This window comes from Elgaria multicarinata, chromosome 20, assembly GCF_023053635.1.
Source record: "Elgaria multicarinata webbii isolate HBS135686 ecotype San Diego chromosome 20, rElgMul1.1.pri, whole genome shotgun sequence".
NCBI lineage: Eukaryota > Metazoa > Chordata > Lepidosauria > Squamata > Anguidae > Elgaria > Elgaria multicarinata.
Window position 1 is genome coordinate 1,840,365 of NC_086190.1, and position 139,343 is coordinate 1,979,707.

Here is a 139,343-nt window from a genome sequence, read left to right on the forward strand (position 1 = left end):
CTCCTGTGCCTTGAACCGCTTGAGAAGCAGAGATCTTTCCATGCTGCGAAAAGCTTCGCCAGCAGATTTCTGCCATCCAAGTTGCAGGTAAGAACAGAAGAAGAGCCCTGATGCTGGATCAGACCCTAGGCCCTGTCTGTTCCAGCATCCTGTTCACACAGTGGCCCAAAGGCAGAGTACGAGTGCTGCAGCACCCTCCCACCCATGTTCCCCAGCAACTAGTGTACATAGGCTTACTGTCTCTAATACTGGAGGTAGCATAGAGCTGTCAGGACTAGAAGCCATTGATAGCCGCTGCCTCCCCCTCCTCCCCCTCCTCCTCCTCCTCCTCCAGGAATGTCCAATCCCCTTTTCTAACCATCTACATTGATTTGCCATCACTACGTCTTGTGGTAGTGAATTCCATTGCTTAGCCCTGTACAGTGTGAAGACGTCTTTCCTTTTGTCTGTCCGGAACCTCCTATGAATCAGCTTCATAGGATGACCCTGTTCAGATCTAGCATTGTGAGAGAAGGACAAGAACATCTCTGCATCCACTTCCTCCTCCCCAGGCATCATTTTGTCCACCTCTATCCTGTCTCCCTTCAGCCTCTTTTTTTCCTGGCTAAACAATCCCAGCTGTTGTCACCTTCCCTCCCAGGGGAGATGCTCCAGCCCCTTCATCATTTGAGTTGCCCTTTTCTGCCCTTTTCCCAACTCTACAGTATCCTTTTTGTGGTGTGGTGACCAGAACTATATACTATATTGTTATTGTTAATTGTTAAGGCAACCTAAAGTAGATTTTAGCCAAAATATCACAGTTAACATCATAGAGAACCAATATAAAACGAGGCAGAAAAGATATACAAGTAGTTTATATAAATACACAGCTATGGTCCCCCTTTCTTTAAATGGCATCACTGTCCTCTAAAACTTCCCTTTCGCAGTGAACCTAGCCAGGTTTAGCATGATGGGTTAGGGTTAGAACTATATACAGTATTCCAAGTGTGGCCACACCATGGCTTTTGTATAAGGGCAGTATGATACTGGCAGTTTTATTTTCAGTTCCTTCCCTAATGATCCCCAAACATGGAATTTGCCTTTTTCTTTCTTTTTTCTTTTTTCAGCAGCTGCCACACACCGGGTCGACATTTTCATCAAGCTGTTCTTTTCCTGGTCAGTTATCACCAGCTCGGATATTAAGTTTTTTGGCCACCAACACTTGCTCACATTGGACCGCATTTGCCATGTCAATGTCTGTTCTCCCAGTTTGGAGCAATCCTTTTGGAGCTCTTTGCAACCTTTTTTTGCTTTAACTATCCTAAATAATTTGGTGTTGTCAGCAAACTTGGCTACCTCATTGCTCACCCCTAATTATTTATGGACAAGTTAAAGAGCACAGGCCCCAACAGAAATGCTTGTGAGACCCCTGCTGTTTACAGCCCTCCGTTGTGAAGACTGACCATTTATTCCTCAGATGGGACCCAGGCGTATTCCATGAAAAGTCGCTACTCCGCACATTATTTTGGTAGCTCTCAGAAAACAGGCAGGCTTTGATGGTGATGTTGAAGATGAGTCACGTGGGCTGTGTGCGCACGCACATGTATGATACAGGACATGCCCCACGTCGCATGGCAAGCATTATGAAAAATACGCGTATGTACATTTATTTTCATCTAAAGCCCAGTTTTGAAAGCATTCAGCATCTAAATATTTTACTGCATACATTTCAATACATTATGCAGGGCTTCCGGTTCCAGAGGTGATAGCAGAGAAGTCTGCAGCTGCATGTAAAAACAAAATGGGCAAAATGGCTCTTCCTGTAGACCTTTTGCTTTTGGAAATACCGTTGCTTTTGTTTTGCATGCGTTCAGACAAACAGCGTGGGGCATAGCGGGGAGCAGGTTGGTACAACGCGCTAGCAGTATTCCGGAAGCAATCCTACTACCATCTTTGGGTTCATTTCCTGGCGCACTGGGGGCTGCTCCCTAAAACGTCCTTGCTCCTCCTCAGTGGCATCGTGGCTGAACTCACCCCCAGAGGTGTGGGCCGGAGCCTGTCCCAGGAAGAAAACCCCAAACCACAAGGACAGCTAACCATCACTTCAACATCCTTCCAACACTCCAGGATGGGTCAGCCGGTGGAAGCAACACCATTGGTCAGGCATAGAAGAGCTCATGCAAAAAATAATTGCACCTCCTGACTAGGTAATCTCTAACACTGGTTTGCCGGTGGCAGCGATGACCATGTGGTGAGTGGTCTGCAGAGTATTTATACTTTCTGGGTAAGCATGAACGGCAGGGCCTATTCAGGAAGTGCAAATATTTTTGGTCATATTAGCAGTTATTGTAAATTGTTACTGAGTTAGTTAGATTTATAGGAACACCCAATGAAGACCTCATAGCGTCGAAATGGAGACACACCAGGGTTCCGTAGACGTAACTGTCATAGTCGTTGCTAAATAGACCAGATATCACTCTCATCGTTGTCATTAAATAGACCAGCATAACTGATACTGTTGTTTTGAAACTTTGCTTGATTGTATATAACTACAAACTATTTGCACAATTGCATTCGTGACTATTTTTATTTTAAATTTGGCAATTCGCGGGCCCAGTGCTGTCTTGTTGGTCTCTTACACCAGGAGTGTTTATATTCATATGGGGACTGCAACTCCCATCATTCATGCCTTGCTACTGGCCTGGAAGTTAAGTTCAGCAACACCCATGAACTGCCCCTTCTCCACCCGAGTAGCCATGAAAGGATCAGGGAGGCTGAGATGCCGAAACGCTTCCAATTCCAGCTCACTCTGCCTCATTCCTGTTTCAACATGCAGGATTTTTTGTGGTGGTGAAAACAGGAAAAGAGACCCCCCAAATGTGTACTTTCCCCTCATCGACTAAAGCATGGATTAAATTAATTTATTTTTCAAAAGGCGCATTTTTAAAGTGCCTGGTATTTCTAGCGGGCGCATTCTGCGAACACACGAGCAAGCTTGGAGTATGTGAGCTCTGCCCCCCCAAATGCACTTGCATCCAGGGGTGTACCCAAAGCAAGCGTGAAGAAGCCAGCTGCTGACAGCAATCCCTAACCACAACCATCGCGATCAAAGACATGCCAGAAGCCCCGAGCGGCGCTGGAAGCAACTGTTGTACTTCTGTGCCTTTGCCCTTGTTCCTTGCATACCAGCTCCTGAACATAACCTGAACATAACCTGATCTTAACCTCTGACTACTCTTTGGCGCATTCCTGAACCCGGTATTGTTTGACCCAGTTTCTGACGGCTACTTTTGGCTTTCGACCTTGGCCTGTTTATCTCGCTAACGCCGGTGATTTACGACATTTGTCTGCCTTCACCCATTTCAATACATATACTTCTCGTACATCCAGTTTACGTTGACCTATTTAGCAGGCCCCTAAAAATTATGACATGTGTGTGGTTGCAAGTAAACCCCAGGGCCAGGCTGAGCTGCGTGGATCTGTAGCTTGTAGGAAAACGCTTCCACCGTTTACCGGGGATGGCACTTTGGGGGGAGGGGGGCTGGGGTTACATTGCTTCATAATAAAGACAAGACATACAACTTTGATTCCAAGAACAGTGAAATTGGGGCTCTTTGCAACCAATCGAGGCCCAGCATTTCGGCGTTTATTGGTCCGGGGGTGGAGGAGCTCTTCAATTCTCTCCTGCCCTGCTGTCCTATCTCTAAGATGAATGTCAAGAGCTAAATTTTTGTGAAGCTCTGATCTGGTCATATTTGCTGGCATTAGAAGTCCATAGAGATAATGTCTCTTCCCACATAAAAGAAACTATTGATTTCCTGTTATGGTTATCCGGAGCCGTGCGCTGTATTTTTACGGAGCAATGACAAACCTCCATCACTGGCTTTATGGAGAAAGAATTGGTTATTGAATCCTCTCCCATAAAATATAATCTCCTTTTCTCTTCTAAAAATTTGCCAAGCCTCTTGGGAAACCCCCACATTAGATCTCTTTGAGCAAACGGGGTTTTCTACATTTTGCTCATTTATTTCTCCCCTTCGTTTTTCTCTCTCTCTCTCTCTTTTAGCTTTTCTTTTTTAATTGTGTCTCATCTCTACTGAGCTGCTGAATCTTTCCTCACATTTAAGACTGGCTTTCTGGGTTATTATTAGTGATCTGCCACAGTTAAAAATAAAGAGGTGATGTTCACGTTTTTAGGACATTTTAAAATAATAATCTGTATGACTCCTGTTGTCATTGTATGATGTGAGTCAGAAACCCTGGGGGTGGGGTGGGGAGCATCCCTCTAATCCAGGATGATCTTAGAGGATTTTTATCGCACTTTTGCAGTTGCTGGTACTAAATGCCTGAAGTGTCCCTAGCGGAGGTACTTTGACCGGGGTCTCTAGTAGGGTGACCCTATGGAAAGGAGGACAGGACTCCTGCATCCTTAACAGTTGTATTGAAAGGGGAACTTCAGTAGGTGACATTTGTACATATGGAGAACCTGGTGAAATTCCCTCTTCATCACACCAGTTAAAGCTGCAGGAGTCCTGCCCTCTTTTGTACCTGGTCACTCCAGTATAGCTCTTGCACCTTTACCTGTTGCAATGAAGAGGGAACTTCACCAGGTGCTGCTGAAATTCCTCTTTCAATACAACTGTTCAAGATACAGGAGTCCTGTCCTCCTTTTCATGTGGTCACCCTAGTCTCCAGCATGGGGCGTCTGTGGAACAGTGTATCTGTGGACACCTCTCTTGGTGCCTGCCAGGTTCCCTGACTCTCCTGCTTTTTTATTTTATTTCTTTATAAAAACAAAAACAAGCTGGCCTGCTGCAAAATGAGGTTCTGCCTCCCAGCACCATCTGTGTTTGGATTCAAAAGAGGCGGGCTTGTGTTTTGGAGTTCAAGCCCCACCTCTGCGTTGAACTTCGCTTATTTGACACGTCACTTTTAGCCTTACGCGTTTGCCTTCTGGGGAAGGAGTGTTTTGTGCCCACCGTGGCGGTCATCTATGAACAAGTAAGTCCATTCCCTCAGGCCGTAGGGCAGCCATTTTATGAGAGTGCCCACGACATTCTCTCAAATGTCCAAATGTGCCCGCCCACCCAAACAGGTTGGGGAGACCTGTTGAACGCTGCGTAAGAGCTGTTCAAAACCACCTTTCTCAACATCTGTGTTTTCAGCTCTAGTAATGGAAAACCATAAGACCGTCGGACAAGTTTATAAAAACGGTACCATGTAGGGGGAACTGTTAAAAAGAAAAGCTAAATGGAAGAGCTAGAGCAGTGCGTCAATGGAACCAGTTACCAAGTGGGAGGTTGTGGGCTCTCCCACACTAGAGGCCTCAAGAGGCAGCTGGACAGCCATCTGTCAGGGATGCTTTAGGGTGGATTCCTGCATGGAGTGGGGGGTTGGACTCCGTGGCCTTATAGGCCCCTTCCAACAATCTATGATTTCGCTTTGGATTCCTGGAGTATTCTTCTCTCTGCTCCAGAAGAGAAGTAGATTTCTCTGAATTTCTTGCAAAAAACGCCAGAGGCTGGTCTTCAACTCTGTTGACCACCAGGCAATGACAGAAGGTCCAGCAGGGAGTACTGAAACCAGGTCCAGATGGCCTTGGGGCTTTGAGCCCACGGACAGGTGTGGGGGCCAGGGGGCCCTCTAGAGGTTGCTGGATTGCACCAGCCAGCACCTGCAAAGCCAGTGGTGAGGGATGATGGCCCACGCCTCCAGAGTGAGTTGCCGCCACGCTCTGCCACGGCAGGCTTTTATTATTTCCCTCTTGCTGTCCTTTGGCATGACTGCGGTCGCTGCCGGTTTTATTGTGTTTTTATCACTTTTAACGTCGCCTTGGTTTATGTGTTTCATTGCCGTGAGCCACCTTCGGAGGGCTTCTCCCCTGAAAGGCGACTAAGAAATATTTAAAACAGACAAGGGGAGTTTCAGTCCCGCGTAGATCCCTCATCCCTGCCCTCTATGCCAGCCTCTTCCCTCTCAGCTGGGCCCCTCCAGATGGTTTGGACTACAGCTCCCAGGATTCCTGATCATCAGCCATGCTGAGTGGGGATGATGGGAGTTGGAAAACAAAAACATCTGGAGAAGGCTGAAGGAAACGACCCTGTGCCTTCCCGTCCCTAGAGCACCAAGAGCCCTAAATAGTCCCTGGGGCCTATTTCCACCGTCAGCCCAGGAGGACTCCTGGTAGCAGAACAAGAAGCCCCTGGCCTGATGTCCGGCTCACACTCTGGCCTCCAGAGGTGAAAGGGTTAGCAGGGGCGGTGGCCTCTGACCCTCTGGAGATTCGTTTGGGTGGCATGCTGTCAACGCAACCCCGGGGTTGCAAGCAGGCTCTTCCGTTCCAGGCTCAAAGACTCTCTCTCTCTCTCTCTCTCTTTAACAACATTTTGTGTAAACACTTTATAGTTGCCCAGGGGACTCATTTCTTATTGGCAGTTTCATTCAGAGAAATTATCTTTATAACTCCAGCATGATTGTCCATTTGTGGACTGCGGGGAATACAAGCGAAGCCTCATCCCATTTACGCTCCGTCACGGCGGAGGACGCGGCCGAACCCCCAGGGTCCTTCTGCGTAGGGATGAAGGTGGGGGCCCACGTGGAGGTCGCGTCGGGGGCGGCCATGCTCCGCGCACAGGTTTCTCATGGCCTCCTGTCCTGTTGAGGTGCTGGGAAGTTGCTGAGGAGGGCCTCCTAGGGAAGGACCGGGCAAGATGTAAAGGGCCCCGGAGCGGAAGTGGCTACTGAGCCCAGTGAGCCATCTTTGGAGGGCCCTGGGCAAGACAGGATTCCCCTCCCTGGGCCCCCACCTTGTGGAGCTACCTGCATACCACTACTGTCTCCAGCTGCCATTGCAACTCTTCCTTTTTCTCATCATGGCTCCCGCTTGGTTCCAGGGGGCAAGGAGACCCAGCTCCTCTGGGCCGTGCCACGGTGTGAGCTCTTCTTAGCAGGCGCCCAGCCGTGCCGACCCTTGACGCTGCCCCGGATCGAGCCCTTGATGCCGGTGGCAGCTGCAGTCTCTGCAGGGCCTGGCAAGAGACAGGCGCCCCTTCCTCTGAAACCCTCGCTCGGACTTCCCGCAAGGAGGAAGGGGAGGCCGGCAGGGGATCGCCAGCCTCATCAGACACGGCTGAGGCCAGCAGGACACGGGAGGAGAGGCGTTTCCGCAGCAGGGACCTCTGGGAACCAGACACTTTCACGCCTGGGATGAAAAGACTAAATCATAGCGGCCCCTTTGCTCTGGATGTGGACACAGATATGAGGACATGGCATCCCACCTTGGCACGTGCAGGGGCCGAATGGACACAGCCAGGACTTGCTTTTCATTGCTCTCGAGGGCAGGACTGGAATCAAGGGGGGGGGCAGGAAAGTAGATTTCAGCCAACCGTTAGGAGAAACACCTTAACAGTGAGCGCTGTACAGCAGTGGAACATCTGTCCTGAACCGCCCACCAACCAGCTTCATGGGATGCCCCCATGATGAGAGAAGGAGAAACATGTCTCCCTCTCCACATTCTCCACGCCAGGCATGACTTTGTCCACCTCTATCCTGTCTCCTCTTAAGCCTCCTTTTTTCCAGGCTATACAATCCCTGCTGTTTTGTCCTTCCCTCCCAGGGGAGATGCTCCAGCCCCTGGGTCATTTGAGTTGCCCTTTTCTGCCCTTTTTCCAGCTCAACGAGATCTTTTTTTTTTTAATACAGTGACCAGAACTGTCCACAGTATTCTACGCGTTGTCGCACTACAGATTTGTATGAGGGCAGGATGATCCTGGCCGTTTTATTCTCAATTCCTTTTCTTATCATGCCTAACGTGGCGTTTGCCCTTTTTCACAGCACGTTGGATGAAAAGGACTCTCCTGATCTCACATGCTGCTTCTTACTCTTGAAGTTGAAAGTAGCCAGGTTTCCCCAAACCTGGTTCCTTCCTGATGTGTTGGAACGCAACTCCCATCATTCCCAGATGGGACTTGCAATCCCACACATCTGGAGGGAAAAAGGCTGGAGAAGGCAGAAATAAACCGTACTGGGTTAGAGGGGCCAATGTGAGGACTCCGTACAAGGCAGGAAAAAGCCCATATTTCCCCTCGCTGAAAAGACGGCACACGCCGCGGCCTCCTGCTGACCAGGCCTGTGGGAAATATGCAGGGCACTGAGGAGCAGAAGGGGAAGGAGCCTTCAGCCAGCCTCTTATCAGCAAGCCCAGCTGTAAGGGGAGTCTGCCCCCAGCAGAAACAAAAAGCCACGTAGCGCGCACACGGGTCGTTTCCCCGGTCTGCTTTTATCTGGCAGGTGACACGATGGCCCGGCGCCTGCTCCACAGCGGATCCGTTCCAGCAAGGGCCTGGGAGCCAGGCAGGAGCTTTGAGCCGGAGGGCACGAAACAGAAGCTGGTGTGGGTGGGGTGAGGGGGTCGATGGGGCCTGCTAACTCGCTTCCAAGGTTGAGAATTCTGGGCAGCCAAAGAACATAAGTGTGAAGGACTGGGAAAGTTATAAAATGTATTAGGTCCTAAAATATAGTTGTTCCCGAAGTAATTTGTGTTTTTTTTCCTAGGTATTAAACCTTGTTTTCCTGTTAGGCAGTATACCATAGTGGTGATAGATAGAGGAAAGATTAATTTGATATGTTTATGGGGGAAACCGGCGCCAGGACCCAGCTTTTGGTATGTGGGAAAGAGGGAGTTAAACTTGCTGAGGTCAGGCTGAGGCTTTACACCTGGAGGTTATCTCCTTCCTAGGCTAATTGGGCTTTGTGTGAGAAGAAAGAACTGACTCCCCTATTAGGAGACAAACGGATAAAAGCTGATAGGATTAAGCTGGGGGTTCGTCTTTAGCCCCGAGGCTATGGATGTCTACGGTTGCCCGGTTAGGGGACTGGGAGAGCGTTAGGAAGCCGTACTTTGGCTGTGAGCTGGTTTCTCTAAAGGCAAGTTGGTCGGTTTGACCAGGGAAAGGGGAAAATTTAATGGACTGACTGTCGGTTCTTGTATGAATGGATTTATGGGTGGTTTTGCCTGACTTGTATTTGTTTTATCCATTCCCTACCCCCATTCCCTCTTATGTTCTGTTCTATGTACTTGTTTATGTCTGTTACTGACCAAGTGCCTATCTAATAGCTGTCTTTTTAAAAATAAACCTTTTTATTTTGGTTACTTCGGGTGTTGGTGTGTTTTATTCCAAGGAAGTACTGGTTCTTTGGGTGGGGGCAAGCGGAGAAGAGACCCTGAGGAAGGACTGATTAACTCAGACTTCCATCACAATAAGATAATAAGAACGACAGCTGTCAATCGATTCCAAGTTTATTTATTTGATATACCGCATCCCAATTTTAGGGATGGGCGAGCCCCCCCGCCCCCTGTTTGTGCTTGCCAGATTCCTGCGGGTTGCTTGACCCCGGGTGCAGGGGAGGGGAGCTGCCATACAGTCAGCGGACGCCCAGCGAGAGTTCGTATCTTTTTCTTCCTTTTTCTTTTTGGCCGCAAGCTGTGATTTGTGCAAATTCGCGGCTGGGAACATTGATGGAAAGCACGATTTGCACAGAATGACGGCCATAAATAGTACAATTTTCATAGAAATGCAGGCGTAAAGGACCATTTGCATCTACAATTTTGGACAATTTGCGCTATTCACAGCTGTGGTTTTGCGCAGACGGCTATTTCTTGACAACCATCTGTCATACTTGATAAGCATCTGTCAGGGATGCTTTAGGGTGGATTCCTGCATTGAGCAGGGGGTTGGACTCGATGGACTTGTAGGGGACAGGAGCAGGCAGAAGTAACATCGGGGCCTGCTCCTGCTGGACTCTTCCCCCCCCCCCACAGGGCAAACTGCCATCTTGGCCCTGTGGGGAAGAAGGACCGAGGGGACAGGAGCAGGCAGAAGTAACATCGGGGCCTGCTCCTGCTGGACACTCTCTCTCTCTCTCTCTCTCTCTCTCTCTCTCTCTCTCTCTCTCTTCTTTCTCTCTCCTCCCTCCCTCCCTCCTTGACTCCTTTTCCTTGTGTGTCATGTCTTTATTAGACTGTAAGCCTGAGGGCAGGGACTGTCTTTTTTGCTAAGTGTAAGCTGCTCCGAGAGCCTTTTTTGGCTGAGGAGTGGGGAATAAGTATGATAAATAAATAAATAAATAAATAAATAAATAAATAAAGGCCCCTTCTAACTCTGCTATTCTATGATTCTATGATTCTGTAAATGAACTCAGCCGCACATTTGCGCAAATCAGGATTTGCACACATACAAAAGAGCATGAAACTGTGAGGTTGCCAGAACTCAGAGCCAGCACAAGAATCTGCAACCTGGCATCTGGGGGGAGAGCTGGCAAAACCCCCGCCAAGCTCCACCCCCCAAAACGGATTCCTCTGACATCTCTACTGATGGGTTCAGGTGTTAATATAGAACAGCTCTGCGTAACGGTGTTATTGTTGTGTCTTTTTGAGATGTTAAAAAGAGAGAGCACATGGTTTACAACTTAATATGTACCAGCTACCCCACTGGCAATTAGAGAAACTCCCTTGACCCCACCACAAAATGGCTGCCCTGGGAGGTGTGGCAAAGGACACGTCATCGACCCAAAAGACTGAGCCCATGGCAGAGGTGAGGTCTGAGCTGCCTCTGGACCCACAGTTTTCAGCTCCAGCCAATGGTTATTTTCACTGGAATCCTGGTTGCTGGTAAGAACCTTTGTTTATTACCAAAATAAAGAGAGGGGTGGGAGGCAGGTGTCATTTACTCTCAGCTCCGCTGGTGAAGCAATTAATGATGCAATCCTATGCATGTTTAGACAGGAAAAAAGGTCCTACAACTCCCAGCATTCTGTCCAGACATGCATAGGATTGCATCCTAAATCTTTAGTTGACCAATGTCTTCATTAAACCATCTGAAGAAATCACATTGAATGGGGTTGAATCAGTACGTGGAACTGAGGAACAGTCTCAGTTCCAGGGGTGGGTTTTTTTGGGGAGGGGAGGTGCTTGAGGGCCCTTCTTCTGTGCTCCTCCTCCCTGCTGCTAGGGTGACCCTATGGAAAGGAGGACAGGGCTCCTGTGTCTTTAACAGTTGCACAGAAAAGGGAATTTCAGCAGGTGTCATTTGTATGCATGCAGCACCTGGTGAGGTTCCCTCTTCATCACAACAGTTAAAGCTGCAGGAGCCCTGCCCTCTTTTTTATCTGGTCACTCCAGTATAGCTCTTGCACCTTTACCTGTTGCAATGAAGAGGGAACTTCACCAGGTGCTGCATGCATGCAAATGACACCTGCTGAAATTCCCTTCTCTCTGCAACTGTTAAAGAAGACACAGGAGCCCTGCCCCCCCCTTTCATATGGCCACCCTACCCACTGCTTTCGTGTAGGAAGGTTACAGCTTCATCTCCCCATTTCTCTCACTGCAAGGAGTAAGGAGAAGCAACAGAAAATATAAAATATAAAATATATGTTCGGTGCCCTTTTCTGTATTGATTGATTGATTGATTGATTTGATTTGATTTGATTTGTATACCTCCTAACTGGCAAATTACTTTGGGGCAGTTTACAATGATAAAACTCAACAGCAACAACATCAAAACTCTCTGGTTTCCTTGACCTAATAAACCACGTCCTTTCTGTTGCGTCCACTGCGATGTGGTGGTGCGGGTGACGGGGGCGGTGTGTGAAGGTGAGGGAGCTGCACGCGTGTTTCGGCCCCTTCCTTCCGGACAATGTGGTTCCTTCTGCTCTGCTACGAGAGGGAGCTGACCCTTACTTTATGAGAAATAAAGGCTTTACCGCAAAACTAGGGCATTGTCATGGCAATTCCAAACCTCTGAACTCTCATCTGTGCCTCTTTCTTCAGCTATTTTGCAAAGATCAAGTCAGTCTTTTTTAAAAAAAACAACACAAAAACCTGTAGAAAAAGTCTTTTGACACATTCTAGAAGGAATACCTTGGCATCGGGTGAACTCCTGAAATACAAACCGTTCATAAAAGCCATGGGCAAGCATGTCATGTCCTTGCCCCCGAGACAGGGAGCCCACCGCCGGTGGGGGCCATTGGCTCCGGTGCCGCTGGGGCGGTGATTCCGCTCCAGGTTTCAGGCAGAACCAGTCCGCACCTTGGAGAGCGCCATTAGAGTTCTGACTGGTTCTGACTGAAACCCGAAGCGGATTCTCCACCCCACCAGCATTCGGAGCCAACATCCTCCACTGCCCAGTGCTGTGCTGGCTGGGGATGATGGAATTGTAGTCTAGCAAATCTGGAAGGCACCTGGTTGCGGCAGGCTGTTGCAGTGAATTGCAGCCCTTGGTCCATCCATTCAAAATTGTCCCCACTGACTGCTGTGGGTCTTTAAGGATTCAGACGTGTTCTGATGGCTCAGCACTGGGCAGTGTAATGGGCTGCCGGTTCTGGCCACAGCCTGCATTGAATATGCCAGCCAAAAGCACATAGCTGTTTGCTTGTGGTGGGGAAAGAGAGCTGATATTAGGCTGCCTGGGTCTATACGTTGATACTCATCTATTTTGACGTATAAGACAGTCACCAAAACATTTCCAGTTCACCCCGATACGCCTGTCCTGGTTAAAGCCAAGAAGGAAAGCTTTATTCTGAGCCTGGGTCCATCTACCCCAGTATTGCTGACACTGACTGGCAGCAGCAGCAGCTCTGCAGAGTTTCAGCAGGCATCTTCACAGCCCTACCTGGTGGGGATCGAACCTCTACACAGCGCAGGGCCTCTCCCACTGAGATATAATCCTTCCCCTATTAATCCTGCAAGGTTCCAGTCCCCACAGGTCTGAATAAAGGGCTCGTTTAAATAAGCGCATAGGAATCAGCTTTATCAACTCAGACCCCGGGTCCAACTAGCCCAGTATTGCCGACACGGACTGGCAGCAACGGCTCTCCGGGGTGTCAGGCAGGATTTGTTCCATCCCTGCCAGGCTTCGAACCTGAGACCTCCTGCATGCCAAGCAGAGGGTCTCCACCACTGAGCCCCGGCCCCTCCCTCTTATCACTGAATCTTGAATCAGTCCAAGACTCAATCCCTGATCAAAGCTTGCGGAGAATCGTGGCTGCCCCCCCACACTAAAATCTCTTCTATAGATGTTACGTTTCCTCCCCCCTCCCCTTAATCTCACATGGTGCCTCTATTTCTAGGCCAACATCACCCCCCCCACACCCTTCCCAGGGTTGATCCTACCACCGGCACCACGGTCCAGGACATCCCTGGTGTGGGTGACCTGGAAATCTCCCTCTTCAGCAGTTTTCTGCTTGCATGCCCCCTCCCTCCCTCCCTCCCTCCCCCCCCCCCCGGTCCTTCCTAAGAGTGCTGCTTTCCAAGCGTGCAGGAGATGAAGCAGTCAGGGAAATGGCAAAAATAGCCTTAAATCCCCCATCCCGCCTCAATGACAGGAGAATAATAAAAAGATTATAGGTAATTTCTCCTTATGAATTATAGAGGAGGGCTTGGATTCAGCGGTGACACGGAGCGCCGCCCGCTGCCCCCGCCACCGCTGCAGGCGGGGGTCCGGTGACCTCTGTGCAAAGCCTCGGGCCGCAGCCCCTCGGTGGGGCAAAGTGGGCAGCAGGTGCTGGGCCCAGGCCTCGCCGGCTCCCCCTCCCTGCCCCAAGGAGTGCATGGCCTTGGAGGACTGCAGGGGGGGCGGGGGGACACAGCCAGGATAAATTGGCTTCTGTTTTGAAGATAAGCGGCGGCAATAATGGATTTGAGACCTCGCTCGGCTGCTGCAGTATAAATTGTTTTGCCACTCGGCTTTCTGGAGCGGGGGGAGGAAAAATTGCACACTTCAAAAAAGACAAGGAGAGGAGGAAAGGTACAGCCAGGCTTTGTGGCCATGAGCTGGGCCACAGAGGGGTGTGGCAACATTGCCCGTGGCCCCCGCCCTCACGTCATGCGGTTTGATGTGGACACACCACCCTCCCTCCAAGAAGCGCAGGGCAGCGTGGGTGGCCCTTCCCCCCATCCTGACAACGACCCTGCGAGGTAGGTCACGCTGTGAGAGCCTGGCCAGCCCAAAGTCACCCAATGAGCAGAGCCTTCTGCTCCTCCGTGAACCCAGGCCTCCTCAGTCCTAGTCCGAGACTCCGTATCAGCTCCGGCATGGGTGGGAGCTGGACACTGGCTTTCAGCTGTCCCTGTCCCACTGGGGAACTCCTCAGTATGGCTTCAGGCCTTATGATGCCTTTAAAATAAATAACAACAACAACAACGTCTCTTTACAAACAGAGAAGGCATGCAGGGGCTCAGCGGTCAGTTTTAAGGACAGGCACTCATTGGGCTGGTTCTCACGATCGCAGGTACTCTCCGTGGCTTAAACAAGCCACAGAAGGTTGCGCTGTGTACAGCCCGCCCTTGCGAATATTCAAGCCGTGGCCAGCAGGCACTGCAGCGTACCATGTTGCGTGAACTTGGGCAGGGTGGTCTGTTGCCATGGGTAACAAGCCACCCTGGATTCTACTACAGCCCATGGGTTCTGGGTGGCTTGTTACCCATGGCAACAAGCCACCCTGTCCGGATTTGCACTTCACAATAAGCCACGGTGGGTGCCACCGATCGTGCAAACTGAGTCATCATGACAGCCCCTGAGGAGAGGCAAAAAACGTCGGCAGCTGCGCTGATGCATATCAACAAACCGGCCCTGGCTGTTTTCATCACCACCACGGGCCGGTCTTTTGGAAAGCGAATGGCTCTGCCCATGGAAGAAGAAGCCAGCCCCAAATACTTTGCATTGCAACAGGGATAGCTCACGACAGTACGGGGTGCTGAGAAAATCCCCTCTCCACGTACAAAAGCTGGTGTTGAAGCTTCCTTCAACGGTGGGGACGGGGCAGCCACCACCACCACAACTGAAGGCAGCAGGCCAGCTTAGGGGGCGCAGGGCCGGTCATGGGGCATACAGCACTCTCCCTCAACATCCTGCTGCCACCCCCCCTAGCATCTGCCGCCTGAAGTCACTGCATCACTCTGTCAAACGGAAGGGCCGGGCTGGTGTGGAGAAAATGTGGTTGACGGAGGCTGGCTTATAGCCTGACCCGCGGTCCAAGAGCCCTCTTGTAACCTCTCTCCTGCCTGGACTCTGCCATCAGCGATCCCAGGAATGCTGAGCTAATGAGGATCAGAGCAGGATCCGTGTAACCACGCTGCTCTTTATGAGGAGTGGGTGCACCGAATGCTGATGGGGTAGGGAAGGAAAAAGGAGGTTTCCTTTCGTAAGCTTGGGATCAAATCAGCACCAGGCTTTTCATGATACAAAGCTAAATTCACCTACCTGGGCGTAAGCCCCACTGAGACTTACTTCAGGGTAAGCACGCACCAGGTCAGGCCACTAACAAGACCCATCCACCTCTTTTTCCGTAATTGTGCAATTTCCCCAAACATTTACAGAGTTTAAATTATAGAACAGAGAGATTTTAAGTAATCCTCCTGAAGAAGGGCACCCGATTTAATTAATTAGATCTTGCAATGCAATATAGATCAGAGGCAGAAATTTACATGAAAATTACCTTTCCAAATATAGGATTGTAAACGTACTCAAAGCAATTAAGCGAGGAGACAAAACGCGTGCTGCCTCAGCAGGTAAAAGGCTGCACAAATAATGAAAAAAGGTGTGTATAAAATGCGAGGCAGTAATGAGAAGGGACCTTCCGCCATCTGTAGAGGAGAAGGACGTGGATGGCATGCAGGGTCACAGCCGGACAGGCGAGATAAAAGCGGTGGCTGTGAGCGCCTGTTTGCATGCCCGCGTTCCAGGGCTGCTGCTTCGCTCAGATCGCCATAACTGTGAGATCACAAAGCCTTCTCTTCTCAGCCCCCTCAAGGGCTGCGGATGTGGGAAGTGAGGAAAGGGAGTCCGGGGGAGGGCTGAAGGGTTGTGTGCATGCTCAAGGCTTGCAGGTCGGAGCCTCCCCCAAGTTTCAGGACACATCAAAGGAAGGACTTCTTAGAATCATAGAATAGTGGAGTTGGAAGGGGCCTAAAAGGCCATCGAGTCCAACCCCCTGCTCAATGCAGGAATCCACCCTAAAGCATCCCTGACAGATGGTTATCCAGCTGCCTCTTGAAGGCCTCTAGTGGGGGAGAGACCACCACCTCCCTAGGTCACTGGTTCCATTGTCGTACTGCTCTAACAATCAGGAAGTTTTTCCTGATGTCCAGCCGGAATCTGGCTTCCTGTAACTTGAGCCCATTATTCCATGTCCTGCACTCTGGGAGGATCGAGAAGAGATCCTGGCCTTCCTCTGTGTGACAACCTTTTAAGTATTTGAAGAGTGCTGTCATGTCTCCCCTCAATCTTCTCTTCTCCAGGCTAAACATGCCCAGTTCTTTCAGTCTCTCTTCATAGGGCTTTGTTTCCAGATCCCTGATCATCCTGGTTGCCCTCCTCTGAACACGCTCCAGCTTGTCTGCGTCTTTCTTGAATTGTGGAGCCCAGAACTGGACACAATACTCTAGGTGTGGCCTAAACAGGGCCGAATAGAGAGGAACCAGTACCTCACATGATTTGGAAGCTATACTTCTATTAATGCAGCCCAAAATAGCATTTGCCTTTCTTGCAGCCATATCGCACTGTTGGCTCCTATTCAGCTTGTGATCTACAACAATTCCAAGATCCTTCTTGTTTGTAGTATTGCTGAGCCAAGTATCCCCCATCTTGTAACTGTGCATTTGGTTTCTATTTCCTAGATGTAGAACTTGGCATTTATCTCTAGTCTTCACACAGCGCAGAATCAAGCTATGGAACTCACTCCCACAAGGTGTTGTGAGGGCCACCAATTTGGATGGTTTTAAAAGGGGATTGGATCAATTCCTTGAGGAGGAGGAGGAGGAGGAGGAGGAGGAGGAGGCTATTGATGGCTACCACTAGTCCTGATGACTATGGGCTACCTCCAGTATCAGAAGCAGTATATGGCAATGTGCACCTGTTGCTGGGGAACATGGGAGGGAGGGTGCTGTTGCACTATGTCCTGCTTATGGGTTCCTGGTCAGGAGATGGTCAGCCACTGTGAGAACAGAGTGCTAGATTTTACGGACCCTTCGTCTGATCCAGCGTCAGGGCTCTTCTTAAGTTGGGGCCCTACCAGCCGACATGGCTATTGGTTCTTGATGCCCTCTAGAAGAGGCTATGCTGCCTGGGGATGATGGGAGTTGTAGTCAAACACATCCAGAAGGCCCCAGGATGGGGAAGGCTGTTCTAGGCCATAAAGAGTCCTCACTTGATGTCTCCTGGAGAAAGGGGCATAAATCCACCTTTTAACCACCCTTTGAACACTGAATATATCGTGTACTTTTCAAAAATCGCTTAGGAGTGTTTTAGGGAACCTCTGTGCTACAAGCATTCCGGTTTTATAGCAGTTTTACTGCTATCGCTTCCCAAGAAGAATCCTGGGCACTGAAGGTTGCGGAGATCTGCGGTCAGTTCTTTTAGAGATGTCTTCTAGAGAAGTTCATGGCTGCATCAGGCCAAAGTGAGTCCTTCTATCCAGTATCCAGTTTCCAACAGTGGGCAGTCCAGCACTTCCACAATGCCTTGAAGACAGCCGGGGAAGAAAGCCGTCGCTCTCTTTCCTGCCGTCGCTCCCCTGCAAGGCACAGTGACGCTCAACACGGCGCTTTGACTAGTTCACCGTGGCCGATGGTCGTGGATAGATGTGCCCTCCGTAACTTTCTGCAATCCCCTCCTAAGGCCAACTAAACCTGTGTCCGTGACGTGACGTCCATGCGTGAACTGCACCTTGTGTCAAGGGAAGAAGAAGTCCTGCCTTGCCTTTGGCCCGGAATCTCCTGGCGGCCCCCTTTTAGCGAGGCCACGGGTAGCCCTGGAGATGCCGCTGCACTGCGGCGTCCATCACCCACCACCACCACCACTGGCCAAGTTGGCTGGGGCGGATGGGACTTGCAATCCAAAAACATGTCATTGCTTTACAGCTCCGGGAATCCCCAGAGGGGTGGGAGGGGCTGCAGTGCCAAGGCAATGCGGAGATGCCTCCTCCTCCTAGCCTTCCCCCAACCTGGGGCCGTCCAGATAGGTTGGGACTACAGCTCCCATCATTCCCAGCCAGCACAATGTCCTCTGGAGGGCACCCGTGACTACTGGCCAAGCCGGCTGTGAAAACTATTATTACTATTTATTTTTGCTGCCATTAATAGCCACAACATTACACTAATAATAAAATATTAATAAGAATTGCTCTATTTATTTATAAATATTATTAATAATACTGCTCCAGTTATTTGTAAATAATAATAATATAGGGTGACCATATGAAAAGGAGGACAGGGCTCCTGTATCTTTAACAGTTGTATTGAAAAGGGAATTTCTGCAGGTGTCATTTGTATATATGGAGAACCTGGTGAAATTCCCTCTTCATCACAACACTTAAAGGTGCAGGTGCCCTGCCCTCTTCCAAATCTGGTCACTCTAGTATAGCTCCTGCAGCTTTAACTGTTGTGATGAAGAGGGAATTTCACCAGGTTCTCCATATATACAAATGATACCTGCTGAAATTTCCTTTTCAATACAACTGTTAAAGATACAGGAGCCCTGTCCTCCTTTCCATATGGTCACCCTAAATAATAATAATAATTTCGTCACAAACTGCCATACTTTGGGCTCCTCCCCCCACAGTGGGAGGAGCTAGAGGTAGCTCCTCCCATAATGGGCGAGGCTTCGGCTCCCCATGCTAGGCAACGGAAGGGCAGAGAGAGAGAGAGAGATATGAACACTGCGCATGCGTGGCAAGGTCCACGCGGCGCCCTCTTTAAAACTTCTGGCGGCTCTCCACGCAGTCCTCTCTCTGCGCATGCTCCTTTCTCGCCCGCGACTACTGTGTTCCTGCGCATGCGTTTTTCTTCTTACCTTGCGCCTCTCTCCTCGTTCTGTCCTTTCTGTGGCGAGTCTTACCTCTCGCCTGCAGGGGACGCTGCCTGCGGAGGCCTCCTCCTCCGCCCGCTCCTTCCTAGAGCGGCGGCGACGGCGGCCGGCCGCTGTCATTCCGGCGCATGCGCGCGCGCGGGTGAGAGGTCGGCAAGATGGCGGCGGCCTCCTCGGGGGATGAGGTGCCGGACAACGAGGACTATTACTCGTTGCTGAACGTGCGGCGGGAGGTGAGGCGCGGCTGGCGGGCAGGCTGGCAGGGGCCGCACAAAGGCGGGTGGGGGGCCGGGGGAGGGGGCCGCGAGCGAGCGAGGGAAGGGGGGACCTGGCCGGTCACTGAGGTGGAATAAGAGGGGCGGGGGTGCGGTGGGGTGGGGTGGGGGGTGACCCTGTACCAGGGCATAACAGATGTAATATTTTGTAACATTTATATTTTTATCGCCTTTCCCCAACCTGCGCCCCTCTTGAGGTGTTGGACTAGGGATTCTGGGAGTTGTAGTCCCAACATCTCTGCAGGGGCCCAAGTTGGGGAAAGGCCAGAAAGACACACGTGTGTGTTTGTGTGTGTGAATATGCGTAATCCTACACCAGCTTCCCTCCACTTGGTGCCCTCCAGATATTTCCTACTACAACTCCCAGCATTCCTCACCCTTGGACATGCTCTGGGGCTGATAGGAACTGAAGTCCAGGACATCTGGAGGGTTCCAGGTTGAGGAAGGCCAGCGGAGAGTGCAACGCGGACGTGCATTTGTGTGTTGCATATTCGGGACCTGCTTTTTATTTCAGTCCTGTTTAAAGGAAGAATCCAGTAACAGTGGGGGCCCATCCTAGCTCAGGCCATAGAATCAAGGGAAAGGGGAGCAAAAGGAAAATGGGCTGCAGGAGAGAAGGTAACGAACCCAGGAGTCACTGCTTTCAATAGGAGCCAGGCTTCAATTAGGCAAAAGCAATAACAATAAAAACCATTGCTAAAGGCAGGTGAATGTGTCACAGGTGTCCTGCTAATTGTAGGCAATTTTCTTTTCTTTACCACAAAACCCCAGCATATCCCTTACCCAAAGGTTGGCGAACCATGTGGGCGAACCATGGGACGAAAATCCATCAATTCATCAAAACTAATGTTTATGGAGTGTTTGTATTCTTGGTACTCTGTCCATAAAAAGTTGAAAACCCTCATAAGCATTTATAAAACTGAGAATAGTTTTCAGAGGACAGTTAGGAAGGGATTGTTGTCCCTCACATACAACTAGAACTTACAATCTCACAGGTTTTTCAGGGCCAAAATAGACACTTCCAGTACTTAAGAACATAAGAAGAGCCCTGATGCTGGATCAGACCGAGGGTCCATCTAGTCCAGCACTCTGTTCACACAGCGGCCGACCAGCCATTGGCCATGGACCAACAAAGCAGGACATGGTGCAACAGCACCCTCCCATCCATGTTCCCCAGCAACTTGTGCACACAGGCTTATTGCCTCGAATACTGGAGAGAGCACACAACCATCAGGAATTTATCCAACCCCCTTTTAAAGCCGTCCAAATTGGTGGCCATCATTATATCTTGTGGTAGTGAGTACTTGTTCCACACTGGCTTTGAGAGTTGCTAGTTAAAGGAGGTGTGGGTAGAAAAGAAAGGAGAGAAGTGGAGTTATGAAGAAAGGGGAGTGAGTATGAGACAAACAGGCAGTACTTGCACTAACAGCAGTCTTGGAGCATTGCTATTTAGCCATCCTTTGTGAGCTGTATCAAAAATAGAAGAAATCTGGCTGTTTACTAAATTTCTAGGCTAATTTTGTGCAAGTGCGCTCAGGGCAGTTCACAGTTTAAAATAGTTATCAGAATACATTGTATTTGTCTATAGCACAAAGGCTATTGCAACCACAACAATAAAACAAGGTGTCTGTATGACAGCCAAAATTCTTACAAACTCAGAGGGAGAGAATTCATATAAAAGAACCAAACTGAGAGAAAAGGCTGAGAATTATATTGGTGAAAAAAATAATACAGACCCTGGTATCAGTGATAACATAAAATTATAGCAGGTGGTCTCTGTGGCGTTACACCCCACAAGTCAGTTTCCTAATGTTTAGGATTTGTAAGTCTATTGTGTTTAGAATGTTGACCTGAGTGGGGGGAGGTTGAATATTTTAGGAGGGGGGGAGGAGGATAGATAAGGGGATGACTGAGGTGATAAGGGGGGTGTTTTTAAAGTATTTGGGTTCGAGGGGAGAATTAGAGGATCAGGGTAAAGAGGGTTGTCTTTTGAGTGTAGTGTGCAGATAGTCAGTTGGTGTATATTAAACAATCCTGATAAGAAAGAAAGTTCAAGAGTGAAGGTGAGAGAGAAAGGAAAGCGTGTATGAGGAGAGAGAAAGGATTGGATGAGAGGTTTTAACAAGGGTCTGAAAAGTTTTATTATGAAACAAAGTTTGTGAACATTGAAATAATTTTTTATTCAGTTGGTTTTACTACCAGAAAAATCCCACGTGTCTCCTTGGCATTTATCATCTGCAGTTACATACATATAACACCCGTTCTGATATTAATTCACCATCAACACATATAATTCACAGCACATTATTTTATTCCTGCCATTATTCCTGTTTAACCCCTTTCTCCACATAGTTTGTAGAAAGGTGGTGTTTGTCCCTCACCTCAGGCTCATAAAGTGTTGGCGCTTAGCTTGAGCAGGGAGTGTCCACGGACAGGCCTGTTGTAAAGAGTCCCCTCTGCAATATATGCCTGATTTAGTTAGAAAATTTTGGCCGAGTTTTTTGAGCTGTTGCAGGAAAAGTTCAACCTTGATTGTGATCGCTTTACTCTAATCTGCTAACAGATCACAGATAATATCATCTGTGGGCCAACCCGCTCTTGCTCTCAAGATCTCCCAGAAAACAATCCCTAATATCTTTATACAAGGAGCAGCATAACAAGTAATGCATAATGTCTTCCACCTCCCCTGCACCATAGTTTAAAATAAGGTTTTACATCTTAATAGCTACAGAGGAAAAGGGACAGGGAGTGAAGAAGAAGATAAGTACGTTCGGGAAGCAGGGAAGTACAGCACCTGCAGGAGACAGTTCTGAGAGCAGTTAGTTGTTTCCAGCAGAGTCAGTGCAGCAAGTTTTGCTGTCCCCCCCCCCCCACTCCGTTCCCTCTAATGCAGCCTGGTGGAATGAGGACAGTTCTGGGGGTGGGAACCAAATGGCAATTAGTCACAGGTGAGCAGATGGATGCAATCCTATTTCTCCCCTCAATGTCAGAAGTTTCTTTCTTAATATACATCGGATCAATTCAAAGCTGTGCCTGTGAAGTTCACTTGTGGGCCTAATCTGCCTCCATGGTCTCCCCTGCTGACTCCTGGCATCTTTGTTTTAGACAGTAGAGTAGTTTTAGGTACAGTGTTCATTATTATTTTAATTACATTTATATACTGCCCCACAGCCGAAGCTCTCTGGGCGGTTGACAAAAGCTAAAAACAGTAAACATTAAAAATATACAAAATTTTAAAACCATCAGAGACATAAAAACAACAGTATAAAGACAGCAGCACCCATTTAAATCAACAATTCTGGGGTCCATTAAAAAACAAACTTAGCGTTCAATGCCTTTAAATGCCTGGGAGAAGAGGGAAGTCTTGACCTGGCACCTGAAAGATAACAATGTTTGTGCCAGGCGAGCCTCATCGGGGAGATCATTCCACAGTCGGGGGGCCACCACCGAAAAGGCCCATTGCATGACAGTTTAGTTCTGTATCCAAGTTGAAACTGGACATAACAGTCATGTAATGGATCCATTATTAGCTGCTGGCTTTCTAGACTCTAGTGAGGGAATTGGGGAAGACAGTGCACTCACAAGTAAAAGCAAAACAAAAAACACCACAGCAGCAGCTACAAAAATGATTATATTGTGGGAAGTAAAAGAAATAGCTAAGCCATATACAGAGAACTTTGTGTAAATTGACAGGGAAATGGCTGCATTATGTGAATTAGAAGAAAGGTGGCTTTCCATAAGTCATAGGGAACTGAGGGTGAATTGGCTTGGCAGGGGGGCAGGTCTGAAGAAATCCATTACTTGGTTCCCCAAAGTTGAGATATTTAAATTCTGGTCCACCTGGGGAGAAAAAGGAGTTGAGTGACACTGGGCTACATTCTCCTTAATCATTGTTAATATTCTGGATTAATAAACCTAGTATCAGTAAGACAACTGAAATGCATCACTTCTGTGTGGCCTGTGGCCTCTTCTTTAGATCTTGAAAATCCCAGCTGAACATTTGCAGGATGTTTCTATACCACGGCCTTACAGAGGTACTTGAAAATACAGTGGCAAAAATACTAAATGTGTGGAAACAAGGATGCAGGTAAAAAAATAAGGGCTCCCTGGTCCAGCATTTTGTTCAAACAGTGGCCAGCCAGCTGCCGTTGGGAAGCCTGTGGAATGCAAAAGCGTCCTCCTGCACATATTCCCCAACCACTGGTATTGGGAGGCATGCTGCCTCTGTTGACGGATGCAGCATATAGCCATCAGGACTAGTAGCCATTGATGACCAGTCCCCTTTCAAAGCCATCCAGGCTTGTCCACTCTCGCCGGTCCTGTTTGTAATGGTAATGGAATTATTGGCGAATGCAATAAGAGATGATGGGGAGATAGAAGGTATAGGTAGTATTAAAAAAATAAAATTGAATATGTTTGCAGATGATACCTTGCTATTAAAAATCCTATAGGAAAGATGGGAAGAATTAAACAGCAACTGAGAGAATTTGAGGATATTACTGATAAATTATAAATTATAAGAATAAAGGATATTAAGAATAAATTGGTCCAAATCAGAGATGATGTTATTTAATTATACTAAAAAGGAAGAGAAGGATTGGGAAGAAAAGGGAAGAGAAATGAGAGTTAAGGAACAGATTAGATATTTGGGAATTAAAATTACACAGAATTTAGAGAGTTTAGAGAAAGAGAATCTAAATAGTTTAAAAAAAGAGATTTCAGTAAAATTGGAAAAATATAAAAGATTAAATTTATCCTGGTTTGGAAGAATAGCATTAATAAAAATGAAGATTTTAGCAAAGATTAATTTTGTGTTTAGGATGTTACCAATTAAAATTTCAGAATCAGAGATAAAAAGTTGGCAAAATATCATAAACAGTTATTGTAATGGAGATAAGAAAGTGAGGGTAAATAAGAATAAATAGTATTTAAGTCAAAAAAAGGGAGGATTGGGTCTCCCAAATATTAAACTATATTACGTAGCTAATAGGCTAAGACATTATAGGAATGTCTTATGGGAATTATATTATAGGAATAGGAGAATTAGATTGGATGGATGATAAAACTACAAGTAATATAGAGATTAATTTGGAAAATGTATTTTTTAGGGAAGGGAAAAAAATGGGTGGAAAGTATATGTAACCCACTCTTGAGGTTTCACTGGGAAATTTGGAGTAAATATAAAGGGGAGTTGCTCCCGAGCAACTCACCTCTATCACCGGTAATAATGCTAAAGAATTTCCCCGAGGAATTAAAGAGTAGATTAAGTAAAGTCTTAATAGAAAAAAATAAAATGAAATTAAGGGAATGGTTAAGAGAAATGAATAAAAGAGAGGATTTGGAAGAAGTTTTAAAAGATAAAAAATTAACTTGGTTAAATTTATTTTATTTTATTTTTATTTATTTTATTTTATTTATTACATTTTTATACCGCCCAATAGCCGAAGCTCTCTGGGCGGTTCACAAAAATTAAAACCACAGTAAAACACCCAACAGGTTAAAACACAATTACGAAATACAGTATAAAAAGCGCAACCAGGATAAAACCACACAGCAAAGTTGATATAAGATTAAAATACAGAGTTAAAACAGTAAAATTTAAATTTAAGTTAAAATTAAGTGTTAAAATACTGAGTGAATAAAAAGGTCTTCAGCTGGCGACAAAGCAGTACAGTGTAGGCGCCAGGCGGACCTCTCTGGGGAGCTCGTTCCACAACCGGGGTGCCACAGCGGAGAAAGCCCTCCTCCTAGTAGCCACCTGCCTCACTTCCTTTGGCAGGGGCTCACGGAGAAGGGCCCATGTAGATGATCTTAAGGTCCGGGTAGGTACATATGGGAGGAGGCGTTCCTTCAGATAACCTGGCCCCAAACCGTTTAGGGCTTTAAATGTCAATACCAGCACTTTGAATTGGGCCCTGACCTGGACTGGACTAATTATTGGCAATTAGAACAGTGGACTAAAAAGTGGGTAAGAGAAAATGGAGATTGTAGAGAATTGACGAAGTTTGAGGAATTAATAGTTAAGAAAGAAAATGATAAGGGAAAAAGAATAGCGTTAAAAGGGTTAATGAGTGAAATATATAGAATATTGGTGGAGAAAGGGTTGATGGATAGTTCAGGTAAAATGGTTTGGGAGACAGATTTGAATGTACAAATAGGACAACAGAGCTGGGAGGGACTATGGAAACAAAGAGTGTTGAGAAATATGTCAGTAAGAATAAAAGAGAATTATTTTAAAATTATATGGAGGTGGTACTTAACCCCGGTTAGATTAAATAAGATAAATAATCAGCATTCAGCAAATTGTTGGAGAGGATGTGGGGGGAAAGGAACGTATGTATATATGTGGTGGGAATGCAAATATGTACAAAAATTGTGGAAGATGGTGTTTTTGGAGATTGAAGAAATTGTGAGAATGAAGATAGAACGAACACCAAAAGTTGCATTACTGTCATTATTTGAAGATTTAAAATGTAAAAAAGAAATCAAGGAATTGATAACAAATTTGCTGACTGCAGCAAGATTGATTGTAGCTAGGAACTGGAAGATTCAAGGGGAATATTCTATTGAGGAATGGTACAAAGAAGTATGGGATATAGCTATTAATGATAAATTGACTTGTAATATTAAATGGAGAAGAGGTATAGCTAAAACAAATGATTTTGAAGGAATTTGGAAACAGTTCCTAATATTTGTGTTTTCTAAGGGAAATGGGAAACCACCAGTAGAAGAAAGTATGAGATTTTGGAATCAGGATGAGATTCCGAGGTGGGGGGTGCACTTATATGTTAAGTTAATTATGTTAAATAGAGATGATATTGATGTTATTCAACATTTATGTAGTATGTTGCTTGCTTTAATTGTACTGGTGTACGTTTAAGTATTGTAGAAAATATATATATATATATATATATATATATATATATATATATATATATATATAAAAAAAAATCAAAGCCATCCAGGCTGGTGGCCATCACTACATCTTGTGGTAGCAAACCCCATAGTTTAATTACGCACTGTGTGAAGGAACACTTCCTTTTAACTGTCCTGGACCTCCCACCAATCAATTTCATGGGATGACCCCCTTGGGTTCTAGAATTATGAGACAAGAAGAAAAATGTCTCCCTCTTCATGTTGTTTTTTAAGCTAAGCAGCCCCAAACTCCTCATAGGGGAGTTGCTCCAGCCTCCTGATTGTTTCGGTCGCCCTTTCCTGCCCTCTTTCCAGCTCTATGATATCTTTTTTGAGGTGCGGTGACCAGAACTGTACACAGTATTCTAAGTATGGCTACAGCATAGATGTATATAAAGGCAGTATGACATTGGCAGTTTTATTTTCAGTTCTGTTTCTCATTATGCCCATCACAGAGTTGCTTTTTCACAACAGCTCTGCCCCAGGCCATCGTTTCCATTGAGATATCCACCCTGGTCCCAGGATCTGTTTCTTGGTCAGTCACTGCCAGCTCCTTCCACTGTGGTCCATTCCGTTTCAAAGTGTGTGAAGTTGGATGAGATTTGTTACATGGCGTGCGCATGTGTCCTTGTTAGGAACATTGGGGGCTGATTTATATCGAGTCAAAGCCTTGGTCCATCTAGCTCAGTATTGTTGACCAGCAACGGTGGTTCTCCGGGGTTTCAGGCAGGGACTGGACCTGGGACCATCAGCATCCAAAACATCTACTCTACCTCCGTGGTACACCACAAGACCGTAGCACTGACCCTTGCCTAAGGGGTTTGTTTGGTGAGGATGCAAGCAGTTCAAAGTGTTATGGAATCAACACTTCATAGCTGGTGGGAAGGAGAGTGAAGTGAGAAGATTTTTTTAAAAATTAACATCTTGCAGGTTTGTAACTCATTGTTTGTCTGCAAATAAGAGTCTCACCTGGACAACTGGGAGAAAAAGCTTTTATTGCTTATAGTTTTCATATACATAGGTACATTGTGCAAAGCTATATGGTTCGGGTCCAGGTTATCTGAAATACCATATTCTCCCTTATGGGCCTGCCTGTGCTTTGAGATCTTCTGGAGAAGCCCTTCTTTCAGTCCCACCATCTTCACAGGTGCACTTGGTGGGAACATGGGAGAGGGCCTTCTCGGTGGCTGCTCCAGTGCTCTGGAACTCTCTTCCCGGGGAAGCTAGGCTGGCTCCCTCCTTGATGGGCTTTCGGAAGCAGGCTAAAACTTGTTTGTTCCAGCAGGCCTTTGGAGAATAATCTGGCCCTCCATCTATGTTAACGTCTTATAATTTTGTTGTGTATTTTAAACGTTTATGGTTTTGTTCCCCCCCCCCCGTATGTTTTAAACTTTGTAAGGCCGCCTTGAGGCCCAGCATTGGGCAAAAAGTGGGATACAAATAAATATAATAATAATAAGGCTGACTGTAGACCGCAGCATATTTGCAAGACTGTTGTGCTGGCTTCCATTTTAATTTTATTTTGTAAAATGCACTTTTTACCTCTCTCTCAAGCCATTTTGATAGCACTTTAGTCAAGCTGCCATGGATCTGATTTATTGCTGATGGTGTTCTTATGTATTGGAATTCTCTTCAATTGAGCAAAGGCAGTTATTTTATAAAGACCCATGATAAAGTTGCATCAGAAGCTTGTGGGTGTTTTTTAAAGAAAAAAATCTTAATGTATTTGTCAACTCTGACTTAATTTCCTTGTTCCTGGCATTGCTGCTATGCCACAGTACTCCGTGATGTGTTGATAACTTCCTGTGGCAGCAGAAAAAAATAACGACTCAGTTTTAGCAATCAATATTTGTTACTTGTTTGCATCAATGCTAAAATAGTGCTTGGTAAAGAAAAGTTCAGGCTTCTGTAACATTTCCCAGGATGTAATATGGGGAAACCATTTTCTCACTTGTTTTCACAACAGCTTAGTGAGTGGTTATTACTAGGGCTATCACTGGATTAAAGAAATCCTAGTCAAGCAATCACATGCGAGTAGAAGCAATAGTTATACACGCGTATGTTGCCATCATGCTGGAAAAGGCATTCCCCTCCTGTGATGGAAAGAAGGAGAAATGTCTTTTAAGATGGTTAAGATGGTACTGGCTACATTCAGTTTTTAAAAGTACTTGAATTGTTCAGTTTTAGCGTTGTGAGCAAGAGATTTGCCCAAAGGTACCTGGGGAATCCATGGCTGAGCTGGGGTTTGAACTCAGCCTCTACACATTTAACTTGGCCCACAAATTCACGCAGGTTCTCAGTGTTGATGTACTCAAACGCCTACTCATATGAACGTTAACAGGTGCAGTGTTTCAAATTGTGGGCGGCTTCAAATGGACCTTAATTCATACCAGCTATATTGATCTTGACAAAAGGTTGCTCTTCCTTTTCTTTTCGGCTTGTTCTACTGTGGTTTTATGGCCTCACAGCAGGGAAACACACGTGACCCTATCCACCGATACTGGTTTTTAAAAGAACTTTGATGGGTTCTTTAAAACTTCAGGTTCAGTTGACGTGCTGTTCCTTGAACTTCATATATTGTTGCTCATTAAATAGGGGATTGTTTGGTAAATTTGTTTTAAGTCATTTTTTTAAAACAAACAAACCCATTTATAAGCTGCCTTGAAAGGTGGGCTGGAATCCAGTAAATAAATAAATAAAAAGATGCCCATTTACAGAGCACTGCATCCATGAGGATTTACAGGCAAAATGTTTTGTCGAGGTGATGTTCTTTATAGTTATTAATTTTGGTTCCATCCAGAATATGAAAAACATAGAACTGTGTTTTTTTTTAAATGGAAAACCGGGTGTTGTTGGCAGAGAAGCATGGAGGGCTCATTTCCATGATTCCCAGGTGATTTGCCAACAGCGATGAAAACGTGAAATATATGTGAACTGAGAAATGGGACTTGTCATTGTCCTTTCAAAATGTAAGAGCGTTATGACAGATCATTTAATTGGGTAGCTCATAAATCAAGACTGAACCAAGGTACAGCTTCCAGGCGAGTCCAGCTCAGAATGCTGACTTTAGGGAAGAAATCTCAGATAATTGCTTTTCCCTTCCCTGAAATACTTAAAAGCAAACAAAGTCCCAAGTGATTATTTTGTTAATCTATCACTTTTTTTTTTGCAGCCATGTCCTGAGACATTATGTAGTACATCAGCCCTGTGAATAACTTCTGTGGCCTTATCAGGCCTCTGTTTAGTAGCCTAAGAGCGAGAGGACGGAAACTTTTGTAAAGGTTTCCCAAGTAACCAGGCAAGTGGCTATTTACAACCTTGAAGTTAAGTAGACACTGGCCCCATTCAGACGACACCGTTAACCATGCTGGTTAAAGGTTTTTGGTTAAGCAGCTGGGTTAGCGGTGTCGTCTGACGTGCGTTTTCCTTAACCTCCGCTAACCACATTGTGGTCAGCTTCACTAACCCTGTTCTGCTGCAGGGTTAGTGGCACTAACTTTGGCTTAAGGTGTTGTTTGAGACGCACCTGTGCTTAAGGGGTCGAAATCATAGATATAGAGTATAGAGCGGCCTGAATAGCCTAAATCATGCAACTGCTGACTCTCTTAGCACAAGGGCTGATGGGATACAGGGTGGAGCATTCGGAGGACTCAGGCGCTCATCTAATTGCTTTATGGTTAGCGTGTGGTTAAGGAAACCGGGAATTGGACAGGGTTAACGGTGTCATGTGGGAGCGTAGGGCTTGTGGTTAGTGCTAACCACAGAAACCTCAGTGTCATCTGAACAGGCCCATACTTCGGAATAGATGGAGTGTATGATTGGCTACAGAATTTAAAAAAGAGAGACGTCATTTTGGATTTGAGTGCCAAGGTGAAAAGTGTTTCATAGCCCCTCAAGAGACACTACTGGGGTCGTAGCTAAATTTGCCCTGCTGTGCCATCTCAGCTCCCTCTGAATTTGCAAATATTCTCCCCACAGGTCTCAGTGGCAGCCACTGAGCTGAGCTTGACCCTCTCCATCTGCATAGCCTCACCCTTCCCCCCCCCTCTTTAGTCATGTGCCGGTTCTATTGGTTGGACATTTTAGAGCAGCATCCCCCAACCTTGTGCCCTCCAGATGTGTCGGATTGCAACGAGGAATGTTGGAAGTTAAAGGTTGTGTTAGAATGTGATGCATCCCAAGAACTGGCTGTCTTATGCCTCCAGCTGCTGTGTAGCCTCTCTCACTTTTGCCAAGCTCCACCAGACCCTGTGAGCACTGAAAGAAAATAGATGGGGTGGGTACGGGCCCCCCATTCCTCTCCCCTCCTCCTTAAGCAGTTGTGAAGACTTTACAGCAAAGTTCTTAGGAGATTTTCAGAGTGAATTATATCAGATTATTAAACTGGCTTCAGGGTTTACTTGAGAAATTCTGAATCACCCAGTGTGACACCTTTCATAGGATGTCGTTTCCACATTTTGAGCTTTGTGCAGGGCAAACTTAATTCTAGAGAAGAATAGCTAATCTGAGAATAATAGGTTGCTAAACTTTATGGGCCTGAGGCAGAGGAAGATGAGGACCGCTAAAACTTGTCTCTGGCAATTTGCTAGTATATGGCTATTTAATCTGTAATAGATTTACTTCCTGCGCAGCTGTAACTGGATGATTGAGATGTGGAGCGAATGAGCTTAAACCCCCGAATAGCATGATCGGGTGCCTCTTAATTTTGCCCTGAATTTGAGTAATAAGAATGGAACCTAAAATATCATTATTAGTGACTTATGTATCTCATTACAATTTGAAATGTTGTCAGTATTTTCTGCAGTGGCTGGAGAGAGGTTATCACTCATGAAATATTGAACCAATGACCTTAGTGATTCACTTATGATGAAAGGCCCAATCTAACGTTTTATTGAACATGATATTTGTGAAAAATGGAACTGCTCATTTCTATTACTTAATCAATAGCACATTTAGCCATTTATCACTAATTTGATTAGAGAAGGTCATTGCCGAGCTGGAAATTCCACTCCCTTCTCATCTACTTTAATTTTAATAACCAAGAGAGTGAAAAGAGATAGCGGAAGGTAAGAAAGGATGACTGCTTTGCTGGGCGATGGGATTTCATCTGATTCCCCTGTCATTGAACTAAGGAGTATGAATAAGAAACAGACGAAATCTCTCAATTCCAGCTTGTTCCCAGAAATGGCTCCAATCCCACTTTATGTTTTAAAACCTGCGGTTTTCTGCTGATAAGCTATGTTTGTTCTTAAGAGGATTAGCCTATATGCACAGCAACCTGACCTTTTGTTCCTGAGGTAAACAGCTGGTTCAACCTCTGCAATGATCAAAAGGAATTAAGGCCCCACAGGTAGAAGGCCTTTAAATCATATTCTTAGAATGGGTTTTTGTTTTGTTTTTAAAATTCTCTCTGCAAGTCCTTAATCTTTTTATCTCTTTGTGCTGCAATCTTCTTGGGTGATCCTGGTGAATCTCAAGAAATTCCTTTTATCTTGGAAGCTGATATCCAGGCCTTCGCTCAAAAGACTAGCAAACCTGGCTTTGGTTGAGCTCTTGCTTCCTCTTTAACAATGCCAAATGAAATTTTAAAAATGGCCCACTGATGTTCATAGAATCATAGAATAGTAGAGTTGGAAGGGGCCTATAAGGCCATCAAGTCCAAGCCCCTGCTCAATGCAGGAATCCACCCTAAGGCATCCCTGACAGATGCTTGTCCAGCTGCCTCTTGAAGGCCTCTAGTTTGGGAGAGCCCACAACCTCCCTAGGTAACTGGTTCCATTGTCGTACTGCTCTAATAGTAAGTTTTCCATGATGTCCATCCGGAATCTGACTTCCTGTAACTTGAGCCCGTTATTCTGTGTCCTGCACTCTGGGAGGATGGAGAAGAGATCCTGGCCCTCCTCTGTGTGACAACTTTTCAAGTATTTTAAGAGTGCTATCATGTCTCCCCTCAATCTTCTCTTCTCCAGGCTAAACATGCCCAGTTTTTACATGGTCCCATCCATTCTCCCCGGCTGTCCCTTATGCTTGGAACTCTCTCATAGAACATCTACATCGGACTTGGTCCATTGGTCCATCTAACCCCAAGGGTGCAGAATCTCTGACCCGGGGGCAAAATCCGCCCCCCTGGGGTTCTCTAGAAGGCCTTAACCCCTTCCCTCCACCTACTGAGCCTTCGATGGTTTCCTGGCTTTTTGTGTAATCCCCCCTCCCATTCTAAAAGCTTGAAACACCTCACCTAAGGCTTATTTATTGGTAGCAAGAGCTTTAAGCTACGATATGTTGCTATTTTGCCTCATTCTTTTGCCTTCGGGTCCATTCACCAGTGGATTACGGCTGCCAAGAGTTTCTCAGTAATGGAATTTGGCCCTTGGACTTACAGAGGTTCCCCACCACTGATCTGGCTCAAGGTTGTGTACTCTGGTCTCAGGCTTGGAGGCTTTTCTAGCCCAGATGTAGCAATTGTCGGTCAGGATTCATACCCAGCTTTGCTGCCCAGGACCCTTTCAATTTGTGGGTTGAACGTGCAACACGTGATCAGGAGCAGTTCTGCTCTTCTGCAAAACCCATCCCAAAACTCACAGTTTGTATGAAGCCAAGATATGTGTCACTTCGTTGTTTGTTGATGTTCATCCTTCGTTGCCCTCACTTCTCCCTCCCTCCCTCCCTCCCTCCTTCCTCCTCTACCCCTGCCCAAATTTGGATGGCAAGCTCCCTGAGGCAGCCACCTGCAGTGGGTGGGGTTGGCTTTTGAGCCTGTGTAGCTGGCACTGTCGCCTTTGACTTGCGGGTTCTGTCTTGTCTGCCGGGCTCTCCAAGATATTTGTGATACAGGTAGGAGAGAACATCTGGAGGTTTGGGCAGAGGTGTCATCGGTATGCAAACAACACACAGCTCTACCTCTTGCTCCCATCATCTGATCCCAGGGAGGCAGTGGAAGTGATAAATTGGTGTCTGGCATCAGCTCAGGTGTGGGGTGATAGTGGACGAGCTAAAACTTAATCCAGATAAGACAGAAGTGCTGTTGGCTAGGAATTTTGGCCATCTGGGAGAGCGTGTTATGCCGGATGGTGGTGTGCTCCCTCCAAAGAAGGCGGTGTGCAACTTGGGGGTATTCCAACACTTTCTTTGGATGCTTAGGCAGCAGGTATTGTCAGGACTACCTTTTATTGTCACCTGTGGCCTCTTAGAAGGCAGGCAGTTATCCATACATTTGTTCCCTTCAGTTTAGACTAGTGCAATTCGTGTTCACTTTGCGACATCTGAAAACTTCAGATGGACTTCCCAGCTCACACTCAGCCTCTCCAACTCTCTCACCTTGATAAGAAGAGCATCATGGGGTACGCAGTTTCACCAGCGACTTTTCAGGGGGCTCGTTGAAAAGTAGCTGGTGAAACTATGTGTTCTCACCCTTTTCACTGCATCGTCATTGCAAAGAAGTCTGTGGATGTTTCTAGGCCGGTTGGCCCGCCCACAGATGGTTAGTTTAAGAACAGAAGAAGAGCCATGCTGGATCGGGCCAAGAGTCCACTGTTCTGTTCACACAGTGGCCAGCCAGATGCCCCAGTGGGAAATCCCTAAGTATGACGTGAGTGCAAAAGCGTTTCATGTCATGAAGACACCAAGCTAGGTAACGCTTCCCTGGCTGATCCCTTGAAGGTGAATTTTAGTTGCCGCAGGCCAGAGCCTATTCATAAGCCTGCTCTAGGCAAGACACTTGTCCCTGCAAGTCTCTTTCTGCAGTACAATTATACTGTACAAATTATATTTAATGGAATTGTCTTAATGTGGGTTGAGGGTTTTAATGGAATGTTATTGTAAAGCGCCTCGATGCCACAAATGGTGAGGCAGCGCTATAAAAATGCTTTAAATAGATAAATAATAGCCAGGAGGTTCCCGAACTGGCCCAACCCCTTAGTCTCTACCTCCTCTTGTAACTTAGCTTAAGTACATGTGACTGAAATACACATTTTCTTTCTTTCCCCCTCACATTTGCCTCCCGTTCCTCTAGCTTGTTTAATATTATTTATTGTTCTGCTTTGCCAAAACAAGTTGCATTACAAAATACAAAACCAACAACAGCAACACAGCATTATAGCAAGACAAAACATTTTAGGCTGTAAGCTACCCAGGACAGAGCCCTGCCCTCTTGTAGGTTGTACAGCACCGTGCACATTGCCGGAGCTATATAAATGATAATGTTTGCAGGCTGGCTATACAGGGGGCTGTTTTAAGGACTACTGGGATAATTATAAGTGCTTTTAATGCTTGAAATGTGCAACATCATCATCATCATTATCATTACTGATGTGCTAAATAGATGGTGTCTTGCATCATGTAAAAAAGAAAAAATCAAAACCCCAACAAAGCTCAGCTTCATTATGCTGCCCATTCTATAGAGCAGAGTAGTGTTGGAGTGCAGCTGATGGGTTCCCGTTTCTGGGCAGATTTTGAAGATGATAGCGGCTTAACTGCATTGATTGTGCTATAATTGGATTTCTTTTCTTCTCACAGGCCTCTCAGGAAGAGCTGAAAGCCGCCTACCGTAGGTTGTGTATGTTGTACCATCCTGACAAGCACAGGGACCCGGAGCTCAAGAGGCAGGCTGAGCAGCTCTTTAACCTTCTCCACCAGGCTTATGAAGGTCAGTGGATGTTGTAGAATTCACAGGCGCGCTCTTCAGCAGCCTGTGTTCGGGCTTTTCGAGTGGGCACATCCTCAGAGCCCGGAAAGCTATTCTTTGTTGCGCTCCTTAAAGTTGCTTTTGCACGTTTCGTTTGAGAGAATCAGTAGTTGGACACTATTGTTGGTAGTGGGAAATGTGTGCGTTTGAGGTCATAGAATCATGGAGTTGGAAGGGCCCCCCAAGCCCAACCCACTGCTGTGTCTTGGATGAATACAAGGTGGAGCAGCTGACCATCTCATAATGCCAACGCGACCACCTTCTCTGCTAATAGCAGCCCAGACTAAAAAGCTGGGCAGATACGCAGTCTATCCTCCCTGCTAGGCTTTAGCTTAGCAAGGCCATGCCCTGTTCAAGCAGAAATGCTGCTAACTCGTTTGCAGTGGAGACAGCGGCCTTATCCCCCCTCCCCAACCCAGCAGCTCTGGGGCGTCAACAGGTAGCTTCAACGAGCTGCCACAATCCACAGGCAGGCTTCAGGGGGTTTCAGGCACATCTCAACACATGGTGGGAGGTGGGCTTTGGCAGAAGGAAGTACTTTGTATGTATTTCATTGTGTTTTTATTTGTGTTGTACCCCGCCTCGATCCACAGGGAGAGGCGGGTAACAAATAAATATTAGATGTTGATGATGGTGATGATTTAATCATGATGGTAGTAGTTTCTCTGCGTTGTGTGCAAGAAAGAATGTGTCCCAGGGAATCTGGCGGAATCCCATGAACGCAGGACAGCAGGGCAGGGAAGCTGCAACTTTCCACTGAGGTTTTACTGAATGTTCACATGTATGGATAGATATGTGCGCGTGGCTGATCGAACCTACACTGGTCCTTAACAAAATGGGGGGTGGGGGGTGGTTGTCATCATCACTGTCATCTTTATTTGTATCCCGCTTTTGCCCAATGCTGGGCCTCAAGTCAGCTTTACAAAATTAAAACGTATGCAGTTAAAAGCTATTTGTTCACTGAGGAAGATTATGAGCAACAATACAACCCGGTTTGCACATCACGACTACCCAGTTTTTTAAAAAACAGTTTTGTCATGACCAGTACTGAAAGAAGTGCAATGATTGCCAATTGTTTTCCAGACTCAATTAAAGGTGTTGGCTTAACCTTTAAAGCCCTTAGGGATTGACTATCTAAGGACCACCTGTCTTGATATGAATCTGCAAGTTTTGTTTAACCATCAGTATTTACAAAAGGAAGACTCGATCAGCATTCTAATCTCATAGCACTGGACTGGCAGATTAGTCCTACTAAGAGACAGAGAAAGATGGAGAGTTGTGGTTTGCCCCATAAAGAGTGTGGCTGGTGCTATGGAAACGGTGAGGCAGAGCTTGGAGGACTAGAATGACGGGAAGCTGCCTGATACTGAGACCGTTGGTCCATCTAGCCCAGTATTGTAGACACTGACTGGCAGCAGAGGCTCTCCAGGGTTTCAGGCAGGGTTCTTCCCCAGCCCTACCTGGAGATGTCTAGGGTTGAACCAGAGACCTTCTGCATGAATAGCAGGTGCTCTACCAAAACACATATAGAGGTGGAAGGAGGAACAGGTCACTAAGGAAGTGTAAAGGGCAGGTAGCCCGGAATTGCAGAGATGGTGTCGGGAAGGGCAAAGCTCAGAATAGGTTGAGGTTTATTTATTTATTTATTTATTTATTTATTTATTTATTTATTACATTTATATACTGCCCCATAGCCGAAGCTCTCTGGGTGGTTTACAAAAGTTAAAAACAGTGAACATTTAAAAAGTATACAAAATTTAAAACCATCAAAAATATAAAAGGAAAGGAAAGGAACCTCTCATGCAAGCACTGAGTCATTACTGACCCTTGGAGGGACGCCCGCTTTCGCTGACGTTTTCTTGGCAGGCCTTATAGCGGGGTGGTTTGCCGTTGCCTTCCCTGGCCGTTATTACCTTTCCCCAGCTAACTGGGTACTCATTTTACCGACCTCGGGAGGATGGAAGGCTGAGTCGACCCGAGCCGGCTGCCTGAAACCAGCTTCTGCTGGGATCGAACTCAGGCCGTGGGGAGAGTTTCAGCTGCAGAAACTGCTTAAAACAGTATCCATTTAATCAACAACAGTTCTGGGGTCCGTTAAAAACAAACAAACTTAGAATATGTTGTTAATTGCTGTTAAATGCCTGGGAGAAGAGAAAAGTCTTGACCTGGCGCCGAAAAGTTAACAATGTTGGCGCCCGGCGAGCCTCATCGGGGAGATCATTCCATAATTGGGGGGCCACCACTGAAAAGGCCCTCTCCCTTGTTGCCATCCTCCGAGCTTCCCTGAGGTTGGCAAGGTGTACTAAGCATAACCCAAAGGGCTTCTTCAGATATGTTCAAAGAGAATGAGGTCAAAAGTTGTCAAGATGCTGACAATTGACAAAGAAAGGTGGAACGGCTCGACTTTTATTTTGGCTCAGTCTTCTCTCAAAAGAGGAGTTGTGGCCCATCTGACAGATGTGCAAAGAGCTGAAGGAGTCGGAGTGCAGCTTGAGAATAACAGAGACATGGCCAGGGAATATCTAAGCACTTTACATGAGTTCAGATCCCCAGGTCTGGATGAATTGCATCCTAGGATGTTGAAGGAGCTAGCAGATGGACGCTCTTATTTATTATCTTTGAGAAATCCTGGAGAACAGATGAAGTACCAGAAGGCTGGAGCAGGGCAGATGTTGTCTCTTCAAAAAGGGAAGATCTGGGGAATTATAGATTGGTCAGTCTGACATCAATACCTGAGAAGATTCTACAGCAAATTGCTCGATCCGTAGGCACCTTGACACTAATATTGGAAGCCAGCATGGGTTTGTCAAGAAGATGTCCTGCCAGATTAATCTTTTTCATATTTTGATTGGGTGGCTACTTTAGTAGATTGTGGAAATAATGTAGCTTGAAAGTGCCCCATGATATTCTGATTAGTAAGCTAGTTAATTGAAGACTGGATGACGCTACTACTGGGTGGAGAACCATGCTCAAAGGGTGCTCATCCATGGTTCCTGATCGAACTGGAGAGAGGCATCGAGCAGGGTTCCACAGGGCCTCATCCTGCGTCCTGCAATCTTCAAAGTTTTTATGAATGATTTGGACAAGGAGGTGCAGGGAGTGCTTATCTAATTTGCCGATGGCACAGAATTGGATGGGATTGCTAACGCCTTGGAAGACAGAAACGGCATTCAAAAATGATCTTGATAGGTCAGAAAACCTGGCAGGAAATAACAGAATGGAATTTAACAGGGACAAGCTCAAAGGTCTTCATTTAGGAAAGAGGAATCAGGTGCACAGGTATAAGATGAGAGATACCTGGATTGACAATAGTAGCTTTGGCTATTGGATGGTATAGAAATCAAAAACATGAATAATTAAATAAAATAAATAGGTGTGAAAAGGGTCTTGCTGTTGAACACAAACTGAATATCCGTCCGCAGCATGATATTGCTGCAAAAAAACCAAATGTAACGTTAGGTTGCATCAATAATAGCAGAATTTCTACATCACAGGAAGTGATAGCTCCACTTTGCTCTGGTCAGACCTCACTTCAAATACTCTGTTGAATTCTAGACAGAACACTTTGAGAAGGTTTTAGATACATTGGAATGAGTTTAGAGAAGGGTAACAATTACGATCAGGGGACTAGAAATTAAGTTTTATGAGGAAAAACTGAAGAAAGTGGGTATATTAGCCTTGAGAAGAAAAGACTGAAGGGGCTCAAGTACCTAGAGGGTTGTTGCACCGAAGAGGGCCGCAGCCTGTTCTCCATCATCCAAGACCGTGGGCTTAAGTTATAGGAAGGCAGATTTCAGTTGAGCATCAGGAAAAGCTTCCTAACTGTCAGAGCAGTCAGACAATGGAACCAGCTATCTACGGAGGTGTTCAAACAGAGACAGGACAGCCACCAGTCAGGGATGTTTTAAACTGGATTCCAGCACTGAGGTGTTGGGGGGTGGGGTTGGACTCAATGGCCTAAATGGGCCCTTCCAACTCCATGTTTCTGAATCAGTAGTACCAGTGGGACTCCTGGGGACAAGATTGATTTAAAGCTGGCTGACTACGCATGATAAAAGCCATGCTTCCAAGAGGCCATTAGGTATGCAGACGCGCACCGCGCTCAGAACCTGCCGACCTTTCTTGAGGTGAACACCCCTCAGGATTGGTCCCTGTTTCTCACCAGGGCTAGAGATTTGCTAGTTTACAGGTATGCTTGTAAGTTGCCTGACGAGGGTGGCGATTTGGTTGGTCATCAGGAATTCCTAAGCTTTGCCTACCTCAGGAGGGCAACTCCTTTGCTTAAGTTACACTAGTGGACATGCAGGTCAGTGCGCTTCAGTTACAATAAAGGCAGGTAGCCATGCAAACCAATGCCGGCTTCCTCTTGCTCCTAGCTGCCCTGAGGCCTTTGCCCATGCCATCTTTCCTACAGCAAAAGTCCTATTAGACAATTATTATTATTATTATTATTATTATTATTATTATTATTATTATTTATATAGCACCATCAATGTACATGGTGCTGTACAGAGTAAAAAGCCAGTGCAAATACAAATCACACGTGCACAAAAGATTACCATGGCTGAGCTTCTGAGCACAACACTCTTCGTTTCCTCTTCCTTTACCCTGAACACACTCTTCCCCAACCTGGTGGAAGCTACAGCCGTGCTGGCTGGCTGGAAATGATGGAAGTTGAAAATCCGACACATCTCAAGGGCACTGAGGTTGAGGAAAGCTATCTTTTTTGTTGTTTTGTTTTTGTTTTGTTGTTGTTGTTGTTGTTGTTGTTGTTATTATTATTATTATTTTATTAGTTACATTACATTAAAATAAAACAACAGTGCACCCATCACTGGGACCAATTACACTTTCATCCCTTTTCCCAAAATTGTAATATTTCTTGTACAGGTAACAAATTCCAAAAACGGTTTCCATATAATCTCAAATTCATTATAATTGCACCTTCCTTTTACTATTTTAATATTACATGTTAATTTATCATTGATAGCTATATCCCATACTTCTTTATACCATTCCTCAATCTGATATTCACTTTGTATCTTCCATTTCCTAGCTATTATTAATCTTGCTGCTAATAAGTTCGTAATCAAATCCTTAATAGGTTGTATGCAGTTCACCCCATCATATATTGACAACAGTGCTACGCTTGGGGATAACTCTAAACTTATTCCAGTTATCTCTTTTATCTCTTTATACACCGATTGCCAGAATTTTTGTACATGTTCACATGCCCACCACATATGAACATAAGTGCCAACCTCCTGACATCCTCTCCAACATAATATTGAATATTTCTTCTCGATTTGATTTAGTTTAACTGGTGTTAGGTACCACCGCCATACCAATTTATAAAAATTTTCTTTTATCCTTACTGATAAGGTTTTCAAATTCCGTGCTTTCCATATCTTATCCCAACTCTGGTTACTTATTTGAAATTTAATATCATTTTCCCATACCAATTTATAACCATCTTCCTGATCCTCTCTTGCCATCAATATTCTATATATTTCACTCGTTATTCCCTTTGTAATCAAATTCCCTTCTTTCTCTTGTCTTTGTACTATCATTTTTTCAAAACTCGTATACTCTCTAGGTTGTTTATTTTCTTTTATCCATTTCTTTACCCATTGTTCTAACTGCATATAGTTAAACCATGACATCTTTTCCCCCATCAATATTTCTTTTATTTGATCTAACTCCTCTATTTTAACCACCCTTTGAGGAAAGCTATCTTAAGACCTTGGCTGCTTGGCAGATTCCTTAGAGGCTGGCGGGGAGGGGGCAGTTCGTGTCCCTCCAGACGTTGGCCTACAACTCCCACAATCCCTCACCATTGGCTATGCTGGCTAGGACTGGTGAGAGTTGTAGGCCAAAACATCTTGAAGGACACAAGTTGCCCGCCTCTGCCCTAGGACCTTCACCTTGCCAGCCTCATGGTTTTCTCATGATCAGTCCAGAACTTTACATGCTTACTATGTCTAATGTCAGCTCCCAATCTCAACCCCCTTTCTGGGGTGCTGGAGCAGTTCTTAAAGTCACAAGCTGCATTTTTTAAAAAAGCAGCTGGAAGAACAGAGCCAAAGAGAGGTACATTTTTATCACCCTCTGCTCCTGCTCCTTTGGTGAGGATAAAAAGTGTAAGTCCGTTACACACCTCCATGTCTCGGCACCTGCTAGATATCATGGAATTTGGTGTCCTCTCATTAGCCAGTGCACCGACAGCAGGCATCTGATGAAATGGGCTTTAGCCCCAAAACGGACAGCTCACATCCCTTCTCCTTTGAAGTGTCATAGTATTCAGTTTTGTGTTTGCTGTAACAGGCGGGCACCGTTCTCTCTGTCGAACTTGTTGTAAACAGTCGTCTGAACCTGCTTGGACTGTCCTCCAAGCCGTTTGCAAATGTTTCTCCACGGAGCCCTTGGTTAGCGAGGTGCGTGTGCTGTTTCCGCTGGGCAGGCAACACAGCCGAGCTGTGGGTTGGGGCTAGAGGCCTCCCAGATTACCCAGATCAGAGCTCGGCTGAGAAACAAGACCCCGCCGGCCCCGTTCCCGGCTACGTGAAATGGCTGCAGCAGTCTCTTTCCTGCCTCATCTAGATTCATGTTGTGAATCCCAGACCCCTCACTGAGCTGTCTTGGCATGAGGTGCAGGGCTGACGTAGCACCAGTTTTTTTTTAACTCAGCACCGAATAGACAGAAGTTCATGATCTGGAAAAGGAAATTAAAAAAAAAATCCAACTGTGTCAGCATTGCAATAGTCATCCGAAGCAGTCATAAGTGTAAGCGTTTCTCATCAGGCTGTTTTTGCTTCCCGTGAAGGATTACAGTCGAGATGAGAATTTCTTCCACCACAGAAAGTGTGGGTTATAATTCATTTGAGATGGTGTTTTCTAAGCGCCGTATGCAATTCTCCTATAATTAGACTTGACTAAGTATCACGGAAGATGTTTCTCTCCGAGATAAAGACTTTTCCCAATCTCCTCTAAAAGCATATCTCTTATCTCGGTTTGTGTGTGGGGAGGGAGTTGCCATTTGGAAACTCTAGAGCAGCCTTCCTCAACCTGGGGCGCTCCAGATGTGTTGGACTACAACTCCCAGAATGCCCCAGCCAGCTGCTGGGGCATTCTGGGAGATGCAGTCCAACACATCTGGAGCGCCCCAGGTTGAGGAAGGCTGCTCTAGAGGATGTTGGGTGATGGTTCCACATAGTCTCGATAATGTGATCTCACCAGATTTTCGCTCCACGATCATAGGCAGTTGGGATGTATGTGTTTCCACTCCGGCTTTCGTTGAAACCATTGCCCTTTTGATTATATTCCGTTATCTGCGTTTGGTTGGATGAATCTTGCATGCATCTGAATTATTGATAGTTTGCAGCATTTTTGGAGATTTGGGGAGAAGTAACTGAAACTTAAGTGAATTAGGAGCTGGCCGGATTATTTTTTTCCCTCCTCTTGTAGCAAAACTGCAGCACCAGCAGATTTTGTCACCCAGCAATTTTGGCCCAGAGGGAAGCTAAAGCGAAATGGTGAATAAATGATTTCTTATTAAATCCCAGAGATTAGCTAAAGAAATTTGGCTCTGGCATTTTCTGAATGGTCAGCATTTCTTTCCTCCCATTAGGCTGGGACGTGGGCGGAATCGTTTACAGCGTTCTTAATTAGGCCTACGGATGCATGGGAACAATCTCTGAAAGCAGGGGGGGAGGGTAGCAGAGATCTTGAAATGGGTTGTGTTTTCAGAAGGGGGGGGGTCTGTCCTCAGCGTTCACATCCCAAGAGCTGTGCTTTGAAATATCAGCTCTAGAAATGACAATCCCCTGTGAACAGACTCCCCAAAGATATTGTGGGGATACAGTTAAAAATGTAAATCTGGGTTTGCAAACAGGTGTATCATACGCACACACTTGGCAGTGAGCCTTGATTGGCGGTGCAGCATTTTTGAACGCGTGCTTGGTGGCCTGGTTTTTTCCTTCTAAAAATATAGTTGGAGGGCGCAGGTGAGTTTGCTTGTGTGTGTGTGTGCATGTGAATGCTTCTGTTTGAACTATGCCTGGAACGCCACAAGGTCTAAACATGTTCTGGTTTTAATTTTCAGTGCTCAGCGACCCACAGACAAGAGCCATCTATGACATCTATGGGAAAAGAGGCCTTGATATGGAAGGTTGGGAGGTAAGAGGATACGGACGGAAAGGGCAGTGGGTCATAGGGTCAGGTGACCCTCCCGGCTGCTTTCAATTTATTTATTTATTTATTTATTTATTTATTTATTTTATTACATTTATATACCGCCCCCCCCAGCCGAAGCTCTCTGGGCGGTTTACAACAATTAAAAATAGTAGACATTAAAAGTATACATTTTAAAAAAATAAAAAAATAAAAACAGTATTTCAATGGCGTTATCCAGGTTATATGTGACAAACTGACAGGTGGACCTGAGCGACACCCCCCCCTCACCATATGCCACCAAAAATGAGCCAATGCTCTCCCCTCCTGTTGTCTCCCACCCCCACCCCCCAGTAATTTTACTGCCCTCCAACCTGGACATCAAAAAGACCCAACTTCAGCTGAGAAATAGCCTTTACATCACCGCACAACACGTGCATTTCTCTAGTGTAGCCATGCCACAGAAGGAAAAGAAACCTGTCAACTCTCTCAGATGTTCCTCCCCTTTGCCACGTCGAATGCTTTGAAGTCCTGCTTATTTTAAACTTCCTTGGTGTACAGTAACTCTGGCAGCCTAAGAGCTCCCCAACAGAGTGCTGCGTTGCCACACAAGGCCACAGCTTAGGGTAGGCTTCCTTGCAGACAGACAGACATGCTTCCTCTTGGGAGTCGACGTGCACAACGGAAAGAATCGTTCGACTGTACTACTTCAGACTGGGAGCTGGGATTGAACATTTGGTGTGTGTTTTTTTTAAAAAAATAGTAACCCGAGAAGGGTTGAAGCAGGCTATGGTTATTCAGTAGTGAGGGAAGGCACTCTGCACGTGCTCATACAGCGCCTCCTTTATTTTTACTTCTCAACTTGGGAGAATGGGCTACGGCACTGAGAACAGGTTCCATGGCCAAGCTGCCTAGCCATGCCTGCCTGCTGAGCATCTGGACTGGAATGTATGTGAACTGCCCAGGGTGGACTTCTGACTCCAAGCCCTGCAACAGAGCCACCTTTTAGCAGTTTTCACGTCGTCTGCATCACCCTATAAGAACCCAACTCGTTCCTTCTACTCCAAGCCACGTCACCTTCTGCAAACACTTGTAAATGTCCAGCTAGCATTTATCTTAGTGTGGGTTGTTTTTCCCCTTTGGGAGGACGGTATCATGTAAAGGAGGAGGATCCGGATGGCCTGACTGTCACGTCCGGTTGAGGGGGGAAAGCCTTGCTGTCCTCTTCTGCCCCAGCGCCATTCTTTTCTGTGTATCCTGAGCTCAGCTGCAGAGTGCTGTGGATAAGGACCGTCCAACCATCTCTGCAGTGAGGCCAGAGAGAGTGGATCCTTCCCTCCCGCCCCGCCCCCCCCACGTACCTTGGCAAGGTGACCATTTGTGTCCTTTGCAAAGTGCAAAGAGGAAACTTCAAAACCCCAGAGGGGAAAAATGGTCCACATGCCGCAGCTTATCAAGTGTATCGCAGGGGACAAATGTTTCTTTGAAAAAATAATTTTAATAAATTGGATTTGTGATTAAAAGGCGGAGTGGACTGGCCATGTCCTCATATATCAGGGTTGTTCCCTAGGAGGAGGAGGTGGTGAGGATAAAGATAAAGGCACATGACAAGACCTTCTTCACTGAAATATTAAAAACTGCCCTTACTGTGAGGTATACAAAGTGCCTCCCCAGGTATTCACTCACAGATGTATTGTGGCCAGCCGGTGCTCCATAGAGAAATGAGACCATTACTTATCCTGTGAAGCCAGGACTAACCAGCGGAGTTCGTTTTATGGAGCTGCCATCAAGGAACATTCCATGTTCCTGCGGCTGCTGGATGAATTGTTTAATATAGATCTTGTCCCACTTCAGTAATAGCTTTCACTCTGGGGAGGCAGTGGTATTACTTTTAAAACAGCTACCAGTATTTTAAGTAGTCTTGAACTCAACTTGCCCGTTGATGGTTTCCTGTTCAACATTGGCGTGGCAGCTGGTAGAAGGTGTGTGCAGAAGAAGGGGTCTTCCTACAGCAGCTTCAAGGCCGGCTGAGGGGTGGGTGGCGTTTCCTTTTCATCTGTTCTGTGGGGGAATTCTCTAGCAAGCTATTCCTCTGAGGCCCTGCATTTGAGCTGGTACCTACTGTTATTAATAAACTTCCTAAAATTGCTGTACAAAAGGTAAAAAATTAACCGGTCCAGTCTGCAGTCTTACATTCTTAAAGACCAGAGAGAAAAAGGAAGGAAGATCCATCAAGATGACCAGATGGGCCTTAAAGTAGCGTTTGAGTGTAATAACCGAGGAAGACAGTAGGATGTTGGCTGGAAGGGTGTTCCAGTGTCAGAAAGCTCTAACACTCACTGTTAGAGCAGTACGACAATGGAACGCATGACCTAGGGAGATTGTGGGCTTTCCCACATCTAGGAAATAGAAACCAAATGCACAGTTACAAGATGGGGGATACATGGCTCAGCAATACTACAAACGAGAAGGATCTTGGAATTGTTGTAGATCACAAGCTGAATCTGAGCCAACAGTGCGACATGGCTGCAAGAAAGGCAAATGCTATTTTGGGCTGCATTAATAGAAGTATAGCTTCCAAATCACGTGAGGTACTGGTTCCTCTCTATTCGGCCCTGGTTAGGCCTCATCTAGAGTATTGCATCCAGTTATGGGCTCCACAATTCAAGAAGGACGCAGACAAGCTGGAGCATGTTCAGAGGAGGGCAACCAGGATGATCTGGAAACAAAGCCCTATGAAGAGAGACTGAAAGAACTGGGCGTGTTTAGCCTGGAGAAGAGAAGATTGAGGGGAGACATGATAGCACTCTTCAAATACTTAAAAGGTTGTCACAAAGAGGAGGGCCAGGATCTCTTCTCCATCCTCCCAGAGTGCAGGACATGGAATAATGGGTTCAAGTTACAGGAAGCCAGATTCTGTCTGGACATCAGGAAAAACTTCCTGACTGTTAGAGCAGTACAACAATGGAACCAGTTACTTAGGGAGGTTGTGGGCTCTCCCACACTGGAGGCATTCAAGAGGCAGCTGGACAGCCATCTGTCAGGTATGCTTTAAGGTGGATTCCTGCATTGAGCAGGGGGTTGGGCTCGATGGCCTTTTTGGCCCCTTCCAACTCTACTATTCTATGATTCGCATGAGTGGCCTTCAAGAGGCCACTGGACAGCCTTCTGTCAGGGTGGATTCCTAAGGTGGATTCCTGCAGTAAGCAGGGGGTTGGACTCGATGGCCTTAGAGGCCCCTTCCCACTCTACTATTATATGATTCTATAAAAGCTGGAAGGGGTGAAGGAAAATAGAGAGGGGTATTTTAGATTGATCAAGAAGATTGGTATGTGTAGGGTGGAGGTTCCAAAGAGGAGGCTATAGAGAAAGAGAAGGTCGATCTAGAGGAACAAGGCCGCAGAGACATTGGGAAAAAGGTAAAAAAAGCTAAATGTGTTGGAGAGAAGAGGAAGGAGGCCAGTGACGCAAACAGAGCAAAGGAGTGATACTGTCCAGATACTGAGTAGCAAACATCCAACCAGCAGCTGTATTTAAGACTGAGTGAAGAGGTTTTGGAAGCAGGAAGACCAATAAGAAGAATGTTGCCATTATAAATGTGGGAAATAATAAAAAGAATTAACTGGGAGCACTACAAGAGCCCGGCTGGATCAGACCAATGGCCTGTCAAGTCCAGCACCATGTTCCTCGCAGTGCTCAGCCAAATGCTCGTGGTAAACCCTCAAGCCAGACACTAGTGCAGCAGCACCCTCTCGCCAACGTTCACACAGTGGCCATCTGCTGCCTTCAGAAAGCGGCTGAGTCCATCACTAATCTTTGATGTGACCTCCTCAGCCCGCAGGTCTCAAATAATAATCCCTCAGACCAGAGATGGAGCTGCTTTGACTTCCATGTCACACTGTTGCCAGGAGCTGAGATTTGTCTAGCCGGGTGGAGAAATAATCGGGTGCCTTCTGTAAACATTATTGCCTGGATTGAGCAGATGTCTGTTTTAGTATGGCTGCCATCACGCCTTTATTTCTTCCCTTGGAGAGTTCCCCTGGCCCAAGAAGCAAGACGCCCGTCCAAATGTGTGCACGTTCTGCAAGACTTGATCTTTGGGGACAGGGCATCCACCCAGAATATTAGCATTTTGGCTAATTCAGACATGCAGCTGGGATGGAATTGTGCCACTACCCAGTAGAAAATTTTCAGAAGCCAATGGGCTATACCACCAGTGCCCAGGTGCACTGACAGACTCATCTGTGATGTAGTCGGATGCAGCAAGGTCAAAAGAGAGAGGTCCTCTACCGAGACATCTCACTCCCAGTCTCTAGGGCTGTTTCTTGTGCACTGTTCCCAGGGCTGCGTATTACACAGGTAGGTTCTACATTGTGGGAGAGAATGTTTAGCAGCAGTTGTGTCAACAACCCATCCATGGTGAGACCAGGGCTTCAACAAAAGCTCTAGCCATGACAACTGGGAACTCCCCAAGAATATTCAGGAATCACTTGGATCCCATAGAGGTGGACCATCTTAATGGAATTACTTCTCCCGATCTTCATCTCATCAGGAAGTGACCATGACAATGGGGTCAAAGAATTGCATGTATATCAACCTGAAATCCATTTGGGGTGGGTGGGGAGATGAAGATGTGGTTTTGAACATTTTGAACATTTTAAAATAAATAATGGAGGACCCCCTCCCAATTCCAGATCACCATGCCCTGATCACTTGAAAATACCAGATCTGCAGTCTGTGTCCCCATGGTTGTCATGGTAGTGTCTTGAAGTAACCTCATGGTTGTCATGGCAGCCATGAAGTCCTGAGCTGGTCCTCCCCAACACAGCCCTAGCATGAATTGTCCTGGGAGCTTCCTTCACCTGAGGCCACCTCCACCAACTCAGGCACGTAGATTGATGGGCAGTGGGGTTGTTGATACACAACAGAATCCCTAATCTGTCTGTCAAGCCAATCACAAGGTACATGCACATAGTGAAAACCAGGACTTGATTTGACAGGTCTTCAAAGAGGGAGATGGAATCCCTATAAATGACAGCGACTTCCCTCCCCACCACCCGACAAACCCAGGTGGACAATGCTCCTCCAATCTGATCATCTCCTCCACCCAGGTCTCTGGGACACATACCAGGCCAGTTGGCTCATCCACAATTAAATCATGGCTGATAGATATCTTGTTATGAACCGGACCGGCATTAAGCAGCAGCATTGAGCAGAGGGGTTGGACTCGATGGCCTTATAGGCCCCTTCCAACTCTACTATTCTATGATTCTATGACCACTAAACTGGAGGCCTGGTTGATGGGAGAAAAACCTGTTGGATGGGCACAGGATCTAGCTTTGAGGCACTGCACAGCAACAAGCGTAATAATAAATAATAGAGTCAGAGGATTTAGGTGCAGAAAATCCAGTTTGTGACTACGCTTGGCTTATGGAGCTCTTTGCTCCTGGGCAAGTCTCTCATAGCCTGACTTGTTGGGAGGCTTCGATGCTGCCATTGGAGAAAGGGCTGGATACAAACATTTAGCAAATAAGTACAAACAGAGGGCCTCCAAGAAATCACCAGTAAAAAACACCAGTGTGAACGGGAAAGACAGACTGGGCTCTTCCTGGCACATTAGGATGCCAGCAGGCCGGCGTTCTTAACCTTGCAGTTAGTCCTGTCGGATGTGTTTGGAATGTGTAACTTGCTTTATAATCTGATGACTAGAATTCGAGTGAATTGAGACCCTTGGAGCCGTTTTTGCTTCCTTCTGCCACAAGGAATGTCAGAGATAAAGTAATTTAAAGTCTTTAATTCAGGCTTGGAGAGGTTAAGCGGTTTGGATTCGGCACAACAAATCTCACCTTTTCTGGCCTTGCCAGACCTTGCTGATTTAATCCCCGCCTTTCCATCAAGTCGTTTTAGAGTTTGGTGTGTGTGTGTGTGTGTGTGTGAGAGAGAGAGAGAGATTTCTTTCCCAAACTCATGCCTTTAAATTTCTACTGCAACCTGTTTGCAGTCTTGGTGAACTCTGCAGTTCAATCATCAGGGATCTCTGCAGCCAAAGTCCCAGTACTGGGGAAAAGGCAGGATATAAATAATAATAATAATAATAATAATAATAATGATGATGATGATGGAGGAAATGTTTCCACTCCGGGGAAAGCTATATTTCTCATTTCCTTGAAACTTAGCATCTTCCTTGGGAACGGCAACTCTTTCCCCATGTTCCTCGGCCGCTGTGGGCACCCGTTGCATTTGGAGTTACTCTTTAGTGGTAACTAAGTATGAGCCCAGAAGTCCCCGGTTCATATATTAGCTTTTCCACCAACTCACTTGCTCTTGTAGGCAAGTGCCCCTCCTTGCGCCCACCTCAGGCCCACATTTGCAATATGGAGACAGTAATACTGGCCTACCGTGCAGGGTTCTAAGGAGTGCTAATATAATGTAAGTGAAATGCTCTAAAAAGCACTAAGGATTGTTATCACAGGTGCAAACATCCAGGTGCTAGCGGAATTGGTGCAGGAAGAGAAGGGAAACCCCGTGAGGGAGTGAAAAAACAAGGCCTATGATTTCATTGAGCAAACGACTGTAAAAACCTTGTTGAATAAGCCCTGAGGAAGGACGGTTTTTGTCCGAAACGCGTAGGCACTTTCATTAAACCCTTTTTTAGACAAATAATATTTTGCAAAGATTATCCTTGGTTCTGCCCCTGCCTTCGGCTAGCAGAATTGGCCCTGGCTTTGTTCTGTGTTGGTTCTCTATTTTTAATTGTTTATATCCCAGCTTCCTTCCAAGCTAGAACTCAAGGCAGCATAGAGACATGAAGGCTTGGGGGGGGGGGGGGGGGGCTGGAATGGAGAAATTAAGGAGGAAACATTTCTCCCCCCCATTTTCCTAAAATTCCGGGGGGGGGGAGAATGGAAAAAGCCATCCCCCCCCAATTTATTCCTGGAGTTTTGTGTTGAGGCCATCACATCTCTTAGGCCGCATTCTTGGGGGTGTGGGGAAGGTGTTACCCCAGCCTTCCTCAACCTGGGGCGCTCCAGATGTGTTGGACTACAACACATCTGGAGCGCCCCAGGTTGAGGAAGGCTGTGTTACCCTATCCAAGAGCTGGCCAGATCCCAATGTGCTTGGCTACATATCAAGCCACGGTTCTGTAGTTTGTTTATTTATTTATTTATTTATTACATTTCTATACCGCCCAATAGCTGGAGCTCTCTGGGCAGTTCACAAAAATTAAAAACATTCAAAGTATAACAACAGTATAAAACCATACTATAAAATACAATATAAAAGCTCAACCAGATAAAAACAGCAGCAATGCAAAATTACAAATTTAAAACACCAAGTTAAAATTTATTTATAGACTGTTAAAATGCTGGGAGAATAAAAAGGTCTTCACCTGGCATCTAAAAGCATATAATGTAGGTGCCAAGCGAACCTCCTTAGGGAGCTCATTCCACAGCCGGGGTGCCACAGCAGAGAAGGCCCTGCTCCTGGTAGCCACCTGCCTCACTTCCTTTGGCAGGGGCTCGCGGAGAAGGACCCCTGAGGATGACCTTAGGGTCTGGGCAGGTACATATGGGAGGAGGCGTTCCTTCAGATAGCCTGGCCCCAAGCCGTTTAGGGCTTTAAATGTTAATACCAGCACTTTGAATCGGGCCCGGACCTGGACTGGCAGCCAATGAAGCTGGAAAAGGACTGGCGTGATGTGGTCTCTTTTGATTGGCCTCTTTTGTTATCTACTTACTTACTATATTTTTGTGCTGTCCAATAGCTGATGCTCTCTGGGCAGTTCAAACATTAGACCTAAAACGTATAAACGTATAAATCTTTTTAAAATAAAGAACGAAAACAGCTATCGAATGAAACCAAAGTAAGACCCAGAGCGGTGCCCAGCTCCAGAGAGGCATGAGAATGCCATATTTTGTGTGGGCTGGCCCACTAGCCTTGCTGAGCCATGTGTTCCTTTACTGGAACTCTAAATAAAACAATCAAAGCTCTGTGTCTTGATTTAGAGAGAGGACGTTGCGAAGGGAAGAGAGAGGTTCGAAAGCCTTTCTTCCAAAAGCCCTGGGGCGCTTCTCGTTGCATCCCCAATTGACCTCCTTGCCGTGGTTTGCTGGCTGTCCTGCCGCCGAGTAAACTCTAGTGCTCGATTCCTTCTTCCGCAGGTGGTGGAGAGGAGGAGGACGCCTGCTGAGATCCGGGAGGAATTTGAACGTTTGCAGAGAGAGAGGGAAGAGAGGAGGCTTCAGCAGCGGACGAACCCCAAGGTAAGAAACCAGGGGCCACCACTGGCTTGGAGTCCACGGCCCTCAGGTAGGAGACGCTGTGAATCTCCATGTCCCACGTGGCTCGTTTTGAGGCATATTTATTAGGCATCAGTGTTTGAGAAGGCATTCAAGAGGATTAGGCTTCCAAAAGCATAAGTGGTTCTGGGGAGGCAAAGCTGTGTTTCGCACATGGATCTGTCATGCGGCCTTAAAGTTATGGCAGCAACTTCTGTCTGCTTTAGTGACTACCCTGGAGATGATTGCAGATGTGCGTTTTTCTCTGATATTTTGGAGCAACGCAAGGGCTTCTCCCCTTCATCTTTCTGTTGTTGTTACTCTTTTTAGAGCTCCATCAGTGTACATGGCATTGGACAGACCTGTGGAAGCCACAGGAAGGAAGCAATAGAAAGTTCGAAAGTAAAGGAAAACAACTGAGGGGGAGGAATGGAATTGCCACGGCTGAATGTAAACAAGTTATGCTCTGTTTCGATTGGAGATTAAGTCTGAGGGCTTAAGCCAAAGGCTTAAAATGTCAGAACAGCCGTGCTGGATCAGACCAAAGGCCTATTTAGTCTAGCATTTTATCCCTATAGTGTTGAACCAGATGCCCCCAAGCAGGACGTGACTGCAACAGCACCCTCCCGTCCATGTTTCCCAGCAACTGGTGTACACAGGCACGCTGCCTCTGGCACTGGATGTAGGATATAACCATCAGGACTAGTAGCCATTGACCGCCTTCTCCTTCTCCATGAATTTGGAGACCCCTCTTCTCTTCTGTGCCTGATGGGGGCATTGAGGCGCACACAACCCACAGGAGCTCACAAGGCTGGATTCCTGCCTTGGAGCCTGATATTCCTTGTCCAAGACCCGGAGTACTTGGTCCAGAGCTCCCAGCCATGCCTCACACTCAGAAGAACCAGAGTTATACTGTCTGGGCACAGTCGTGGAATGGTGCGAAGGTGTCCAGCCTTCCCAGGGGTAAGCCAGCCTTGTGTGAGGAACACAGCAGCCTCTTCAGAGTGTTCCCTCCAATTCTGGAATGTATTTATTTTTGAATTCATACTCAGTCCTATCTCCAAGCCAGAGCCTCTTACAGCATCCTAAAAGGTAATGCTGATATAAAATACCAAATATATTACAGATATAAATATGCAGCTAAAATTACATAGTGCTGATGCAGTTCCTGAGTAGCCTAAAAGCTTGTCCAAATAAAAATGTCTTTCCAATGCAATTTTGCGTCTCGTTTCATAGTCTGCCCACCTCTCCCAAACATCTGGTGTGTTATATCCATCATTGCCGTTAGTGTTTCATTCTTTCATTTTATTTTTTCTCCACTTGTGGTGCGGTGAATTTGTTATGAACTTCTCATGCATCATTTCATGCACACTAGAACAATACGTGAGGTTCTCTTCCATATTGGACGCTCAAAATGAGTCCAGGCATGCTCCATTTCTTACTGTCCAAGGGAAGATAGGGGGGCCTTGCATTGGCATCCAGGGCAGGCAACTATCGAAGGGGTCAGCTCAATTCCAGGGCTGCCTAAAGATCTTTCCTTTGGGGCCCTAGAGGTCAGCTGTCAAGATCCTGGAAATCCTGAAGCTACTTAAGGCTGTGGCTGAGGGAGATGTTCTTGCCCCACTGTTTACTGTCAACTTCCCTTCGTTCCTGGCTGAACTGGACATGTTGACAACTTCCTGCTTCTTTTCCCTCCCGCCCTTCCCCCAGTGGTGGCTGTTGTAAACCAGGCATGCATGGACCAATTATTTCTGATCAATGTTAATTGACGCTTAACACTTTTATCCTTCTGTGAACAACATCAAACTTTAGGAAGCCCCCAAACAGCACTCCCTTATATGGGAATTGGCAACCTTGGGAGAGTCCCATGCTCTGGTAGAGGGGCCATAGCTCACCTCACCTCTGAATACCTTATTCAGCCCTCCTCTCTGGCTTTCGAAGTTTTACCAGGCCAGGCTCAAGACTGTGAGCTGTTTCACATGTAATACTAAGTCATGGTATGGTTTATTGAGATCTGGGTTGTCATTCTGTCTGAACCCGTCCCAGCAAACAAGCTATGATCTGTTTAACCAGCTGTAAAACTGGTTAATCGAAGTCATGGTTTGTTGTTGGCTTATGAAGTCTGGCTTGTTGTGATGTCTGAGCCCAGAGCCGTGGCTTGTCCCTGGCTTCTTTGCACTACTACGAAACCATTCTGAATGCTGACAAAACGGGCAGAAGAGAATGAAACCAGCAATAGGGAAAACAACTACAGTCCCTTTAACTTGTCTGCAAGACAGTTCATAACTGAAGCAATGACCCATGGTTAATCTAAACCATACTTCGTGTTAGCTGCAAATGCAGCCTATCTTTGCAACTGCAAGGGCTAGAAACTTGCTTTCCTCATGATAAAAGCTGAAATCTTCAGGAGGCTGAAATCTGTACCTCTATTAAAATATTCTGTGCCTCATGTGGAATCGCCGAATGTTCACAGGCCTGATCGGATCTAATTTATAAGGAACTGGCTTCCACATGCACTGCGTGCAATGAACTAAATGGGCTCCAAGGGGAGTGCGCCCTCAATGTTTGCACGTGAAGTTCGGGGTTCGCGGTGCGGGACGTGCGTGTGCCCGTCTTTGTCCGAGTTCCAAGCAGGGCCGGCAAAGAGCCAGAACTGACAGGATATGCTCCTAGAAGTTTACATTTTCCCCCTTGTTGTCTCTAAAAATAAGAAAAACTAAAAATACCTTTGTTGTCCTGACCCAGCGTTTGGTAGCTGCCCTTTATCTCCCTGGCTGACTCATTGCATAATTAGAAGTGGAGATAATGAGTTCTCAAGGTGTCGTTCCAGAGGCTGCATAGAAAGTTTGCAAGCCTCTCAAAGGCCGATTCCACCTCAGGGCACCCCCCACCCTCTGCTTTGCCAGGGGCTGAGAAGGGTCACCTGAGCCACGCTGGCCTAGGAAGAGGCTTCATCACCTGTCTAGCTGTTTTCCCTGTAACTCTCTCATTGGCAAGTGCACGAACGACAAGCACCCAGTTTCAGCCTGCTAGTTGGGCTGCAATGTTTACTTGATCCGGTAGAAGCTTTTGATGAAAAAGATGCCCTCCCAATTTGGTAGCAGATTTTTTAAAGGTTAGTCACTTGCGTTATAAGGACTCACAAAAGCCATCTTAGGAAAGGTGTCCCTCTTTCTCTCTCACACACTTGGGTGGGTGGGGGAAATGCCTCTTCTAAGATGGGTGCCTGCAGTGGAACGTTTGTGCATCATCTGAAAACAAAGGAAGAAAAGCATGTTTTCTTCAAGACTGTTATTCTATATATAGATTTGTGGGTTGACCTAAACTCTTGTGATCAATCAGCTATGAGTTTTTTAATCCATTGATAGGTCTGCTTCAACTCCTTAAGTGGTCTGGGTTCAGAAAGTCTAAGGGCCCTGGGCCCTGAAGTATGTGGCCCCACCCCCTGCATTGGGGCTTTAGGGTCTTCGGAGGGGACAGTGTGTTCTTAGCATGCTGTTGTCTGTGTGAGACATGTGCAACAAGGAGCAGAGCCTTCTCCATGGTAGCACCCTATCTGAGCGAGGATTTGGGAGAAGGAAGTTCAGAGAAGGCCTTGGGTTAAATAGCTGCTGGTAACGAAGATGGTGTTGTTGCTTTGTAGTAGTATTTTTTATGTTTGAATGATTCATTGCCATTGTCTGCATGAGTTTGGCTGCCAGGGTATACATTTCTGAGTAGAAAAGATTCCAGGTTTGGGATCCGTTGTTGGCTCAGGTCCAAATAAAGCCAAATGCATCCACATTTTCCTCCCCGATCTGATGGCTGCACAGCAGGCTGTGATACCTGTTGCGCGGCGGCAGGTGCCTCCTCCGTTACCTGCTGTGCTTCACAGTGTTACCTGTCAGTTAAGCGATCAAGAGTATTTTTCTCTGATTTCCTTAAAACTCAAGAGAGAGAGAGAGAGAGAGAGAGAGAGAGACTGTGTTTTATGTAATAGGTATACACACGACTTTAACACACACATTGAAGCTAACCCTTGTGCGTGGGGCTTGTGCAGTTCGAGGGGGAGAGAGAGCGGCCACCTGTGCTCTGCCCTGAATATGAATTGTGCCTTTGCCCATCTGAGGCTGGGGCTGTGCTGGGTAAGTGAACCTTTAACTCAGTTCAGCCACACCCCAGTTCGGCTCTTCTCATGGGCTCAGCTTCAGTGACTTCCTTTCTCCTGTGACCAAACCAAAGCTGGCCTTCACCTCTAAGCCACCAAATCCAAGGCAGGATTGCCAGCCAGCTCCGAATGGTTATTTTCATTCTGGTTTGGAGGGCAAATTCAAACCCCTGTTTGCCAATTTGGATGGAACAGTGAGCTGTGGTTGGCTTGCGTGGATGGAGCGTAGGCAGCCTCAATGTCTGGGTTAGAAAAATTTCTTCCTGCGTCCAAAGCACAGGGGTGATAATGAAAGGTGACCCGTTCTAAGAACACAAAGGCTTTTATCTATCAAAATCCTCTGTCTTCAGAACGACTGTTTGTTCCCCACTCAGTCCCTGGGGAAGCGAACGGTTTTACAGTATATAATTTAATTCTTTTCTTTTATGGCAGCCATTTCCTCTTCAGCTCCAACAGTGTTATTGTTGGAAAATTAAATTAAACCGGTTAAGGGAGCAATCCACCAAACACTGCTGAGGCAGGAGAGCTGCCGAAATGAATGGCACTTGAGAAACTGCTGAGCCTGGTGGATCGCTCCCTTAACGATACTCGACGGCTATCCGTTGAAGTCTGCGAGGGGGATAAACCCAGTCCCTGGCTTGTCGTTTCTGTGGTAGTGGGGTGCTAGTGACCCCAATTGCAGTTCTCTCTTGGATCCTCATAGGCGAGGCAGGGGTTGGAAAATATAAACATCTCTTCAAGTCGCATGGGATCTGTAGTGGAGGGGACCTTTTGGGCCGCTCCTGGAATGGCTGTCACATTTTAGTACACTTAAAATTGCCCGCAGTTTCATAAGCGAAACGGGTGCTGGGAGTTCAGGTTTTGTGCATGAGATTCCATACTACTTAATGGTCCAAGAAAGAGGGATCACATGCGTGCAACCTCTAAAGGTCTATATTTTTTTCAAGTGACACCATGCCCAACTGTGTCTGCTCCAAAATGGCGTAGGCCTTTCCCACTGCTTTGTGGAGCCTACCCACTCGTGAGCTGGGTCACTTGCGTGGGGCTAAATATGCTTCCAGCCCACTGTCTGGAGTAAGAACAGAAGAACGCAAGAAAAGCCCAGATGCTGGATCAGACCGAGGGTCCATCTAGTCCAGCACTCTGTTCACACAGTGGCTGAACCCACTGTCGAACAGGGACCCACAAAGCAGGACACGGTGCAACAGCACCCTCTCATACATCTTCCCCAGCAACGGGTGCAGATAGACACATGGCCTCTGATACTGGAGGTAGCCCATAGCCATCAGGACTAGTAGCCATCAATAGCCTTCTCCAGGAGTAACATGTAGCCCACCCAGGATGTGGAGGTTGAGCCATTTCGGTTGCAGAGGAGCACAGGTAGAGACTGAAAGTCAAGGAAGTGTGTACCTGGGAGGGGAGGGCAAATCAAGTAGGCAGAGACGGGGGCATCTGGACTCAGCTGCAACGTGTGAGCTTCTACACGTTTCCAAATTGTGCATTGAAATGGGCTCACATGGAGTGCAGGGCGGGGGTGGCCTCGGTTCTTGAATCCTTCACTGTGGGGATGGTGGGGGGGGGGGTTATGACTCCTTGTGTCACCTTTCCCTGGCAGCTTCCAGAAGTTTTGAGGTCATGGAAATAAAGAGGGGTTTATTGGGGAGGGGGGGGGGGGATTTTGGAAAAATGGAAAAATAAGCAATGCTATTCTTTCTAGTGCTCTTTGCAGATCTAAAATCACATTGCTTTCAGGCAGCCTTCCCCAACATGGGGCCTCCAGAAGCTTGGGACTTCAGCTCCCATCAGCCTCAGGCAGCATGGCCAATGCTCAGGAATGCTGGGCACTGTAGTCCAAAACATCCGGAGGGCACCAGGTTGGGGAGGTCTGATTTAGGAACATAAAACAGCGTTTCTGTTCCTAAAGTTTGTTTACGCATAACTTCGTTTGCTCATAACAATTTCATTATGTTTTAAAACTTTTAAAAATAAACTCAGTAACTTTGTGATTATTGTCTGAATAGATTAGAACTAATTAAATGACTGCTGCAGTGTCATTTAGCAGAGGAGTCTATAGAGTAAAACACAAAACTGTCAGGAATGCGCAATGGTGACTCCTGCTCACATATTGGGAAACTGAGCTTAAATGTCTGTCAGTAAAATAGGGTGACCCTATGGAAAGGAGGACCGGGCTCCTGTATCTTTAACAGTTGTATCGAAAAAGGTATTTCAGCAGGTGTCGTTTGTATATATGGAGAACCTGGGGAAATTCCCTCTTCATCACAACAGTTAAACCTGCAGGAGCCCTGCCCTCTTTTAAATCTGGTCACTCTAGTATATTTATTTATTTATTTATTTATCATACTTATACCCCGCTCCTCAGCCAAAAAAGGCTCTCAGAGCGGCTTACACTTAGGAAAAAAGACAGTCCCTGCCCTCAGGCTTACAATCTAATAAAGACATGACACACAAGGAAAAGGAGTCAAGGAGGGAGGGAGGGAGGAATAGTATAGCTCCTGCAGCTTTAACTGTTGTGATGAAGAGGGTTTTTTTCACCAGGTTCTCTATATATACAAATGACACCTGCTGAAATTCCCTTTTCTATGCAACTGTTAAAGATACAGGAGCCCGGTCCTCCTTTACATAGGGTCACCCTAAGTAAAATATACTTTGGATCAATAATTTTAATAAGGAATGAAAGCAATAACTATGCTGGGAACCCTACAGAGAGGATTAAAAATCATTCCCCCCCCACCCCCCATGGCTTTGTTATTTTCCAGACAGATTACATCTCTGCTCTTTCGATAAAAGTGTTCTTATGACATTGTTTTTAGAAATCATTTTGGGGAGAATAAAGGCTGGGTAACAATATATAAATACTTGGTCTTAGATTTTAAAAGAAAATATTTCATAATCCAAAGCTTTTCAAAAAAAATTTTTTGGGGGGGGAATTAAAAGGGTCCTCTGGAAATAAACAATCCTGTTCCCCCAACCCCACCCTGGCTGAATTTCCCCCCCTTTGCCTTCACCTCTCCAAGCAGGGCACGGCTGGTCTTCCCTACTGACTCTCTGTAGTACAAGCCCTGCATGCCTGGAACGGCAATGAAAGACAGCAACCGAGGTCGATATTGTGCCAGAATTGTCCATCAGGGCTGCGCTGGGACTGTGCCTCGCGGTGGGGGATTCTGGGAGTTGTGGTCCAACACATCTGGAGAAGCCCAGGTTGCCGGGGGTGCGGGGGGGGGGCTGCTCCAAGGAGTCACAAGACTCTTGGTTGTTGCTTGTCATTATTACAGTGGGGCCACGCAGCCATCTAAGCATGCCAAGGATCGCGGCGCATTGAAGCCCAGGCATTTTGTAACATGTGGAACGGCCCTGTCTCCGGGAGCTGCACTCGTGTGTTGGCTGGCTGGGGGTGGGGTGAGGGACGCTGCTTTGCAGGGAGATCCGGCTGTTCCGAGAGGGCGAGCGAGCGAGCACGTGGCCCTGCGCACCGCTTCCCCTTGGCTTCTTGAGCTTGACATTTTCGGCGCGGCTGCATTTTGCCGTGGCTGTTGAGCGATAACGAGGAGAGCTGCATTGTGCGCGGGAGCCTCTGCATCCGGAGATAAAAATCAGCCATCTGGGTGTTTACAGCAATTGCTTATTGGCATTCTCTGGGAATGTCTCTCCAGGCAGCGTCCTGTGGAATTAGGTAGCGCAGCTGTGATCGTTTCGTACGAGAACACAAGTTATTTTAAAATTTCCAACGGTTTATTAGTTCTATAAAATGGGCTCCAAATAAGCAAGCATTTCTAACCAGAAATCGGGAGCAATAACCAGATGCAGGCAGTTTGGCAGGCTGGAAGGGGTGTGTGTGTGTGTGTGTGTGTGTGTGTTTTCATCAGAGATTATTCTTTCTTCTGTTTCTATTTATTATTTATTTATTGCATTTATATCCCACCTTTTTTCCTCCAAAGAACCCAAAGCGGCGTACATAATCTTCCTCCTCCGCTCCATGTTATCCTCACAACAACCCTGTGAGGTAGGTTGGGCTGAGAGTCCGTGACTGGCCCCAAGTCACCCAGTGAGCTTCCATGGCTGAGTGGGGACTAGAACCCGGATCTCTCGACTCCCAGTCCAACACTTTAGCCGTGTTGGACTGAGAGTCGAGAGATCCGGGTTCTAGTTCCCAATTGGCCATGGATTGGGGACTAGAGCCAGTCTCTAGAGCCAGCGGACAGGAAGGTTGGGAGGTGTCAGTGACCCACTGTGAGAAGAAAGATAATTCCAGATTTGGAAAAGGTTCATCTGCTTTGACTGCAGTAGACTGGTCAGGATCCGAGAAGGCAGGAGGCTCGGAGGCATTTTTGCACCCTGCAGTTTCTGCCTTTGTCAGCTCCAGACACGCTCTTCTTGGTAAAGGTGGCTGCATTCCCCTTTTAGCTGAGCCGTAGGCCAGGGCTAGAGCTTGGGTAGCAGTGTGGTGCAGCACAGGCCCAGCTTTGCCGTGGGATGGGGTGATGTGGCAGGCTTGCGGGAGGGGGAATGCGCTAAGGGAAAGAAAGTAATCGTATATCATGAAAGAGGGGCAGGGGGAGGGATTTCCATCTCAGGTGGCAAAATACGTTGAAGACAAAGACGCGGTTTGCACATAACGGCTACCATGGGTTGTTTAAGCCATGGGCAGCCGTAACCACACAGATGCAAGCCAGTGCTCTGGCTCCCAGTCGCTCACCAGCTTTTGCTTTGTAAAGCCCTGTTCCTGGGTTCTTTGCCGTGACATCCAAATCCGGCACTCTGGCTTGCTGAGGGAGAAACAATCCAGAATTATAACCCATGTTTTGTTGTTGGGTTTAAACTCTGGGTTGTTTCTCATTGAATAATCCAGAGTTCTGGGTTTGGATGTTATGGTTTGTTTTGCAAAGGGGTAGCTTGTAGGAGGCAGCATGTTCCCACAGGGTCATGAATAAGCCGTAGTTTAAACAAATCATGTGACATGTGGAACAGGTCACTGTATCCCTCTCCCCTCAACTCAGAACATGGGCCTCTGATGGTTGCACACACGCACCGATTGCAGAGATTTTGCCTTAAACAGGAACAGCTCACAATAGCTGCATTCAGAGGGGAAAGGAAAACTTAAGGGGGTGACATCGCTGCCCCTGCTAAGGAGAAAATCCCAGTGCTTCAACCCTGTGAGCCATGAGCCCTTTACACCCCTGCCTGCAAGGCACTGGTTGCTGATAACTTGCTTGTCTATTTATCAATCTTTATGAATCACGTTAAATACATTCCTAAGCAATGTACAGAAAACTAAGTCTTCATACTGTGACCTCCCTGGGAAAGCCTGTTGGAAAAGGGATGTTTTTGGTAGGTACAAGAACCCCAGACGGGTCAGTGCCTGCTTAATTTGTAGCAGTAGGGAGTTCTCAGGGGCCTGGTCTAACACTGCGCCCAATGTTGTGACCCCGTGGAAGCTCAGCACTTCTGGGTGTGGGCTGTGTCTGGATGGGAACCCACCTGGGAGCCCCAGGTAGAGGGAAGGCAGGGCATAAATGAAATACATGTCGGGCTGTCATCAGGCGTGAGTGATCTGAGCAAAAGTGAAGCGAAACGAGGTGAGACTGGCATACGGTCTGGCATTTAAGCATTTGAATTCCTGGGATGGGCTGCAGATCAGTGACGGTGCTTTGAGAACTGGAGGAATAGCGTGGGGGCGTGTGTGTGTGTGTGTGTGTGTGTGTGTGTTTGGGTCGCGGTTCGTTTGACCCTTTGCTCAGACTGCAGTGGTGCCTAAAATGAGAGTCCCCAGAGTAACGGAGGGCAGCCTTCCGCTTGCGGCTTCTCCGGTTCCAATGACATCAGTCCGTCATGCCCTTCCTTTGTTCTTGGAAGGCAAACGGTGAGACCACTGGTTTTGTCTGGGCCTGCCTGCCTTGCGATATTATTTCCCCTTTGCTCAGAACGCTCATTGCTGAAAATCTCATGAGGTTCTGAAAGCCTGCAATACTTTACTTGCCCCATTTCCGGAGTATGTTGGTCGGTAGCAGCTACGGACATTTCCTGTTGGCAGAAGGTAACCAACTGGGTTGAGGGGAAGATGGCAGCCTTGATCGTTACCTCCACACGGTTCGTGGACAGAACTGCCTCCACTTGTCTGCCTCCCTCAGAAGTTTCAGCCCACGGTCTCTGCTGGATGCAAGCGTAGGTTCTTTCCTCCCTGTTTGCCAGAAGCTGCCTTGAGTAACACTTAGATTCTCATTTTCAGTCTGGTGCAAATGAAAGGGGCGTTGTGGGGAGCTGTATTACCCGGAAGAGAGAACTCTAAAATAAGATTGCCGGCTGCATGCGGAAAGGTTGGCGCAGGAATACTGAAAGCGCATCTTAAGGCGGCCGCCTCGAAGCTGCACAAAATTGCACAGTGACCTTGTTCTATATCAGTGTGAAAAATATGTTTGACCTGCCTTTCTCATATCACCTTTGCCATGAATAGTGGATTTAGTTTAGCAGAGAGATGTGCTGCTCCTGAATTAAGTTTCCCAGAGGCGCCACTGTGGTATTACTTGCTGGCTGCGCTCCATCAAGTTCTGCTCTCGTTCAAGCCCTGTAGAAATTAAGTGTGTGTGTGTGTGCGTGTAGTAGCCTCAGTCTCTGTTGCAGCTGTTGGCTTGATATTGTCAATGCAAGGCGTATACCCTGCTCACTGGCTGACTTTCAGCTGAATGCATAAACTGACTCACTGGGAGACCGGTGCTACTGGGATGTACATACAGCATTCGATCTATGGCAGCCCATGCGCTCGGGCCGTCCCTTAACCGATTAGCGTGCCTATGCGGACCTGCCCCCACAAGAACAGAGACAGTTGTGGGTTGGTGTGGTGGATATTTATTGGTAGGGGGGATCCTGCAAATCCTGGAGGTGGTGGCTGGGGAGGCTAGAATACACCCCCCCCCCAATAAAGTGATAGTTTGCTGCAGGAGGAAGTGATACCAACACCGTGCTAACTGAAGCCTCAAAATCTAAGGCTTTCGGCAGAGAGATCATCTTTGGAGACCAGGTGTGGCTCAGTCATAAGAACATAAAAAGCCCCCTCTGGTTTTATTACTCTATTTAGAATTATTTTGCTCTTGGCCTTTCTGGAGTGGCGTGTTTAACTTAGGGCGCCTTGTTTTCTGCTTTGATTTTCCCTCCCACCCCAAAATTGCCTTCTTCTGTCATGTCTCCATTATATGGCCGTGACCTTGGACCAAGGACTGCCCCTTGATACCTGTAGCAGTCTGGTTCCTCCTTGACCCACATCTGTGATCAGCCTCTTCCTGTACCGGCCAGGATGATTTCAAGCGTTGGGACCTTTGGCAGTTTCTTGCATTCTACAAAAAAAGTGGGCAACCGGACGGTTTCTTCAGATTAGGAAGCAGCGTTCTTAGTGAGACAGTTAATTAAAAGGGCTTTCTAAAAAAAAGAGATTAAGAATTTGCACTTGGGTAGCACTTCAAAGAATGGTTAATTGTGGAAAGCAGTTTTATTTTAAAAGATTTCCAGTTTAGGTACTTAAAAAAACAACAACCACAACTTGCTGATCACAGCAAAGACATAACCTTTCGATTATGATCTCAAAGCCTCTTGGAAATACATTGATGCTGCAGATGCACTTTGTGGCTTTCCTGAGGCCGAGGGAGCGTTTAGCCAAGATGTGCCAGCCCAGGATGCCTGCTGAAGGGGTCTTTCTCCAAGCCAAACAGCGAAAGGCTCCACCTCCACCTTCCCCACGCTATCGTTGTGCTTTTACAGCGTGCCCTCCGGCGAACGCTCGGCCTCCTGGCCCAGGGCCCTGCGAGAAGAGCATCCACGCCTGCGTTCAGCTGCTGGAAACCTCCGAGGTGTCGTCTCCCACTAGAGCAGGTGTGGCCCCTTGCCATGGACTCCACTGGAGCGACGTCTCTTCTTCAGCGTCGTGCCCTGGCGTCATCAATAGCCCCTCTTTCTTACGAAGCAGCCTCTCCCAACCTGGTGACCTCCAGATGTGTTGGATGGGGGGAATCTAGGAGTTGGTCAGCCAACACATCTGGAGGGCACCAGGTTGGGAGAGGCTGTTATAAAGACCGGAAGCGGGACTGCTTCCAAGGGTCCAAACCAGTGGAATGTAGAATCCCCCCCTCCCATTTCCATTGCAAAAGAGATAGCAAGAGGCTGAAGAAAATGTCTCTCAAAGGGCGGGGTGTGTACGTGAGCCCCTTGTTTTGGCACTCGTGAGAACCTGGTTTTATTTAAAAGAGGAGTCCCGAGTGACCATTCCAGTTCTCCTCCTGCTCTAAGGTGGCACCTTGCCCTTCCTAAACCAAGCTAGTTCCCAGTGTTTTGTTTTCACTGCTAGTGCGTAACACCTCCCGCCTCCCCACCTTTTAATTCCCCCACCCCCCAGTTTGGGGCTTCAGAACAGGTGGCCAAGTGGACAGCAAGAACGGGGGGTCCCTTCCTACCATCCGGCAGCAGGAGGGGTGTTCTCATTCCTCGGGATTATTTTTATCCACCTGCCATCTGTCATTTCCCCTCTTCTTGCCGTTTAAGCCAGGTTCCTTTTCCAGGGTCCACGCAAGCTCTGAAGGGTGACCTCACCAGCTTGCTCAGCACCTCGATTCACTTTGGGCAGACCGGCACGCACCTGGCCCATACCTGGCAAAAGGCATTGTTTCGGAGGGAGGCAAGGAAATGGAACGGTGCGGAAAGAACCGCCGGCCGCGGGGCAATTTCCTCTTTGGCCCAGCAGAGCCGGCGGAATGAGATCAGTGAAGCTCTTGACCTCGCATGCTTTCGTTTGGGATTTTCAGGCTGTGGGGTTTATTTATTTATTACATTTATATACCACCCCACAGCCGAAGCTCTCTGGGTGGTTTACAAAAGTTAGTAAACATTAAAAAAGTATACAAAATTTAAAAACCATCAGAAACATAAAAACAACAGTATAAAAACAACAGTATCCATTTAAAAACAACAGTTCTGGGGGCCGTTAGAAAACAAATTTATCATTGTTAAATGTTGTTAAACACCAGGGAGAAGAGAAAAGTCTTGACCTGGCGCCTGAAAGATAACAACGTTGGCGCCAGGCGAGCCTTATCGGGAAGATCATTCCACAGTCGGGGGGGCCACCACTGAGAAGGCCCTCTCCCTTGTTGCCATCCTCCGAGCTTCCCTCGGAGTAGGCACTCGGAGGAAGACCTTAGATGTTGAGCGCAGTGTAGGGGTAGGTTCATGTCGGGAGAGGTGTTCCATCAGGTATTGCGGTCCAAAGCTATGTAGGGCTTTATAGGTTAAAACCAGCACCTTGAATTGGACTCGGAAACGTATAGGCAGCCAATGCAAGCGGGCCAGAATCGGTGTTATATGCTCAAACCTCCCTGTACCAGCTATCTATCTGGCTGCTGCATTTTGCACAAGCTGCAGCTTCTGTACCGTCTTCAATGTCTGCCCCTTGTAGAGAGCGTTGCAGTAATCTAATTTGGAGGTTACCAGAGTATGGACAACTGAAGCTAGGTTATCCCTGTCCAGATAGGGGCGTAGCTGGGCCATCAACCGGGTTTCTGAATCCTGGAAGAGTGTGTCCTCTGTTTAGGAGCACTCAACAGGGGTGGGGGTCAGCCAGCGGGGCTCATGCTTGATGTGGACAAAGAGGTCCCCTTCTCCTTCATGGTCTTTGGGCAAGGAGAAGCGGCATTAGGTCCCTCTCCGTAAGCTGTGTATCCATTTGCAAAGTCAAAGCCAGTTTGGGTAACCTTTTAGGAGGCAATTTATTTATTTTTACAAGTATTATAATAAAAAGGTCTACATAATATAACACTGAAATCACATTGTGCTTTAGCTTTTATTTTCCTCAGATATTTCAGGTCAAAGATGTGTGTTGGGACAAAAAATTAACGGGGGGGTACTTTTCAAAGTGCTTTTGTTTGCTAAATACAGGTATAATAAATAGGCTAAGTTAGATCTCTTTAGGGCAGAGGTGGCCAACATGTGGCCCTCTAGATGTTTTGGCTTCCGCTTCCATCAGCTCTAGCCAGCATAGCCAATGGTGAAAGATGAATCATAGAATCATAGAATAGCAGAGTTGGAAGGGGCCTACAAGGCCATCGAGCCCAACTCCCTGCTCAATGCAGGAATCCACCCTAAAGCATCCCTGACAGATGGTTGTCTATCTTGAAGGCCTCTAGTGTGGGAGAGCCCACAACCTCCCTAGGTAATTGGTTCCATTGTCGTACTGCTCTAACAGTCAGGAAGTTTTTCCTGATGTCCAGCTGGAATCTGGCTTCCTTTAACTTGAGCCCGTTATTCCGTGTCCTGCACTCTGGGAGGATCGGGAAGAGATCCTGGCCCTCCTCTGTGTGACAACCTTTTAAGTCTTTGAAGAGTGCTCTCATGTCTCCCCTCAATCTTCTCTTCTCCAGGCTAAACAGGCCGAGTTCTTTCAGTCTCTCTTCATAGGGCTTTGTTTCTAGACCTCTGATCTTCCTGGTTGCCCTCCTCTGAACATGCTCCAGCTTGTCTGCGTCCTTCTTGAATTGTGGAGCCCAGAACTGGATGCAATACTCTAGATGAGGCCTAACCAGATAATGGGAGTTGGAGGCCAAAACATCTGGAAGACCACACATTTCCCATGCGCTAGAGCATCACAACAATTTCCAGTGCAGACTGGGAATGTTCCCCTGCACGCTCATACCTTTCCAGTATCCTGGCACTAAGCTGTTTAGGGCTTTACAAGGAAGCATCGACATGCCATGCTTCTCGCCTGCCCAAGGACCTCCACTTCCCTTACTCGGCTTCGTCCTTTTTCTTCTGCTGCCCCTTACGCCTGGAACGCTCTTCCAGAACACTTGAGAACTACAAACTCAATCACTGCTTTTAAGACTCAGCTCAAAACTTTTCTTTTCCCTATAGCCTTCAAATATTGAGTTTGTTCTGACTCTATACCGTTAGCTTCACCCTACCCGGTGCCTGTTTACACTTCCCTGTGCCTGTTTGCATTCTCCTTCCCTCTTTATTGTTTACTACAACTTATTAGATTGTAAGCCTATGCGGCAGGGTCTTGCTATTTACTGTGTTATCTGTACAGCACCATGTACATTGATGGTGCTATATAAATAAATATTAATAATAATAATAATAATAAATAGGAAACCAACCCTGTCATAGAGAGACAAGTAAGGCATCAAATTAAAACACACCCCGTATTGACGTGCCGGATAAAATAGTGCTTTTGTCATTCAACGGATGAAAAATGCTGAAGTAAAAGCACGCTGCACGTTTTTAAAAACCGCCCTAATGGTTTTCTGTGAACTGAAACAAGCACTTCCTCGCTATTGGTTCAGTTGCTGCGGTGTTACGGAATGTTAATGGACATTCCAACTGCTCAGACACTTAAAAACTGTCAGCAGCACCCAAGGCCTCAGGAAAGCTTGTTAATAGCCGTTCGCCCAGGAGCCTGGGTTGAGTGAGGATTGCTTCCGAAACGCCAGGCGGGTGATTCTTTGTCAGTTGTGGGAGGAGTTGTTTCCTTTTCATTCCGGGCTGCACCATGTACATAGATGGTGCTATATAAATAAATAAATAATAATAATGACTAGTACATGTGGGCAGGCAAGCTTAGGAAAAATGTTTGTGGGACTGCAACTTTTGAGAGAGCTGCTTGCTAGGCAGGCCTGGTGACAGATGAGTGTGTGAGCTATCAGAAAGAAAGGAATAAGCTTTGCTATCTAAGTGCTGGGACTCTTAGCCGTTGAATAATTTGTCTGGTGGCTGGAGAATGCAGGGAGTTCTAGGACTCCCCCACCCACACCCCGTCTAAACATGCATAGAATCGCTCCTTTAGCCATTAAGTAGTGTGTGTCAGAAACTGGTTTTCCAGAGATAGACAAGAATATCAGAGAGTGATGAGGAGGGCAAAGAATAGTCATACACCCCCAGCAGTGTGGGCTTATGATTGGGGATGCCCACCCCCACCCCATTTCTTTTCTTTCCTTCTTTTTGTAATTTTCATCCGGGGTCATCCCACGTGAAAGAGTGTGGCACAAAAGCTATGGTTTTGACCTGTGGGAATTCATAGAATCATAGAATAGCAGAGTTGGAAGGGGGCTACAAGGCCATTGAGTCCAACCCCCTGCTCAATGCAGGAATCCACCCTAAAGCATCCCTGACAGATGCTTGTCCAGTTGCCTCTTGAAGGCCTCTAGTGTGGGAGAGCCCACAACCTCCCTAGGTAACTGGTTCCTTTGTCGTACTGCTCTAACAGTCAGGAATCTGGAATTCCTTTAACTTGAGTCCATTATTCCGTGTCCTGCACTCTGGGAGGATCGAGAAGAGATCCTGGCCCTCCTCTGTGTGACAACCTCAATCTTCTCTTCTCCAGGGTAAACATGCCCAGTTCTTTCAGTCTCTCTTCACAGGGCTTTGTTTCCAGACCCCTGATCATCCTGGTTGCCCTCCTCTGAACACGCTCCAGCTGGTCTGCGTCCTTCTTGAATTGTGGAGCCCAGAACTGGACGCAATACTCTTGATGAGGCCTAATAGAGAGGAACCAGTACCTCACGCGATTTGGAAGCTATACTTCTATTAATGCAGCCCAAAATAGCATTGACCTTTCTTGCAGCCATATCACACTGTTGGCTCATATTCAGCTTGTGATCTACAACAATTCCAAGATCCTTCTCGTTTGTACTATTGCTGAGCCAAGTATCCCCCATCTTGTAACTGTGTATTTGGTTTCTATTTCCTAAATGTAGAAATTGTCGTGGTCCTCCACAGGGACAGTCGCCCAGTCATGGAGGAGGTGTGATATGGGTCATGTTTCGGTGTCGGCACATAGGACATTCACCTCCTTATTAATTCTACTTATTGAGCTCTGCTTCCTGTGACTGGAAATCAGTACCCAACCTCTGTGTCTGGTGAAACTAGTTGTGAAAAGCAGGGAAGACGTTCTTGCAGCGGGGGCAGAGGTTCCCGGGCTCTGGCCAGCCAAAAGAGCCAGGCACCTTCGTCTTCATAGAATAATAGAATCATAGAATAGCAGAGTTGGAAGGGGCCTACAAGGCCATCGAGTCCAACCCCCTGCTCAATGCAGGAATCCACCCTAAAGCATCCCTGACAGAGGGTTGTCCAGCTGCCTTATACACAGCTTTGCTGGAAAGGGGAGCGTTGCAACCCCCACCTCCCTGGCTGGTGACTGGGACCTTTCTTGGGCCCCTGCCAGGCGTTATTCCTTCTTCCTTGCTGTGCAATATCAGTAGTAGTGGTAGTAGTGTTAATGTTGTTGATTTTCAGGAATGAAAATCCAAATGAAGTCTGGGGAACGAGGCTTGGAAAACCCCCCCCCCATCGTAAAGGTTCTCCCTACTTGCATTTGTTTTCTTCCATTTTATAATACAGTATTTGTGCAAACGCTGGTTGGTGGCAGAGGCCGGAGAGGCTTATGCTGGGTTTTATTTATTTTGGGGCATCTTGAGGGTCAGCTGTAAATGTGCCTTTCCCCCTGCTTTCCGATTGCAGTGCCATGTGTGGGGTTTGATTTTTATCAAACCTTTTGCCTGCTTTCCGAGATCCTCATTGAAGCTTTGATTGCTAACCAGCACAAGGGGTGGCAGCTGCAGAAATCAGCATCCTCTCTCCTTTTGAAGCTTGGCACGTTTCCACTAGATATCTGAGTTAGCCGGCTGTGGTCTCTTGAAGGTCTTCCATTTCCAGTCAGGGAGATGTTTAAAACTGGGATGGAGGAGGCTCATTCTGCACAGAGGCCCTCCTCCAGAAGAAGTAGTGAGACAGCAGCCTGCAGCTAATTCATGGTGGTAAACGTAATCTGTATATTATTTTCTTGTATAGAGCCATGTGTTCTGGATGATCAAAATCCCACACACACACATCTTCTAAGGATGATCCCCAGCTCAGGAGCCCTTTTAAAGGGTGTTTTGCCATTTGTTTAATATTAAGTGATAGCAGCCTGGTTCCATTTTGGTTCAGGTGGAGTCCATCCTTTTTGTACCAGCCTGGATTGTCCCAATTCCCCCCCCCCTCCCCGGCCTAACAAACCTGACACTGCCACCTCATCCACTCAGTTTCTCTTGCCTAACTGGCCCTGCGCAGAGAACAGGTAGCGTTTCACAGAGAATGTCCTACCCAGCAATCTCCTCTAGCTTTGCACCAAGCCGGCAACTCACAGTGTGGCCGACACACTCCTCACAAAACCCTCTTTCTGCCATTCTAATGACTTGGTTCAGACATCCAGTGCGCTAAACTGGACCCCTGCTGGCTTTCTACCTTCATGGCTGATTTTGTTTGTTACCCTTGTTGAGACATTGGGATTTGTCAGACCTAAAAGAGGAAGTGTTCTGCCCTGACGGCTCACTCTGTTGCTGCACTCACACAGGTGCCCAGCTCAGCACTCTGCTTAACGGTTTCACTCGGCCTCTCTCAACCTGGGGCCCTCTAGGTGTGTTGGGCGGCTGCGACTCCCAGCATCCCCAGTTTTCATAGACCTGGCTAGCTTCCCTCAACTTCTGCTGCAGTCACTTTGCTTTGGAGGGCCTTGTTTAAAAAGTGTTGTGTGGATCTTCTGCTGAGCTCCTGTGAATGGAAATTTAAAGGGGGATTTAGGTCTGTGGGGGCCCCTGGGAATGGGGATTTCTTTTATCGGGGAAGTAGTCAACGAAGGGGGATTAAGGAGAAGATGGGGACAGTTACAGATCCTCTGGGAATGCAAGCCTCTGACTCGTCCTGAGCCTGCTTCAGGGCGCACTTTTCTAGATGTACACTCTAGGTTTTAAAATGGACATTCAAGTGGAGCTGAGGTCTCTGCCTGCACTCTGGCTTATATGCTGCACTGAGCAACTGAAGCTGAGCTCCAGCTGAAAGTTAAGCCCTCACTTTCTTTTTATAAGCAGGCTTTCCCGCTTGCCAGGTCGGCACCGAGGCCTTTGTCAGTGTAGGGCTCTCTCTTCGTTTCTAACCCCTTTCTAAAATCGGGGTTTGTTTGGGGTTGAGGCTTAATTCAGCCACTTGAAGGCTTTACTGCTGGAGCAGAGCTTAAAAACACTAATTTCCTACGGAATTGTCTCCCATAGCGTTGGGCTCCTTGCTGTTCTCCCGTTGCTTCAGCTGATGCTTAACAAACTGAATAAATGCGTGGGGCTTCCCGTCTCCGCGTACCGGTGCTCAACTCACCGGCCGACAGAACGGTCTTCCAAGGCACTTTGCTTCGTCAGCTGGAACTCCCACTTCTGCGGGGGCGAGCGGCAATCTCTCTTCCAAACTGCCCTCAGCTCTCCAGAGGGGGGGAAAGAAGCTGCAGTCCGTGTCTCCAGCCCACTTTACCTGAGAGAGAGAGAGAGAGATGCCGTAGGCAAAGCCTGTGCAGCCTAAATAACAGTTGGGTTCTTTCCCTTCTTAAAGACACCTCTGGGCCTTTCGCTAGACGCTTGCCTCACACAGCCCAGGGCTACTCTGCGCTCGTTATTTGCTTTTCTCTGCCCTTTGGGCTTGCAGCTGAACGTGAAGTGCCTTCGTTGAAAAGCATTTCTGCTGCGGAGGTGGCGTGAGCGCTCGCTTGTGACAGCTCCTTCCGGATAGCGCTTAGAGGCTCCATTGAGGAGTGACAAACCTGCGTGCGTGAGAGCCAGAATTTGGAAGAGGTGATGAGATGTGGCCTATTTATCGCTCTTTTTTACATAGAGAAACATAAACAGGCACACAGAAGGACGGGTCTCTTCCCCCAGATGCTTACAAATGGAGTTTTAAACAGCGGGGAAGGGGACAGAAGCAAGACTGGTGGATGGAGAGGAGAGGCCGGGCCAGAGATGAGTTCTTAAACTCAGCCACAGCTGGGAGTGAGCTGGAAGGGGGTGACAACGCCAAAGACCTTTGTGGGGAAACCACATCTTGAGGAGGGGTTTGAAGGAGGATGGAGAGGCGGCACTGTAAAGGTGTTGTGGGGGAAGGAATCGCAGCCAGAGGAGTCCTTTGAGAACAGGAGGCTCGGAAGGGCCGAGGGCGATAGCCTTTAACACTGAGAACCTGTTTTATTTCCCCAGGGGACAATTAGCGTTGGAATAGACGCCACCGACCTCTTTGATCGGTATGACGAGGAGTACGAGGAAGTACCGGGGAGCGGCTTCCCCCAGATTGAAATTAACAAAATGCACATATCCCAGTCTATCGAGGTAACGTGTGTGTGTGTGTGAATTTCTTTAAAAGGCTTCCGTGTTAATAAGACACCGCAGCACAGAAAAACGGAAAATGAATCATAGAATCATAGAATAGCAGAGTTGGAAGGGGCCTACAAGGCCATCGAGTCCAACCCCCTGCTCCATGCAGGAATTCACCCTAAAGCATCCCTGACAGGTGGTTGTCCAGCTGTCTCTTGAAGGCCTCTAGTGTGGGAGAGCCCACCACCTCCCTAGGTAACTGATTCCATTGTCATACTGCTCTAACAGTCAGGAAGTTTTTCCTGATGCATCCCTGAAGTAGGGCTCAGGGATGCAAATGCCCATTTTGAAATGGTGAGCAGAGGGGAGATTCACTTCCAGCCGAGCCCTCGCGCTGCGGGGGATTTCACACGGTTTGCTCTGACGCTCTGTGTCCGGCCACGTAGCTTCCTCCTGGCCAGGACCTCCTGGCTCTGCTCAGCGAGGTGTGTTTCTCGAAAGCAAGTTTTGGGGGTGGTAAAGGTTGGCACTGTACTCTGCCATTCTCTCCCCGCTGGATGAGCATCCCTGTGCCTGCCTCGCCGCTGGCGGAGCTGCCGTGAGATGGCGCGTTCCAGGCCATTCCACGTCTTAAGCGCTGGGGGCCAAGTGCTACACTTGAAAGTGGCCGGACCACAGGAAGCTGAGTGAGCACTTCAGTTGTTCGACAGAATCCATCCCGTGACTCTGCTCTAAGTTTGTAGGTGATTTCCCCCCATAGTTCTCTCTTGAAAGCAGTGGCAGGCTGTTCGTTTCTGTGGATGAACTTATAAGGCTGCGCACAGGGTGTATTATCCCATGCTAAGCTCTGTGTAGAGTAGAGCCATATAAACGAACGGGCCGTACATTAGTTATGACTAACTTAAGCTTTATCTATTTCAATGGGTCTATTCTACGTAGGACTAACATTGGATGTTACGCAGTGCCACCACTCAGGTGGGGCTGCATCGGGCGAGGCCTGTGCCCTGCCGCTCGGAATCAGGGCCTGCTTCTACCTGCACAGCCCCATCAGAGCACGATTGCAGGATGGCGAGGTGTGGGTCGCGTGGCTTAGTTTCGGTGAAACATCGTAGGGCGATACGCCGGTACGACTGTCCCTTAAGAGAGAGCATTGTGCGTCTGGTTTATCCCATGTGGGTCTCACTCGCACAGTGATGGTCTGTCTGTCTCACAGGCCCCTCTGACCGCCACAGACACGGCAATCCTGTCTGGAAATCTCTCAACCCAGAACGGGAATGGAGGCGGCTCTGTCAACTTGGCCCTGAGGCGGGTGACGTCTGCCAAAGGCTGGGGAGAGGTAAGAAAGCCAGTTCCTGCCTATCACCTGTGGCTGGCTGATGCAAAGCCTCCCCCCCCCCCAAATGCAGCCGCTGCCATCATGTCTTCCCCCCCCCCCCTGCATCTTCACTGGTGGGGCGTGTCGTGTTCCTGATATTTCCGTTTCAGTTCCTGAAAGGTAGGTGACATCAAAACCTAGAGCGTTGTGTGTCGTTTTCACTTTTGGGGATTGGACCAGGCTCGTGACAGGACTCTGACCCACCCACCCAATCCTTGTTATGCTAGGATGGTGATTTTCTACTTCATGGGAGTCTCCCATCCTGGTCCACAATCCTGACATGGGCAGAGGCACAGAGGAAACATTTTTGTTCACGTAGGAGTGCAGGCAGCTGCCGTCTACCAAGCCAGTCCAATATTGCTGCCGGCAAACTGCAGGGCAATTGTTAGACCAGTTCTTCGCCCCAGGGACGGGATCCAATCAGCCCCTAAGCACGACTCCACACTTCAGCGACAGAGGGTCCAAAAGCGCTTTATTGATTATAATCAAGGTCTGGGTCTCTTCAAAGGCGAGCAGTCAGACAGAGAAGCACGGAATTCAGCACAGCATTTGAAGCCTGCAAAGGGCAGGGCCCAGTAACAGCATGAACCAATCAGAACATAACACTGGGGCATAACGGTCTTTCTAATCTTCACTAAACAACCCCTTTGCTCCACTGTAAACTCACTTTTGTGCTGGAGCCAAGGCTCTTGTTTTTGTTAGATAAGGCAGATACAAGGAGGCACCCTTGGAGACACCCTCGGGTACGTGACGCCTCGCTTGCTGCATAATGGCTGTTTCATAGTTTCCTTTTTAAAATGGAGTCTCTTATGCTAACACTTCCCCCCTTTAAAGCAATTTAAAACTCAAGCTTGCTTTGCATTAGCTTCTTCTAGGTCATCTATGGCTAAGGTTTCACAATATAAATACATTTGCTGATGGATTACAGATTTTGCAAGATTTTTCACAAGAGACAAAATACAGGGAAGACAAAAAGCAAGGATAAGCAAAATCATTACAATAAGACATAATGCAAGAAATCCCTCTTTTAACCACCCCATATTGGGTAACCAACTAGTGAGCCATCCAAATAGATCATCAGTGGGTGGTTGTCCTGTTTTAGGAAAGACTTATGAAAGTGGCTCCACTTTCGCTGAAAAATAACACAGAGTTGTTTAATAAGGCCACTGATTCATTTTTCTAAATGACATCTGTGAAATTTAAACCATAGCGTGTAGGATTGGTAAGACTATAGGAGGGCATGTCACTAAAACTATATGTGCTACTGCATATAGATTTTTCTTTGTTGATTTTCTTTTCATCAATAACGTAGGGCTCTAAAAGTCTTTGGGTGGAATCAAACCACAACATGTGTGCACAATTTTGAGTTTTTAACCATTCTACATCTTTCTTCTCTAGTTGTTCACAAATCCAACAGTTTTTGGCTTGTGTGGTTGTCACAAGCTTTTGCAAGGCAGGAAGATGAGGGTGATTATGAGGGTTTGCAAAGAACGCTTGGCAGTTGTGGAGTGAAGTCAAGTTACTTAAGAGTGGTAAAAGGCACAAATATAGGCAAAATTCTTTCTTAAAGACATTTGCCATGGCAATTAAAGAAGAACTTTGAACCACCAAAGTAAGAAACTTATGAGCAGGATAAGAATTATCAAAATTACAGCTACACAACCTTCACACAAATGTAAGTTCATTGGTTTTGCTTAAAATTTTTTAACTTTAGTGCCCCCTTAAATGTTGGGCTGAGTACTTAGGTTGCTCCGTGCTGGTTTCTTCACCTGTGCTTCTGGCGGCTTCCAGTGCGCCAGAAGGCAGAGGGCTGTTGCTGTCAGCTACGCCTGTGTCCTCTGAGTTTCCGGTACTAAGGGGAGGCAGAGGCTTTATTCTAGAACAATGCGTCCAGTTATCTGTCTCTAATAACTTCACAGCAGAATGACTTACAAGTACAATGCAGTAAGGACTTTCCCACTTCCAGGATTCCACCTTTTGAGCAGGACTTTATCATCAGGCTGGAACAGATGGATGGGTCCTTCAAGTCTCTGGAAAGGTGCAACGTAACGATGGAGCTGGAAGAGAAACTGCAGGGCAATTGTTAGACCAGTTCTTCGCCCTAGGGAAGATAATAGAGAGACCGGCAGCGGCTCTCCGGGGTTTCAAGCAGGAGCCTTTCCTCACACTCCCTGGAGATGCTGCCGGGAATCGAACCTGGGACCTTCTGCATGTGAACCAGGGGCTCTATCCCACGGAGCTCCACCTCCAGGTGGCCTGTGAGGAGGAGGAGGAGGAGCAGCAGCAGGGGAGGGCTCAGCCTTCCCGGTCTGCCAGTGAGTTTCCGAGAGGGGTCTGGTCGGCCCATGTGAGAAGCAGGATGCTGGCCTAGATGGAGCCGCCCACCATGGCCTGATCCTGAAGGGCTCTTCTCCTGCTGTCCAGCTGCTCCACTGCACCGGCACGCTCTTGACAGGAGGCAGAACAACCGGGGGCCAAACCTCCGAGGACGACGCAGCAGCAGCAGCCCGGCTCCTCCCTTTCCTTAGTCCACCCCCCAGTAGCTAACACTTTCCTCCACCCCCTCTTGAGTTGGGGAGCTCTGAAGGTTCAGAAACGGGGTGCATGGATTTTGTTAAGTCCCTTCCATCTGTGTTGGGGGGGGCAGCGAGGTGCCTTTCATTCCACGGCCTGTTCAATAACGAAATCATTTGTTTGTTTGTTAGGGATGCACATTCACCCAAGTGCAAATTTGTGTAAATCCTCTCACCCCCCCCCCCCCAAAGTGACCGTGTGACTCGGGAAAAGGCCGCCTGCTGCAGAATTCGCAGATTGCATTGACAGAAATCCGAACTCATTTGAATCTGTTTCTCAGGCATCCCTAGTGGAGAAATGCACTCCCAGGGCCATTTAATCCCTGTAGCCCACGGGAGAAGCATCCTGGCCACGGTGATGGCAGCTGGCATGTATTATCTGTGCAGCTCATTTTCTGGTCTGGATGCCTCAGGGTCTCCTTCCAGGGGAGGAGACGTTACCCGCTCTTTCCCTGGCCCAACCAGGCGCGTGAGTAGCTGGCATCAAAGGGTGCTCTGAGCAGAAAAGCCCTGGGTTTGTCCAGATGTTCATCGCTGGAAACGTGAAGAGTGGGAAGGCAGACGTTTCTGCCAGGGCTGAACTTAATTGAGTAATGCTGCGTTAGGCCGTGCCTCTTGCCTGCTAACTGTGGCTTGTCTTCTCTTTGCGCAGCTGGAGTTTGGAGCGGGAGACCTTCAGGGCCCTCTCTTTGGTCTAAAGGTGTTCCGGAATCTCACATCACGATGGTGAGGCTTTAAGAACGGGCCCCGGCACCTCCTGGGAAGAACGGGGTTGCGTATCACCTTTTGCATGAAACGATTCCTCGAGAAACAGACCCACTGGGAGCCCCGTGGGAATTGTCTTGCTGATCCATTGAGCCGTTCTGAATTGCCCTGCGGCCCAGAAGCCCTTTTCAGCTGCCTCCAGGAGGTAACCTTAAACAATGGGCCTGCAAGAGCCCCGACCCTCTGGTGAGACAGAGACCCAGCAGCCTCCCACAAGCCCCCGCCCCGCACTTGGGAGTGGGGGGCGATGTAAGAACTGGCCAGAGTCTCTCCCGCAGTGTCTTACTTTCTCCAGACATTCCAGTGGGCTTGGAGGGGGAGGCGGGGAACGGCTGAGGACAAATCTAATAATTCATATCCCCCTGGAAGTGAAATGTCCCAAGTAGAGATTGAACCCACGAGCTCGGGAAATGCAGCAAGAGCTCTGAACTTGGAGGCCACCACGTCACCTCCGAGTGAGTCAGTCGGGCCGGGACGTTCTTCCCGTGGCCATGGGCAAGCAGTTGCCTGCGGCCACCCAGGTAGTAGCTACAAGTCAACTGCCGGGTCCTGTCAGAAAAAGGGGTGCTTGAATTTCTTTCCCATGTTTCTCTTCCTCCGTATTCTAGCTGGGTTCCCCTGGCTTCGGTTTTTAAGAACCTCAGAAGCGCCCTGATGCTGGAACTCCCAGCGTTCCTGCCCATTGGCCGTGCCAGCAGGGGTTTCTGGGAGTTGAAGTCCAGCACACCCGGAGACCCTGCCCTTTTGCCCACCTCTCCTGTCGGCCCGCCATGGTTGCCCGGCCTCTTGAGCCTGCCGGTGCCTCCTTGCCTAGGGTGCCCTGCCCCTCTGTGGCCAGGAGGTGGCGAGCCTGTTCCCCTTCGCAGGTATCTTTGTGCAGCAGCGTTTCCTTCTCGCTCCGCACCTCTTGCAGAGAGGCACACGTTTGTCTTTCGAAACGGGTTTTTAAAAAGTGCTTTTCACCCCCAGAAGGCTGAAATAGAAATATTGTGGAAGCTGCAACTTTGGCACCGTGTTAAATTCAGTTCTTGATGGCCGAAGGGAGAGGCCCAGCTGTCCTGCAGCCACGTGATGCGGAGTCTCACCACCAGCCCATCCTGCCCAGCCTCCCAGGACAGCCTGTGGCTCTCCAGGGACTCCTTTGCCTGGAGGTATCCAGGGCTGAACCGCCACTTCCTGCATGCAAAGCATGTGTTTTTTCACTGAGCAATGGACTTCCCCCTGCATTGGCCAGCAAAGGCCTTTGCCCGCTTTCCTAGTGGGGTCTCAGCTCTGCCTCTGCCCCCTACCCCACCTCTTTTTGAGGACTGCAGGTAGAAATGCTCAGAAAAGACCAGGTGTTGACTGTGTGCCAATCCCCCCCCCCACTCCCGCTCAAAGCTGATGTGCATGTGAGGTGGGCTGGGTTGCGCCTGGGTGCCATTCGGGTTGGATGAGCCTAGCCACGCCCTGTGGCTGGCCTGTGGCTAAATGCAGCCAGCTTCGGCTGGGGCTGACCTTCGCACTGAGTGAACATCTCACATCCCCCGAGAGAACTGTGGAGGCGGGTGTGATGTGGGCATTTCCCCGCTGAAGACAACGGGGCAGCTGCTATTGACGTGGGGCTCCAGGCACATATCACAGTCTGGCAGGGATTAGAACAGTGGTCTTCAACTGGTGGGTCGTGAGATCAGTCCAGTTGGGTCAAGGCAAAGCTGTTGCCGCCATGTTGGGCCATTGTGAAAGTGGGTCCCGTGTTGCAGGTCGGGAGTCCGAGGTGGGTCTCGGCTCTGGACCAGTTGAAGACCGCTGGGTTAGAACAGCTGCCGGAAAAGCAAGACAATTCTCCCCTGTCCCCTGCGCGTTCAACTCCCGACAGGTGTCCCAGGAGGAAGGGGAGTTTATGTCCTGTAGATACAGGGAGCAGGGAGGCAGCCTGCCTGTTCCATACCTCAGGCTCCTCCGACCTTCAGGGAGGGAGGAGGGGTGTGCACTTAAGAGGCTGGGGGGCACAAGGCCCCTAAGCAAGAAGGCGGGAGGGGGGACGTCTGCGAGAATGACTGTCCTCGGGACCTTGACGCTCTCGCCTCGTTTGCAGTTTCATTACGACGAATTGCGCCTTGCAGTTCTCCTCCCGCGGGATCCGCCCAGGCCTTACGACCGTCCTGGCGCGCAACCTGGACAAGAACACCATGGGCTACTTGCAGTGGCGCTGGGGCATTCAGTCGGCCATGAACACGAGTATTGTCCGGGATACCAAGACCAGCCACTTCACGATGGCGTTTCAGGTGGGACCCTGCCCCTGTTGCTCCGGGGCTCTGCTGTTTGAGGGGTGGGCATTGCTCGCGACTCCGCCGTGCCAGTAATCCGGAGAGCTTTTCAAGAGATGTGGGATCGATTCGATCAGGAAGTCACCTTTCTGCCCTTGGTGTCCAGTCTGTGGCTTCCTTGGGTGGGGAAGGGCTGGAGAGAGGCCGGGGCGTTGGACGTCCAAAGAACAGCATCCCTTCACTGGTGTCAGGGAAACACACACACCCTCCTGTGTCTGTTCGGCCCTCTTATTTTGCACCAACACGGATCCATTTTTACTCGTGTGCGTTTATAACACTGACCAGCGGTAGATTCACGACAGACCAGAGAACATACCGCTTCATCCAATGCATCATTACCGGACAGAATTTTCTGCCACAGCATGCAGTGACGGCCACTGGTTTAGGTGGCTTTAAAAGGGGGTGAGGGGCTGTTAGCCATGATGGATATATGGAATCTCCCACGTCCAAAGTTTTTATGCCACCGAGAGCAAGAGCAAAGGGGCGGTCATGTCCTTCAAGCCCTGCATGCGGAACTCTTTCGCAGGCATCTGGTTGACCAAAGAGGCTGAAGGAATTGGACCTGGGAGGAACCCGGGAACTACGGTCAGTCTGACATCCATCCCTGGGAAAATTCTGGAGCAGATTATAAAGAAGGCCATCTGTCAGGACCTTGAAAACAATGCAGTGATTACTAGAAGCCAGCATGGATTTGTCAGGAACAAATCCTGTCAGACTAATTTGATCTCATTTTTTGATAGGATAACCTCCCTTGTGGACTGTGGGAATGCTGTGGACGTCATATATCTTGACTTCAGCAAAGCTTTTGACAAAGTACCACATGACATTCTGATTAACAAACTAGCTAAAAGTGGGCTAAATGGAACAACTATTAGGTGGATTCACATTTGGCTACAGAATCGGATTCAAAGAGTACTTATCAATGGAACCTTATCAAACTGGGGAGCAGCAACGAGTGGGGTACCGCAGGGCTCAGTCAACATTTTTATTAATGATTGGACAAGGAGGTGCAGGGAACGCTGATCAAGTTGGCAGATGACACAAAATTGGGTGGGATAGCTAATACCCTGGAAGACAGAAACAAACTTCAAAGTGATCTTGATAGGCTGGAGTGCTGGGCTGAAAACAACAGAATGAAATTTAATAGGGATAAATGCCAAGTTCTACACCTAGGAAAAAGAAACCATGATGAACATTTAAAACAAGTTAAAACCGCAAAAACAATTACCTTAAAACAAGTTAAAATGGCAGGCTCTTTTGCTCCGCCCTGTCCTGAGGATTCTACCTCATGGGGCGTTCTGTTCCTGACCGTGGCCATTAGCCATGATTGCACGGCTGCCCCTGAACACGGAGGTTCCACACAGCTGGGGTAGCGAGTGAAACTCCTCTTCCTCCGTACGGTTTTGTCCATCCCCTTTTGAAGCCGTTGAAGTTGGTGCTGGTGGCCACGTTCAGTGGCGGAGACCCATAGCTCCGTTACTTGAAGCTGTGCCGCCGCCTCCTGTCCATCGTGTATCTACTGTCAAGGTGTCTAAGGCAGCCTTCTCCAACAGAGTGCCTTCCAGATGCGTTGGACTGCAACTCCCAGAATTCCCAGCCTCTGGCCGTGCTGGCTAGGAATTCTGGGAGTTGCAGTCCAATGCATCTGGAAGGCGCTAGGTTGGGGGGGGGGGCTGGTCTAAGGTACAAAGAGGGAGAGAGAAAACCAGAATCGGTGGTTGGTTGGTTGGTTGGTTGGTTGACCCACCCCTCCCCCTCTGTGTCTTTGCAGCTGGGCATCCCTCACTCCTTCATGATGGTCAGTTACCAGCACAAGTTCCAGGATGAGGATCAGACGCGGGTGAAAGGATCGCTCAAGTGAGTCTGAGCTGAAGCGCTGTTCTTGAACGTGCAACGAGGATTAAATCCCGGGGTGCGGGATGGCAGTGGGTGCTGAGCGTGATCCTGTGCACGGGCAAGATGGCGCCGTTCTAAAGCAGCTGTTCCGGGACCTTCCTCAGAGGGAAGGGTGGTGGCACAGCAGCTGGGCCAGGTGCCGCCTTCCTCCAGCTGCTTTGAGGGCAGCGAGAAGCTGCCCATGGTGTTGAAATGGGTTGGGTCAACACACAGCGTGACCACGAGCACCACCCTGAATCAGGAGTCCGGAGAGGCCAGGCCTGCCCTCCGCTGACGGTGTCCATATCCTCCTTCTCCAGGGCTGGCTTTTTTGGGACCATTGTGGAATACGGTGCAGAGCGGAAGATCTCTCGGCACAGCGTCCTCGGAGCCACCGTCAGCGTCGGCGTCCCCCAGGGGGTCTCTCTGAAAATCAAGTGAGTTCGCAATCCCGCCCTAACGAAGGCCACAGGGCTCAGGTGCAGGTCAGGCAAGGCCTTGAGCGGAACGGGAGGCGCTGGGGCTGGGGCTGGGGCTGGCAGGCACCTGCCCAAGGCCCCATTGCTCAGCGTGAGGCCCGCTGCCGACCTCTGAAGCCTCCTGGCCCTGCCACTGGTCCTCTTCATCATCGCTCCCTGCCCTGCGTGAGGGAAGCAGAGAAGCTGCCTGGGTTGGGACGAGAAGAAGAGTGGCCAGCGGCGAGGAGGAGGCAGAGGCCAGCGTCTCTGAGAGCGCCGTGCACAAGGGCCTCCCAAAACGGAAGCCAGTGGGCACAACAGGAAAAGGACTCTGCCCTGCAGATGTGTGAGACTTCATCTCCCAGCATCCCCCAGCCAATAGCCATGCTGGCTGGGGGAACATGGGGATTATAGTACAAGACAACCGCAGGGTGCCGGTTTGGGAAAGGCTGTTCTCCAGCACTCGGAAGCGTGCATCCCTTTTCCCCAACAGAGGCTGGCCCTGTAAATGGGAGCAGGGGGCATGGATCTCGCTCCCCGTGAGCCCCAGTGCTGCAGGAAGCGCCGCGTTCGCCTAGCAGCCAAGCGGCAGGGCCGGTGACGCCGCCTTCCCAGGGGACTCTGTCGGAACTTGTGCATGTTTAGGCTTTGCCAGCAGAGGGCTCTGGGACGCAGCGGAACTCCCTGCAAAAGCCCAAAGATCAGCCAGCCGGGGAAGGGGGGGGGCGTGTGCGTCCTGTTTCTCTCCTCCTCCCTCCCTCCCTTCCCCCGCAGCTGAAAGAGCATCGCTTGCCTTGAGGGCGGACCCACGGAGCATCTTGTATGCTGTGCTGTGTGCCGTGGGGGTGGTGGGGCTCACAGGCTGCTCTTGCCCTTAGAGAGCTGTCTGCACACCTGCCCATGCTGTCAGGGGGACCCTTGCCTCTCCTGCCGGGGAGACGTCCCTCCCTGCCTGGCAGCAGAAGGGAAGCGCGTTGCCCTCCCGAGGAGCAGGGCAGGGGACCAAGAAGCCTGTCTTCCTCTCGGCTGGCTTTCCCTTACCTGGCTGCCCTCTGGATGTTTTGGACCACAACCCCCAGCATTCCTGCCCAGTGGGCCCTGCGAGCTGGAGTTGAAGTCCAAGGCGTCTGGAAGGCTCTAGATCCGCGTTCCCCTCCTGGGGACCTTCTGCCGGTTGTGTGTGTGTGTTCCCAGCCAACTGCTCTGCCCTGCCAAACACTCTCCTCTTCCTCCATCTCCTCCTCCTCCTGTGTTCCAGGCTGAACAGGGCCAGCCAGACGTACTTCTTCCCCATCCACTTGACGGACCAGCTGCTGCCCAGCGCCGTCTTCTACGCCACGGCAGGGCCTCTGGTCATCTACTTCGCCATGCACAGGCTCATCATCCGGCCCTATCTCCGGGCACAGAAGGAGAAGTGAGTGCCCCACGGCCAACAACGCCCAGAGGGAGAGGGAGAGGGAGAGAAGGAGCCGATTCTCAGGGCACATGCCCCTCACGGACGAGAGGTCTACTCTAATGCCTACGCAGAGCCCCCTAGGCCCAAACGCAAAATCTCTCTGAATACCAGGGGAGGGAGGGAGACAAATGAGACCTGTTGGGGGACAATCTACCATTGGGAAGTTCTCCTGCACAGCTCCCATCAAAACTAGGCAAAACACACTCATTTCATTGGGCAGAAGATTTTCCCCAGGGCGGGTTGTGCTTGGTGAGTGAGATCTCTGTCTTGGCTTTGGCAGCTTCAGCGGCTCACAGCCAGGCTGCCTCCACCAACGCCACACTTGGGGTTCATGATCCAGGGGTTCAGGAACGGGGGAGGGAGGGAGGGAGGGAGGGGCAGCTGCCCAGAAATTCAGTGCCAGCCTGTTCTCTTGCATTAGAGACTTGGAGAAGCAACGGGAGAGCTCGGCCAGCGACACTTTGCAGAAGAAGCAGGAAGCGGAGGCTGCAGTAAGTCCTTTCTCTTCTTTCTTTCCTTCCTTCCTTCCTTCCTTCCTTCCTTCCTTCCTTCCTTCCTTCCTCTCTCACTTGCTCCTGGAGAATGTGGTTCCTGCCCTCCGTGCTCATCCTCCTGGGTCTTACCTTGCCCTAACTGGCTTCACCTCAAGGGTTTTTCTTCCCTTCAGACCCAATCAGTTCTAGAATCCGAGCATAGACATGGCGGCTTCCTGTCTCTTCCTCGTGAGTCTTATGCATCATGTACTCCCCTGGAAATTTAGATATTTCCTTTGGCTATCTTCTTCGGGTTTTTAAAGTATTTGGTTGATTTTATTTTTCTGATCAAATCTGGTTTACCTGTCAGGTCTCCTGCCTTTACTGAGGATTGTGTGTATGTGTGTATTTTGGGCTGGGGTCATGACTCTGTGATAGAGCCATGCATGTCCCAGGTCCAAAGCATTTATTTTGATGTTTTGCATCCAGGGTGGATTGATTTTAAATCAAGGCGTTTTAAATCTAGGAGTTAAGTCAGATTTTCTCTTGATACGTCTTCTAAAGAATAGTGCAAATCTCATCACTAAACCATGTTAATTTACAAGTAAATAAAGTAATATTTACACCGTTCTTTCATCCCTACAGGCAGCCCCTGCATCTCTTCGTCACACTGTATGCCTTTCACGCGTCTGTCCTTTTTTACTTGTAGAGGGGATGTCTCTAAAACATTCCCACGTGGGGTCTGTCCTATGACCAGTGCCTATGGCAGTTGCTGAGGTTATGAATGGGAATAGAGGCCCCTTTTGTCGTCTCTTCTTTCCAGGGTTGCTCCTTTCGGCTTCGCTCTCACTTTCCTTCCGTGTCTTTTGAGTAGCAGAGTCTTTTGATGCTGAATTCTGTTTGGTCCCTTTCCATAGGTGCGGCTGATGCAGGAATCTGTCCGGAGGATCATTGAGGCTGAAGAAGCCAAGATGGGTGAGGGCTGCTGGTTTTCTTTCTCTTGCTCCTTGCAGGGAATGAGGGGTTCCTAAATGCCACTGGGTTACCTGTTTGTGCTGATGGTACTTTGATCATCCACACAGAACAGGAAGCGCTGAATTGAAGTGGAACGCTTGCTTTAGAGATCCTGGCCCTGAGGTGGGGCCACTGCCAGCATATCCCACCTGTGTAGGGCAGGAGCTGTAGCTGCATGGGAGAGGCCCTGCTTTGCATACACACCTGCCCATCCCCTAAGACTGTCTTCAGGGGTCCTTCTCTGGGAGACCCCCCGCCAAAGGAAGTGAGGTGGATACCTTACGAAGAGGGCCTTTTCTGTTGTGGCACCCCAGCTGCGGAATAAGCTTCCCAAAGCCTTACGTGGCGCCTGTGTTGTGCTCTTTTTGGTGCCAGGCATTTTAATTTCCCCAGGCATTTCAGTTTCTGTTACCATATTTTAATTCTCTGCACTGCTGCTAGGTTCTGTTTCATTATTACTTTTATTTCACACGGTACTTTTAAACTTTTACATTGTAGTTTTATCATATTTTATGGTTTTAATCATTGCCCGGAGAGATTCAGCTATTAGATAGTATAGAAATGAAATAAATAAAAAGCAGAAGTTCCTGGGTTCAGCCACCACCCAGCAGCATTGCCAGGTAGAGTTGGGAATGAAAGACCCCAGGCTGAAACTCTGGAGAGCCAATGCGGCCGGTCTGTGTGGACTAAAACTCCCATAAATAATCCTGCAGCCAGCCATTGGTCTCCCACCCAATTAGTCCTGAGAGTCTCAAGTTTCTAGCTCTAAGGGCGGAAAAATAGATCAAATCTTGGAGAGGGGGGAACAGGAAGGCCGAGCTGGATTTCCAGCGCTCTAGTTCCCAGCAGAATTCTTTACTCCTCCGGATCACGAGCAGAACGATGTGTCCTAAGCGGAGAGGTGCGCAGTTCATCAGGGCCGGCTGCCTCTCTTCGTGCCGGATGTGGCATTCACAGTGAGACTGGTTCTTCTGCAGCTTTGCTTGCGGTGGGCCAGCTGCATTCCTGTCCGTTTGAGGTTAGGGGCAGGCATTTCCCCGAGCATTTTAGCCACCTGGGGCTCCTCTTTGTTGCGACGCAGGCCTGATTGTGGTGAACGCCTGGTACGGGAAGTTTGTCAACGACCAGAGCCGGAGGAACGAGAAGGTGAAGGTCATTGATGTGACTGTGCCCCTGCAGTGCCTAGTGAAGGACTCCAAGCTCATCCTCACAGAAGCGTCCAAGGTAAGGGTGTCCCCAGGCTGGGGAGTTCCGGGGCGAGGGAGCCGGCTTTGCTGTGCGGCCTTCAGGAGAGATTTGCACTTTGAGAAGTGGGGTGTGGAAACCCTCCCTTGGCCTCCTGTGATGTTGCGTGGGTGGGGACACTGCCCTGCTTAAGAATTCATAAGCAGGATTTCCACACCGGAGTACCGGAGTGCGGTTCCCCATTTCCAATGCGGACGTTTGTCCCGTTCCGCCTTTGATTCAGCCGGCCTCCGCTTCTGTTTTTCAGGCCGGCCTGCCTGGCTTCTACGACCCTTGTGTCGGGGAAGAGAAGAGCCTCAAAGTGCTCTACCAGTTCCGCGGAGTTCTGCATCAAGTGATGTCCTCCGACAACGAGGCCCTCCGGATACCAAAGCAATGTGAGTAGCGAAGTCTGGCGAGCTGCCCCAGAGCTAAAGCAATGGGGGCATGTTACCCCCTCCCCCTACACATCCCACCATCGGTCCATTCCACTGTTTGGTTACAGCAGTCAAGCAGTTGTCTGCCGCGTTCATTTTCATTTCATGATTTTAATTTGGGAACATCCTGCCACAGTTTCCCCCCGTCGGGTGAAGCGCTGCTGCGTAGGATTGGCGGAAAGTTCCACCATTTTGTGGGACGGGAGACATGCCCAAACCTGCCGTCTGCGCAATCAGATCATTCGCCCATTTCCTCCGGGGGCCGCTGACGGCTCTCTGCGCTCTGTGGGGGGAAGGTTTTCCCAGCCACTTGAGACGCGGGAACCAAATCTGAGTCCCTATTGGGGAATGGGAATACTTGGGTGGTTTTGAAAAGGCCTGGCTCTGTGGAGGCCCCTGCATCCGTGAGCAGGGGCTGGAGGAACGGAGAAACCTCCTAGATGAGCCACCGACCCGCCCTTGCCTGTCGAAGGGGTGCCTTTGCACCTACGTCCTTCAAGGCTCTCCTGCACATTGGCCTCCGTCTCAACCCTTCTGAACCAAGGGCGCCTGCCTTGTTCTTTCTCTCCCCACAACAGCTCACCGGATTGACACGGACAGCTAGTCTGGCGGGGGAAGCGTGGCCGGCGCGGGGTTCTGTGGCAGCAGGAAGCGAGCCGCCCTTCCTTCCTCCCTGGATCCGATTCGTCTTCAGCCTGACGGAGACACTACTTACTTTATGACGTGCACAGAAGGTGGTTTTACACCAATGATGTTGTGGGACAAAATGAGAGGAAACTGCTTTGACAAGACCGTGGCCACCGCCTGGGATCGTGGCTCGGCCCGGGCAGCTGAACATGCTGGCCTTTTCTCGCCTGCCCCTCGCCTGGGCCCGGCGGGGGAGAGCGGCAGAACCACCATCGCCAGCCCAGGGGCGTTTTGGGGGGCAAGAAGGGAACGGTGCAGCAGGAGGTGCCCTCTCCTTCTTGCGGCGCGTGGGGCCGCTTCCGCTGAAGAATGCCCCGGGTGGAGGGTTCACGGCCACCTCCCAGACCCCGTTGCACCTCAGCGATGCAGAGAACGTGGCGCGCCCGTCTGTTCCAAAATCAAAAAGCACTTTGGAGGTTCAGCTGTAAGCATTTATTTTAACCTGTGAACCTTCCCAATCGTAATCTCTTCCGCAGCTGATAATGCCAATGAAGGGTGTGTGTCTGCATTGGCTACGGAGGGTGTCCCTGCTGGGTTGTCCCTATCCCAAGCAGGGTGAGAACCTCAGGAAACAGTGAAAGAAAGGAGCCACAAAAGTTTCCAGGTGCAAAACGCTTGAAGAGAGCGGGGTCCACCCACAGCCCAGGGTGCCAAACCGGAGGAAAGAGCTCACCGGGGCCCTTTGCGGGAGAAGCGTTTGATGTTTGCATGGATCTCCCTCCCAGCTGAGCTGCTGTTGTGCCATGCAAAGCGGTAGCAGCTGCAGGAATGCCAGTACTCAGCTTGTGTCCTTGGCGGCAGCAGTAGCCTACGGGTCTGCATGCAAAAGGAGGCAGGTCTGCCCTTGGTCAGCTTGGGAGCGTCTTCCTTTGCCTTTTAGGCAAGATTCCCCACGTATCCCAAGACAACCCTTGCAGCAACTGAAAACCCTTGAAACACCCCCACACCCAAACACTCGCTCCTTTCGTGTAGCTGCTGTTCTATTGTCATTTGGGGCCAGAGACTGTGTGTCCCCCCCCTGCCCCCCTCACTAACTGAGATTCAGTAGCCTTTGCCCAGAGTCAAAGGATCGCAGATTCTGAGATGCCTGGACTCTCGCCAGCCGCACCGTCCATCCCCCCCCGCCCTCCTCCTCCTCGAAATCAGGTGCTTGTTCCCTTGTCCTTTTGCGTAACAATTCTTTTCTTCTCACGTTGCCACTGAGTCAGGCCCATTTCCTCAGTTCACTATCAACAAAGCATCTTGTTCGTGTTGATGCACGACGCACACAGGCACCCTCTTTCTTTTCCTGTAAGTGGATCATCCCAACTTCCTTCAAATCTGATGGAATAAGCCTAACACCGTATGGTCATTCTAACAATAATCCCTTCTGAAAAGCAGCGAGTTTGTTTCCCAAATGTGTAACCCCTCCTGGCCTCTTTGGGAACCGGAGCCAAGCTGGAATGAGGGTGGAAAAGAGCGAGGAGTCAGCAGAGGCCCAACTTGTTTAGGGCGTCTATTGAACCCAGACTAACCGCATTGATCCTGCCGCTTTTTGAACCCAGCCCCAAGTGCCGAGTCTGTGCTCTTCTCCCCGTCGCCTTGTGTGGACAGGAACCTTGCAAAGTGCATGAGCCGCTGATGAGGTCAGAGCCTCAGTTTTCTCCTGTAACACCTAAGGACAATAAAATGACCCACTTTCTTGAAGGGTGGCGTTCTGTGTAAGAACTGAGCGAATCTCTGCTAAGGAGGGGCTACCCAGAGATCTTTTGGGGGGGTCTCTGTGTGTTAAAGTCTGTGAGAAGTGAGGAGACACACTCCAGTCTTCGTGTATAGCCAGGACCACTGGACCTGTTCCTTTGGGAAGATGGCAGCTCCCTCCAGTCTTGTTACAGTCAACAATGTGATGTGGCTGCAAAAAAAGGTAAATGCTATTTTGGGCTGCATTAATAGAAGTACCACTTCCAAATCGCGCGAAGTCGTGGTTCCCCTCTATTCGGCCCTGGTTAGGCCTCATCTTGAGTATTGCATCCAGTTCTGGGCTCCACAATTCAAGAAGGATGCAGAAAAGCTGGAGCGTGTTCAAAGGAGGGCAACCAGGATGATCAGGGGTCTGGAAACAAAGCCCTATGAAGAGAGATTGAAAGAACTGGGCCTGTTTAGCCTGGAGAAAAGAAGGCTGAGGGGAGGCATGATAGCGCTCTTCAAATACTTGAAAGGTTGTCACACAGAGGAGGGCCAGGATCTCTTCTCGATCCTCCCAGAGTGCAGGACACGGAATAACAGGCTCAAGTTAAAGGAAGCCAGATTCCAGCTGGACATCAGGAAAAACTTCCTGACTGTTAGAGCAGTACGACAATGGAACCCATGGCCTAGGGAGGTGGTGGGCTCTCCCACATGAGAGGCAGCTGGAGAGCCGTCTGTCAGGGATCCTTTAGGGCGGATCTCTGCGTGGAGCCTTAGAGGCCCCTTCCAGCTCCACTCCGTTTCTATGAACCGTTCCCCAGAGAGGAAGTGGGTGGAATGAAGGGGAGCCACGCAGCTTCCCATTTGCAGACTAGTTGTTTTGTTCGGCCTCTTACAAGCGTTGCTTTCTGGATCCATCCCTTCTACCCAAACTCCATTCTTTAAACTCCATCTCTTAAAAAAACAAACACCTTCATATTCTGCCGTTTTTTAAAAAAAAAATCTACAAGGTGGCTCATGAAAATACATCGATTAAGCAATTTATAACTATATGGGATCAGGGCTGAATCTAGTCGTGTTCATCCGCTGCTGGAAGGCTCTTTGATGCAGCAGAGGTTTCTGTAAATGGAGCAGTGGGGAGACATGATAACTGCGTCGCCCGCCTGCTCCCCCTCACCCCCTTCAATGCTGTTGCAAAGCTGCTGCCTTCCCCCCCCTGCCCAAATCTCGAGCTGATTTGGGTGGAAATGGGGTGGGGGCTGCAGAGTGGAGGGGGGAAAGAGAGGACAGACATTTTTTTCCCTTTTGTGAGGGTTCATGTTTGTTGCATGGATTTCTCTACACTTCTGCATCTATTACTCCACGTAGGTAGGAGCTCTGAGAGCCGGAAGTGAGGGGCTGTTTTATACCTCTTGGAAGGAAGCGTACCGAGGCATAGAGCTAGGGGGAAAAGATGAGAGTTGCACACAGCCCTCTTCTGGTTCCCATGCGAACACTGCCACCTGCAGGACAGGTCAGGAGCATCATGTGCAAGGTGTGGGGAGCACTCCTTGCCTCCCCTCTCTCTGGGGCTCTGCCCCATTTCTTTGCATTCATCACTGTCTCTTCAGTTCAGCCTTCCCCAAACTGGTGCCCTGCAGATTTGTTGGGCTGCAATTCCTATCATGCCCAGGAGTTGCAGTCCAAGACATCTGGAGGGCTCCAGGTTGAGGAAGGGAGGTTTTGTTAGCAGCTGCATCCTTGAGAGGCTCTGGCTGAAAATCCCCACATCTGCTCTGAGATGGGCAGTGCCCTCAAACAAGATGGCGGCCACGGGAGTGTTGCCCTTCGGCCTGGAAGTGATCCCTTGCATGTGACTCTGGCGCTGCCAGTCTCCACCCCCCACGGCCGGTTCTGCCTCCTGTGAGGTTTTGCTGCACATCGTCTCTCTTCTTCCAGGCATCTTGGAGGAAGCTGAGCATCTTCCCCAACCTGATGGCCTCCAGATGTGTTGGACTGCAACCCATGGGAATTGCAGTCCAACCTACCTGGGGTTGCAGGAGGCTGGGGTACACACACTCTGGCTGCTCCTTCCCAGGCAAGAAAAGCAGCCTCCCACCCACCTCAAACCTTTGCATGCATGATCTCCATGTTGCAGATGCTAACAGCATCTCACTTTAGCATTCAGATTGTCCTTTCTTTAAAGCCTTCGCGGTTCTTCACCAATATTCTCCATTTGCTCTCATTACAACAGCCCCATCAGGTGAGACAATGTCATTCCCAGGCTTGTGGGTGGGGCCGAGGCTGGAGGCGCTTGCCGAAGGCCAGTGGGCCACTCTGGGGCAGAAGGGCAGCTCTGAGCAGGGGGTGCCCAGCTACAACCTCTCGGCTTTTCCCTGGCAAGCTGGAAGGCGGCTCTCCTGGGAGACTCCCCGTTGTGGGAGCTTTTCCTAGCACTGAACCGACTTCCCTCGATACGTGACTTCATCAGGGACATACGAAGCTACGTGTGACTGAGCCAGGCTGCTGGTCCATCAAGCTCAGGAGCAGCTGATCCGAATGGCAGGGTCTCCAGCCGAGACGGGGGGCTTTCCCAGGCCGTGGGAGATGCATTTTAGCGGAGAGGCTGCCACAGCCTTCTGCGTGCAAAACCAGTGCTCTGCTGCCCCGAAAGTGAGCATAAGCAACCCTTCAAGCATAGCAAGGGGAAGACAAAATAAACAAACACTGCATTTTATTTTGAATAGTGTTGACATTAACACAAGAGTTGCTCCTTCAAACTCAGGAAGCAGAGTCCTTTTTTGTTGTTGTTGCAATCGTACTGCAAGCTCCGTCCAAAGTGCCAATGTGTGTGCGTGTGCCGTTTTTGAGAATCCCCCCGGTACATGTGCAGCCCTCGCTGTCTCTCCCTGTGCTTTAGGTTCTTGTTCCTACTTTTCCGCAGGTCTGGAAAGGCTTCTGCCCCTGCCCAGCCCACCTGTGCCACAGCTTGGCCACCCAGACACTGAATTTTATCTTTCCCCCCCCTCTAGAATAGAAGACAGACCAGAAACCTCATCCCATAAAGCAAATATTTTTAATTAAAAAACAACAACGCACCTTAAAGCTCTCCAACTGAATGGTATGCAGACATGCAGATATTTATTCTTCTCCTGAAACTCCCAATTCATTTGGCTTACCGGACACCACTTGGCGTGGCAAAACAGAACAAGAAGAATTGAAATGAGGTCCTGGGAGTTGAAATAAATAGGAACCGTCTTCCCTGGCAGGCACACCAGAGGTGCAGGTAGCAGCCCCCCAGGGACTTGGCTGCTTTGCAGATATGACCAAGTAGTAGCCCCAGGTCTCTCGTACAGCTCTTTCCAGAGATTTGGGCCACAGAGAGCGACCACAGCAGCATCCCAGGGCGTTCCCTACACAGGAACCGGATACCAAGCCTGCATTAATTTTCTGCACTGGGAAATAGGAGATCTCCCTACAGGCCTTGTGCAAGAGGGCAAAGTCTTAGCATCACAACATCAGGAGACCACGATAAAGGATATGCTACCTAACCTATTCATAAGTGATTGGCAGCAGGGGGTGGGGATTGGGATTTTCTAACCCCTTCCTGACTTGACACCCCTCCGTTCCTCCTGTCCATCTTGAGAGACCCCGCACTCTCTTTCCTTCCATGTCCACAGGGAACGCCCACCGCACTGAGATTCTGGCTGTGATGTGGACCACCGTGGTCCCTGCTAAGTACGGTGGGTTGGGCCGAGCAATTTCGCTATTCCTTCCTCCCCTTGCCTGCCGGACAGCTCGGACGCACTTGCAAGCCACAGGGGAAGCGTCTCTCTCGGGAGCAAGACCTTGTGTCAGTGCCCTGCGCCCCTGCGAAGGAAGCAACCCCAAGGCTACGACCCACAGAGCTCATCAAGCCCCAGATTCTGCATCCCCCCAATCCTAGTTCACCAGTGACCCTTCCTGAGCCCTGCCCACACTTCCATGAGCTCAACGGATGTTCGATGCATCTTTGCCATACTCCAAACCCAGCCTATCAGAGCAGGAGGCAAGTCCAAAACTGAGGACCACTGAAATCTTTCGAATAACCTCAAGCCGACAGAAACAGGCCAGGACGGCTGAGCCTCCCCTCTCCTTGCCAGCACAAGGGGATGGCATCCTCCCCTGAATGGCCCTGCTCCAGAAGACGGCTTCTGGAGAAGCAATCAGGAGAAAGGGGACACCCTCTACTGCCCCCAAGCCAGTGGGTGGGTCAGGCTCCCCTCTTCCTCACATCCCTTGGATCGACCCCAGACCTGCCTTGACGTCAGCATGGAAATGCAACCTGGCTATTCCCTGTTCCATCTCCCAGGGAATCCCTTGATAGGTCTGTGCAGGGGTAAGAGCAGAGAACGGGGGAGAGAGAGAGAGATGCAGTATAGGCCTCTCTCTAGCCTAGTCCTGCCTTTCCTGGCTCGCTCTGGGGCACCGTGTCGGTTCTTTCTCCAGCCACGGTTCAGGTCGTCAAGAACACCGGTGCGCCTTGCCGCGCGCCGCGCACCGAGCCCTCGCCGGAGAGGAAGCCCCCGCAACAGCAGTCCTGCGACCGGAGTCCCTCGCTTCGCAGGGCCCGTCCGCTTGCATCCCACGCTCTCCAGGGAGGTCCTGTCCGCTAGTCCAGGAAGCGCCGTCGCGAGCCCATCCGGGAGCGGTTGGAGCGGCGGATGTCGAACTTGGAGTCCCGGCACTTCTGGCAGACGTAGATCTCGGGCACATTGGACTTGCGGATCTTGGCACAGGAGAGGTGGATCCAGGTGTGGCACTCGCTGCATTCAATCATGGGCCGGCCGGCGAAGGGCTTCAGGCAGAAGCAGGTCACCAGCTCCCACGAGTCGTCATCTGGGGAACGAACGAGGGGCAGGAAAGGCAGCCGCGTTAGGAGGGGCATGAGGCGGTTGGGTCGCTCGCCACTCGTGGGGGAGGGGCTGCTCCCTCTCTGGAGCCGGGTCAGCCTTCCCCAACCTGGGGTCCTTCGGCTGGGTGGGATCGCAGCCCACCCCGTCGGAAGGGTAGCTGTGGGGAAGGCTGGCCTCGGTGGTTCGCGCCACCGGTTCAAGCACACGGTCCGAAGCAGGAAAGCGGTCTTCAACTAAATCACGTCACCATCTTGACTTCACTGTACTGTTGTTGTGGGTTTTTAAGTTATTATACACCCAAAGGCTCCCGTTAATAAAAGCAGCCTCCCCCAACCTGGGCTTCTCCAGATGTGTTGGACTGCATCTCCCAGAATCCCCCAGCCAGCTGGCTGGGAGATGCAGTCCAACACATCTGGAGAAGGACGCAGACAAGTTGGAGCGTGTTCAGAGGAGGGCAACCAGGATGATCAGGGGTCTGGAAACAAAGCCCTAGGAAGAGAGGCTGAAAGAACTGGGCATGTTTAGCCTGGAGAAGAGAAGATGGAGGGGAGACAGGATAGCATTCTTCCAATACTTGAAAGGTTGTCACACAGAGGAAGGCCAGGATCTCTTCTCGATCCTCCCAGAGTGCAAGATACGGACTAATGGGCTCAAGTGACAGGAAGCCAGATTCCGGCGGGACGTCAGGAAAAACGTCCTGACTGTTAGAGCAGTACGACAATGGAATCGGTTACCTAGGGAGGTTGTGGGCTCTCCTACACTAGAGGCCTTCAAGAGGCAGCTGGACAACCACCTGTCAGGGATGCTTTAGGGTGGATTCCTGCCTTGAGCAGGGGGTTGGACTCGATGGCCTTGTAGGCCCGTTCCAACTCTGCTATTCTGTGATTCTATAATTCTAAGCTCAGGTTGGGGGAGGCAGAAACAAAACAACCCCGGCTGGTTTCAGAGATTCTGCGCATACCTGAATCCACCATGATGTCTTCGTCGTCTGCGCTGCCGTCTTCGTCCCGGAACACCACCTGCTTGCCCTGCCGGATGATGGTTCGCTTGCCCACCGTCTGGGCCGGGCCCTCTTCGTCCGGGACCGCAGGCATGTCTGAGGCGTTGGACGGGGTGTCCGAGTCCCAGGCGGAACAGCGCCCTGTCGAAGACTGCCCGTCACCTTCGGAAGAGGGGCTCATGGGCGCCTCCGTGTAAGGTTCCTCCTCTCCGCGCTGCATCAACTCGCCCCTGAACTCTGCCTCCGGGGCAAGCAGCGGTGCCTCCCTCCTCATCAGCTTCCTCTTCTTCCGGATCTTCTCCCTGTCCGCCAGGAAGCTGTTGGGTCTCGCCCACTGGTAGATGGAGGAGTACGACTTCCCATGCTTCAGCTGACTGAAGCTCTTCCGAGGCTTCCCGGACAGGGAGAGGGCGGCAGGGATGTCCCTGAAACGGGGCTCCCCACTGTCACTGTCCACGGTGCCACCGGTGCTGTTTGGGGGGCTGGGGCTGCTCCACAGGGAGGAGTCCTGTCAAGAAACCAAAAATTCAGGGACCCGCGAAGCAGGACATGGTGCAACAGCACCCTCCCGCCCATGCCTGACTGCTCAAAAATGGCGTAGGTCTTTCCCACTGCTTTGTGGAGCCTACCCACTCGTGAGCTGGGTCACTTATACGTGGGGCTAAATATGCTTCCAGCCCACTGTCTGGAGTAAGAACAGAAGCACACGAGAAGAGCCCTGATGTTGGATCAGACCAAGGGTCCATCTAGCCCAGCACTCTGTTCACACAGGGACCAACAGCACCCTCCTACCCATGTACCCCAGCAACTAGTGTATACAGGCTTACTGTCTTGGATACTGGAGTGTGGATTCCTGCATTGAGCAAGGGGTTGGACTTGATGGCCTTGTAGGTCCCGTCCAACTCTGCTATTCTATGATCAGGGCATGATAGCCTTCTCCTCCAAACCCCTTTAAAAGCCATCCAAATCGGTGGCCATCACAACATCTTGTGGTAGTGAGTTCCAGAGTTTAACTCTGCGCTGTGTGAAGAATTTGATAATTCATCAAATTATTATTTTAATTGCACCTGCTCATTTTATACATGTCTTTTTATTAGACACTTTGGACATTTCATTGTGAACAGAGCAGAAGTGACACACACACACACTCTACCCTTTCCTCCCTAAGAACACGCTCCATCCAATCCTCCTTAAGCTTTATAAAAAGGCCACTTGAGAACAGAAGCTGGTACCTTCCATGGCTCGGGTTGCTTCTGTCACAAGTGCTCCCCACCCCCACCACAGCTCCCACCCACCCACCACATCCAGAGCAGGCAGCTGCAGGGCCCTGATTCCCAGGAAGACTTTGCGGAGACTATGCACCCTCGGCATCTTGGGACGGCTCTCTCTTCTCCTCCTGCAGCAGCCTCCCCCAACCTGGTGCCCTCCGGAGATGCCTGGGACTGCAACTCCCAGGATTCACGGCATCCTTGAGCAGCAATGCTGGCTGGGAATCCTGGGAGTTGCAGTCCCAGGCATCTGGAGGGCACCGGGTTGGAGGAGGCTGCTGTACCCACCCACCCCGAGCCCCGGGTCCGTACCTCCTGCGGGTACGGGATGTATCCGGCGTAGGCCAAGACGAAGGTGCAGAACTTGTTGAAGTCCTCCACGGTCCGGCATCTCTTGGAGCCCGGAGGGAAATCCTGCGTGGGGGGAGAAAGGCAGCCATGGAGGCTCTCGGCACTGCCAGGGGCGTCGGCGGGGGGGGGAGGGGCCCCTTTGACATCCAAGGCGGGGGGGCTTACTAAAAGGGGGGGTCTCTCAACAGCCCAGGGTGGGGTGGGAGGGAGAGAGGGGCGGGCATTGGGGAGAGTTCCACCCTGACCCCCCCTTCCCCCAAATTGTGGCTGCTGCTGCTGCTGCCGCCCACCCTTTTTCCCGGCACCCGGGGCACAGTAAGTGGGCGATCGCCAGGCGGGGTGAGGGGTGGGGAGGGGAGGAAGGGCACTTCTAGAGGCAAGTCTGGGGGTGGGGTGAAGGGAAGGGAAGAGCCTGGTGTGTGTTTTTAGAGGGGGGGGGGCTGCACAAAGGTGCTTTGCAATTGCTACTGGGCAAGAGGGAGGCGCCCGGCTCCAAGCTGGCCCTGGGTGGCGAAGGGAAGGGAAGGGGGCACCCTCGCCCCCACCCCAAAGAAAGGAGGAGGGGGGGGGTAGGAGGGTCCTCCTTGGGGGAGGGGGGTTGAAAGGTGAAGGGGGCAGGAGCAGCCACGATTCTGCCCCCGTCCCCGCCCCGTCTGCCTCAGGCATGGACCCCCCAACACACACACACACATAGTGTCCCCCCCCGGCATACTCCCAAGAGCCCCCAACCACCCACCCACTCTTAAGTTAGGCAGCCCCCAAAAGAGGGGCGGGGGAGGGGTCCTTGCAGAGTGTCTTTCTGGGGCTGGGGGGGGGGATGTAGAGGGGGGCTCCCCTCCTCCTCCTCCTTCTTCCCCATGATGGTGGGGCCACATATGTGGGGAGGGGGTCTCTCTCCCCCTCCCCCGTGTCAGCCTGGGCAGGGGGCTGCTGCTCACCTCGGGGAGCGGCGGCGGCGCAGGCGGCGGGGAGGCGCAGGAGTCCGGATCCATGGCGAACAGCAGCGGCGACGCCTCTCCCGGTACCGGCAACTTGGAGGGAGGGGGGAGGAGTTGTAGCCCCGCCCCCTGCCTGCCCGGGCGGAGCCTCCGCCTCCTGCCCCTGCTGCGCATGCGTCGCTCGCCACGCACGCCGGGAGTCGTAGTCTTTCGCCGCGCGTCAGGCACCTGCGTCACCTTCGACGCGCGTCACACGCAGGACTAGACGGAGGGGGGCGAGGAAGGCCCGGTGACGACACCGCGGGGGAAGGGCCGCCCCGCCCCTTCTATGCGCAGGGCATGCTGGGACTCGTAGTCTTCAAAACAGCTGAGGACCCTGCTGCCTGTGGGACGATGGGTGCTGTGATCCCGCGCCAACACATTAACCCCGCAGCCCTCGAAAGGGAAAAAGAAAAAAATGTTCCCCATCGTGGGTTCAGGTTTATTCCTGAGGACTGGAAACTTGGCTGCGTTTGTTTTTCAGCGGAACTCGGGGCCAAAAGCGCCCTTGGGCCCCTGCGTTGCACACATGACAAGTTGAAAGGCTCTTGAGGCCCCTATCCTTTGCCCAGACAGTTACTTGGGAGTAAACATGTAGAGCAGCCTTCCTCAACCTGGGACGCTCCACATCTGGAGCGCTCCAGGTTGAGGAAGGCTGATGTAGAGGACCAGGCTGCGCTTCTCCAAACGCCCTGACACCCAGTGGGATGTAGAGCAGGCTTTAAATAGTCACCGAGCAGGCAGGCAGCTTTTGGTACTGAACTTCAACCTGCTTTTGTCATTTCAGCACTAAATTAAAACTTATTTAATGGTCATCTGGGCCATAGCTAGACCTAAGGTTTATCCCTGGATCGTCCAGGGGTCAAACCTGTTCATCTAGGTGACACACAGGGGATCCAGTGTTCAGGCAGGGGCGAACCCTGGATGATCCCAGGATAAACCTTAGGTCTAGATGTGGCCTTGGTTTCACGGTTTTATTGTATTGTTGCATATTTTGCTTTTTATGCTTCTTGTATACCACCATAAGATCCTAAGCTGAAAGGTAGGTTAAAATATTTTTAATAAGCCAAAATAAACACATCTGTTATATACATCCTCTATTTAAACAAAGAACATTTGCTTCTGGTTTCAGAACAATTACATTTACTCACAAGCAAATGTATGGATTGATCAACTAAAACTCATAGGATTAATCAACTTAGATTTCTTTAATTGAGCAATGTAGCCTACGCTGCTGATGGTGTGTTGGTGACGTTGCTTCCATTTCCTGGGCGATGCACAAATAATTAAAATAGCAGCCTTTTTTTAGAAGACTGAAGGATTCTAAGTGGCATCTATTGGGCAAAGAGCCAGGATCCATTCCAGTTTGCTGCTCAGAATATGGAGAAACCGGTCGCCCAATGTTCTTTGACTCATTTCTGTCTTGTGACGCCCATCCAATCCTTTGAGGAATGCCATTGGGCAGTTTTCCAGGCCTGGATGGGGCATTGCAGGTGCCACTCCATAGGCTGCCCTGGGACTTTTTGACCCGCTGAGATCCTAGCAGATCCCATTGAAGGAGGGGCCATTCTATATGAGCTGCTCGTGGCCAAAGAAAGGATTCTAAGGAACGCTTGCAGGCGAGTCAGGGGATGTGACGAGCCTGGAGAAGCGACAGAAGATTTAAACTTTATGGTTGTCATAAAAGTTCCCAAAAAATGTTTTGGCTTTTATTATTGTTGCTGTCCTCACTCACTGCTGCCACACGTCCCTCTCTGAGCTTGGTACAGGCTAGAAAAGAAGATTCGGGCGATGCTTAATTTCTTTCCTTCAAAGCCATATTTTTATCGCAGGGGAGAGGAGCGTGCATGTCATTTATAACAACGACAAACACAAGACAGGAATACATCATGCATTTTGGTATGATTGGAAAACGGCCGAGTAAATTATTCTTAGCCAGCATGACCAATGCTCCCACCTCAAGACATGGGGCATTCAAAGGGTCTTGTGTGGGGTATGTGACCCGACTTGCAAACCCTACTGAAATTGTGCAGCTGGAGCAGCTACGGATGGATTTTCACCCTCGCCCTTTCATTCAACAAGTTCAGGATCCAAATTAACAAATCTCCTTGAATCTGCAAGTTGTGTAGAAAAACACAGCTTTCCTGTTGGCTCCTGCGATGCCCCCTAACTCAGTGCCAAATAATAAATGGCTTGTTTGGAATGGGGGAACGGGGAATATTATTTTCTTGCAGGCTTCTGCAGCTCGCTCTTCGAGCCAAACAAGTTCTGACCCCTGTTGCAACATGAGCACAACATCTTGCCAGACTTGGGCGCTTGGGGAAAACCCACACCATCAAATCTTTGGCACAAACGGTCGTTACGAAACAGGCCCAATTGGGCCTATCTCCTCAAAAGGGCGTCTGGCTGAATTCAAAGGGGCTGACGCCCAGGGCAGCGGGTGCAGCCGCCTTCCTCCAACCTGGTGCCCTCCACATTTTAGGACTTCAACTCCCATCAGCCCCAGCCATCACAGCAACTGATCAGGAACTCTTGTGAGTTGTCGTCTGGAAGGGCACCAGGCCGGGGTACGGGACTGCAGCCAAAGCCAAGCAAACAGCTCTTATCCAAAGTCTCCGGGGCTTGTTTACCGCCTGGTGTTCCTTACATCAGCAGCTGGCATAGTACGCGCTGCTCAGAGGGAAACCGTTCCCTGCCGCAGAAGGGGGACCCTCTAACTTGCTCATGACGGAGCTTTGCTACTCCAGGAGGGATTCTGCACAGGCTCCGTTTGCAAAAAGCTGAGGGCAAGCCCCTCGGATCCTGAGGCTGCATCTCCAAGCTCACGTCTTTGGAAGATGCACAACTGTAGCCAAGGATGCCAACCCTGTGCCTGTTTAGGCAGGGAAAAGTCCTACAACTCCCAGCATGCTCCAGCCAGTGGAAATAACGTCTCCTGCTGACCCCCATCCCTCAGTCTCTCTCCTCTCCTTCTGGTGTTCCCCACCCTGGGGTGCATTTTAGAGTGTAAGCTCAAGGACCTCCTGGAGGTGCCCGCAGGTGCCGGGGGTGCTACGTGGGAGACCCTTGCTCTGGGCAAATGAGACGAGGAAGTGGTTCAAGAAAAGTGGGGGGTGCTGGTCCTGGAGGGGGCCTTCTTCGTAGTGTCCCCCCACCCCACCCCTTCCCTGGGAGATCCACCTGGCATTTTCACTGTATACATTTAGGGTGTTAAGATGGGGCCACAGAACCCTATGGCTAGCTGGAGGGACGCTGGAAACTGGGACATTTTTCCAGTCCAACGATCGCGGGGGGAGGGGGGGCTTAGAAGCCAGGCTGAAGCCCTTCGTCTTTACTTCGCCTTTGCATCTTGAATCTGTTGCCATTGTAATTTTACTTCTGGCTCCTCAGTGCCATCGAAGTGTTTAATATTCTATTCTGTGGCTCTTTCTATTATTAATTATTATCATTGTTTCCATTTGCTTCTGCATTTGGGTTTGCGACGGGGAGCCACTTTTCAGCGCCGGCCCCCGGAAACCCACGCGAGGCCGCGGCCGCCGCCGCCGCCTTCATTTGCTGGCGTCTGCTCTGCTCGGCGTCGGCCGGAGCCCGGCGCGCCTGGGGAGGCGGAGACGGCGGCGCGCGCGCGCCAGTGACAGGGCGGCGGAGGCGGAGCCGGGCCGGGCGCCTCGCAGCCAGCCAGCCGGGCGGTCGGGCGCTGGGTCGGCGGCTCGCTCGCTGGCTCCGTGTCCGGCGGGCGCCATGGACCAGGCGTCGGCGGAGGCGGCGCACGCGGTGTCGGTGCTGCGCGGCCTGGCGGCGCTGCGGGCGGAGCGGGCGCTGCTGGACGTGACGCTGGTGGCGGGCGGCGGCGAGTTCGGCGCGCACCGGGCGGTGCTGGCGGCGGCCTCGGGCTACTTCCGCGCCATGTTCGGCGGCGGGCTGCGGGAGGCGCGGGCGGCGCGGGTGCGGCTGCACGGCGTGGAGCCCGAGTGCCTGGCGCTGCTGCTCGACTTCGCCTACACGGGCCGCGTGGCGCCGCTGGCGGGGGCCGGGGGGCCGGAGGGCGAGGCGGCGGCGGCGGGCCGGGCCCCGGAGGAGGAGGAGGAGGAGGAGGCCCCGGAGCTGGCCGAGCGGCTGCTGCGCGCCGCCGACCTGCTGCAGTTCCCGGCCGTGAAGGAGGCGTGCGGCGCGTGGCTGGCGGCGCGGCTGGCGCCGGCGGCGGCGCTGGAGCTGCAGGACTTCGGCGAGGCCTTCGCGTGCGCGGCGCTGGCGGGCGCGGCGCGGCGGTGCGTGCTGCGCCACGCGGCGCGGCCGGGCGGCCCGCTGGGCGCGCAGCTGGAGCGCGTGCCGCTGGCGCGCCTGCTCTCGTACCTGCGCGACGACGCGCTGCGCGTGCCCAAGGAGGAGGCGGCCTTCGCGCTGGCGCTGCGCTGGGTGCGCGCCGAGCCGGCCGCGCGCGCGCCGCTGCTGCCCCAGCTGCTGGCCCACGTGCGCCTGCCCTTCGTGCGCCGCTTCGCGCTGCTGGCCCACGTGGAGGGCGAGCCGCTGGTGGCCCGCTCGCCCGCCTGCCTGCGCCTGGTGGCCGAGGCGCGCCTCTTCCAGGCCGGCCGGCTGGACCGGCACGAGCGCGCGCCCTGCGCCCGCCTGCGCCCGCGCCCCTCCACCGGCCTGGCCGAGATCCTGCTGGTGCTGGGCGGCTGCGACCGCGACTGCGACGAGCTGGTGGCCGTCGACGGGCTCAACCCGCGCGACGGCCACTGGCGCTACCTGGCCGAGTTCCCCGAGCACCTGGGCGGCGGCTACAGCGCAGCCGCGCTGGGCAACGACGTCTACGTCGCCGGTGAGCCCCGGCGCGGCGCGGGGGGTGGCGGGGGTGGGGGTGGCCGGAGGGCAGGGCTCCTGCGTCCCTAAGAACCGCGGAGGAAAGGGCATTTTGCAGCCGGGCACTCTCGCAGTGTTGCCAGGAAGAGGGAACTGCTTCGCCAGGTTCCCCATATAGACAAAGGGCACCTGCTGAAAGTCCCTTTTCTTTTCTATGCAGGAGCCCTGCCCTCCTTGCCATAGGGTCTCCCTGGTGCTGCGGCCCTCCTGCCCTGCTGGCGGGCTCCCCGTGGGGGCAGCTGGCTGGCTGCAGGCGGGCCCTGCGCCCTTCTGATGCTCTTATGGAAAGGCCCTTGGTACCTCTGAGGTTTTAGAGCAGCCTCCAGGGGTTGCTGGATCATGCTGGCCGGGGCTGATGGGATCTGGAGTCCAGCGCTCCGAGTCTCACACCCCAATTTGCGGCAGAGCGGTTGTGGGAAGCCCCCCTGCAGGGGAAGACCACTTTCCTGCCTCCCTACATGTTTTCCCAGCGTTTGCTTGTTGCTCACGGCTTTGAGTCACAGCCTGGCCAGTTATTTATAGTTCAGGCCGTTGGAGACGCCTGGTACACAGCGCTGTGCGCCCACCGCCAGCCCACCTTTCAGGAAACTCACCCTTTGGAACTGTTGAAGACGTCAAGAGAATATTCCCAGTGCCTCCCTAGTGCCTGCAAGCTGGGGGGCGGGTGTGTGTGTGGGGGGGGAAGCACACGCACATTCCTCCTCTTCAGTCCCAGCTTTTGTTTGGAAACAGCTAGGAGGGGATTTGGAGAAGGCCCCCACCCTGCAAGGTGGCTAATGCCACAGCCTCCTGGCCACCCCTGGCCTCACGGAAGGGCACGTGGTCTTCCCATCGATGGGGCAGAAGCAGGGAGGGCTCAGCCCGCTTCCGAGTCAAGAGGAGGGTGGTCTTTCAGGAGACGTCACCAACCTGGTGTGCACCAGATGTGTCGGACTACACCTCCCAGCATGCCTGACCATCAGCCATGCTGCCTGGGGCGCCCCCAGTCAGGGAAGGCTGGGCTACGTCAGCTGGTCGAAAGAGTGACCCGAGCGTGGCGCGCCCCTGACCTCCGGAACCGTGTGCTTCTTCCCGCAGGCGGCTCGGACGGCTCCAGGCTCTACGACTGCGTCTGGCGCTACAACTCCAGCGTGAACGAGTGGACGGAGGTGTCTCCAATGCTGAAGGCCCGGGAGTACCACAGCTCGGCGGTCCTGGACGGCCTGCTCTACGTGGTCGCCTCCGACAGCACCGAGCGCTACGACCACACGCTGGACGCCTGGGAGGCCCTGCAGCCGATGCTCTACCCCATGGACAACTGTTCCACCACCACCTACCGTGGCAAGCTCTACGCCACGGGCTCCCTGGCTGGAAAGGAGTCCATGGTCATGCAGTGCTACGACCCGGAGTCGGACCTGTGGTCCCTGGTGAACTGTGGACAGCTGCCCCCCTGGTCGTTCGCACCCAAGGCGGTCACGCTGAGCGGCCTGATGTATTTCGTCAGGTAAGAACTGCTCGCGTCGTCTCCTTTGGGGGGGCGGGGCGTAATCCAGAATTGTAAACAGCCACGTGCCTAGTAATCAATGCCTCCAGGTATTTCATTTATTTAAACTTAATTAATTAATTGAAGCATTTTATCCCACCCTTCAACCCAAAAGGCCCCTGGTGTGGCTTACATACAGCGGTTTAAAAAAGAAAGAAAAAGACAGTCCCCGCCTGCAGGCTTATAATGTCAAGAGACACGACAGGAGAGGAAAAATGGATTGGGAAGGAAGAGGAAAAAAAGAGCAAGTGGTTTTTCACCGCAGGAACGATGCCATGGCCCTGCTTCTCATCTCACTACCCTGTGCTGCAGCCTGCTGCTATGGATGGTGTTGGAAAGGATGGTGGGCAGGTAGCAAGCGGGTTTTTAATGCGTTAGAAGCTTTGGTGAATTGGTTTGCACAGATGACCAAATCTCCGTGCCTGGGTTCAAAGGGGGACGAGATGCCCTTGTCACGAGGAGAGGACTGCCCCGCAGGCTCACGGGCACCTCCACGGTCAGAGGCTGTTGGCCGCTGAGTACGGTTCTCTGGGGAGCAATGGGAGGAGACTGGCTTTCATGCCCGGCTTGTGGGCTTGCCTGTGGCTCCTACTTGGCTACTAGGAGAGGCAGAAGGCTGGGCTGGGTGGCCTGTCGGTGTGATGTGCCAGGGCTCTCCTTGCATCCTTCCAAAAGGGTCACGGCGCAGAGGCAAAGCAGCTGGCAGCTAGAGGCTGGCCAAACGCCCGAGAGCGTTTCTGTCTTATGAGGCCTCTGAGGTTGAGTGTCTGCCTGGCTTTGGCTGCTGAGCGTCCCCGTCGCTTCTGTACCCAGGTCCACCTTGTTTTCCAGAGGGGTCTTGAGGATACCTGGGGAAGGAAGGAGGTGGCCAGAGGCAAACAGAGTTCTCCTCAGGCGCCCTCGTGTTACCAGCCACAGCTGTTTTCTTCTAGCGTCACAGTCACATGGCACTGAGTCAGTTAAGCAACATCCCAGACCGGGTTTGGAGAGTGGGGAGGAGCTCTTCCCCCACCCCCACGCCAACTCCCCGGGAGGTGATTTGCTCGATACCTCTGCAGGTCTGTGTCAAACTACGTCACTCATGTGAGAACAGAGTTTGCAAAGCGTCCTCCAGAAGGGGACGGCGGCTTCCTGCTCTTCGTCAAGAGAGCCGTCGGAATTCAGATTCCTGTCATCTGAAACAGGAGTGGAGCCCTTTAGCCGGTGATAGGCTTGGCGCGTGACCAGGCAGGTCCGAAAATAGTCCCTGGAAGCTTGTTGATTTTCAGATCTGAGTTTGAGAGAGGCTGCTGGTCGGCTTTCAGTCACTGCAGCTCATTCATCTGCCCAGTGGGAAAGCGGCTTCCTTGTTCCTCTCTGGAGACGGAGGGGACGGTGTGGGGGGGGACTCACTGAGAGGGCCCAGCTGCCACCACAGTCCCCTGGCCGGGTCTTCCCACGTGGCGACCCAGCTGGGGGGTCTTGTCAGGGATAGGTACAAGGCCAGCCTTTTGTACCTATACCTGACAGGCTTCTGCGGGAGACCAGGGCTGGGCGGGAATGTTACAGACCGACAACTCAGCCAGGCGATGAAAGGTTCAAATGACCCAGTTCATCATGTGATCCTTTGCCTCGTTTTTCTTAAGCTGCCCGGCCAGGTGCCAGACAGCAGAATAGCGGACGGGTTCAGGAAACTGCAGCACGTTGGTGGAGAATAAGCAGGGAATCGAAATAGTACGTTTCTCTTTTTGAGCGTCCGAAGCACCGGGCAGACGTTCTTGCTGTCGGCCTTACAGCCGTCTGCTGGGGACGACAGGAGGCCTGATTCGGACCAGAAAGCACACCCGTTTTCTCTGATATAAAGGGGTATTTTTGAAAGCAAGATTACGCATTTTGTGCTGCCTCCAAAAATGAACACGAGGGGCAGAAAAGTCTCCCCGCCTTTCACCGACCAGCCTTGTGCAGAGCTTCTGTAGCTGGAAGTTTGGAATTCCTGGATTAATTTCTGACATGTCGCCCCCCCTCCGTCCCCCTCCAGCCGTTCACTGTAGCATTGCTGGGTGGCAGCTGCTGGGGCCGGGAACCCTCTGGACCTGGGCTTGAGGATTCTTTGGATTCCTGCCTGGGCCCCCGGGAAGTCTGGCAGATCCCAACGCCGAGAGGGCAGGCCGTCGCTCTGGATTTCCCCAGGTTTGCTGGAGAGGTTCCTTGCTGAATTTGCAGCCTGTTTGTTCCTTCGGGCGGCCCCGTCCTCCGCTGCAAGCACGTGATTTTCATCCTAAATTTGCTTTTCTATAGAAGTCACACTTAGTTTCAAGGGAGCCTCTCTGACAGCACAAGTCAACGTAGGCAGCCGTTCCTCATCAGGGCTGATCTTTCCCAGGAACCTTCTTCAGGGGAAGGTTCCCGCTCCTGGTTTAATTTTGGCTCCCAGGTTTGCAGCAACTTTGACTGCCATCACCTCTCTGCTGTTTGGGGCCAGCAAAGAGCATTTCTTTGTCCCCTTTCACCTGTCGCGCTCCCTGTTCAGTGGACGGAGCAAGCAGGAGTGTTTTGCAACCGGAGGACGGTTTGTGAACTCTCCAGAACAGACCTAGATCAGTCAGCATTCCCGACATCTGCACAGAGAATAAGAATTTGGTCATTCCCAACCTGGTGCTCTCCAGATGTGTTGGACTGTAACTCCTAGCATTCATCGGTTGTGCTGCCTGGGAATGATGGGAGATGTCCTCCCAATGCATTGGGAGGGGACTTACACACTGCAGACGTCGGGTTCTGGGAAGCCGTACCCCCCACTCCCTGCCTCCCCAGAGAAACACCATGGCAAAGAGGAGACCCACCGGGCCACAGAAAGAGCAGCTGCAAGGAGCTCTCGCTTTGTCCCAGTTTCTCTTCTTTCCTCCTCCCTACCAGTTCCTTTTCCTTTCATGTCGTGTCCTTTCGATTGTAATTTTGGCTGAAGCGTGGGGTAAAAGTGCTGTCAATAAAGAAATAGGCAGACCTGTGTGTGCTCCAGGCTTGGCCCATATGGAATCGGGAGGTGCGCAAGATTCCAGGAGCAGCTGCCTGGAGAAAGGGGTTGGGGGCGTCAGCCCCGTGGCGCTTGGCCTCCATCCCTGCCCGCCACGGCTAAGGAAAGCTGAAAGAATGATGGCAAGCAGGCAGCAGTGTAAAGAAAGCTTTCCCCGTTAGAAGCTTTTGCAGTCACTTTTCTGTACGCACACACATGCACGTAGGTTAGTTATTTGTGCCTCGAAGTGGGCGGGGGGGAAGGTGGCAGCACATCTTTGTGAAATTTCCCAGCCTGTGTATTAAGAGCTCCAACGGTGCTTCAAGGAATTCAGGGATCTCTTTCTAGCCTTGATTGCCAGATGCGCCTTCCACCCCCACCTGGGAAGAAAAGGTGTACTGCGTTAGCCTCCCCCCCACGCACACATGCACCCCATTTGCCCATTGGCAGCATGTTAAAACTTCCAGACGCTCTCCCCTCCCTCTGGATGGTTCCTGTGCTGTCATTTAGCAAGTTTCTGGTGGCATTTTGGAGGGTTGTGGGTTTGCATTCACAAAGGCTTACACACAATACTTGGGACATGGAAATCAGCAAAGCTCAAGTGTCTCCGAGTTTCACCTTGAAGCTCAGTTCAATCCATGTCTGTTCCAGATCGTGAGCTGTTCTTATTCCGTCCGCATGAAACTTGCAAAGTGCTTGAGTTTGCTTTCAAAAGCACACTCTTCTCCCAATGGTTAAAATGGGTTTGTAGCCACTTTTCTAAAAGTAGGCCTATTCCCCGCTGATGCACGCAGTTTTCGGATCCCACCACCACCACATCGCAAGGTCAGGAATGTACTAGCTTTGTGTGCAGATTGGATTTGGGAGGTGTAAACAGGACAAATCCTGGTCATAAATGAACTGAAATGAATTTCTCATACGACTCTCGTACACTGACACAACGCGACGGTGGATTGGGGCTACCAATGAAAGGAGGGAGAGACAGCTATAGTTGTGAGTCCTCCACACCACCAAAGCTGGGTACTCTCCCATGCATTTGGAAGAGCAGGGTCAGCCTTCTCTTCCCCCTCTTGAAGGTATTCCTAACGCCCGCCTTTGGAATACCCTCTTCAGCACCTCAGAATCAAGAGGGGGAAAGATAAAGCTGACTCAAAATAGACTGGAATGAGCCTTGCTATGGATTCTAGGTCAACACGTTGGGAAATATGTCCAGTTCAGTCTCCTGTAAGAGATTGAGTGACTTCATTTGCCTATATCCATAAGGACTAGAAACCTTGTTTGGTTTAACGTGCGGTTGTAAATCCTTGAGCCCTATTTAGGCATTCTTCTTCTGGGTACAATGCAGTGGGGAGAGTTGAGGGCAAGACCACCCCTCCGTCGTGGCCCTCCACAAGTTAGAAGCAAACGTCTGCAGCGGGGGACCTCTTCCCTCGGCTTCTCCTGCAATGTAGAGCCCTGGGAAGTCCGGGCTGAGAATTGCCGGGCGCGGAAAAGGTTTCCCTGCTTCAGATGTGATCCCTGCAACTCCTGAACGGGGCTACAGATGATCAGGCTTAAAAGCGGCACCTTTGGGCTGCAGAACATCCCAATGCAGCCTGATCCCCAATAAACGCCGGACTGAGGCTGAGGAAAGAACGACTGCCCCGTTTACACGGACAATTTTAGTGGATTTTGACAAGCAGCTCTTCTGGGGGTGTGGAGGGCTCCATAGCCTGCCCACCCACCCCGCTGTGGCTGCTGGTTGCACCAGTCCTGCTGGGCAGAACCTTTTTTCCCCAGGCTTCCCACAGAGGAACCTGGAGAAGATCTTGAGATGGTCTCGTGCCACCAAGTGCCACAGGACGCTGTCTGCTGAGCAGGACTGGGTAGATTGGCCCCACTGGGAAGGAAGCGGAGGTCTTGGGGAGCAGCACATATGCTTCCGACCCCCCTGCCAGGACGGAGCTGTGGGCATCCTCTCAGTGGCTTCTTCCTTTGCCTTCCTCCCGCAGAGACGACTCCGCAGAAGTGGACGTCTACAACCCAGCGAAGAACGAATGGGACAAAATCCCTCCAATGCTCCAGGTAAGATCACTAGAAATCTTTTAAGGACAGTAACAAAGATTGGGGTGAGTTGTGCGAAGGTGGAGACGTGCAAAAGATGACGCAGAAGCAGGCAGACTCAGAGACTCAAAAAAAGTGTGTGGGGGGCCTTTTGGGGAGGGGGGCATTTTAGGAACCGAAGAAGGTGTCTTACACTGAGTCAGACCCTGGGACCATCTAGCCCAATATTGTCAACACTGACCGGCAGCAACAGCTCTCCGGGGTTCCAGGCAGGAGTTTCTGCAGCCCTTTGGAGAATTGAACCTGGGACAGAGTTGGTTTGCTGCAGAATGCAATTAAAAAATAAATAAATCCAGGCACCCCACAGAGTGCAGCCTGCAAGGGGCGGGGGTATCCAGGCAGCAGAAATGTCCCCCAGAACTCCCCCCCCCATAGCCCATTCGAGGTCCAGTAAATCACGGAGGGGAGAGAAGTCCCACCTGGCCAGTGGAGACCGGAAGCGTGGCCAGCTGCCATCAGAGAGCCAGAAGACGCCTGCTCCCCTCGTCTTGGGTTAAACAGGAGGGTGGGGCGGGGGTGGCAGAGAAGAAAGGCAGGTGGAGGTGAGCGCCCAGTGGCCCTGGAGGAAGGTCGGATCCCGGGAACTATAGACCAGCCAGCGTGACTTGAACACCCGAGAAGACACAAGAACAGACTGTGAAAGAGTCTGCTTGAAAACGTCTTGTAATAACACAGTAATTAGCAGAGGCCAGTCTGGGATTGAAAAGCTTAAGTCCGGCCAGGCTCATTTCATCTCTCTTGTTCTGAAAAATAAAATTTAAAAATCCAGTTACTAGATTATGGAAACACTGTGGACTGACTTGACAAAGTCACCCGTGATATTTTGGTTAGTCAGCTGGTGAAGTGGAGGGTAGGTGGTGGTGGTGGTGGTGGTGGAATCACAGCTGCTTCCTAGCAGACTCGTCGGTGACTCCTCAGCCAGCCGGAGGTTCCGAGTGGGGCGCCACAGGCCCTGTATCAAGGGGGTGGGATCTGGGAGTTGCGGTAGATGAATCTGCCCAGAACTGGGAGGCACAGCGGACACCTCAGACGACAGGAACCCTATTCAAAATGTCCTTCGTAGAACAGCAAACCAGCCCGAATCCAACACAATGAAATTCAAGAGAGAGGCATTGCAAAGTTTGGCCACAAAAGTATCGCCTCCTCCTCAGAGACCCACTTCCACATCCTTCTGCTTCCCCCCCCCCCCTCCAGGTGCACGTTGGCGGCAGCCTGGCTGCCCTGGGCGGGAAGCTTTACGTCTCCGGCGGCTACGACAACACCTTTGAACTTTCAGGGATGGTGGAAGCTTACGACCCGGAGGCCCGGAAGTGGAGCGTGGCCGGCCAGCTGCCGGAGCCCATCTTCTGGCACAGCAGCGTCAGCATTTTCCGCCAGTTCATGCCGGAGACCTTGGAAGAGGAGGAGGAAGAGGAGCCCCAAACCCCGCTGGACAACGCCATCAGCTTGAACCGGCAGCGCAACCAGGACCTTCACAATCAGAGCTTGAATGAGCTGCGCTAAGCGCCGGGAGGGGAGGGGAGGGGAGGGGAGGGAGTGGGGGGAGAACCACCCCGGTGGCTTGGAGGCGCTGAGCTGCAGGGAAACCAGCCGTGCTTCTGCGAGGTTTGCAGAGCTGAGGTGCCGGGCAGGGCAGCAACAAGGCGAAGAGGCCGGAGGGGCCGCGAACGGTGGGTGCTGGGATCAGCCCCCCTCCTTTGGTCAGAGAGGGGGGCGGCATTACAGGGCAGTTCCTGGAGGGGCAACTGGAGGAAGGCAGGGAGGAACTGGGAGATGGAAACCTTTGATTGGAAACCGTCCAAAAGCACCTCGTCCCACTGAGGAAGCGAACGTCATTCGGGGGCTGCTTAGCTTCGGAAGCAGAGTGACAACAGGCAGGGACAAGGTTAGTGCTCTGGGAAACTGCGAGACGCGGAGGAAACGGATCGTTCGGGACGTCAGAAGAACCCTGATGCCGGATCAGACCAAGGGTCCCTCCAGCCCAGCGCTCTCTTCTCGAGATGCCCCGATGGGAACGCCACAGCCAGGGCACGAGGGCAACGGCACCCCTCCCCCTCAACTGGGGTGCGGAGGGGTGCTGCTTCCGACCCTGGAGGCGTCACGACCAGTAACCATGAATCTGCCTGTCTTCGTCACTGCAATCCTTCCTCCTGGTCAGGTTCGCTATCCGGATTGCGCAACAGGAGGGTCCTGTTAAACACGCAAGAATGGCGCTGGATCTGACCCAAGACCTGCGATATCCAGCGTTCTGTGTTGACAGTAGCCAACCGGGAAGCCCGCAGACGGGACACAGCAGCACCCTCCTGCCCATGTTCCCCAGCGACTGGTATACGTAGGCCTACTGCCTCTGATACGGGAGTTAATACGTATGTAGCCGTCGTGACTCCTGTCCATTGACAAATTCGTCTCCTCTGTGAAGGCGTCTGATTCCCCTTTTAAAGCCATCCGAGTCGGTGGTCCTCGCCACGTCTTGTAGACGTGAATCCCGTGGCAATGTTTTCCTCCCTGCTGCACACAACGCAGAATTGATTTATGGAACTCGCTGCCACAGGAGGTGAGGCTGGCCGTGGGCTTTAAAAAGGAGGGCGGTCCAGCAGCAGTCCTCCGACCAGCTCCGCACCTCAAGGCCTTTTGCTGGGGAGCGGCCCTGGGAGAGGGCGAAGGCCTTGGGGCGCTTCTCAGAAACTGGCCACTGGTGGAACGGGATGCTGGACTAGGTCGCTTGAGGGGGCCCCCATCAGCTGCTTGCGGTCTTCCTAAGGGCCCAGCAGCCAAACATCTCCCTCCCCCCTCCCCCACTCTACGCCTGCAACAGAGCCTTGGACTACCGTTAGTCCCCCTGGGCTGCGTGGAAGCTGGCTCCCTCTTGGTTTGTGTGGCATGCCGGGAGGGAGGGCAGGCAGGCAGCCCCTCGCTCTGTTCCGTGCTTTGGCTGGCCAGACTGGGGCGTTGAGGGCCCCATGCCCTGCCCTCCCTGTGAGTAGTCCACGTGTGCCTTGTGGTCGTGAGCACGGACCTCTGCAGCCAGAGCTCCCCCGGGAGGCTGCCTTGTGCCGGAGGGGCAGCGCTAAGGGGCGGCCCCCACACAGTGAAGGTGACCAGACAGGAAAGAGATCGGAGCTTTCTTTTATACCAAAAGATGAAAAACCACTAAGGTTGGCCTATGGAAGCTCGGACCCGGGGATCATATCCAACCCTCCGGAGTTTCTGAGTTGGCCTTGCCACCATTCCCCAAACCACGATCACCAGGTGGTTCCCCCCCTTCTAAAAAGTTGAAATGCCTCTCGGAAGGCTTCATTACCAGCAGGAATCGCTTCGTGTTGAAATATGTCGCTTATTTTGGTCCTTTTGTCCCTCCCGACCCCAAGACCTTCCCTGAAATTGAATTTGACCCTTGGGCTCAGCCCCTGCCCCCCCCCCCCCCCCCGGAGAAAGAAGCCCAGCAGAGAGAATTCCAGCCATTGCGGCGTCTGTGGGGTGTTGCTGGTCAGCAGCGACCCTTCCTCTTCTTCCACGGTCTTTTGCACCCATTCCCTTTCAGATGAGAATGCACATTGAGCAAGTGATGAGAAAGCAGCAGAGGAAAGGCTGTGTGCTTAGGAAAGAAAAAAAGGCTTCAGATGTATGCTGTCGTTCCGAACAGTGTCTGGGAAGGTCGTCCGTTTTGAACACCAGACAAAGATAAATGGCAAAGTTTCAGTCAACACTTTTGATGTGCAAACAGAACCTGCTAACGTGGCAAAGGACGCGCCTGGGCACTCTGGTGCCGTCACAGCCGCTGTCACAGGCCAGACTGTTAGGTTGCCTTTTAGGGTTTTTTGAGAAGAGAATTATTTCTGAGCCGCTGAGCTCAAAGAAAATTCTTGCTAGAAAACTTCATTGTCTTCAAAGATCTGGTTTTAAGCAATTTGCACACAACTTTATATAACTTTATTTTTCATATTGAACTTGAAGAAATGCCTCTTAAGCAGAGAAACGCCTGCTGGTTCTTTGGGAGTGTCCAAAATGATGTCCCTGCAGGGCTATTAAATTTCCAAGTGACACGGCCCCACTTAAAAATAAAATTTAAACCGTTAGGTCACGCGCGGCAGGATAGAGATTTCTTCACCTCCCAGTTGCTGCCGGAGGATTATCTTGAATCTCGCTGCAGAGATCCCTGCTAAATCACTGTTCTGATTTCTCTCTTTCTCTGTATCCTTTCTCCAAATGACCTGCCTTTGGGAGGTATCCCTATGGAGGGGGCACCTTTTAAGAACGATACCTGGAGGTCCTCACTCGGCAGTGCCTTATCACAATGCAACTTCAAGCAAGCTTTCTTTGGCTTTGAGCCCCAGTCCTGGCAGAGAGACGTTGGCTGCCCTTGGTATTTCAGATGGCCCTCCCTGAGATGCTTGGACTACAATTCCCATCACCCCACCCATCCTGTTGGAGGTGGCTGCACAGCATGGCCTCTTACGTGATGCGGTGTCCATTTTCTCAATTTCTTGCTGCTTGTTCCCCCCCGGATACTATCCAAGACTCCCCCCCCCCTTTATGGTGAAGGCAAGCCGCTGTTTCCTTGCTCCGGTCAAACGTTTGTGTGAAGGGGTCCATGGTTGCCCCCGCTTCCCACACCAACACTGAAACACCCCCCCCCCCCACTTCCTCTGGGCAGTTCAAGGGAAGGACACACTACAATGAGCTCCACTTTCAACTCTGTGCCGGGTTTTTGCAGACATGGAGCTGCCGCTGCCAGTAACTGTTTTAGGATCACTTGATGTTAAAAGTATTTTGTGCTGGGCTGTTTTAAAGTCTAATAGATAACATGATACTTGGTCATAGTGCCAGAAGCGCATCTCACCTTGGAAGCGCTAGAACCAGGTGAATAGCTTCGTATTTATTTAACTTTAATATAAACCGTCGTCTTCTGCCTTAAGTACTGTATGATCACATCCTTTGAAACAAAAGGTATTTCTTATATTTTGTATTCCCCCCCCTTTAAACTTGAAAGTTGCATGTTAAATAAAGGCGTGTGTGTGTGTGTGTTGAGACGTCCTGTCAAGTTGAGTATCCAGGATGCAGGCGCCCATTTGCCGGCCCACAAAGGCTCTGCCACAAAACTGGGGATGCTCCCCTGACGTGGTGGGACATGGGTTACCGCTCTATAGAATTTGCACAGTGCTCGTTACTGGGGATTGGGGAGACCTGGCCAGCCAGAGGGAACTCTCTTTACAGGCCAGGAATAGGTATCCCATGGCCAAGCGTATAGGGCACTGCCTTACACTGGTCCTGTTTGCATGATGGCAGAGGAGGAAATAACCCACGGTGCCTTACTTCCCCGGCCACGTAGGCCGGGGGAATTTAGACTTCTACCTCTGCTAGCATAGCTTGCTGTTGTGCGACCCCAATAAGGGCTGGGGCTGGTTACCATGGACTGTTTTAGGATGCTGGGTAGCTTGTCAACCAAGGTACCAGGTTCACACGACACTGCAGGCTGTGATGAGGAAAATAAGCCAATAGGGCTTACTTCCCCCTCTGTGATCATGTGAATTCAGTCACAGCATCAGACCCTGGGTCCATCTAGCCCAGTGCTGTTGACACGGACTGGCAGCAGCAAAGGCTCTCCAGAACTTCTGCATGCAGGCAAAGCGGGGCTCTACCATCAAGTTCTGGGTTAATTCCTTGTAAGTTCTAAATGGATTGGTCCGAGGAACTCTGCTACCTGTGCCAGCCCTCTGGATGGTTTGGACTACAACTCCCATCAGTGCCAGCTTCCAGGAAGGCCCTGAAAATGTACCCATTCCCTCTAGCCTTCCCTTCCCCGGCTATGTTTTATGGGGCTATTCTGGATTGCAGCTGCAATTGTGTTGATTTTAGGACCATCTAGGCCAGAGGGTTTTATTGCTGGCGTCTGGTGTTTTCATGAAAGTTTGCAGTTTTATCACTACTGGTTTTTCCTATATGAGATTTTATTGTTGCAAGCTGCCCTGGGGAGACTCCTGCCTTGAGAGGCGGCTTAGAAACCTCTTTTTCCCCCAAAAAATGAGACTCCCCTCCAGCCCTGGCTAGGTAGGTGGTGGGGAGATGTTTTTATTTCATTTCTTAATTCTCAGTAGCTGAAGCTCTTTGGGCAGTTCGCAAAAGAAAACTTAAAACCATGACATACAATAACACAGTAAAATGTAATATAAAAACCTCCGTTTCAAGTTTAAAACGGAAAAAACCCAGAAGTGAACCCCAGCAGCAGTGCCAAGATCTAAAAATGTACCGAAGCCATGTCTGAAGCCGAAGGACTTGAAAGCCAAGGGAGCCAAAAAGACCACGGCGTTTTCCCCAGGCGCGAGCCCCTGTGGGGTGCCACCCCCAAAGAGGCCCCTCTTCTCTTTCGCAGTCCAAACACCGGGGGGAGGGGAGGGGAGGGGGGCAGACCACCCGGTTGCCTGCACTGAATCTCAGCAGCGCTCCAAGGTTTCAAGCCAGGAATCAAACCTGCAACCTTCTGCATGCAAAGTCGTTGCGCGTGCACCCCCAGCTGCGCTCTCCCTCCGCTCCTTGCATCCGGAGTGACACCTCGGAGAAGAATTCCAGCCGCTTACCCAAACCATGCTCCCCTCCCCCCTTTTGGGTCTTTGGGGAGGACAGCGGCTGAAACATTTCACTGGGAGGAAGAGGCATCGCCACGAGCCCTCTTGGCTCCAAACACACAACACCACAGGGTGCGGATGTGGTGGCACATGGGCTATGCTCACTGAAGGACCACAAGGCAATGACGGGGTTCAGCCTACCTTTATTGGGGGGGGGCGTTAACAGGGACACGACGCTACGTTTCACAGTCATCCGGGATGGTGATGACGAGCGACGGCTCGATGGCGTCTGGGGGGGTGAAGTTCTCGCTCGCACAGAGTCTCTGCCCGGGCAGCTCCTCGCGCAGGGCGCCTGGGGCCAGCGCTTCCACGATGACTTCGGCGGAGCCCACCTCCAGGGCGTGCGGGGCCTGCAGAGCCACCACCACCGCCTTCTCGTCCTCGATCACCAGGTTCCGCAGCTTCCGCTGGCGGGGGGTGTAGTTCTCGACCCGGTCGTGGATTTCCATGTGGCGCCTCAAATGGGCCTTCGAGAGAGCAAGAGGAGAGGCGGTTGGGCGCCCCGGAACTCGCAGCCCGGGAACGTCGGCCGGGAAGGGCACGTCACCGCTTACGATAACGGATGCGCCGGTGGGCGGTAGATCAGGAAGGCCCTGGGTGCAGATTCCCCCTACGCCACAAGCTCACTGGGCGGCCCTTAAGCAAGACCGCCTCAGCCCTACGACTGCAACACAGGGATAGTTATGCCGGCCTACTTTACAGGGTTGGTGTTAGGACGGCCGTGGGTGTGCGGTGCTCTGAACAATAGAAAGCACTCGCCATAAAAATTGCTGTAACGGGCCACTTTTAAAAAATGCTGAGTTCTCCTAGGGTGGGAAAGGTCAGTGCAGATTTTACAGAAAAGCTATGCAGAGGCTGCGCCCAGAACAAGAGAGCAGTGGGAAACGGGCAGCAGGAGAAAACGGCCCCCTGGCCCCTCCGCACCCACAATCTTCCCGCAGAGCGAAGCGCTGAGGAAACGTCCGTCCGTCGGGGCGCCCTACCTGCCGCGTGAATTTGTAGCCACACTCCATGCATTCGAACTTCCTCACCCCTTTGTGCCTGCGGACGTGGACACGCAGCTGCTCCACGGCTGGGGAGGCAAAAGCAGGGGGCCCGTTACTTCGAGGGCAGGGCACTCCTTGCAGACGAGGCTGCAAGTTCTGCTAGGGATCTCCGTTAAACAAACAAACAAAAAAGATGTGACGAGAACCCTGAAGCTCATGTGTCACAGAATCGTAGAATAGCAGAGTTTGAAGGGGCCTCCAAGGCCATCGAGCCCAACCCCCTGCTCAAGGCAGGAATCCAGCCTGAAGCATCCCTGACAGAGGGTTGTCCAGCTGCCTCTGGAAGGCCTCTAGTGTGGGAGAGCCCACAACCTCCCTAGGTCACTGGTTCCATTGTCGTACTGCTCGAACAGTCAGGAAGTTTTTCCTACTGCCCAGCTGGAATCTGGCTTCTGGTAACTTGAGCCCGTTATTCCGTGTCCTGCACTCTGGGAGGATGGAGAAGAGATCCTGGCCCTCCTCTGCTTGACAACCTTTTAAGTATTTGAAGACTGCTCTCATGTCTCCCCTCAATCTGTCATCCTAGCGTAATCTCTGGGAGCTCCTTGCAGGAGCAGATTCTTGCGTGTCATGTTTCGTACCCGCACACGGACGCGAAAACATCCAGGAAAGATGGTCGCGAAACACCAGCCACGCCGCCTCCTAGCTGCAGTCTAGTGGATTCAGCCTGGCATGGCCATGATCCAGGACAGGTGAGCGACTGTTTGCCAGCAAGGAAAACCTTTTGGATGTGGTCTGTGATGGGGGACCCGGAGGCAGGTGGCAGAGCAGCGAGAGGCGGGGGGCTCCGCTTTCTGGATGCCTTGTCAACCTTGTCAAAAGGGCCCTTCCTGATTCGATGGCTATAAGGTTTCTACATGCATTTGTCCAGGGCTTGCTGCATCCCCCCTTTCCAAGGGGGCAGATCCGCCCCCTTGGAAAATGGCAGCTACAGAATTTATGCGCCAGGATGGGCAGGTCTGAGACCCGTATAAACCTCAAGGTTCTCTGCAGATCTTCTTGGGGTGTGTATGTGTGTGTGTCTATGGCAGATCCAGGACGACAGGACCCCTGGTCCAACTCCCTGCCTCCTCCAACAGAGGCTCCCCACGGCCTCAGCCGAAGCTCCGTTCCCAACCCTGCTGCCTGAGGCGGGCATTTGGGAGCTCCCCCGTGCTGAGCGTGACCTCTGCCAGCCCCTTCAGGAGCTGAGCTGAGCTGAGCTGAGCTGAGCCGGGGCCCTCGGGGCCTCTCCGTGGCAGTCCTGGTCTCCTGCCTCTGCTCCCCACCCCACCCCAGCCTAGGCAGGAGCGCCCGGCTCTGCTCTCCTTCCGCTCCAGCCGCCTCCCTCGGACCTTCCGTTTCCGAGCAAGTGGGTGCGCCCCACGTGAGCCCCGCAAGCCCCTGCCCCACAGACCCTCCCTGGGCGTTCCTTACCTTTGAATGTTTTCCCACAGATCTGGCAGAAGTGGGGCCTCCCCTCCTGGTGCCGGCTGGCCACGTGCCTCAGCAGCGGGCCTCGCTCGGTGAAGCGCTGGTCGCAGAACTCGCAGCTGAAGGGGCGCTCCCCTGTGTGGGTCCGGTTGTGCTTGTCCAGGCTGGCTGATCACAGGCACACAGGGAAGGGCAGACGTCAGGCGAGGGGAGAGACCTCTGGGGCCGGCCACAGGGCCTCCGCTGGAGGGGCCCAAGCTGGGACTGCGGCCCCACCCATCCCAGTCGGGGGGTCCACGGGGAGGCTGCACCCGCTGCCTCCGAAGAACAGCCTCACGGCAAGGGGGAGGCCGACCGAGACCCACGCATGGACCAGAGAAGGGCCAGCTGCGGCCAGCAGCACCCTTTAGACTGTAGGCCTGAAGCCAGGGGCTGTCTTTGTAGGCCGCTCTGGGAGCCATTTTTTGGTTGAAGAGCGCAGATAAATAAATTGGCAGAAGCTGCCGCTGGACGGAGCCTCGCCCGAGCAAGGCACCTTCAAACTGGGACCACGGGGAAAAGCTCCCCTCGCCCAAACCGATGACCATCATGCCTGCAAGCGGCAGGACTCAAAACCCAGCAGTGTGTGGACTGCAGGCCCCATCATCCCCAGACAGGGGGATGGGAGTTTTAGACCAACCCCTGCGGGCTGCTACCTTGCCATTTGGAAACAGGAGCGGTCAGCCGGGAGGGACTGAGGGGGGCCAGCTGCTCAGTGCCAGAGGGGGGGTAGTGGGGGGGTGTTTCCAGAGCTCTCCTCCTCCTCCCGCCCCCCTCGTACCTTGCGTGCGGAAGGTTTTGCCGCAGAGGTGGCACTGGAAGGGCTTCTCTCCGGTGTGGGTCCGAAGGTGCATGTTGAGGTTGGCCTTCTGGGTGAAGGCGTGCTGGCAGAACTCGCACACGTAGGGCCGCTCGTTCCTGCAGCAGCAGCAGGAGGAGGGAGGGTCACGCCCGCCCAGGCCCCCCCCAACCGCAGACAGAGCCCCCGCCCTCCCCGCTGCCGCCCAGGGGATGTGGCCCGAGGCCCGCCTGCACCTGTGCTTGGCTTTGACGTGCATCTGCAAGCCGTTGCGGCTCGAGGCCCTGTGGCCGCACTCCTCGCAGACGAAGAGTTTCTCCCCCCGGTGCTTGAAGGCCTCGTGGAGGTGCAGCTCCGTCCGGGACAGGAAGCACTTGGAGCAGGCGGGGCACTGCGGCAGGAGGACGAAGAGGAGGAAGGGCAGGGTTGAGGGCGGGCTCCCGAGGGGAGGGGCCCCGGCTGGCCAGCCAGCCCCACAGCAAGCAGGGGCGGCTTCGGCCAACACGCGTTCTGGCCCTAGCGGCATGGGAGAGGCCCCGATGCCCCCTGCGCCCGCAGTGCCCGCTTTCCCCCAGCGCCCGCTGAGCAGCCCGGGCTCACCGCGTGCGGCTTGGGGGCTCCGTGGAGCTTTATCAAGTGGCTCTGCAGGTCCTTCTTCTGCATGAACTGCTGTATGCAGGACGAGCACTGAAACGAAACGGGGGCCCCGGGGGGGGGCACGTTTGCATGAGCCTTTGGATCTAGCCAAAGCCCCCCCTCCCCCGATCAGCAAGGAGGCAGCAAAGGCAGGAGCAGCTCCTGCTGAAGCCCAAAGACGGAAGAGGTGACGCCCTCGCCATTGCACGGTGTTGGACTATGCTGGCTGGGGGGTTCTGGGAGTTGTAGTCCAACACCACCTCCGGGGGGGGGGCATCAGGTGGGGGGAGGCTGCCCTGCAGCAGCCTGGGACCCCTGGCAGCCTCCCCAGGGCGTCGCGCGAGCAGCGCTGCAGGGCGAGGGGCTGACCTTGTAAGGCATCTCTCCCGTGTGGGACACCATGTGCAGCCGCAGCTCCATGCGCCTCTTAAACATCTGCTGGCAGACCGAACAGGTGAAAACCTGGAGGGAAAAGGAACGCGCCTCAGACCCTGCGCTCTCTGGCTCCCTTGGGCCAACCCCCCGCCCCGGCTTCTGAGCTGGACTCTTTCAGAGACTCCCATTCTCCTTCTTATCTGACGTGCTCCTGGAGCCCCTTGCCCAGCTCGGGCTCCGAAGGGCAGGAGGAAGAGACCTCGGCCTTCCCGCGTGTCACCCACAGCACTCCGCCAGGCTCCGTTCCGGTGGGCCGCATCCCCTGGCCTCCAGGACCTTGGCTGCCAACAGCTCAGTGCCGACAGGCTGAGGCAGGGACTCGCCCCCAGCACCCTGCTCAGCTCCGGCGTTGAATAGACCTGCCAGCCCTCGACACAGTTCCCTCTCCAGGGCACCCCCCGCCCCCACCCAGGCGAGCCCAGGATGCTGCTCCAGAGGCCTTGTGAGCGTGCCTCTGTTGCAGGAACGAGCGGCAAGCCAGCCAGCCCAAAGTACCTGCTCCGAACGGCTCAGGCAGTTCCGGGCTTCGTGCTCCAAAAGGTTTTCCTTCCGGAAGTAGCATTTCCCACACTTGGAGCATTCAAAGGGCTTCTCTCCAGTGTGTTTCCTGCAGGTACCGGGGGCAAAAACGGCAGATCTGACCCATGGCAGAAACAGCCAACAGCCTGGGGGGGCTCTGGTCACTCACCCAAAATATCGCACAAGAAACCAGCAATGTCTCTAACAATTCAGAAGCTAGTTCCGGGGGGGGGGAGGGGGAGAGAAGAGTCTGTTCCTTCCCCACAACACCCCCCTCCCTTCTCTGACACACACACACACACAGAGAAACCCACACCAATGTTGCTCAGCAACCAATTTCGCTGCAGGGCAAGACCAAAGCCATTACGTTACTGCCCCCACCCCACCCCCACCTACAGCTTATAGAACTGCGTAGGGCCTCGTTAGAGTTGCAGTCCACACTAAAACTTCCCCCACGGTGGCACCCCTGACCCACGGCTATTTCTGTGAGGAACTCAGGGCACGGAAAGCACCCCAGGATTATGAGGCAAGAAAGGGGGCCTCTCGGCAGGGCGGAAGAGAGGCCCGATGCTTCCTCGTAGCTTCCTTTTTAAAAAAGCCACGTCCTTCCTATGGGAAGCGCCGAGAAGGGCGTTACTTCCCTGCCAAGGCCGTCCGGTCTGTGTTTGTGGCCGGAGGGGCTTTTAGCGTCTACGTAGCCTGTTCTAGGGGCCAGGTCCTGCAGACAGACTGTTGTGGCCCCCGGTCGTCCCCCGTCCCCCCCAGCAGAAGGCATGGCGACTTGCCTGTTGTGCACTTTGAGGTAATATTTGCTGAGAAACGACTTGTGGCAGGTGGGGCACTGGACCGGCCCGGTCGCTCCTCGGGCTCCGGCTTCCAGTAGGCTGCCGCCATTCCCGGCAGCCTTGGGGCCGGTGGGCTTCCGGGCCAAGTGAGCCCTGCGTTTGGCCCTCACGCTCTTCTTCTCGGGGACGAAATCCTCATCCGTTTCCTCGTTTTCTATCCCTCCTCCGTCGTCTTCAGCAGAAGGGTCATTTGACCCCAAAACCTCCTGCGATTCCTACGGTGATAAAACAGGGCGGTTACCTCTGCACACCCCGCCGGAACACAAACTCATTCACCACCACGACAGCCGGGTCCTCCGTACTTGGCCAATTATGGAGGGGAAAAGGAAAAGGGCAAGGGTTTAAATCGTTCATTTAGGGCAATTGGAAGAAAGAGACAAATATATGCTAATTACAATCCTTCCCACGAGCTACCTGTTACGAACCCAAGCAATATCCATAACTATTTGCATCAATTATTATTTGATAGACGCTGTGCAAATAAAGAAGTATGTGAATACTGAACAGGGGTGGGGCTTTTTTGGCTTTATCCTAGTATCCCCGGAATCAGCCAAAATATTATGCTCACTGGCAAGGCACAGCCCCAGGGAGAGCTAGGTGCCTCCCAGGACAGGCTCTTGGCTTCTTTGGACAGCCGGTTCTGCTTCCCCAGAACCCCCTGCAAACTGCAGTTGTTCTGTGGGACACCGACTGACGGGGAAAGCGTTCTCCAGGACCCCCCACTCATTCTCCACGGCTCTTAAGTTTCTGAATGCTGGAAGAGGCAGCAATCCCACAACCCCAACCCCACAATCCCCTCATCCCCCGAGGCCCAGGAGTGCCGGGTTGCGCAACCGCCCCTCCTTCCCCTGCTCCTGCGCAGACAAGCGGCCAACGCGTTCTGCTGCCGGATCTCCAGCGCCCCTTCTCGCCGCTTTAAGGCACCTTTGTTCTCTTAACGGCAATGGATTTGTAGCGGACAAAGGCGTAAAAGGCCCTAGTTAGCACATTACTCCTCACGCCACCTCAGTGCTGGCGCCCGCGTCCTCGCCGGCTCCTCTTTTCAGTGGCCTGCTTAGTTCCTTACATTCCAGGGTGCTCTCTGCGTCACCTGCGGGGCTCAGTGCGTTTGTTTTGGGAGGCCTTTTCAACCTTCCCCGGGAGGGACAGGGGCTCCTGTTTTGCCCCTGGGCCACTTTGCTCCCCCGGGCGCAGGGGCTCTCGCGGGCTGCCGGGACCGAGTCACTTTGGGGCACGGCGTCCAGGGCAGGTTCTCCCGGCACGTCTGCCAGGGCTCTGGAGCAGACGCCAAGGTCCTTCCCGAGGGAAAGCTGCCCGTTCTGATCCCCGTCGTCCAAGCGTCCGGGCCGGAATTCCTGGCACAGCCGGACCGCCTCGGGGACACGGAGCTCCTTGGCAGCCTCCAGGAGCTTCCCCCAGTTGTCCGGGGTGACGGCCAAGTGCCCCGTATAGAAGAAGTCGAGGAGCAGCGCGAAGATCTCCACAAAGGTCTCCGGGAGGATGATCTTGCGGGAAGCGCCGTCGTACACGCTCTGGAAGAAGGAGCTGCAGCACGCCAGGACGCTCCAGTGCGCTTTGAACACCAAGCTGCCCACTGCCAGGGTGGCATCACAGAAGCGCCCGCTCTCCCGCTGCCTGTTGAGCTCCTGCAGGACCCGCACACTGTGCTGCACGAAGGAGCCCTCCATGGCCGACTGCGGGAGAAGCAAAGAGACACGATGCAGGGCGGGGCGGGCGGGGGGAAGCGGCTAGAAGCACCGCGGAGGAACCGGGGGGGGGGGGCTGCTCCGCTACGATTCCCTCCTCCTTTCAAAAAAGTAGAGGGAAACAGTGCTGCCTGCCTAAAAACACACCAGGACGAGGAAAGAGACGGAAACGCAAGAGGGTGGGCGATGAAAGCACAAGGCAGGTCTGTGCAAAATGGCCAGGTAGGGGAAGGGAGTGAACGGAAGAGGAGGGCAGAGGGGACCGAATAGAAATGGAGGCTGCCAAGCGGGTTGGTCACAGGGAAATCCCCCCCCCCCGCCCAAATCCATGTTGCTGTAATAAATCCTGCACCAAGAACAGGAAGAAAACAAAAGCCGCAACCCGGCGCACGCGTCCTATGGAGAAAGCCCCAATGAACGCTGTGTGGGGTTTACTTCTGAGTTTGGGGGTGTTCTGGAAATTAAGCTAGCCCAAATACTATTGTTTTTATACTGTTGTCTTTATGTTTCTGATGTAAAAACCATCAGAAACATAAAAACAACAGTATAAAAACAATAGTATCTGGGCTAGCTTAATTTCCAGAACACCCCCAAATATGTTTACTCAGAAGTAAACCCCACACAGCGTTCATTGGGGCTTTCTCCATAGGGGCAAAATCTCCATACAATTTTGTATACTTTTCAATGTTTACTGTTTTTAACTTTTGTAAACCGCCCAGAGAGCTTTGGCTGTGGGGCGGTATATAAATGTAATAAAATAAATAAATAAATAAATAAATACTAGGAGAGAAAGGACCCGGCGAGATCAATAATAGCGATGGAAGAAGATGGGGAACAGGGAAGGAAGCCTACCATTAACGAGATGTGTCGGACTACAACTCCCATTATCCCCAGCCATCATATCTGCACTACAGAGCAGAACGGTTTCAAGAGCGCTTCCTTCTTCCCGCCAGCCTCTAGGGATGGTTTGGGCCGGCCTTCCTCAGCCTGGCCCATGATGGCTGTGGAGGATGGGGCTTGCAATCCAACACAATCCAGTGGGTACCAGGTTAGGGGAAGCTGGGCTAGGATGATTAAGGCCTGATGGATGATCAAGAACCTGAGTCGCTTATGACTAAGACGGGAACCGGACCATATGCAACAATAAACAAAACAACAGGGGGGGGGGAGACCACCGCCTCTGTCTTTCTCCCCTCCCATCCCGTTCTTCTTTATGTGGCAGGACCCCCCACCCCAATTCTTACATGAGGTCTGGTCTCCCCTCTCCCTTCCCCACCCCACACATTAGCTAGGTAGGGGGCAGGCATTTGGAGCCCCCCCATATTTACCTCTGGTCTCTCCCTCCTCCCCCCCCACATTATCTGGGGAAGGAGCAGATATTTACCCCCAAAAAAGGCACCCCCTGATTATCTCAGTCCTGGCGTCTCCCCTCTCCCCAGATCATTTGGGGGAGGAGGCAGGCATTTGGAGCCCCCCCCATATTTACCTCTGGTCTCTCCCTCCTCCTCCCCCCACATTATCTGGGGAAGGAGCAGATATTTACCCCCCCAAAAGGCACCCCCTGATTATCTCAGTCCTGGCGTCTCCTCCTTTCCCCTCTCCCCAGATCATTTGGGGGAGGGGGCAGGCATTAAAAAGCCCCCCCCCGATTCTTACCTGAGCCTTGCTCTCCCCCCTCCCCTCCCCTCTATTATCCCAGGAGGAGGGGGCAGACATTTACGGGAACCCCCCCTCCAATTCTTACTTCTGGTCTCCCCCCACCCTCACACATTATCAGGGGAGGGGGCAAATATTTACCCCCGATTCTTACCTCCCCCTCCCACATTATTTGGGGAAGGGGCAGACATTTGAGGACCCCCCCATTCTTATTTCTGGACTCCCTTTCTTCCTCCCACAAAGACATTATTTGGGGAGGGGGGCCACACATTTACAAAAATAGAAAGAGACCCCCTATATTCTTACCTGAGCTGTGGTCTCCGCCCCCCCCCCACGTCGCCCCCCAACTACGGCGCGAAGAGCCAAAGCGCCGCCATCTTGGTCGAGGGGGGACGTCGTGACGTCAGCGCGCAGAGCCCAGGGAGAGGCGGGGCCCTGCGCGGAGAAGGGGCGGGGCTATGGTAATGAAGGGGGCGGGGCCGCCCCGTGTCGCTCCGCCGCCTTCTTGAGGTCTACTCAGCAGCCGGCCCCGGGGAAGCCAACGGCGCTTACTCCGGGGTAAACCGGATCGCAGCCGCCGGGAGGTTTGGAAAGGGAAATTCAAAAAAGACAGGAAGATGCAGGACGCACGCAGAGCCCCAAAACCGGCGCAGATATTAATAAACGACAGCAATAATAATAATAATAATAATAATAATAATAATAATAATAAATTAAGGAAACGACCCCAAAGCCATCAGTATTATTTATTTATTTTATTACGTTTATATACCGCCCCACAGCCGAAGCTCTCTGGGCGGTTTACAACAATTAAAAATAATAAACATGAAAAGTATACAAAATTTAAAAAACATAAAAAACAGTATAAAAACAACAGTATCCATTTAGAAACAACAATTCTGGGGTCCATTAAAAACAAGCTTAACATTGTTAAATGCTGTTAAAATGCCTGGGAGAAGAGAAAAGTCTTGACCTGGCGCCGAAAAGATAACAATGTTAGTATTAATATTAATATCTTCATGGGAGTGGCCATTTATTGCTGCCTGTTTCTCCCAACACCAACTTGAAAAAAGTACTGGCAGCTTTTGTATTATAGGAATATTTTAAAACGAGAAATCATTGTCAAAAATACGACCAAGTCTGGGCGCAAAGATTACTGCTGACACTGACTGCAGCCAGGAAATCAGAAGACGTTTACTTCTTGGGAGGAGAGCAATGACCAAGCTTGATAAAATAGTTAAGAGCAGAGACATCACACTGGCAACAAAGGTCCGCATAGTTAAAGCAATGGTATTCCCCGTAGTAACCTATGGCTGCAAGAGCTGGACCATAAGGAAAGCTGAGTGAAGGAAGAGAGATGCTTTTGAACTGTGGTGTTGGGGGGAAATGCTGAGAGTGCCTTGGACTGCAAGAAGATCAAACCAGTCCAGACTCCAGGAAATAAAGCCAGACTGCTCACTTGAGGGAATGGTATTAAAGGCAAAACTGAAGTACTTTGGCCACATAATGAGAAGACAGGACACCCTGGAGAAGAGGCTGATGCTAGGGAAAGCGGAAGGCAAGATGGAGGGATGATATTCTGGAGGTGACGGACTTGAGCTGGGGGTGGCAACGGCCAACAGAAAGCTCTGGCCTGGGCTGGTCTATGAAGTCACGAAGAGTCGGAAGTGACTGAACGAATAAACAACAACGATAAAACAGACTTGAGGGCACAGCTTTTTGCAGGCGGATTGGACACTAACTCTCACTGTGTTCTTTCTGCCGCCTTGCCCAGCCTGTGGCCCTCCAGATGTGCAGGACTACAACGCCCAGCAGCCCCCAGCTGACACATCTGTCAGGTATGCTGGGAGTTGTAGTCCCACACATCTGGAGGGCCACAGGCTGGGCAAGGCGGCAGTGCAGAATGGCACTCTTAAGCTTGCAATCCTAGACTCCGTTAAGCACAGCAGTGGGGCTTACTTCTGAGTAAACACTCTCCCGTTTGCCCTTCCCAGCCTGTGGCCCTCCAGATGTGCGGGGCTGCAATTCTAATTTGGCTCAACGCTGGCGCTGCAAAGCAGCTAGTGGTTCTTTTCAACCTATGTTTTGGCCCTGTCCAGAAGTTGCTTCTTTTGGGGAGGAGGTTATTATTACACAGATAAATTTTGTACTGGAACAGTCTTTTAATATTCACTCTCTTTTAAATTATTGAGCTGCTTCTTGGAAACTGGCAAACGGTCAGTGTAAATCCATTCTCCATGACCTTTTGACAGCTAGAAGACGGATATGGCAACACTGCAATGCTAAACGCTTGGATCTTACAACGCCTGCAATATTTGAATGGGTGGTATATAGACGCCACATTCAAATGGATACTTATTTGGATATTTGGTCTGCTTTTGTTGAAGCCTACGTGTATCATTGCTAGAAAGTTGTGTGCATTTCCTATGTGTTGACGACTATGAATATATACAAATCCATGTCCGTATATTTAAAAAAACGGGATGGGTGGGTGGGTTGTTTTGCCAGGGAATTTTGTGTCCTGATTTGCCTTGAGCCTCTGGGATTCTCTTCTGCCGCTCCACACAGTTCCCCGTACTTTTCGTCTTGGGCCAGATCTACACAAGCAGGATATAACACGTTGAAAATGGTTTGAAACCTGTTTCTGGAGTGCGTCCTGGGCCCCAACAGTTGTCACTACTATTATAAACCATTTGAAAGCAGTCGTGTCGATCCGGCCTTGGAATTGGGCCCTCCTTCCCTGCCTCCCACCCATCTGGACCGCATCCTGGCCTTCACCAGCCGCTTCCTCCCTCAGTGGATCCGCTTTGTGTAAGTCTGGATGGACATCTGGAACTGCTCGTTGGTGTTGCGCTCGGGGCGGAAGAGGATGACGTAGACCTTGGGGGCAAAGTAGCTTCCGAAGATCCCAGACAGGGTGGAGAATTGGAAGGCGACGCAAATGGCCCCCAGGAACTTGCCCCGGTAGACAGCTTGAGCGGTGGAGAAGGAGATGAAGGAGGTGAAGTAGATGAGGAGGCTGAAAGTGATGCACTTGGCCTCGCTGTAGCTGTTGGGCAGGTCCTTCCCCAGGTAGCTGACCACGAAGCAAACGGAGCCCAAGAGGCTGTTGTAGATCATCCCGCAATACGAGAGCACGCGGTGGCCCTCGCTGCACTCCAGCACAACCCCGTCGTGGAAGATGTCGTAGTTCTTGTAGGGCACCGGGGGGCTGGTGCTCAGGTAAATAAGCTCTATCAGCCCCTGCAGGCTGGTGAGAGTCCCGATGAGCACGCCCGGCCCGTGGTACCTCCGCCACGCCGCATACAGGCCCGGGGCCCTGGCGGCCATCTTGAAGATGATGACGATCTGGAACAAGCGGGCCATCATGCAGGCCAGGAAGACGGTGGCGTTGACGTTGTACAGCGGCGATCTCAGCAGGCAGGCCAGCCTGCCCGGGACCCCGAAGTAGCAAAAGAAGCTGCTGCTGGCAGAGGCCAGAGAACCCAGCATGACGAAGCACAGCCAGCCCCCGGCCGACTTCACGACGGGCGTCTGCAGGTTCCTGACGAAGACGGCCGCGGTCCCGGCCACGAGCGAAAGCAGCAGCATGGTGGCCGTCAGCAGGGCCAGGGAGATGTGGTTGTCCCAAGCCAGGAACACGACGGCACGTTCGAAGCAGGTCTGGCTTCCGGCGGGAGACCACTGGTCTTCCCGGCACTTTTGACACGTGTAGGGATCTGTGGAGGGGTGGTGCGTAAGTCAGCAGACGTGGAAGGCACGGCTCCCCAAGGAGAAAGGCAAACTCTTGTGCGAAAGGGCCTGCTCCCCAGTCAAAGGGGAGGAAACTCACTAGATACTGGAAAAGTGAGGTGCCGCCAATCGTAGGGGTCGTGCCCAGATTTAGCCATGCTTAGAGTGGACATACTGACATCCACAGGGCTTAACTTGGTCATGACTAACTTATGCCCCATTGATTTCAATGGGTCTAGTGCAGAATCTCAGGTCTGGGGAGCAAAGAAGGCGACACCCACTTCCCCCCCCATCCATATATCATTTGCTGGATTTGTAACGGCTTTTGTGCATGTCTCTCTCTCCCCCCCCCTTCTAAAGCTCACTTTACGAGTGCTTTCATAGCCGTCTTCAGAGAACGCTGTCTAACACGGTTTAACTGCAAGCCTCCCCTAAGTCTGGGTGGTGCCCTTTCATCACCCTTATTTATTTCTCTTTATTATTATTTTTGGCCTCTGAATCTTGACCTGGCTCAGGGCCTCAGCGCATCTTAATCCGTGCCCCGTGGGTGAGGCAGCTGATGCTGATGCCTCTGTCCTTGCCGTCATCCCCTTCCAGGCTGGGGCGGCTCGGCCCTCCCTGGGCGCAGGGCATTTCCATGTCGCTCAGACCTTTCCTGTTTCGGGTCATGGACCGCTTGGCCAGGCCCTTCCTCACGCAGGATGCAGGTGTGTGACCACAGGGCTCTGCCTGAAGCCGTGAAGCTCAGAAGCTCAGAAGCGAGAGGCGAGGCCGAGTTTGGAGGGCTTCCCCACGCCCCCCACACCCCTCTTCCTGGAGCCACTGGCCCTGCTCGGGGAGAGGCAGCGAGGGCAGGCAGCAGGGCCAGCAGCCAGGGATGGCAGGAGTCATGGTCCAGAGGGCCCTGGGTTTAGCTTCTGCATCACCCTGGCCCCTGTTGAGGAAGCGCCAAACGGCCCTGGTCCCTCTGCCATCCTCTTCTGCCGGGAGAGCAAGGACGGTGGCAAGACGGGGCAGCAAAAATGCCCACCTGCCCCACGCCCTTTCCACGAGAAGAGGACTTGCTAAGGGCAAGTGGCGCGTCGATTTGCACCTTCAAAGCCAGCCCCCACGCCCAGGAAAGGGAAAATGGGCTTGGGGGCTGGGAGGCAGAGGAGGTGGGGGCTGGGAGGCAGAGGAGGTGGGGGCTGGGAGGCAGAGGAGGTGGGGACGCAACAGCTGCTCCCTCTTGCGCTGCCAGGACTGGAGAGCCGGTGGGGTGTGGCGGTGAGCGTGGTGGGCCGGGAAGGCCCCGGTTGTAGCCCTCGCCTGGCTGTGAAGCACCCTGGGTGACTCTGGGCCAGGCGCCGGCTCTCAGCCTGACCTCCCTCACAGGGTGGTTGTTGCTGTGAGGACCGAACGGAGGGGAAGAGGGCCAGGTGTGCTCCTTGGAGGAAAGGCGGGATAGGAAAGGCAGGAGACCGGCAAGCGCCTTAAATACTGCCTGCCGGAGCCTCGCTTACCGCTGCTGTTCAAGAAGGTCCCCGGCGAACAGCCCACACAGTGGAAACAGCACCGATAGATCCCCTGTGGCACTTTCTGCTCCCCCGCGTCACACTCCTTGGAACACACTGAGACGGGGATCTGGGAGAGGAGAGCGCGGACGGCAAAGAGCGCGAGCAGGGCTGGCGTCGCGGGTCGGCCTGGTTGGGCCCCGGCCGAGGGCCCCCCGTACCCCCACCTTGACACCTGCTACTGCCCATCTCTAGCCTCGATCCCCCCCCCCAAAGACCTTCCTTTGCTCACCCCAGCCAGGTGCACCCGGGCACTTCCAGGCCGCCCGGCCTCCTTACCTGGTTGGCCTCCGTGTGCCACAGAAGCTCGTCTTCCTTGATGCTCAGGTGGGCTGGATTTGCACCGAACGAACCGACCACACGGTAGCCCCAGGCCAGCTCTGTCCACGTCCACAGGACCACGTCATAATCCGCCAAGGCGTCCCCGTGGCTGTCAAAGTAGATCTGCCTGTCGTAGATGCTGAAGTTCACCCGTTTCACTTCCGTCAGGAGCTGCAGCAGAGGGAGCAGCAGCAGTCGGAGACCGAGGCAGGGCCTCCGGGCAAGGCAGCCTCCCTTGGACTGCTTTGGGGGCAGGGTTCACTGCCACTCTCATGGGGGGTGGGGGCTCCTCCCCCACGCTTAGTCTAAAAACTCTATTTTGCTACCCAAACCTGAATTCTCCGAACCTGAATGATCCAAACTGAATAAATTGTACATGAAACATTTTTCCTGTATTTATTTTTCTCCCCAGTTAAAATCTACTTCACTTTTGTTCAGAATCTGAGGGTTCTTCTTGGTTAAAAACAGGTGTTAAAGTGCCGGATCGTCACCTTTCTTCCTTCTTGCAGAGTCCTTTGGTTTTAACGGTTTAAGGATTCAACCCTAAACATACCTTTAGTTGATAGCTCAACCACTAAAAACTGGTTAAAGCTTGCAACCCTATTCTCAATATTGCCCAGTTTCATGAGATCTAGGAACTTGTTCAGACATTGGTTTGTACACACCCACACATGCACACCCACACTTGTTTGACTAGCTGGGTCGGAAAGCACTGAGGAATCCCATGTTCCACGTAGACACACAGACAACCGACCGCCAACACACACACGCTCTTAATCCCAGCCGGAAACGGCCCGTGGCGTGCGCCGTACCTGGTGAATGCCCAGCAAGGGATACCCACCTGCCGTGGATAGACGGGGCCCTTGCGGCACACCCCCATTTGGCAACCCAGGAGGTGATGCAGGCCATGTGCCACGGCAAACACGGCACAGTACACATTCGACGCCCCCTGCATGTCATACGGCGACGGGTCTAGGCTGCCCTCAGGTGACTCTGGCCTGCAGAACCGGGAGCACGGCTGGCTGCATCTTCCCCTGCAATGTTGGCAGGCGCCGGCCTGACCGTGATCCGGGCAGGGGGTGGCTTTCTCCGACCCTCTAAACGCCTCCATTCCCGGGAGGCGGGCCTGCTTGACGGACATCCCCATCACGGTGCCGACGCCACGAATGCCGGGGATCTGCCAGATTTCTGTGGCCAGGGACCAGTCCTCCGTGCCAAGCCACACCTTCCCGGTCACGTTTTGCCGAACCACCGCCTGGAAGAAAGCCAGGGCGCTGCGCTTGTTGGCGAAGACGATGGCGACGTTGGCCTTGGAGCGCACCACGCCCTGCACCACCTGTGCCGGCTGTGCGCTGCCGGCGTCCTGGTCGACGGGCATCAGCCCCTGGTAGGCGAAGCAAATGCCCAGCCTGGCCACGGCTTCGCGCAGCATCTGCAGGCCTTGCTGCCCGTAGTTGTTGTCACTGGCCACCGCAGCCACCCAGATCCACCCGAATGTCTTCAACAGGCGCACCAAGGCGTGCACCTGCAAGCGGTCGCTGGGAATGGTGCGCAGGAAGGAGGGGTAGATGCGCTTCAGGCTCAGCGTGGGGCTGGAGGCTTCGTAGCTGACCTGGAAGAGAGGGGCGGGGGGGGGGGGAGCCACAGGACAAGGGCGCCCTGTTGATTTCGGATTTTCCTGCATTGTGAACATTTGTACATTGCCTCTATTTTTCTTTTCCTTTTTTTGTTTTGTTTTGCTAAGAAGCCACCGTTTAAAAAACACGGTGCAAGGCGGGCGGGTAACCCAAGACGAGCACAAAAAAGGAGGAATCATCTCAGGATGCCATGAGCAAATGTACGGCTGAAAAGCCTGACGCGTTTCGGCCTCTTGTTTTTGCTTAGGGCTTCTTCACGGGGTGATAATAACGTCTGCAGAAATCATTAAAAACAAATGGTCTAGTAACGGCACCTATTGCAACACTAGCCTATTGCGGCATAAAGCGCTTTCTGCCACGGCAAAAGAAAACGGTTCCCTGCAATCTGCCCCCAGCACATTTCAGCTCTGTTCAATTGCCCCACCCCCTTGCCCCTGCCCCAGGAGAATTGCACCCGGCCTCTGAGGGCCCAATCCACCCATTCCATCCCTGTCTTTGGACTTACCTCTGGCATCTGGATGATGCCCAGCAGGCTAGCGGTCAAGAGAGCATTCTGACTGTTGTCCGGCCCAATGGCAGCCACGGCTTTCGGCTGGTACCGTGTATAGTTGGTGGCCACCGCCACGTGCCGTGGACCACGACAGCCGTCTCCGGCCTGGGACAGGACGCTTAGCGTGGCGTACATGGTGGCGGAGGGCAAGCAGGTGTCGTAGATTTCGTAGCCCAGCGTGATGTTGGGCAGGAGGCGGCTGGAGTTATTGATTTCCTCCACCGCAAAGCGCATGGCCTGGATGAGGTGGTAGCTGTGGAGTCTCTGGTAGGGCAGGCTGCAGAAACGAGAAAAGTTACAGAGGCGCGAGGAACTCAGGAACCGAGGGCTAATGGTTTTGGGTTCCCTTGCATTTATTTCAGCCAGAAATGGCTCCCAGAACGGCTTAAGGAGATTAGTAACGAGACAGTGCCTGCCCTCATGTGAAAGACATGGCACAAAAGGAAAGGGGAGGCGGAGGGAGGAGAAAAGAAGCAGAAGTCAGGGGCCAGTTCTCTGTTTCAAAGTTCTCATAGGTCTTCTTTCTGGCAAGGAAGCTCACTGCAGCTGCTCCTTCTCTGGCCGATGTTGAGGGTCAGGTGGGTCTCCTCCTTGCCATGGGATTCAGCAGGGGGTACGGCTTCCCAGAGGCTGACGGCTGCAGTAAGTAAGGCAGCTGGCTCCAAGCCGGTGCCCTCCAGGTGTGTTGGACTACAACTCCCATGCTCCCACAGCTGGCTGTGGGAGCATGCGAGTTGTAGTCCGACACATCTGGAGAGCATCCAGGTTGGGAAAAGTTGGCTTAAGGCTACCAGATTCAAGCCAAATCTCTTTTCAAACCCTGAGGGTCAACTTTGGGAAGGAGAGTCTGGTAGTTGCCTCTAGTTTCTGGGTATCTCATTCTTTGTGTGTGTATCGGGAATAACGACAAAACTAGGACTGTTCTGGAAGATTCAGGTGCCATCAGTTTGCATTCACATCTGATGAAGTGGACACCGTGTCCACGAAAGTTTATGCCAAAATACAGCAGCAGAGAATAAACATGCTCCATCTTCTGCCTTGATGGCCCTTCAGATATTTGAAGTCTGCTCTCTCTTCTCCAGGCTAAACCTACCCAGTTCTTCCAACCGTTCCTCATAGGACTCAGTTTCCAGACCCTTCATCATCCTGGCTGCTCTTCTCTGGACGTGCTCCAACTTGTCAATGACCTTCTTAAAATGGGGCACCCAGAACTCGACCCAGTTCTCCAAATGTAGTCTGACTAATGGAGAATAGAGTGGAACTCTTGCTTCCCGTGATCTGGACGGACGCTCTGCCTCTGTTAACGCAGCCCAAGACCGCATTAGCTTTTTTAGCTGCTGCATCACGTAGTTCATAGTTAGAACAGTTTTAATTGCTGACCTGCCAGGATAAAGCATAGAACCAGCCCTCCGCCTCCGGGACACACATACACGCACACTTCCCAGCCACCATCCTGCAATATTACCAGCCCTTCTCGCTTACCTCTCACAAATGTCAACTTCTGGCGTAGTCTTCTGACGTATGGAGATGGTGCTACGGTGAATTGGGAACAGCCCTGCAAGAGTATAATCCCCATCCAGCCTCAAAGGGGAAGTCAGTCCCTGGAAGGTGCAGCAACACAGGCCCAGGAGTGGAAGGTATATACAAGACGGGAGAGAGAGACCCATCCTGAGACTTTGGAGGAGACACTGTCACTGTCACCGCCACCCAAGATGCCTTACTTTTGGATATGTGTGTGTGAGAGAGTGGTGTGTATGTATGTGTGTAATTATTGTGTTCATGTCCCTGAATCATCCAGGGCTATTTACATAAACCTGCACACCTGTAAATACCTCGGGCAACACTCAGAGAGGCACCAGGATGCAGGAAGAAAACCAAGGAAATTGTGTGGTTTAATTTTCCTATTAGATTTTGCAGGGGAACTCAAGTAAAATGTATTCTGCTTTTCCTGGGCTCCCTGTGGAGCTGCGGAGAAAATTAATACCCTATAATAGGGTGACCATATGAAAAGGAGGACAGAGCTCCTGTATCTTTAACAGTTGTATTGGGAAGGAAATTTCAGCAGGTGTCATCTGTATATATGGGGGACCTGGTGAAATTCCCTCTTCACAACAGTTAAAGCTGCAGGTGCTCTGCCTTCCTTTAAATCTGGTCTCTCTAGTATAGCTCCTGCACCTTTAACTGCTGTGATGAAGAGGGGATTTCACCAGGTTCTCCATATATACAAATGACACCTGCTGAAAATCCCTTTTCTACGCAACTGTTAAAGACACAGGAGCCCTGTCCTCCTTTTCATAGGGTCACCCTACCCTATAACCATTTTCAACATCTCTCTGTTGATATCATGACAACTGCACCATGGAGCAACACATGGAAACTAGTGGAATAAAAAGCAGGAAAGACCTGATAGAGGTGTACAAAATGATGTGTGGTGTGGAGAATGTGGATAGGGAGACATTTTTCTCCCTCTTTCATAAAGCTATAATCCAATGGGGTTATTTCATGAAGCTGAATGGCGGGAGATTCAGGACCGATAAAAGGACGAACTTCTTCACACTGTGCATAAATTACGGAACTCACTACCACAAGATGTAGTGACAGCCACCAATTTGGATGGCTTTAAAAGGGGGTTGGATAAATTCCTGTAGGAGAAGAGTATCAATGGCTACTAGTCCAGATAGCTATGGGCTACCTCCAGTGTCCAAGTCAGTAAAAGCCCGTGTGCACCAGTTGCTGGGGAACATGGGTGGGAGGGTGCTGTTGCACCATGTCCTGCTTTGTTCATCCCTGGCCGATGGCTGCCTGGCCCCTGTGTGAACAGAGTGCTGGACTAGATGGACCCTCGGTCTGATCCAGCCTCAGAGCTCTTATTTATTGATTTATTTAATCTATATCCTGCCTCCTTTTTCTCCTCAAGGATTGGTGTTCATAATCCTCCTCCTCTCCATTTTCTCCCTAGAATCATAGCATAGCAGAGTTGGAAGGGACCTACAAGGCCATCGAGTCCAACCCCCTGCTCAAGGCAGGAATCCACCCTAAAACATCCCCGACAGATGCTTGTCCAGCTGCCTCTTGAAGGCCTCTAGTGTGGGAGAGCCCACCACCTCCCTAGGTCACTGGTTCCATTGTCGTACTGCTCTAACAGTCAGGAAGTTTTTCCTGATGTCCAGCTGGAATCTGGCTTCCTTTAACTTGAGCCCGTTATTCCGTGTCCTGCACTCTGGGAGGATCGAGGAGAGATCCTGGCCCTCCTCTGTGTGACAACCTTACAACAACCCTGTGAGGTAGGTTGGGCTGAGAGTCCGTGAGTGGCCCCAAGTCACCCAGTCAATTCCCATGGCGGGGCAGGGATTTGAACCCAGATCTCCCAACTCCCAGTCCGACCCTCTAACCACTACACCACACTGTCGCAACCCAATAGAGGGCGGCTGACCTTGATTATGTTCATGGGCATTTTCATCGCTCCCCCCTCCTTTTTTTTTTGAACTCTGCAAAGGGACTAGCCCGCTCTTGCTTTTTCCTATCTCTGCGAGGCCTTCATACGTCACGGCGAGCCGGAAGCTCAGGCGCCGCTCTACCCTCCTCCCTCTCTATGCTCCGGGCCTCCTTTGGCGCGAGATCTGCGCGTCGACTCTCGCGAGAGGACGGCCAGGCCGGGCCGGGCCTGCTGCCGTCGCTGTGGAGACGAGGCGCTGCCTGCTATGGCCAACCACCGTCGCTTGCGGCTCCGCCGAAGGGCGGCAGCGGCGCGGAGCAAGCTGGCCCCTCTGGCCCGGCCTCCGCTCCCGGCCCTGGGCGGAGCGCGGGACAAGCGGGAGGCCGGCGGCGGCGGGGACGCCTGGCGGGACTTCGCCGCCTCCTTCGTGGCCGCCGGGATGGTCGCGCCGCCCGAGCCGGAGAAGGGGGCGGCGGCGGCCGAGGCCGAAGAGCCGGGCAGGGGGGTGTTGGCGGCCGCCGAGGCCAAAGAAGGCCGCGCCGTCCTGCTTTTGCCTCAGGGCCAGGTGAGGGGCGGGGCTATGCAAATCGAGGGCGGGGCTATGCAAATCGAGGTGGGTGGGCGGGCCGGAAGTAACTCTCCAGATGTTTCCGACTCCCAGCATTCCTGGCCATTGGCCATGGTGGCACAGGGGCTCCTGGGAGTTTCTGCTTGTTTGTTTATTTACCCGTCTACAACACTCCAGAACAGCCTTCCTCAACCTGAGGTGCTCCAGATGTGTTGGACTACAACTCCCAGAATGCAGTCCAACACATCTGGAGCGCCCCAGGTACTCCAGAAGCAAAACAAGTGACTGTCAGGAATGCTGAAGTCCAAAACACCTGGAGAGCTGCTTTCTCCCCACCCTTGGTTTAAACTGGCTGAGTTTGAACGATGCGCTAATTGACCGGGGGGGGGGGGGGGCGCTTAATGGGAACAGAATGGGGAACAACCGTTGATTCGCATGTCGCCCGAACTCAGCCTGTGAGTTGCCGTTAGACGTGAATCCCGAACCATGGGTTGTTCGTGGGTTGTTCTGCCAGGCCACAGAGGCGGCGGGCAAGTGCAGTCCAAGAAACCTAGCCGCTCTGCATTAGGGCTGAGCTCCGCTTCTCTTCGGTTCGGAGAAGCAAGAGCAAGGTGGCCTGATTCGCCTCCGGAAAAGAGAGGGGGGGGGCTGCGGAGTGAGGCGAAGAGGATCGCTTCAATCTGGAGGTCTGGACGCAGGTAAGTGGGGGGGGGGAGGGGGACTTATCTGCTGCCGCTGCCGCAGTCCTTGCGGCGATGGAGCCAGGGAAGGGGGCAGGGAGGAGGAAGGCTTACCTGCATCCGGCGCGGGTTTCAATTGAGGCCCGGCTTCAAGCTGTGGCCTCAATTGAAGCCCGTGACGACGGACACAGGTAAGGGGGTGGGGGTGGGTAGCTTACCTGCCACCGCCGCCACCGTCCATGAGGCAATGGCGGCGAAGCCGGATCTCGCTCCGCGGAGCAGAGCGGTGGACGGGCGGAACAGCGCGAAGAGGATTAGGCCCGATCTGGATTTTACAGATTGGGCCACGAAGCGGATCGGGGGTGTGTGTGTCTGCGCACAGCCCTACTCTATATGCCAGCACTGCAAAGGCGTTTGGGATACAGGGAGGGGGCAGGTGAAACAGGAGGGAAACAAACAACCCAGGGGTTTTCTGCCAGACAAACCCTGGGTTAAATAAACCACGGCTTAGCATTATGTGCAAACCAGGGCAATGGTGTGATAGTCTGTTAACGCTCTCCTCCCAGGAGGGAGGCTGCTGCGTTTTCTATTAGCTGAAGCCTTCAAGGGCTGTTCTGTGTCGACTGCAGAAGGATCAGTGTGGCTTTGAGGCATGAATGACAGCGCTCAGTCCAAATCACGCCTGCTACCCTTTCAAAGGAGGGATTGAAGAACAAGCCGGCTGTTGGGGCTTCGTGGGTTCCCAGATTGCTGTTTGGGTTCTTCAGATGAGCTTGGGGTGGAGGAAGCGGATGCGAAGGCTCCAGGCGGGTGACGTCTGAATAGCTGGGGGTTGTTTTTTGAGGTGCCCTTGAATGACGAGCCCTCATGAGAGATCGGGTTCTCCAGCTAACTGTGACGATGGCAGCCTTTTGCAGCATTCTCACACACAGCAATCTGGCTTCTCTTTTGCCTCCGCAGACCTTGGCATTCACTGGCAAGTGTTCCTTGACGTGCTTGTATGGCTCTGTGCGGGTGTTTGGCTTCACCATTGTTCCAGATCAGCCCCCCTACAACCTCTTTTCCCCCCACTCCCACTGTGCCCTCACCATTGAGGCAACAGCCGATAAGGAGCCGGAAAAATCTGAGAAGGAGATGAAAGCAGGGGCCAGGTCTGTCCTCCGAGCGCACCTCGTACCCCAAGGTAAGTAGGCATTGGAGTTGGCTGCACAGGAAGTCCTGCCTTTGTGGGAGAGTGCTGAGGTGTGTGTGGAGAGGGACATAATGTGTGGCTTGTGGAAAAGGGGAGGGTTTGGTGGCTGTCTGTGTGTATCTGTAGGGCCACACCAATCCCTTGAAGCGCTTTCCATGTGTATGTGTGTGAGAAGAACAGAGAACGTTGAACGTTGGGCTGTCCTTGGCCTGTAGCCCTTTGCTGGAGCTCTGGCGTTTTGCTCTTCTAATTCTTCCATCCAGACAAAAAGGATGGGTTATCTGGCGTTAACATGGGTCCATTGGGTGTAGGCTACTCACAGACGTGAGCATTATAGGGCCACTAATGCTTAACAGCTGGTAAATTTATATAGACCTGGTTTGCACATAACAACAACCCAGGGTTTAAATCCTGGGTTGTCATGAATGAGTGAGTGTGTTAGCTAATGTGCCTCGAACGCTCCTACTGCGAGTAGGAGTGGCTAAACAACCCAGGGATCCTCTTTGACTGGATTGTTGGCAGTGACATCTGATCCAGGAACTTTGGCTTGTCTCTATCCCAACAAGCCAGATTTGGAACCCAGTACGAAACCATGGATTATTTATCCACTCCTACTCACAGTGGGAGCAATTGGGCCACCAGCACGCTTTCTCATTCACATTAACCCAGATTTTGTTTTTCAAAAAGCTGCATTACTATGATCTGACAACTGGGTCATAGTGGAAAATGAGCTTTGCAAAAACTGCATTTGATGGGACTTCCATAAGGGATGTGCTTTGCAGCGATGAGTGAAGCAAGAACCAGTGTGGTGTAGTGGCTGGAACTGGACGGTGGAGTCTTGCATTCGAATCCCCTGCGTCAGCCGTGAAGCCCTGCTAGGTGTCCTGGGGCTCATTGCTGTCTCTCAGCCTAACCTACTTCCAGGGTGGTTTTATACTTAATTACTGAAACATTTTCCTATCTCTTTTCCACAAGCTGAAGTCAGTTTATTCTAAAAGAAGCACAACATTTACACAAATCCATTTTTTTTAAAAAAAAATGACTTGCATTAAATATCCTATACTGCAAAGCATCCACAGGATAATCAAGTCCTAACTTTGTGAAAGTCTTCTCAGTAATTTATTTATTTATTTATTACATTTCTATACCGCCCAATAGCCGGAGCTCTCTGGGCGGTTCACAAAAATTAAAAACTCAAAGTATAAAACAACAGTATAAAACCATACTATAGAATACAATATAAAAGCTCAACCAGATAAAAACAGCAGCAATGCAAAATTACGAATTTAAAACACCGAGTTAAAATTTATTTATAGACTTAAAATTCTGGGAGAATAAAAAGGTTTTCACCTGGCGTGTAAAAGCATATAATGTAGGTGCCAAGCGAACCTCCTTAGGGAGCTCATTCCACAGCCGGGGTTGGTGCCTCCTTAACATCTTCTGCAAGAAGGTTCCAAACTTTGCTGAAAAAGCCTGACCCTTGGGTAACTGAATGTCCACCACCTGTTGGACTGCAACTAATATCATCCCCTGCCAGCATGATGGGAACTGCAGTTCTGCACCTCTGGAAGGCAGCAAGTTGAGACGGATAATTGTGTGAATACCACTAAGTGTGTATGGAGGGGGTTGAATGCTTGCCTGCGGTCTTCAGGGGAGGTTCAGGCAGGAATGTGAGTGTTTCTAGGATCGGGGAGGACCTGCCTGAGTCCATGTTCTGTCCCTAGCCAGTGACTCTGGAGGACTGATCAAGAGGCTTGTATATTTTGGCTCATAGTTTGTAAAAATAAAATAAAAAATGTTATAGTGGTTTCAAATGTATATGCATTTCACATGTGTTTGTGGTTTTTAATTTTTGTATACTGTTTTTGTGTTTTAATCTTATGTGAACCGCTCAGAGAGCTTCGGCTATGGGGCGGTATACAAATGCAATAAATAAATAAATTTGATCCCTTTTTGACTTGATTTATGACTCCTGGCTTTATCCTTTGTTTTTTCAGAAGCAAGATGCAAACTGATGAAAACCTTTGTCCCCCAGTGTTCCATAGTTTTGTTGGAACATCTGGATACACCTGAGACGAGGTTCATTCTCAGCCACCCAAGTCTCTCCCATATTTTCAGAGCAAAAGTGAGTTTAAACTGCCTTCTTGATGCTTCAGACTTAGGTGACTTTAAGACGAAAAAACTGTTTCCAGGTGGTTGTGGAATGGCTAATGCTGAATGTTGATCAATATTCAGCTT

General features: G+C 51.0%; 6 protein-coding genes across 7 annotated transcripts in view; 3 read left to right on the forward strand and 3 right to left on the reverse strand.

The window, feature by feature from the left end:
• The first annotated feature begins 18,952 nt into the window (after positions 1-18,952).
• DNAJC11 (DnaJ heat shock protein family (Hsp40) member C11) lies at positions 18,953-87,793 on the forward strand. Its single transcript, XM_063145495.1, has 16 exons — positions 18,953-19,072; positions 34,544-34,673; positions 42,814-42,887; positions 51,044-51,145; positions 71,348-71,476; positions 72,675-72,797; positions 76,062-76,135; positions 78,252-78,441; positions 80,255-80,340; positions 80,679-80,795; positions 82,075-82,230; positions 82,694-82,763; positions 83,663-83,720; positions 84,841-84,983; positions 85,252-85,381; positions 85,999-87,793. The coding sequence occupies exons 1-16, from the start codon at positions 18,998-19,000 to the stop codon at positions 86,022-86,024; spliced, it is 1,683 nt and encodes a 560-aa protein (XP_063001565.1). The 5' UTR covers positions 18,953-18,997; the 3' UTR covers positions 86,025-87,793.
• A 3,006-nt stretch (positions 87,794-90,799) lies between these two features.
• On the reverse strand, positions 90,800-96,266 carry PHF13 (PHD finger protein 13). Its single transcript, XM_063145496.1, has 4 exons — positions 96,204-96,266; positions 95,227-95,328; positions 93,608-94,154; positions 90,800-92,629 (listed from the first exon to the last, which is right to left on the reverse strand). The coding sequence occupies exons 1-4, from the start codon at positions 96,255-96,257 to the stop codon at positions 92,403-92,405; spliced, it is 930 nt and encodes a 309-aa protein (XP_063001566.1). The 5' UTR covers positions 96,258-96,266; the 3' UTR covers positions 90,800-92,402.
• Positions 96,267-99,983: 3,717 nt separating this feature from the next.
• KLHL21 (kelch like family member 21) lies at positions 99,984-109,239 on the forward strand. The gene is made up of 5 exons (XM_063145424.1): positions 99,984-100,271; positions 100,323-101,064; positions 102,183-102,588; positions 107,608-107,680; positions 108,914-109,239. Exons 1-5 carry the CDS (start codon positions 99,984-99,986, stop codon positions 109,220-109,222), a joined length of 1,818 nt encoding a protein of 605 aa, XP_063001494.1. The 3' UTR covers positions 109,223-109,239.
• Positions 109,240-114,465: 5,226 nt separating this feature from the next.
• ZBTB48 (zinc finger and BTB domain containing 48) lies at positions 114,466-123,811 on the reverse strand. Its single transcript, XM_063145218.1, has 11 exons — positions 123,743-123,811; positions 121,079-121,768; positions 120,015-120,289; positions 119,206-119,317; positions 118,645-118,737; positions 118,240-118,326; positions 117,876-118,030; positions 117,622-117,758; positions 116,805-116,969; positions 115,326-115,414; positions 114,466-114,809 (listed from the first exon to the last, which is right to left on the reverse strand). The coding sequence occupies exons 2-11, from the start codon at positions 121,760-121,762 to the stop codon at positions 114,519-114,521; spliced, it is 2,088 nt and encodes a 695-aa protein (XP_063001288.1). The 5' UTR covers positions 121,763-121,768; positions 123,743-123,811; the 3' UTR covers positions 114,466-114,518.
• A 2,418-nt stretch (positions 123,812-126,229) lies between these two features.
• On the reverse strand, positions 126,230-132,904 carry TAS1R1 (taste 1 receptor member 1). Its single transcript, XM_063145425.1, has 6 exons — positions 132,712-132,904; positions 131,185-131,506; positions 129,884-130,654; positions 129,001-129,213; positions 128,671-128,791; positions 126,230-127,155 (listed from the first exon to the last, which is right to left on the reverse strand). The coding sequence occupies exons 1-6, from the start codon at positions 132,894-132,896 to the stop codon at positions 126,230-126,232; spliced, it is 2,538 nt and encodes an 845-aa protein (XP_063001495.1). The 5' UTR covers positions 132,897-132,904.
• A 1,973-nt stretch (positions 132,905-134,877) lies between these two features.
• NOL9 (nucleolar protein 9) overlaps positions 134,878-139,343 on the forward strand; it is a 23,162-nt gene continuing 18,696 nt past the window's right edge. For both annotated transcript variants that reach the window (XM_063145200.1, XM_063145201.1), the window contains exons 1-3: positions 134,878-135,230; positions 136,874-137,096; positions 139,103-139,230. In XM_063145200.1, coding sequence (XP_063001270.1) covers positions 134,931-135,230; positions 136,874-137,096; positions 139,103-139,230 — 651 coding nt within the window. In that variant the 5' untranslated portion in view covers positions 134,878-134,930. The remainder of the gene's footprint in view (positions 135,231-136,873; positions 137,097-139,102; positions 139,231-139,343) is intronic.

Bases quoted from the DNA above. Each gene is read 5' to 3' on its own strand.
- TAS1R1 (XM_063145425.1), bottom strand. From the start codon at position 132,896: ATGGGTCTCTCTCTCCCGTCTTGTATATACCTTCCACTCCTGGGCCTG. The intron at 130,655-131,184 runs GTAAGTCCAAAG...CCTCTCTTCCAG, and splicing joins GCATCATCCAGATGCCAGAG to GTCAGCTACGAAGCCTCCAG. The intron at 127,156-128,670 runs GTAAGCGAGGCT...ACCCCTCCACAG, and splicing joins GACCTTCTTGAACAGCAGCG to ATCCCTACACGTGTCAAAAG.
- ZBTB48 (XM_063145218.1), bottom strand. From the start codon at position 121,762: ATGGAGGGCTCCTTCGTGCAGCACAGTGTGCGGGTCCTGCAGGAGCTC. The intron at 120,290-121,078 runs GTGGCGTGAGGA...TTATCACCGTAG, and splicing joins ACGCGGGCGCCAGCACTGAG to GAATCGCAGGAGGTTTTGGG. The intron at 117,759-117,875 runs GTGCAGGCGGGC...CTGCTGCTGCAG, and splicing joins CACGTCAAAGCCAAGCACAG to GAACGAGCGGCCCTACGTGT.
- PHF13 (XM_063145496.1), bottom strand. From the start codon at position 96,257: ATGGATCCGGACTCCTGCGCCTCCCCGCCGCCTGCGCCGCCGCCGCTC. The intron at 95,329-96,203 runs GTGAGCAGCAGC...CCCCCCACGCAG, and splicing joins CGCCGCCGCCGCTCCCCGAG to GATTTCCCTCCGGGCTCCAA. The intron at 92,630-93,607 runs GTATGCGCAGAA...TTCGTTCCCCAG, and splicing joins AGACATCATGGTGGATTCAG to ATGACGACTCGTGGGAGCTG.
- DNAJC11 (XM_063145495.1), top strand. From the start codon at position 18,998: ATGGCGGCGGCCTCCTCGGGGGATGAGGTGCCGGACAACGAGGACTAT. The intron at 72,798-76,061 runs GTAAGAAAGCCA...CTCTTTGCGCAG, and splicing joins CTGCCAAAGGCTGGGGAGAG to CTGGAGTTTGGAGCGGGAGA. The intron at 84,984-85,251 runs GTAAGGGTGTCC...TCTGTTTTTCAG, and splicing joins TCCTCACAGAAGCGTCCAAG to GCCGGCCTGCCTGGCTTCTA.
- KLHL21 (XM_063145424.1), top strand. From the start codon at position 99,984: ATGGACCAGGCGTCGGCGGAGGCGGCGCACGCGGTGTCGGTGCTGCGC. The intron at 101,065-102,182 runs GTGAGCCCCGGC...TTCTTCCCGCAG, and splicing joins CAACGACGTCTACGTCGCCG to GCGGCTCGGACGGCTCCAGG. The intron at 107,681-108,913 runs GTAAGATCACTA...CCCCCCCTCCAG, and splicing joins AAATCCCTCCAATGCTCCAG to GTGCACGTTGGCGGCAGCCT.